The sequence below is a fragment of the Pan troglodytes genome, chromosome 22 (assembly GCF_028858775.2).
Source record: "Pan troglodytes isolate AG18354 chromosome 22, NHGRI_mPanTro3-v2.0_pri, whole genome shotgun sequence".
NCBI classification, from domain to species: domain Eukaryota; kingdom Metazoa; phylum Chordata; class Mammalia; order Primates; family Hominidae; genus Pan; species Pan troglodytes.
In genome coordinates, this window is record NC_072420.2 from 349,850 (window position 1) to 494,028 (window position 144,179).

Here is a 144,179-nt window from a genome sequence, read left to right on the forward strand (position 1 = left end):
TGTAAATGAAAATATTTACACAGATGTCTGTATCAACACGTAAATATTTACAAAGACGTCTGTATAAACTTGCAAATATCTATGCAGACATCTGTATAAACATGAAAATATTTCCGCAGATGTCTGCATAAATATGTAAATATTTTCACAGATGTCTGAAAAAATATGTAAATATTTACACAGATGTCTGTATAAACATGTAAATATTTACACAGTTGTCTGTACAAACATGTAAATATTTACACAGTTATCTGTATAAACATGTAAATATTTACACAGATGTCTGTATAAACATGTAAATATTTTCACAGATGTCTGTATAAACATGTAAATATTTATACAGATGTCTGTATAGACGTGTAAATCTTTATACATATATCTGTATAAACAATCATGCAAATATTTATAAAGTTATTTGTATAAAGATGTAAATATTTATGGAGATATCTGTATAAACATGTAAATTTTTATGCAGATATCTGTATAAACATGTAAATATTGATGCAGATATCTGTATAAACATGTAAATATTATTTATACAGATACCTGTTTGAACATGTAAGTATTATTTATACAGATATCTGTTTAAACTGATAAATATTATTTATACAGATAACTGTATAAACTTATAATTTTTACAGATACCATACAAATATTATTTATGCAGATATCTCTATAAGCATATAACTATTATTTATACAGATATCTGCATAAACATATAAATATTATTTTTACAGATACCTGTATAAACAAACATGCAGGTATTTACACAGATATCTGTATAAGCATGTAAATATTTATCCAGATATGTGTATAATCATGGAAATATTTATAGAGATATCTGTATAAACATGTAAATATTTACACAGGTATGTGTATAAACATTTAAATATTTATACACGTATCTGTATAAACATGTAAATATTTACAAAGTAGTCTGTATAAACATGTAAATATGTACAAAGATGTCTGTATTAACATGTAAATATTTACACAGATGTCTGTATAATCATGTAAATATTTACACAGATGTCTGTATAAACATGTAAATATTTCCACAGATGTCAGTATAAACATGTAAATATTTATACAGATGTCTGTATAAACATGTAAATGTTTATACAGATGTCTGTATAAACGTGTAAATATTTATACAGATATCTGTATAAACAAACATGTAAATATTTATACAGATATCTGTATAAAGATGTAAATATTTATACAGATATCTGTATAAAGATGTAAATATATATACAGATATGTGTGTAAACACGTAAATATTTATACAGATATCTGTATAAACACATAAATATTATTTATTCAGATATCTCTATAAACATTTAAATATTATTTATACAGACATCTGTATTAACATATAAATATTAGTTATACGGATATTTGCATAAACCTATAAATACTATTTACACAGATATCTGTATGAAATATAAATTTTATTTACACAGATATCGGTATGAACATATAAATATTATTTATACGACAACTGTATAAACATTTAAATATTATTTACAGATATCTGTATACACATGTAAATAATATTTATACAGATATCTGTATAAACATGTAAATATTTATGCAGATATCAGTATAAACATGTAAATAATCCTTATACAGATAACTGTATGAACCTGTAAATATTATTTATACAGATATCTGTATAAACAGGAAAATAACATTTATATAGATATCTGTATAAACATATGAATATTATTTATACACATATCTGTATAAACATATAAATATTATTTACACAGATATCTGTATGAACATATACATATTATTTATACAGATATCTGTTTAAACATATAAATATTATTCATACAGATAACTGTATAAATATATAAATATTATGTATACAGATATCTGTATAAACATATAAATATTATGTATACAGATATCTGGATAAACATAAATATTATGTATACAGATATCTCTATAAACATATAACTATTATGTATACAGATATCTGTATAAACATATAAATATTATTTATACAGATATCTGTATAAACATATACATATTATTTATACAGATATCTGTATAAACTTAAATATTATATAGGCTGATACCTTTATAAACATAGAAATATTATTTATACATATATCTGTATAAACATATAAATATTTATGCAGATATCTGTATAAACATATAAATATTATTTATACAGTTATCTGTATAAACATGTAAATAATATTTATACATATATCTGTATAAACATGTAAATATTTATACAGCTATCTGTATAAACATGTAAATATTCTTTATACAGATATCTTTATAAACCTGTAAATATTATTTATACAGATACCTGTATAAACCTATAAATAGTATTTATACAGATATCTGTATAAACAAATAAATATTATTTATACAGATAGCTGTATAAACATATAATTATTATTTATACAGATATCTGTCTAAACATAAATATTATATATACAGATATCTGTATAAATATAAAAATATTATTTATATATATATCTGTATAAACATATAAATATGTATGCAGACATCTGCATAAATACATAAATATTTATACAGATATCTCTGTAAATATATAAATATTTTAAGAGATATCTGTATAAACCTATAAATATTTATACAGATATCTCTATAAACACATAAATATTATTTATACAGATGTCTGTAGAATCTTATTAATATTATTCATACAGATATCTGCATAAACATGTAAATATTAGTTATACAGATATATGTATAGACATGTAAATATTATTTATACAGATATCTCTATGAACATATAAATATTAGTTATACAGATATCTGTATAAACACTTAAATATTATTTATACAGATATCTGTATAAACGTATAAATATTATTGATACAGATATCTGTATAAATGTATAAATATTATTTATACAGATATCTGTATATACATACAAATATTTATAAATATACCTGTATATACAAACATGTAAATATTTACACAGATTTATGTATATACATGTAAATATTGATACAGATATCTGTATAAACGTAAATATTTATACAGATATCAGTATCAACATGTATATATTTATACAGATAATTGTATAAACATGTAAATATTTATAAAATATCTGTATAAACATGTAAATATTCATACAGATATCTGAATCAATTTGTAAATATTGATAGAGTTATCTCTATACACATGTAAATATTATTTATACAGATATCTATATAATTATTTATGTGTTTATACAGATAAATTTATAAACATATAAATATTATTTATGCAGATATCTGTATAAACATATCAATATTATTTATACAGATATCTGATTAAACTTATAAATATTATTTATACAGACATCTGTATAAACTTATAAATATTATTTATACAGATACCATACAAATATTATTTATACAGATATCTGTATAAACATATAACTATTATTTGTAGAGATATCTGTATAAACATATAAATATTATTTATACAGATACCTCTACAAACATATATATATTATCTACACAGACATCATTATAAACACATAAATATTATTTATACAGATAACTGTATAAACATATAAATATTATTTATACAGATATCTGTATAAACATGTGAATGTTATTTATACTGATATCTGTAGAAACATATAAATATTATTTATACACATATGTGTAAAAACATATAAATATACAGATATGTGCATAAGCATATAAGTATTTATACAGATGTCTGTAAACATATAAATATTTATGCAGATATCTGTATAAACATATGAATATTTACACAGATGTCTGTATAAACAAGTAAATATTTACACAGATGTCTGTATAAACGAAAATATTTACACAGATGTCTGTATAAACATGTAAATATTTACACAGATGTCTGTATAAAAGAAAATATTTACACAGATGTCTGTATAAACATGTAAATATTTACACAGATGTCTGTATAAACCTGTAAATATTTACGCGGACGTCTGTATAAACGTGCAAATATTTACGCAGATGTCTGTATAAACGTGTAAATATTTACCCAGATGTCTGTATAAACATGTAAATATTTACAATGGTGTCTGTATAATCCTGGAAATATCTACGTAGATGTCTGTGTAATCATGTAAATATCTGCACACATGTCTGTATAAACATGTAAATATTTACACAGATGTCTGTATAAACCTGTAAATATCTACACATATGTGTGTATAAATATGTAAATATTTACAAAGATGTCTGTATAAACATGTAAATATTTACACAGATGTGTGTATAAACATGTAAATATTTTCACAGATGTCTGTATAAACATGTAAATATTTACACAGTTGTCTGTATAAACATGTAAATATTTATTCAGATGTCTGTATAAACATGTAAATATTTATACAGATATCTGTATAAACATGTAAATATTTATAAAGATTTCTGGGTTTATACAGATATCTCTGTAAATAATATTTATAGGTTTATACAGATATCTGTATAAATAATTATATGTTTATACAGATATCTCTTTAAGTAATATTCATATGTTTGTAAAGATATCTGCATAAATAAAATTTATATGTTTATACAGATACCTCTATAAATATTTATATGTTTATACAGATATCTGTAAAAATATTTATATGTTTATACAGATATCTGTATAAACAATATTTTTATGTTTATACAAATAACTGTAAATAATATTTATATGTTTATACAGATATCTGAATAAATAGTATTTATATGTTTATACAGATATCTGTATATATAATATTTATATGTTTATACAGATATCTGTACAAATAATTATATGTTTATACTGATATCTGTATAAATAATTATATGCTTATACAGATATCTGCATAAATATTTATATGTTTATACAGATATCTCTATAAATAATATTTATATGTTTATAAAGATATCTGTATAAATAATATTTGTATGTTCATACACATGGCTGTATACATAATATTTATAAGTTAACACAGATGTCTGTATTAATAATATTTATATGTTTATACAGATATCTGTATAAATAATATTTATATGTTTATACAGTTACCTGTATAAATAATCTTTATATGTTTATACAGATATCTGTATAAATAATATTTATGTGTTTATACAGATATCTGAATAGGGAATATTTATGTGTATATACTGATATCTGTATAAATATTATTTATAGGTTTATACTGATATCTGTATAAATAATATTTATAGGTTTATACTGATATCTGTAAAAATTATATTTTCATGTTTATAAAGATATCTGTATAAATAATATGTACCTGTTTATACAGACATTTGTATAAATAATGTTTAGATGTTTATACAGATATCTGTATCAATATTTACATTTTTATACAGATATCTGCATAAACATTACACAAATATATATTATATACTGACTTAAAATATCAAAGTACATCAAATATATATTATATACTGTACATAAAATATCAAAGATCTCAAAATGAATATTATATACTGTTCATAATATGTCAAAGTACACCTAATATATAGTATACATTTTACATAAAATATAAAAGTACACCAAATATATATTATGTACTGTATAGAATCTATCAAAGTACACCAAATGTATATTTTATACTGTACATAAAATATCAATGTAAATCAAATATATATTATATACTGTACATAAAATATCAACCTACATCAAATATATATTGTATAATGTATGTAAAATATCAAAGTACACCCAATGTATATTATATACTGTATATAAAATATCAAAGTACCCCAAATGTATATTATATACTCTACATAAAATATCAAAGTAAACCAGTTATATATTACATACTCCACATAAAATATCAAAGTCCACTAAATATATATTATGTACTGTACATAAAATATCAATATACACAAAATATATGTTTTCTACTATTCATAAAATATGAAAGTACACAAAATATATATGATATACTGTACATAAAATATCAAAGTACACCATATATGTTGTATACGTACACAAAATATCAAAGTACACCAAATATATATTATATACTGTACATAAAATATCAAAGTACACCAAATATTTATTATATACTATACATAAAATATCAAAGTACACCTACTGAATATTATATACTGTACATAAAATAACAAAGTACACCAAAAATATATTTCATACTCTACATAAAATATCAAAGAATGCCAAATATATATTACATACTGTACATAAAATATCAAAGCACACCATATATATTATATACTGTACATAAAATATCAAACTACACCAAATATATATTATATACTATACATAAAATATCAAAGTACACCAAAAATATAATATATACCGTACATAAAATATCAAAGTATAGCTAATATATATTATATACTGTACATAAAGTATCAAAGTACACAAAATATATATTATAAAATGTACCTAAGATATCAAAGTACACCAAATATATGATATATATTGTACATTTAATATCCAAGTACACCAAATATATAATATACTGTATATAAAATATCAAAGTACAACAATTATATATTATATACTGTGCATAAAATTTCAAAGTACACCAAATATATACTATATACTTTAGTTAAATTATCAAAGTACACAAAATATATATTATATACTGTAAATAAAATATCTAAGTATACCTAATATATATTATTTTCTGTACATGAAATATCAAAGTACACCAAATATATATTATATACTGTACCTAAAATATCAAAGTACACAAAATATATATTATATTCTGTACATAAAATTTCAAAATACACCATATGCATATTATATACTGTACATAACGTATCAAAGTACAGCCAATATACGTTGTATACTGTACATAAAATATCAAGGTACATCAAATATATATTATATTCTGTACATAAAATATCAAAGTTCACCAAATATATATTATGTACTGTACAGAAAATATAAAAGTACACCACATATTTAATATATACTGTACAAAAAATATCAAAGTACACCAAATATATATTATATACTGTGCATAAAATATCAAAGTACACCAAATATATACTATATACTTTAGATAAATTATCAAAGTACACAAAATATATATTATATACTGTACATAAAATATCTAAGCATACCTAATATATATTATTTTCTGTACATAAAATATCAAAGTACACCAAATATATATTATATACTGTACCTAAAATATCAAAGTACACGAAATATATATTATATACTGTACATAAAATTTCAAAATACACCATATGCATATTATATACTGTACATAACATATCAAAGTACAGCAAATATACGTTGTATACTGTACATAAAATATCAAGTTACACCAAATATATATTATATTCTGTACATAAAATATCAAAGTACACCAAATATATATTATGTACTGTACAAAAAATATAAAAGTACACCACATATTTAATATATACTGTACAAAAAATATCAAAGTACACCAAATATATGTTATGAACTTTACAAAAAATATCAAAGTACACCAAATATATATTGTACACTGTACAGTAAATACCAAAGTACACCAGATATATAATATATTCTGTACATAAAATATCAAAGTGCACCAAAACTATATTATATACTGTACATAACATATCAAATTACACCAAAAATATGATAAATTCTGTACATATAGTATCAAATTATACCTAATATATAATATATAGTACATAAAGTATCAAAGTACACCAAATATATATTATATACTCTACCTAAAATATCAAAGTACACCAAATATATATTATATTCTGTACATAAAATGCCAATATACACCAAATGTATACTATCTAATGTAAAAAATATATCAAAGTACAGCAAATATACATTATATACTCTACATAAAACATCAAATACACCAAGTATATATTATATATTGTACATAAAATATCAAAATACACCAAAAATACAATATATACTGTACATTAAATATCAAAGACTATATAATATATATTATATGCTGTACATAAAGTATCAAAGTACACCAAATGTATATTATATACTGTACCTAAAATATGAAATTACACCAAATATATATTATACACTGTACATAAAATATCAAATTACACCAAATATATATTATATACTTTAATAAATTATCAAAGTAGACAAAATATGTATTATTTTCTGTACATAATGTATCAGTATACACCAAATATATATTATGTACTCTACATAAAATATCAAAGCACACCAAATATATATTATACACTGTACATAAAATATCAATTACACCAAATATATACTATATACTGTACATATAATATCAAAGTACACCAAATATATATTATATACTGTTCATAAAATATTAAAATACAGGAAATATATATTATATACTGTACATTAAATATCAAAGTGCGAAAAATATATATTATATACTGTATATAAAATATCAAAGTACACCATATATTACATATTGTACATGAAATATCAAGGGACACCAAAAACATATCACATACTGTACATAGAATATCAAAATATACCTAATATATATTATATACTGAATCTAAATTATCAAAGTACCCCAAATATATATTATATACTCTACCTAAAATATCAAATTTCACAAAATATATATTATATACTGTACATAAAATATCAAAATACACCAAATGTGTATTACATACTGTACATAATATACCAAAGTACACCAGATATATATTATATACTGTACATAAAATATCAAATTACCCCAAATGTATATTATATACTGTACATAACATATCAAAGTAAACCAAAAAATATACTGTACATAAAATATCAAAGTGTACCTAATATATAATATACAGTACATAAAGTATCAAAGTACACCAAATATATATTATATAATGTACCTAAAATATGAAAGTACACCAAATATATATTATATACTCTTCATTAAATATCATAGTACACCAAATATATATTATATACTGTATATAAAATATCAAAGTACACCACATATAATACACTGTACATAAAATATCATATTACACCAAATATATATAATGTACTGTAAAAAAATATCAAAGTACACCAAATATATATTATATACTGTATATAAAATATCAAAGTACCCAAAATATGCATTATATACTGTACATAAAATATCAATGTACACAAAATATATATTATAAAATTTATAAAAATTATCAAAGTAAAAAAATATTTACTGTATATTGTACATAAGATATCAAACTACACCAAATATATATTATATAGTGTACATTAAATATCAAAGCACACCAAATATATATTATGTACTATATATAAAATATCAAAGTACACAAAATATATATTATATACTGTATATAAAATATAAAAGTACACGAAATATATATTATATACCTTATATAAATTATCAAAGTGCACAAAATATTTATTATATACTGTACATAAAATATCAAAGTACACCAAATATATATTATATACTGTATATAAAATATCAAAGTGCACCAAATATATATTATATAATTTAGATAAATTTTCAAAGTACACAAAATTTATATTATATACTGTACATAAAATATCAAAGTACACCAATTATATATTATAAACTGAACATAAAATATGAAAGTACACCAAATATATATTATATAGGGCACATAAAATATCAAACTACAGCAAATATATATTAAATACTGTACGTAAAATATCAAAGTAAAACCAATATATATTATATACAGTACATAAAATATCAAAGTACACCATATATATTATATACTGTACATAAAATGCCAAAGTACATGAACTAAATATTATATAGTGTACATAAAATATCAAAATACACCAAATGAATATTATATTCTGTACATAAAATATTAAAGTACACCAAATATATATTATATTCTGTACATAAAATATCACTGTACAGCAAATATATTTTATATACAGCACATAAAATATCAAAGTACACCAAATATATATTATACAGTGCACATAAAATATCAAAGTACACCAAATATATATTACATACTGCAAATAAAGTATCAAAGTACAACAAATTTATATTTTATACCGTATATAAAATATCAAGGTACACCAAATATATATTATATACTGTACATTAAGATATCAAACTACACCAAATATTTATAAAATACTTTACATAAAATACAAAAGTATACCAAATATATATTATATACTGCACATAAAATATCAAAGTACACCAAATATATGTTATATGCTGTACATAAAATATCAAATTACACCAAATGTATCTTATATACTGTACATAAAATATCAAATTACACCAAATATATATTATATACTGTACATAAAATACCAAAGTACACCAAATATATATTACTTACTGTACATAAAATATCAAAGTACAGCAAATATGTATTGTATACTCTACATAAAATATCAAACTACACAAAATATATGTTATATACTGTACATAAAATATCAAAGTACACCAAATATATATTACATACTGTACTTAAACTATCAAAGCACACCAAATATATATTACATACTGTACATAAAATAAAGTACACCAAATGTATATTATATACTGTATATAGTATATCAAAGTATAGCAAATATGTATTATATACTGTACATAAAATATCAAAGTACACCAAATATATATTATATACTGTATATAAAATAGCAAAGTTCACCAAATGTATATTATATACTGTACATAATATATCCAAGTACTCTAAATATATATTATATACTGTACATAAAATATCAAAGTACACCAAACATGTATTATATAGTGTACATAAAATATCAAACTACACAATCTATATATTATATACTGTAGATAAAATATTAAAGTACACCAAATATATATTATATACTGTACATAATATATCAAAGTACACCAAATGTATATTATATACTGTACATAAAATACCAAAGTACAACAAATATATATTATATGCTGTACATAAAATATCAAAGTACACCATATATATATTATGTACTGTACATAAAATGTCAAAGTACACCAATTGTATATTATATACTGTACGTGAAATATCAATGTGAAATATCAACTAAATCTGGGAGTGGTGGCAACCTGATTTATAGCCAGTTGCTGAGAAGCACAGGTAAAACAACGTAGGGCCCCCATTGTTCTTAGTGTGGGAGGCATCTCTGGCGGGACTCGGCCCTTTGGAATCTAATGCTATATCTCGGTAGATAGCGTCACCATTGAATTAGAAGACACACATACGTTGAGAATAATCTTTCTGGTCATTTGCTGCATGTCTTATTTACAATATGTAATCAAATTCTTTATCCTGACCTTATGGCACCTGGGTTGAGAACCAAGATTTGAACCAAACATTGGTCTGTCACGTTCTGAGTTTGAAACTTTGTTTTGCCTTTAGCGTTTTGCTATTGCTTTTTCGTTTTCTTTTGTTTCGTTTCGTTTCTAAGTTCTGGGGTATATGTGCAGGATGTGCAGATTTGTTACTAAGGTAAACGTGTGCCATGGTGGTTTGCTGCACCTGTCAAACCATCACCTAGGTATTAAGCCCAGCATGCAGTAGCTGTTTTTCTTAACGCTCTGCCTCCCGAAAGGCCCCAGTGTGTGTTGTTCTCCTTCCTGTGTCCATGTGATCTCATTTTTCAGCTCCCATTATAAGTGAGAATGTGGCGTTTGGTTTTCTTTCCCTGGATTAGTTTGCTGAGGATAATGACCACACATCACCACTGTTTTTGTTTTTTAGTATAAAGGGTAGTATTTTATTGAATAAGATTTGCTCACAGAAAAATAAGCTTAAATCTACAATGAATGCCAGACTCTACAGCAGAAAGCAATTTTCTCACTTTTCCACACACAATGGTTCCTACTAAGTGAAAAAAAGCCATCAAATTTCATTCACAAATGTACTATTCTGTCTCAAAACATCTCACATAATCATGCACTGTACTAAAGCCATTAGATCAGTTCTTCAGTCAGGTTAAAGAAGTAGCCCTCTAATGACTGACTTTTATAATGCTATCAATATCCACTCCCAATCAGTCTGCCATTGTTAATGGTGTACAGCATTACTGAATAAATTGGAATTGATGCGCCCATATCCACGGAAAAACTGTGACTTATGATGGTTTGATTTATGATTTTTCAACGTTATGACGGGTTTATTGGAATATTAGATGCGTTTCTGAGTTACACTGGGTTTATGAGTATGCGACCTTATACTCCAGAAACAGCTGTATAAGGAAAAACAGGTGTACCTAATAAAAGTATGCTTAGTGACTTGGGATAAACCAATAGATGTTCACAACTGATGGAGAGCCGTGAAAGAGAGATAGCGGTAAATAGTTACAATAACACAATTTTCCTGCACCTGTCGAGGATTTCCCCAAAGAAACGCAGAATGTGGGATGCACCTAAGGCATATGAAAGAGAGAGGGCAGAAGGAGTAAGAGAGAAATAAGAGGAAGGAAGGAAGGAAAGAAGGACGAAAGGAAGGAGAAAACACCGGTGTTACTAAAACCCCCCCAAAAAATGGTTTCCCCCTGTGGGTAAGCCTACAATGTGGATGAATCTTGAAAATATTGTGCTACGTGTTATGTCAGTCCTAACAGCTCACCTATTGTGCAATTCCTTTTATAGGAAATGTCCACAATATGGAAATCTATGCATATGGGATTGATCGCACTAGGTAGTTGCTACCTAGGGCTGAGGGTCAGGGAGAGGGTTTGAGACAGAATGAGGAGTGACTGTCTATAGGGTTTTTCTCTGGTCAGGGGTGATAAGACGTTCTACAATGGATTGCGAATTAAAATTGAATGTGCACAACCACAGGTATACTAAAAGCCATTCAATTCATGACTTTTAATGGCGGAATCTTATGTGGCGCACTCTCATGGAGACCACGGCAGACATAGTGAGAGAGAAAAAGGTGAGTAAATATCTGAAACGGAGGCAGAAACAGAGAGAATGAAAAGCCCTGTGAAAGGAAGGGAGAGCGAAAAGGGAAAATGGTCCTATTTACAAATGACAGATGTGAAACTGGGGTTCACATCAACAGTGTCACTGCCAGGAAGGAGGGTCATGCTAGCCATGTCACCGGTAGCGTGGCCCGCAGGGACGCCGACCTGCTGGAGCGTCGTGCCAGCATGGGCTCTGGCAGCCACGTGGGCCAGCAGGAGGGTCCCGCTGCACAGCTATGGGGTGAGGATAGACTGGGTGGTGATATCGGCCATTACAGGGGCCTCTTCTGCTGGCAAGAGTGTGACAGTAGCAAGTAGATGGACAGGCCTGCGTGTGAGGACGGAATGCAGGAGGGGCTCTTGTGCGGCTGGGTGTGGGGCCGTCACGGGAACCGTGGAGAAATGGCCAGGTAACTGCGTCATGTGGGCTAGTAGATTGGCCAGGGCTTCGAACTGAAGGACAATAACGGGGAGTAGCTGTCAGGCCCTGGGAGTGTCTGAGTGTAAGTGGAGATGGGTTTGGGGTCACTGAGGGATGCGTGGGAGCCATCGCTGTGTAGGTACAGGTCATAGGGAGATAGTCTCGTGAGGCCTGTGAGTGTCTAGGGTTGTCCTGGGTGCCTGGGGCTGACTGTGGCAGAAATCTGGGGAAGGCTGGAGAGAAGCTGGGAGACCCAGGAGAGTCCCTGAAGGCAGGGGGCGAAGAGGTGAAAGAAATGGGGGAGGGTTGCAGTAAGGTCCGTGAGTTTGTAGGTGATTCCTGGGTGCGGGAAGCTGACTCCAGGTGAAATCTGGAGATGGTCGGAGAGTAGCTGAGAGAGACAGAAGAGTCCCTGAGGGCTGGGGGTGAGAACATGAGGGAGACTGGGGAGTAAGTCAGTGAAATTCGTGAGTTCGGTGGTGTATCGTGGGTGCCTGGAACTGACTCCAGCTGGAATCTAGCGAAGTTTTGAGAGTAGCTGAAAGAGACACAAGAGTCCCTGTGGGCTGAGGGCAAAGACCTGAGAGAGACCAGGGAGGACCTCAGTGAAGTCTGTGAGTCTGTAGGTGATTCCGGAGTGTGGGAGGCTGACTCCCGCTGAAATCTGGGCGTGGTGGGAGAGTAGCTGGGACAGACAGGAGAGTCCCATGGGGCTGGGGGTGAAGACATGAGAGAGACTGGGGAGTAACTCAGCGAAACTGCTGAGTTTGGTGGTGATACCTGGGTGCCTGGAACTGACTCCGGCTGAAATCTGGGCATGGTTGGAGAGTAGCTGGGACACACAGGAGAGTCCCTGAGGGCTGAGGGTGAAGACAGGAGAGAGACCGGGGCCCCCAGCGGGCTCTGGAGAGTCAGGCAGCCTGTTTTTTCTTAGCTCTCTTCCAAGAACCCCCATCCTTGGTGGTCACCAGGACCTAAATCCTGCTCAAGAACTGGGGACTCAGAGGTGGTAAAGGCCACGCTGAGGCCCTAGAGTCAGAGCCCTGCCTGCCAGGCCAGGACTCTTGGGGACCTCCCGGGCGGTCAATGCTCCCCAGACCACCTCCTGCCTCCATCCTTCCCACAGCTCCTCCTGCTCAGTCATGGGGTTTGCAACACCCTGCGATCATACCCAGTGTCACCAGGTTTTACATAGGTTTTCGGAGAGGTGACACTTGCTTCTGGGGTCCTTCGGGATAAGTGGGACAGAGGAGAAAGGTGTTGAGGGCCCATGCCAGGTGATGAGAGGGGGCACAGTGGTGGGCAGGAGCGGGAGCCGTCTTCGGGGTTGAGGGTGCCCCATTTTGTGCAGGTGGTGCTGCAGCTTGTGCCGCGCGTCCTCCAGCTCCTCACAGCGGCGCCCGAAGGCCAGGTTCACGGCGTTACACTGGAGTCCCATGTCCTCGGAGGTGTCGTGAAGGCTGCAGTCCACCAGCACCCACAGGTTGGCCGAGTCCAGGCGCTCGCGCTGGGCGCGGCACAGATTGTCCTGCGTGAACTTGGTCCAGGTCTCAGGGGTGGAAGCGCTGCGGGGTGGGAGACAGCCAGGGGAGGGTCGGGGAGTCTCTGCCAAAGGCTGGGGGCCCTGCCACGCCCCCATTCCCTGTCTGTGCCCCATGCTCCTGGAGGAACTGCATGGACTCCAATGCACCCCGTGCAGACCCACGAAGCCCAGTCCCCCAAGCTGCCTGCCTCCGAGTGCCCCCCTCCCACAACTCCCCTGAGTCCTCCCACACCCTACCCACCCCGGGCACTTAGTCCCCTCCTGCCCCCGCAACCCCGTTCCCAGCACCACTGCCCCCGAGGCCCCCTCTGCAGCACCTCCGTCCCCCGCAGCCCCCCTTCCCTAGTACCCAGCGCCCGCGTCCGCTTCTCGCACCCAGGAGTTTGCCGCGCTCAAGTGGGCGGTGGTCGCGCTCCCTCTGCTGGCCTTGGGTGGAAATGCAATCCTGCCGGCGCCTGGGGCTGACCCCACCCCACCCTGTCCTGTCTACGGGCAACCAGGCTGTGCACGCGCTGGGCACTTGAGGAGGTCTTGCTCGCTTACTCATGCCAGGGGCAGACAGTTGCCCAAGTGCCCTCGGGGGCGAGGGCCTCCGGGCCAGGCTAGGGGAAGCAGCGCCGCTGGGGCCCCCAGGCAGAGGGAGGCGAGACCACAGCCAGGGCAAGCACGGGGGCAGAGCTGGGGCCCCCCTCTCTTGGAAGGTGGTGGAGTGCCAGATGAGCCTGCACCTCGGTGCTCTGGCTGTGGTGGCGCCCGCAGGTCTCGTCGAGGTTGTAGGCCTCCACCTTGTCCGACCAGTCCATCTTGCATATCTCCGTGTGCTCCCGGTTCAGTCTGGGGCGGGGTGGGGCAGGGCTTTGGTGTGTGGCCAGGGAGGGCCCCGCTGGGGACCCTCCATGCTGCAGGCTAGGCCTTCATGCCCGCTTCAGGAGGGAGCTCTGGGCCGGCTGTCCTCGTGCTCAGCAGTGACCAAGGGCTGCCGCCCATGCTGGGAGGCTGCAGATCAGTTGTGGCACTGGGCTTTGGCCACGCAAACTCAGGCTGGGCCGGAACCTCCCCCACCCAGCCCTGTGCTCCCACTGTGACCTGGGGCATCCCCTGCCGGCTCTGAGCTTCAGGGTTCTGTCGTTCAATGCCTTGCCCCAAGACCAGCCGTGGGTGGGGTCAGGAGTCATCCCTTGGGCAGCCCTCAACCCACCGGATCTGGCTCACTGCTTGCACTATGGCTCTCTTCAGCAGCTGCTGAATGTTCCAGATGAGCTCAGCTTACTGAGGGAGGAGACGCCCTGAGCACCAGAGCCTGTCCTTGGTGAGGATCCCAGGAGGCCCAGCTGCTGCAGGCCTTGGTCAACACCTGAGCAACCAGAAGGAGTTGAATGCCGGGCCTGAGCTCTGACTGTGCAAGTTCTGCTTTCTCACTGGGTTTATCTTGGGCTTTTGGGCATTCTCCTTGGTGCGTTGTAAGTGGGGTGTTTTCCTCCAGGGCCTTCTATGGGCTGCTGGGAAGGTCCCTCAGTGGCAGTTCCCACGCCCCAGGCTTCAAGAGTCATCACTGCTGCTCACTCAATGCACCCAGGAACGTTGGCCTGCCCCTGGCCTCTGGACAGCCCCTGAGGACCCAAACTCTGGGGGCCCAGATGCCCGCCCAGGCTGCCCCTCAGGGCTCTGTGTTGGGAAAGGCCATCCTCACACCAAGAACAGGAGGAAGACCCTGTGTTTCTTCTTACTGCCTGGCCCGTTTAATTTTCTGTGTGTAGGAACAAGCCTTTTTTCCATGTGATTGGGGTCTTTGCCTCGACCACCAGCTACCTCCTTGTGTGCCAGGGCCCGAGTCCTGCACCCCTCTGTCCCTGGGTTTGCCTCTTCCTGCACTGTCAGTGTCTCCATCACTTGGCAGGCGCCCTTGTTGAGGGCAGAGGGTTTGCGAGAGCTGCAGCAGTTCTTGAGGCACTGAGAGGGTGCAGGGGGTTGGGCCTGCAGAAGGGGAAGGGAGGGAGGAGGGAAAGCATGAGGGGAGGGAGGGACTCAAGTTTTCTTGCCTGAGCTTGGGGGTATGGCAGACCAGCTGCTCCCACCCCACATCTTTCACAAATGTCTACAGGCCTGTAGTGGTTCTCACGGAGGTCCCAGGCCCTGAGAGCTCAGGGAATTCTCCAGAGCCAGCATCAGGGCCAGGACTGAGTTACTCTCTCACCCTATGGGGTTGCCCCATAGACAAGCTGGGCTGGATTGGGGAGTTACAGGCGACATGGAGAAGGGGACCTGTGGGTGCAGATCTTCGTGTCCCTGGCTCTGTATAGGATGAATGGGAGCAGTGGCTCCCAGCCCACCCCACCCTACCTGTCCACACCCGCAGTGCTGGCCCAGACCTGGGTTTCCACCTCGGGAGCAACTGTCCCAACCAGGGAGCATCTCTGGGGAGCCCAGGGTCAGGATGACTGTGCCAGGACTCAAAGGGATTGGAGGAGGAGAGGAGAAACAGCTGCTTAGAAGTCAGGGGCCTTCTGGGGCAAAACTGCCTCCTGTCACTAAGGGGCCAGATTTCGGGACTCAGGGGTCTCACGCACAGAGGGCTGGTCTCCCGTGTGCTTGCAGCAGCCACGTGGCTTGTCCACATGAACTGCCGGGGGCTCCTCCTCTCTGCACCCACAAGTCCTGGCCACCCAAGTCTGCTGACACCTTCAGCAGCTCTGTCTCCACATGGTCGCGCATGAGGTTGGCATGCTGGCGGCCGTGGCTGCACTGCAGGTTGTCAGTGGTGATGGAGAAGGGCGCCTCCGTGGCATCCAGGGCGTGCTCCAGGCGTTGCTTCTGGGCCAGCAGCAGATCGGTCTCCGCAGCCAGCGCCTCCACCTCGCGCTGCAGCTCTGACTTCCAGCTGTGCATGTCCTGCAGTCGCTCGCCCACACTGCACGTGGAGACTTGCTGCGTCCGCTGCGCCAGCGCCTGGGTCTCTGCGGCCAGCTGCTGGCTCTCGTGCCCCTGCAGCTCCCGCTCCGACTGGTTGCAGTCGGCGAAGGCCTGGTGGTAGCGAGCATAGCAGTTCTGGAACCCCACCTCCAGCTGGCGGTGGCCAGGCCGGAGGACGTGTAGGCGCCCGTTTTGCAGACCACATCGTACTCTTTGCAGGGCAGCTCGCAGGGCGGCACTGTCTGCGGGGCCGGCTCTGGTAGGAGCACATCCGTGTGCACCATGGTGTCTGCCACCCACCAGGGCCAGGGGAGTGAGGAGTGTGTGTGGTCAGCTTGCTGCGGTCAGCCCAGTGCAGTCAGCGGGGCAGCTCCAAGGGCTCAGTCCCAGAGCAGGACGTGGCTCCCAGTCGCTTGGGTGACACAGTAAACCAAGAGCTTCCTGTTGCCAAGAAACGGGGTCTCTTCTCCAGTGGCTAGGGGAGGGGGCATTCAGGGCGGCGGGCAGAATTGCCCTCTTAAAGGGCCAGGCAGCCCCAGCCCCACCTCAGGGCAATCAACAGTGGCCAAGGGTTCCTGTCACTTAGAGGATCCCAGGGCCAGCCCATCTCCAGCCTCTGTGTCCCACCCTTAGGGTTCAGGGTGTGGGTGGGGACCTCCTGCCCTGGCCCCTTCGTTGATTCATCCATTTGTTCCTGGTTTGCTCTCTGATCCTGTCCTGTGCAGAGCTCCGCGCTCAGGGTGAACAAGACAGAGGAGGCTCTGCCCACCTGCCCCCTCAGGGCAGAGGGCTGTGGTTGTTGTGTGGGTGTTGGGTGTGCTGAGTGATAGTGTTACTTGATGCCGTACAGGTGGCTGCTCTCCCTGCCCTCCTGGCCCCAACAGCAGCCTGGTAGCACAGGGAGGGTCCCAGGCCAGGCCCCCTCAGGGGCAGTCTGAGGCAGTTCCTGCAGGGACTCCACTCCCTTTTCTCCTGGACCTAGTGCCTGAGAGCCATGCCCTGGCCTCTGGCCTTCTCCTCCCAAGTCCCAGCCAGGGTCCCCTCAGGCTGGGCACAGCGGGGAGGGAGGGAGTCTGAGTGTGCTTTTCCCTGGGGAGTTGAATTCAGCCTCTGGGTAAGTGTCCAGAGTCAGATGCCCAAATCTGCCCCACAGGGCGGAGGCAGGTCCTGTGCTGTGGAGGCTGCCCTGAAAGGCACCCAGGGCCATGCTGCCTGGCGGAGGCTGGATGGGCAGTAAGCGCCCCAGGACACATCGGCGTCCCCCACACCTGGGGCCAGGGGAGCCCCAGCCTAGGCGCGATTCCCCACGCAGCCAGTGGAGGGCGGCTTTGGTCTGGCGGTGAGAAGCCTGCGGCTCCTGACTCGGCCTCCCCTCCGCCTGCCTGGCGCATGCACTCATGGGGACCCCAGCCCCTCCAGCCTCCTCTTCCCTGAGAACGCCGCACCAGAAAGTCCTCGCTAGGAAGTCCATGCCCTTCCTACAGCACAGGCCACTGGGCCCCTGTTCCTTCCACCTTCACCTCCTCTCCCACCACAGCCCGCACCCTCACTCCAGCCAAAGGAGCCGGGGCTCCTCCTGGGCCATTCCCACCACCCCGCCCAGGTCTCTCCAGCACCACCATTTGCCGGCCAGTGCCCTCCTCCTGGACCTGACCTCCCCTGGTCCTGACCTCTCCCATGGCCAGAATCCTCAGTCCATGCTGCTGTCACCACGGTGTGCCTGGTCTGACACAGCCTCCTGATGGGGCTTTGAGGACAGCAGCCGGGAGACTTACCCCAACCCAGGCCGAGCCAGAACCTATTGCAGGTGGCCTGGGAACCTCTTCTCACTGTCCGTCAAGATTGGGAGGTCAGGGGACCTTCAGGGACTGGTGTGGTCTGAGAAACATCCTTGAGCCTCGCCATGACTCAGTTTCCCCAGATGGCAGCAGGCTGGAGCCCACGCAGGGCAGGATGCCAGGCTCCACCTTTTGTCTGGAACCTGCATTCACTGGGCACCTCTCTGTAGGCATAGCAGAGCAGAGCTGCCTGTTTCTGTCCCTGATCTGCAGCCCCAGGAGCCCGAGAGACCACCTAAGCCAAGGAGAAGGCCTCTGGGCCAGAGCCCAGCTCTGCGAAGTGGGAGACCTCTCAGCCTCCACTTCCAGGTGCCCTGAAGTCGTTGGCAGGGGGTGCTGCCTACTTGGGGCTCCCAGACTAAGGGAACACATTCACCTGGTGACCGCAATAGGCCGTGCAGGCTGAGGCACAGGATTTGACCAAGGACGCATCAGAGTTAGGGGACTGGGCCCTGACTCCTGCCAGCTGCAAACCCCCAAAGCCCCCAGCCCTCTCATGGGGTGAAGACACCCTGAAGGACACTCCAGTGTGCTCCCACCTCTGGGTTCTGCCAGCCAGAGAGTGGGACTCTCAGGCCACATGTGTCTTGCTGGATCTCAGCTTCAGGGACCCAGGGTGCTGGCAGCTCTCTGAGACCTGGGTCGGGGGTGTCCATTAGAGCACCTTGGTCAGGACCCAGAGATGGGGAGGGCAGGGCTAAGAGCTCCCCAGGCAGTTGGCATCTCCAGAAAGCAGGAGGTAGGGCATGGCTCTGTGACAGATGTCCCGTGACAGGGAGGATTGGAGGGAGAGAGGGACGTGCTCAGGGGCTGAGGGGCAGAAGAGACCACCAAAGGGCACCTTGGACACTGGATGGCCCCAGGAAGGCCCCTGAACCCCATCCTGATTGATCCAGGGCCAGTGACCTTGGCCCAGACTGCAGGCCTGGGGACTCAGATTCCTTTAATTTCTCAAGAAACTACTATACTCCTTTTTGGCATAGCTGTACGATTTTACATTCCCACCAGTCATGTGTGAAAGCTCCAGTTGTTACTCATGCTTCCCAGCGTTTGATGATTTATTTTTATTTTAGCTATTCTGATATATATGTGTTAGTCATTGTGGTCTTAATTTGCAAATTTGTAATGACTAATGATATTTAACATCTTTTCCTGTTCATAATTAAATACCATCTGTATTCCTTTTCACATATCATTAGCACAAATGTGAAAAATCAGAACAAAATTTTTCACACAACTTCAAAATTTTTAGAACAATACTCAAGGGAAAAGGTGTTTATTTAGAACAATGGAAACAATGAGACATTAACTTCCAGCTTAAATAAAGTTGATTGTGTGCATAAAAATGGTAAAAATATTGGACTTTCTTGGCAAAAGAAGAAAGGGGAAGACTTTATATTTTCTGACATAATATTCATCATTTGTCTTTGGTTTGTGTATTATGTGTATGATTTTGAAAAACTGCATCAAAGATATAACTTTCTGGTGTTTGGTTTGATATTATCCTTGCAAACAGAAAAGTTGGCACATGTTTCTATATAAAACTGGTCAAAGTTGGCCTAGGAATGATCTTACATTGTACTTTCACTTTACATCATACTGTAAGAGTTTAATAACAGCTAAGGCATCAGCATTGATGTGGACTTATTATCCCTATTCAAGAGGTGGTGTGAGGTTTAGGAGAGTTATGTGCCCTTTATCATAAAACAAATCTATGAAGCATTTATATAAAAACCCAGTATTTCTGGTTTCAAATTCAGTACTGTGCCGTCTGCTTGATAGATTTGTTCACAGGTTAGAGACATTTTATTGCATAACTTCCATGAAATATCACAGTTGTACTCTTGACTATGTTTGAATCACAAAAAGACTTTAATCTGCACTCAGTTCTTGCAACTAAAATCTTCAGTTTGAATATGAATTTCACTTAAAGAACATCCCTAGAAATTTCAGAGAGAAAAAGACTTTACTTGCAGAATACAATCTGCATTTGCTTTGACAACTAGTTAGTTCACATATGTAAAATAAGTCTACCTGTCTGTATGCATAATTTAGATGTAACAGTAGTGTGGTAATGACTTGTTAAAGCAATTAGAATGGCAGTGGATCATGGCACAATTTACCTTAAAAGCCATGAGCAGAATACATCACAAGCTATGATACAATAAATAGTCATTACGTTTAAAGTAGTATCCACATATAAGAACACAAAGCATATTTTAGCCCTTTAAATGAAAGCTTCATTCAGTCAATATTGGTCTTCCTGTAGATGCATTTATGAAACAAAACCACAAAACATACAGCTTACCCGCTTCTCAAAACTCATTGCACAATAGGTTGAGGGACTTCTCTACACCAGGACCTATTACTAAAACCAGTAAGTCCTCAGTGAAAATCATTTATTTGCCTGGAGTGTCATCTGATGTGTCTGTTGTAGGCAGCTGTGGCAGTGGTGGGTGGTTTAGTGACACGGACCCTGCCCACATCTGTCCATCCATCAGTGGGCTAGTGTCTCTCTGGCTGCACCTGAGAAGGGTCTATAGGAGTTAACGGCATTAGCATGGGATTGAAAAGAAATCATCTTGGATTCAAACTTCCATTTCAGTATTCATTTCCAGCTAAGTTTGTGTAGCATGCTTAATGTTTCTGAAGCTCAATTTTAGTAATGGTAAAGTATATCTGCCTAAAAGACAGGGACACATCCCAGTTTTGTGTTTTTTTATTTTTATTTTATTGTATTTTTCTTGAGACGGAGTTTTGCTCTTGTGGCCCAGGCTGGAGTGCAATGGTGCAATCTCGGCTCACCACAACCTCTGCCTCCTGGGTTCAAGGGACTCTCCTGTTTCAGCATTGTGAGTAACTGGAATTAATTACAGGTGCCCACCACCACGCCCAGCTAATTTTTTGTATTTTTAATAGAGACGGGTTTCACCATGTTGGCCAGGCTGGTCTTGAACCCCTGACCTCAGATGATCCACCCACCTCAGATGATAATCCCGCCAAGTGCTGGGATTACAGGTGTGAGCCACCATGCCTGGCCTTATCCTCAAAAAAGAACTTATCAAAATTGTATGTGTGTGTGTGTGTGTGTGTGTGTTTTAAGTAGAGTAACACTATATTAAAATGCCACTATATATGTTCTAACAAAAAATCTCAATTTAACAAATGTATGTGGGGAGAGGCAGAGAGAGAGGGAGAGAGGGAGGGAGAGAGAAGGAGGGAGGCAGAGAGAGAGAGAGAAGAGAGAGAGAGAGAGAGATATCTCTGGTGTCTCTTCCTTTTTGGATGATGACCCCAGTCCTAACAGATTAGGGCCTTACCCTTTTACCCCTATTTAACTTTACCTTCTTAAAAGCTCCTTCTCCAAATACACTCACACTGGGAGATAGGGCTTCAGGTTAGGAGTTCTGGGGGGACATAATTCTCTCCAGAACAGACACTAATATCATGAGTGCTCAGATTGCTAGTGAATATGTTCTTGTTACAATTATTTTTACTTTGCAGTTTTAGATAATGAATACTTGGATAATAAATACCCACTGTATTCTAATTTTTTCAACACTTCTTACTTGCATGGATTCTAAACAGAAGTCCAATGTAATTCTTATGTCTGTTTCTCTGTAGACAATGTGTTTCTTCCTCTGCCTTATTTTAATCTTTTATCTTTGTTACAGGTTTTCTACAGTTTGAATATGATATTCCTAGGTATATTTTTAAAATATTCATCCTGCTTGGGGTTCTCTGAGCTTTTTGGATTTATAATTTGGTGTCTGTCATTAATTTGTGTTTTTTCCTAGTTAAAAAAATGAACTTTATAGATTTTACATTCTCAACTTTCACTTATTTTCAAAATGAGAGACAAGACACCTAAACTCCAAGATTTCAGTCCTGAATGCAATAGTACCAGATTTTCAAGTTGCGTAAGTGAACTGCATAAACACCACTAGTTTCAAGTGTACCCTATAAGAAACACATGGACATACTTGCGTTGTTTAACCACACGGTGTCATATCAATAAACATCAAAGTATCTGACATATATTTGTCCATTAAAGGTAAACACAACTCTGAGTATCAAATTAAATTAATCATTTGCCTTTTATAATCTAAATCAGAAACTGAAAAACAAGAAGAATGTAGAGGTAAGTGGCTGAAAATGCTCCGCTTACTGCACACAAGCATATCATGACAAAGAATGCTAGAAGTAGCTTTCCTCAGAAGTAATAATTGAACATTTAAAATATTATTTTATCAGAAAAGTTAAAGCTTTTAGTGTAAAAAGCATGGTAAATGACATTTTAACTTAATAGTTAACTATATAGCAAATTATAGATTTCAAGCAATTAGTTACCCACATTTCACCAGAACATTCAGTGAAAGTGTCTACTCTCAACATTGACCAGAACCTTCCTGTTCTGAAGTGTCTACTCTTTAGAGTTGCTTCAGCTTTACATATCTGTAAAACCAAAGATTACTCAATGAGAAGTTACAGCTTATTCTGTACTAGATACACATAATATATATAGATTTAGAACAAATGGATGTTTTTCAACTTCAAAAAAAGTATTTTAATTTACACAATGTTAGACTGTTTTTCACCCATGTGTATACATAACACTGTTTCCCAAATTCAAAGGGTCCACTTCCATAATTCTAAAGCAAAAATAGAGGCACATAAATGGATAATAATTCATAGTTTTATGCCTTTTTTAACCTATCTTTAAAGAAATTCAATTGCCATTTAGACAAAGAGGTGATGAACCTGTAACAAATTTCTATGACTTGGAAAATTAAAGGTTTAAAAATCCTAAATGTTGTAGCTCTGGGCAGTTTGCAATCTGTGCATGGGTTCACTCACCCTATGGTCCATGAACTCCCTTATCCTGCAAGCTGTAGGTACTTTCAGCAAATATGAGACTCAATAAGACTAAGGAAGGGCTTGTTTAAATTAGTTCCCCTCACAGTTGATTCTAATCTTGCAATGAACAGATTTAATGTACTAGTGAGTTAAATTTTAAAGTAATTATAAAGCCATTTACTCTATCATAAATGAATGAAATGTAAGAATCACACTTAAAACAAGTCTTTCATTTTAATGAATGGTATCTTTCATTTATTTACAAAGGAATTCACTTGCCAGCAGCATTTAAATATAGAAATAGTCTCGTCTTTTCTCTAGTGCCTTTTATAAAGCAGTGCCATTTCTAACTAGGTGTATTTGTTTCCCAGCTATTCAGTAAATACACTATAGGTATCTAATAGATTCAAGAAAAGATTGGAAAATTGAGAAGATTTAGCATTTTAAACATTTGAAAAATGTTGCTACAAAGCATAGATTATGAATGCATTAGTAAAATAAATTGACACCTTATGTGAGAATCATTAAGTTGGTTTAATTATATCACAGAAGTATGGGCTCACTAATATTTATACCAATTTATGCTAATTAAACCAGAAAGTTTCTGTAGGTAATTCAGCTCTGAGCAACCATTTAATAGGGTTATGAAAAACAGAACCAATGGTTATATAGTACCCAGAATATAAACCTCAGCAAATTCAAACTTTTGGAATGGCAACACAAATGAGAATGAGAGGCAATATTTCATTTCAAAGTACCATAGGCTGCTAAGAGTGTTCTTTTCTTTTAAAAATTTGTGTGGTTGTTAGTAATGTACCTTAACACTGGTCCTCCTTGACAGCGGTGTTAGAGATGGTTAGGTAGAACCTATATTACGGAAGTCAGCGTTGCCCATTTCTTTAGTTCAGTGATTAAAATTGAATCGCTTTTACAAAACAATTGAACTGCTGCTTACAATATAAATAGAATACCAACAGGATTCCTGTTGTATTCACATTATTCTCTAATTAGTATTTTTGCATTTCCACTCTGACCTGACCTTCAGTAGTTCCTTTATTTTTATTTTCAAGCATTTTTGTGAGTATATAATAGGCACATATATTTATGGGGTGCATGAGATGTTTTGATACAGGCATGCAGCATGAACTAATCACATCATGGAGAGTGGGTATCCATCCCTTTAAGCATGTATCCTTTGTGTTACAATCCAATTAGATTCTTTTAGTTATTTTTAAATGTACAATTATTGACTAGAGTCCCCCTGTTGTGCTATCAAATAGTATGTCTTATTCATTCCTTCTCCCTATTTTTGTACCCATTACCCATGCCCTGTCTCCCCCCACCCAGCCCCCTTGTACTTACTATGTCCATGGGTTCAATTGTTTTGATTTTTAGATCCCACAAATAAGTGAGAACATGCAATGTCTGCCTTTCCATGCTTGGCTTATTTCCCTTAACATAATGATATCCAGTTCCTTCCATGTTGTTGCAAATGACTGAATCTCATTCTTTTTAGGGCTGAATAATACTCCACTGTGTGTATCTACCACATTTTCTTTAATACATTAATCTGTTGATGGACACTTAGGTTGCTTCCAAATCTTAGGTATTGTCAACAGTGGTGCAACCAACATGGGAGTGCAGATAATTTCTTCGATATACTCATTTCTTATTTTGGGGGTATATATCCAACAGTGGGATTGCTGGATCATGTGGCACCTCTATTTTCAGTGTTTAGAGGAACATCCAAACTGTTCTCCACCGTGGCTGTACCAGTAGTACCTTAAAATGCAAATGCAATTGGTAAAAGAATAAGGCAGCATGTAGTACTTGCACTTACAAATACTACCAGTTTTGTAACAATTTGCATTTTTTTGTCCTTGAAAGAGTAACCACTTAATAAAACAGATATTTAAAAACGCAGTATTCCTTCCTTTGCATGGCATGCAGGAATGGTGAAAGCAAAGAAACAGTCATCCCTTCTCTTCCCCCCACTTCTGGTCTCCCGAAATAGGAATGCCAGGTCAGACAGGTGGAGGAGGGAAATGGGGCACAGGTCAAGGTATGATGAATCTCTTAAAAAGAAATCCGGCCAGGTGCAGTGGCTCACGCCTGTAATCCCAGCACTTTGGGAGGCCGAGGTGGGCGGATCACGAGGTCAGGAATCGAGACCATCCTGGAGAACACGGTGAAACCCCGTCTCTACTAAAAATAATACAAAAAAATTAGCCGTATGTGGTGGCGGACGCCTGTAGTCCCAGCTACTGGGAGGCTGGGGCTGGAGAATGGCATAAACCCGTAGGGCGGAGCTTGCAGTGAGCGGAGATGGCGCCACTGCATTCCAGCCTGGGCGACAGAGCGAGACTCCTTCCCCCCACCGCCAAAAAAAAAAAAAAAAAAAAAAAAAACACTTTCCCCAGAATGCTAGCCCGATGGGAACTCCACCCCATCCATTCCAACCTAGTAAGGATAGTTTAGTTTGTCTTTTCTGGTCTCACTTCTTTACATCTAGTGTTGTTTTTTTGTTTCTGTTATTAAATTTCAGAAGACAAACCTTGGCATTTTCTAAAAGAAATTATTTTTTACCTAAATACATTGGACTTTGGTCTTAATTTGAAGGAATAGGATAAGTGGACTTTAAGAGAGCGTTCCTACTCCTCCTCTTCCAGTGGCTGCTCTGGGTCCCTGAAAGAGGGTGTGATGTGAACCATCTGGGTTGTGAAGTGGATTTTGTTGAGCCTGTGTTTTTTAAGTCCATTAGTCCTGCCTGAGGCTGTGCACCCTGGAATCCTTGGCTTCACCTCTGGACCACCTTCAGCCAAGTGGTGATGGTGGAGAGGGTCCCCCCATCTTCCAGGACATGTGACAGTTTGTAGGTGGTGAGATGGAGGGGGCAGCTTTTAAATCTTCCAGTACCCATCCCCGCTGCTGGCGGTGCTCTCCCCATCGTCCTTGTCCAGGACTCCCATCAGGGTCTCAATCTCTTCTGTGATGCTCTGACTCACATGCTGGGAGGCCCTTTTCCCAATGTAGTCCCTGATGTCCACATTGGCGTCCTATGTCCCCACTAGCAGCTTCACCATCTCCAAGGTACATGGCTGCCAAGTGCAGGGCGGTGTAGCTCTGGCCTTGCTGTTCCCAGGCAGCAGAGGCTCGTTGGGGAAGTTGACCAGCATGGCCAGAAGCTCCAGCCTGCAGTGCTAGGTGCCTGTGCAGGCAGGTGAGGCTGTGATGAAGCCCAGAGTGGCCAGCAGGCCGGCTGGCACGGGGACAACCCCCTAAGCTGTCCACTCCCCATCGGAGGCCGAAAGCAGCCAGCCGTCCTCCCTGGTCCAGCTCATCCAGCCCCGCAGCTCTCCTCCTCCGCGGACGGGAAAGCCAGCGCTGCGCCGCCAGAGTCACTCGCCTTTGCGGTGTCCTCGGAGGAGGAGATCCCAGGCTGCTGCCTCTAGGACACAGGTTCCTCTTCAAGGGCGGGGCGCTGCCCCTTCCCAGATCGCTCAAGTTCTGGCGTAACGGCCTCGGGGCGGTAGCCCCCCAGGAGCTGCCCGTGTCCGCCTCCTGGCAGCCATGGGGCGGGGGCTCCAGGCCCTCTCTGGTCCCGGGTCCCGCATCTGGGGTAGGGGCTTGTGGAGCCGGCGAGCTCTTCCTGCGTCCCCGCCGCTCAGGGCGACCCGTGCAGGGTCTGGGCTCCCCGTCGCCCAGCTCGGCCCTGCCTGTGGAGCACCTCGGGGACCGCTGTTTCAGGGAGGGGATGGTGAATGCTGCGCTCCGCGTTCACGTGGACGGGGGACAGGTCCCAGGGGCGCGGCCTCAGGCGGAGGACCCGCCAGAACCTCTTCCTGAGACGCCATCAGCGGGGTCCGTGCAGTGGCCACAGCGTTCACCCGGAGATACATTTAAACAGTTTTATTCTCCTGTTTTTTTTTTCATTCCAGAAACCATTACTACTATGCAACAAAGTAAAAAATCTAGTTTAAATAATAATTTGATACGGTCAGGTGGGGATGAGTGCACACGTGTGTGTACACACACACGCAGGCTCTAAATGGGATATTTTGGTGGAGCAGAGGGATAAGGCTTTTATTTCGTTGGTGTGTTGAGTTAGAATCGCCCTTCTCACAATTAAATAATTTAAATCAAGAGTTTTGTTAAAGCTAATTTGTACACCTAGGCAACATCTTTTCTCCATATATTTATACACATATACACGTCTCTAATATTTGCATTTATTACTTCATCTAAAAGAGCTTGGAAAAAGGGTCCTAAGTCTTGGCTAGTTAAGGTAAAAATCTATATTTTAAGGTAATAAAAACTTTTGCTATGGACAGAGACATCTGTGGGTGAAGCTGATTGATGTTCCATTGAAGGAAATGATATGGGGTTTTCTAAGGGAAAGCCCAGCATGCTGCAAGGAGAGAGGAGGTCCCGGGAGGGAATTGGAGTCAGCATTAGGATCTAAGTGTCACAGGGGAGTGTGCTCCCAAAAAAGACTGTGACTGTTTCTGTGTCCATCCTGAACTGGTTACCATGAGTGTGTGTGTGTGTGTGTGTGTGTGTGTGTGTGTGTGTGTGTGTGAATTAAAAGAGGAGTTACATGCTGGGGCATTTCTGGTATCTCAACTGGCATCTCAGCTGCTGGTGATGATGGCTATACATTTTCCTCAGTATTCAATGGTGCGTATTTCGAGTTAACAATCCACCCATTGGCTGAGGCAGGTGGATCATCTGAGGTGAAGAGTTCGAGACCAGCCTGGCCAATATGTGAAACTCTGTCTCTACTAAACATACAAAAATTAGCCAGGCATGGTTGCAGCACCTGTAATCCCAACTACTCGGGAGGCCAAGACAGGAGAATTGCTTGAATTCAGGAGACAGAAGTTGCAGTGAGCTGAGAAGGGCCACTGCACTCCAGCTTGGGCAGCAGAGTGAGACTTGGTCTCAAAAAAAAAAAAGTTATTGTGACATGCTGTACACATGCTGTGCACATTCACAAATTCAGTGTCTCCCAGAAGTCTGAGATTCTTTTTTTCTTTCTTTCTTTCTTTCTTTTTTTTTTTTTGAGACAGAATTTCACTCTTGTTGCCCAGGCTGGAGTGCAATGGTGTGATCTCGGCTAACTACAACCCCCACTTCGTGGGTTCAAGCGATTCTCCTGCCTCAGCCCAAGTAGCTCCTGCCTCCCAAGTAGCAGGGATTACAGGCATGTGCCACAATGTGCAGCTAATTTTTCATTTTTAGTAGAGTTGGGGTTTCTCCACGTTGGTCAGGCTAGTCTCGAACTCCTGACCTCAGGTGATCCACCTGCCTCGGCCTCTCGAAGTGCTGGGATTACAGCCATGAGCCACCATGTCCAGCCAGAAAGTTTTAAGGCTATGATTATTAGACCATCATACAAACAAAAAGTACTTAAAAAGTCTCAGGAATGCAGTCCCTCATTGGCCTGGTATGACTAAGATAAAAAGAAGTTGGTCGTGAAAATTTCTGAATGTGGTTTAGGACAAGGAACCCCAGTAAGATTCAGAGACAACCTAGAAAATTGAAAGACAATTTTACTACCCAAATCACCCTTCTATAAAAAATAATAGAAGATGTCAAATATGAAAATAAAACTGTCCTCTGGGCCCTCAATTTTCTATGTTATTGGGAAGGCAGGCAGCTACTCAGCAGTTATATCCCATAAGAATGGATAACACTAAAACAACTGACAGCATCAAGTGTTGGTTAGAAAGTGGAACTGATTCTCTCAAACATTTTCATTGTAGTTTAAGATGGCACAACCGCTTAGGAAAATGTCTCCCCATTTCATACAATGCCAAATATATACTTATTTTATAACCCAGAAAATCCACTCTTACGTACTTAAACTCAAGAAAAGTGAAAATATTATTACAGAAAAACGTGTATATCTGATTTGTTCGTAGCAGGTTTATTCATGATAGCCTCAAATCAGAAACTGCTTTTGTGTCTATCGATAGTGGAATGGATTATAAACAAAACAAGCAAAGGCCTCAAACCTGTGGTATAGTCATAATATTGAGTATTACAAAATAAAATTAATGAATAATCAATAGGAGCAAAATGATGTGTCACAAGCATGTTTAGTGAATGAACATAAAAATTATATAATTTATAGTTTCACTTACGTAAATGGTGAAAACAGACAAAACTATCCTTTTGTGGAAAGAATCAAAACCATGGAAGCCTCTGTGTTCAAATACTGACTGGAAAAGGGCATGAGAAAACGTGTTTCTGCCAGATCTTCTATATGCCTGATGTACATTCACTCAATGTATTTTGCATATACTATTTTTGCAAATAAAACTGAGACGCAAAATAACTCAAGAGAAAATAGCTAGAAATAGGTAGAGTTGGGATAGAAGCCTTGGAAGCTCCCCCCTACCTTGCTCACCTGGCACAGGCCAAGGAAGCCCTGGGACAATGCTGTCAGTGATCTGAAGGCCTTCCAGGGGAGCCCGCCAGCCCATGCCGGTGCCCGAGCTGCCCGCCGCCATCTGAATATGTTGCAAAGACAGTGCTGGCCTGGCAACCGGTGACGCTCCATGCCCCACCCCGACCCCCACTTCTACCCAACTAGCGGCAACCCTAGAGACAGAGGTCTGGGCAGCAGCGGCTAAGTCTGGCAGTTGGCCAGGCGGCCAAAGGACGGGAACTGGCCGTTCACCCCATCCCGGTTTCCATGGAGCACTCAACCACCATGGCCCCTGAGCGGACCCTCAGGCCTGGTGGGCTGTGCTCTGTGCCTGCAAACCTGACGCCATCCAGGGGAGCTCCACCTTCCCGTGCCAGCGCCTCAGCTGCTGCAGAAAACTGCAAAACTGCAAGTTGCACACAGGCAGAGATGACGGAGCAACCCCTGACCCTCCGTGCCACTCACCCTACCCGCACGCAGACCTGCCACGCGGACCCTGAGGCCGGTGCCTGGGCGCCCAAGTCAGGCAGTCCGCACAGCAGTGGCACCAGGGTGAAAACCTGCTGCTCAATACCATCCCAGTTACCACGAGGAGCCAGCCCCGGCAGCCCCTGAGTTCTTGGAGGAGGCCAAGTCACACCAACCCCTCAAGTGGGCAGGTGATGCACTTGACCCTGAGGATATCAGGTACCAGGCCCGCCAGCTCACGCCGGCATCGGAGCTGCAGCTGCAGTCTAGACGTGGTGCACCGGCAGTAAGTGACTGGACACCCCAGACCAGGCCCGCCCCCCAGTAGCGTGGATCCTGAGGCCAGACCCCCAGGCGGCAAAATCAGGCGACGGGCTCCGCCAGCAGCCGCTCAGTTTCATCCGTGTGGATACAGAGTGACCAGCGCCAGGGCCCAGGATCCAGAGAGATGCCCAAGAGGAGCGGAACTTGAGGCCAGGTGGGCTGTGTGCTCTGCGACCCTGAGGCCATCCAAGGGAAGTTCCGGCATCCCACGCCAGTGCCAGATGTGCAGCTGCAAACCGTGCGTGGGGCACTAGCAGCAGTGAGGGCTGGTGGGGGAAGGAGCAGCCCCTGACTCTCCCTCCATGCCTCTCCAGCTACCTGACCCTAGCCACACAGACTCCAGGGCCAGAGCCTCAGCCTGAAGCCGGGCCATCTGCGAAGCCACCCAGGTGGCCGCGGAGTCCACTTGCCAGCACCTTATCTCCCTTCTGAGGAGGAGCGGGGCGGGCTGCAAGGCCAGACAGGCTCTCCTTCTCAGGCTGGGCTGGCGGTGCTCCTGCGATCCTGGGGCCGCCCGGGCGATCCCAAGAGGACCTGCGAGCCCATCGGCGCCCGCCCAGAGCTGCAGCCCCACCTGCCGGCGCGCACCGCCAGGGAGCGGCTTCCGGGAGCCGGGCAGCAACCGCAGTGCAGGCGCGCGCCCAACGGCTTTGCGAGGCTCACTCGGCCTGAGAGGTCGGAGGCTGCGAGTGTCGCTGCTGAAGGCTGTGGTGGACCCGGCTGGATCACGGACTGTGGAGTAGATCACAGATTTGGGATCGCGGATTGGGGGTTGAATCGCGGATTTGGGGCTGGATCAGGGATTTGGGGTTGGATAGGGGATTTGGGGCTGGGTCGGCGGGGTCGGGGGAGGGGGTTGGTGAAAAGGTGACAGGGAGGTCGGCCGGGGTCGGGGGAGGGGGGTGGTGAAAAGTGACGGGGAGCTGCCCCCGCTCAAGAGCCAGAGGTTGGGGTCCTGAGAAGTCACCACTATAAAGTTATTCGGCTTCGGGAGCCACAGGGGCCAGACAGCCCAGGGCTCCATAGAACATGTCTACACGGGTTCCGGATACCGAATCCGGGACTCCGAACTGCAGAAGATCCACAGGGCAGCTGTCAAGGGCGACGCCGCGGGGGTGGAGCGCTGCCTGGCGCGCAGGAGCGGAGACCTGGACGCCCTGGACAAGCAGCACAGGTAGCGGGGGCTCAGCCTGGGGTGGGAGGGGGTCCCCAGGCCCGGCTTCCCCGCAGCCCCTGGGACGGGGCCTTTCAGGGCTCCGGGCACCCTCAGAGTGGCGGAGCCAAACGGACCCTCAGCTGTTTTCCATCCCTCATAATTCCCTGGCTGGAGCAGTTGGAGAATTTGAGTGATTTAATTCACAAAGTTAAGCATACAGAGTGTTGTTATTTTTAACATAAACGTTTAAAACATGGTTTATGTACATTATAGGAGGTGCCTAATGAGAGAACTCATTCTCCTATCAAAAATACCGTGAGTTATTTCAGTAGGTGAAAAGTTCTCAGATAAGAGAGCTTACTTGAAAAATATTTACTATACTATATATATATTTTTTCAGATGAAAAGTATGTTTTTATTTTATAGGGAATTCATTATATTCTTTTTTTTTTTTTTTTTGAGTCGGAGTCTCGCTTCTTTGCCCAGGCTGGTGTCCAATGGCAAAATCTTGGCTCACTGCAACCTCTGCCTGCTGGGTTCAAGCAATTCTCCTACCTCAGCCTCCCAAGTAGCTGGGATTACAGGCAGGTGCCAGTGTGCCTGGCTAACTTTTGTATATTTAGTAGAGAGGGGGTTTCACCACGTTGGCCACTCTCGTCTCGAACTCCTGACCTCAAGTGATCTGCCCGCCTCCGCCTCCCAAAGTGCTGGGATTACAGGTGTGAGCCACCGCGCCCAGCCTATGTTGTTTATTATATATCATAAGATATATATATATATATATATATATATATATATATATATATATTACTGATACGTATACATATATACCAGATATAATATGTCATATATATCAGATATATATACACATTAGATGAAAAGTACATTTTCATTTGACAGGGAATTCTTTCAAATCAAATCATCAAACACTATAAAATTGGGCAAAGTACTTTTTTCCAGATCTGCAAGTTACTTGTGTACATAGGAAAAAGTCCTTCGCATTTCTGGTATAAGAATTTAAATTAAAAGAGGAATGAAACAGTTTTCTATCCACAATATTTGTGAGGATGTTTTATACTCCTGCTTAAAGTTTAAGTTGCTGATTACTTTTCAAATAGATAATTTGGTGGTAAGTACTACATTTAAAAAATATGTATGCCCTTTACCCATCAATTCCATTATACTAAAACATCCTTAGGAAATAAAGATACATGCACTTTATTTTTCACAGCACTTATTTTAAAAAGAACCCAAAGAATGGATCCTATGAATAAATTTCAGTTGCATCCACAGGATGGAATAATATGTGACCACTGAAGGTGGCAATAGATACAGAAGTATATTGATGTGCAAAGATGTATTTTGTTATAGCTAGTGAGAAAAAAATCAATTAAGTTATACATACAAACATACTATGGTCTTGTTTTATCAAAAATATGTACAAAATATAAAATTTGTAATTTCTGAGCATTTGTATTTTAAGTAAAGTTCTTTTCCTTTTTCTTATCTGTGATTGCTGCAGTGAGCATGTACAAAACTTCTAGTAAAGTTTATTAATAAAGGAATAATCCTTGGGAAGACAGGAATATGAATCTTACAATATTAAAAATAATTTCTCACTTTCTATTTTTATCATTATTGAGTGTATTGTTATCATCTTTGAACTTTTAGCCTCTTCAGAAGTAAAAAGGGAATATTTTTATCTGTTTCCAGATTTTATTATCTATATATTTTATTATGTACATATGTTTTGCTTATGTACTCATTCAATTTATGCAAACAATGATAGATTAATCATTTCATTTTAATTGTATTCTTAAATAAAAATAACATATAAATATTACTATTGCAAAAATATTGCTTTATAGGAGTTTATTTAAAAATATTGAACTCCCCAACTGTATTTATCCATTCTTTCATTCCATTTATTCATCAAACATAACCTGAGTACCTGTTATGTAGCAGACATATTCTGCTATCTCTCAGGATCCTTCTATCCTTAAAAACTTCATATTTACCTGCCCTGCCTGCACAAGCTGAGAGATTTAAAATAGGAATATTGGGACTTAATCTCTTTGAAACTTTGTCACCCAACTTTCAAACAAAAGCATTTCTGAAGTTAGAAAATAGTAGAAGAGAAGCTTTAACTGCCCACTCAAAAGTTTATCAGTCTTAAATACTAATATTAATCATGGGAATGTCTTATTTGCATATATTCTGTAAGCATAAATATTGAATAAAATGAGCCATATGTATTCATTTGAATCATGAGTTTCCTTTGTCTTCAATTTGTTTGAAAATTGAGGAATTAATTTGTTTGAAAAATGCATTATTATTATTTCAGTGTTCTATCCTCATAGTACCTTTAAGCAGGCGGACAAGCCAGCAACCTCACCCACTCAAGGAAGCCCAGATGGCCAGGTTCCAACAGCATGAGTAGCTGCCACCTGATGGCTGATGGAGCAGAGTCCTGAGGAAAAGCAGATGGCACTGGGGCCCTAACTCTAGGGCAGAAGAACTGATGTACTGTGACTGGCAGCATGTGAGGTTGGTGATTGGCCCACCTGTTCCTGGCACACCCTTGCAGAGGTGGCTGGTTGCTCTTTGAGCCAGCTTGGGCTTGCCTGGCATGCACAAGCCTCGGTGTAACAACGGTGCTACAAATGGAGCCATATATAGGAAAGGAGCAGGAGGCTCAGGAGCAGGGTGTGCACTGCCTTTGGGGATCCAGTGCATGCCTCAGGGCTCCTATGGCACTGCAGTCTTCTTTGTTGCCAAGAGGCAGACCACAGGCCGTCTTGAGGAAGACTTTATGTACAAGTGCAGAAAGCAGCCAGGATTACCACCCAGGGGACTCGGCCTTCTGTGGCCCTGGCCTGAGAGAATTTAGCCCAAGGCAGGACAAGGTCACTCAGAGCAGTGTGTCAGTAGGTGGGGCCTGTGCATGCGAGGCAAGGCCAAGCTGGCTCAAAGAGCAAGCAGCCACCTCTGCAAGGGTGTGCCTGGAGCAGGTGGACCAGCCACCAACCTCACCCACAGAAGGAAGCCAGGATGGCCAGGTTTCCACAGCCTGAGTGGCTGCCTCCTGATGGCTGATGGAGCAGAGCCCTGAGGAAAAGCAGGTGGCATATTTAACTCTTTAATCCATCTTAAGTTAATTTTTGTATAAAGCAGATGGCACCAGTCCATGCCTCAGGGCTCATATGGCACTGTGGGCCACAGAAGGGTGAGTCCCCAGGGTGGTAATCCTGCCTGCTTTCTGCACTTGAACATAAAGTCCTCCTCAAGACGGCCTGTGGTCTGCCTCTTGGCCCCACCTTTAGGGTAGAAGAACTGATGTACCACATCTGGCAGTGAGTGAGGTTGGCAGCTGGTCCATTTGCTCCTGGCACACCCTTGCAGAGGTGGCTGCTTGCTCTTTGAGCCAGCTTGGCCTTGCCTGGCATACACAAGCCTCGCTGCAACAAGTGTGCTACAAATGGAGCCATATAGAGGAAATGATCAGCAGGCTCAGGAACGGGCCGTGCACTGCCTTTGTGGCTCCAGTCCATGCCTCAGGGCTCGTATGACACTGTAGGTTTCTTGGTGGCCAACAGGCAGACCACAGGCTTTCTTGAGGAGGACTTTATGATCAAGTGCAGAAAGCAGCCAAGATTAGCACCCAGGGGACTGGGCCTTCTGTGGCCCTGGCCAGACTTAGAATTTGACCCAAGGCAGGACAAGCTGACTCGGAGCAGAGTGTCAGTACCTGGGGCCTATGCATGCCAGGCAAGGCCAAGCTGGCTCAGAGCAACTAGCCACATCTGCAAGGCTGCACCTGTAGCAGGCAGACAAGCCAGCAACCTCAGCTACTCAAGGAAGGAGGGATGGCCAGGTTCCCACAGCCTGAGTGGTTGCCACCTGATGACTGATAGAGCAGAGGCCTGAGGAAAAGCATATGGCACTGGGGCCCTACCTCTAGGGTAGAAGAACTGATGTAACCTGACCGGCAGCAAGTGAGGTTTGTGGCCGGTCCACCGGCTCCTGGCAAAACCTTGCAGAGGTGGCCGGTTTCTTTTTGAGCCAGCTTGGCCTTGCCTGGCATGCACAAGTCTGTGCAACAACTGTGACACAAATGGAGCCACACAGAGAAAATGGGCAGCAGGCTCAGGAGCAGGGTGTGTGCTTCCTCAGGGGCTCCAGTCCATGCCTAAGGGTTCATATGGCACTGTGGGCTTCTTGGTTGCAAAGAGGTAGATCACAGGCCATCTTCAGGAGGTCTTTATGTGGAAGTGCAGAAAGCAGCCAGGATTACCACCCGTGGGACTCAGCCTTTTGTGGCCCTGGCCTGAGAGAATTTGGCCCAAGGCAGGACAAGCTCACTCGGAGCAACATGTCGGAACCTGGGGCCTGTGCATGCCAGGCAAGGCCAAGCTGGCTTAAAGAGCACCCAGAGCATCCATTCTGGTGGATGAGCCAACCACATGGCCAGCTTCTGGGTGTGGGCCCAGTGCCACATCTTCCATCGCTTTCTGACATACCCGACCAACACTGAAGAGACAGCCTGGACAGAGTGCAAGAGGAAGGCTGAGAAGGATGAGATAGTGAGTGCTGGCTTCTTTCTGACCCTCAGCACACCCCCAGGTGGTGACCATCAACCTTTAGGGGTGGGAGAGCAAGACTGATGGCTTCAAATGCTTCCCCAAGAAGATGGACACAGGCCACTCAGCTCATCCTCACAGCCAATGAGTTGACAAGCAAGCAGATGACAGTGACAGGCTTTTAGAAAGAGCATCAGAAGGTGGCCAGTTTTTCTTCAGCCTCAGCCAGGCCTTGGAACTTGACTAGGCCATCCACTTCACCAGAGATGCCTTCAAGAACATCAGTAAGCTCCTTGCCAATGAGTCCAGGAAGGACGTGGACCCAGCCATGGACCTGTTAGTGCTGTCTCAGGGACACCAGACCAACATCCTGGACATCATCCTCATACACAAGGAAGCTCTTACCAAAGTCACGGAGAACAGGCAACATGTGGCAGAAGGGAAGACAGAGGTGCAGAGGCTGATGGCGTCATTATCACAGGAACAGGATTTCTTTGGCCACTTTGGCTGAAATTCACCACTTCCATCCAATTCACTCAAGCGAGAGACTTGAAATCACAGATGGACCATTTCTTGCAACAAGAGATACTATTTTTTCAAAAAGTCACCTAAAATTTGATAGTGTTGAATGACTAGCTATTCTATTGTGGACTTTTTCCTGTTCACGGGTACTTTCTACAGCAGAATGATAACAGTATCAAAGAGCTAGTGCCAGCTATCGGTGGTAGTACAAGGATGACTTTGTGCTCAACTGAAACCCAGATGAATATAGAATTGTGTAGGAAAGTGTTAATATGATGATAGAATAGAAACAGTAGCAAATGAACTAAATCATACTATGAATGCCTACACTACCATTATAACTTTTTGAAGAATGATAATACCACTTACTTTATTGCCTTTTGAAGTAGGAATATTTTAGTGGATATGCTATAGACCTGAAACCCTATAAAGAATCCCAAAGAAGCTGGCTGGATAAAGCCTGCTATGGATGTCTTTATACTCAAAGACTGATGAGGCAATTCGAATATGTGTCCCCACCAAATCTCATGTTGAGTTATGCTTCCTAATGTTGGAGGTGATTGAATCATGAAGGCAAATTTCTCATGAGTGGTTCAGCACTATCCCCTTGGTACTGTCCTCACAATCATGAGTGAATTCTCGTGAGATCTGGCCACTGAAAACTCTATGTCACTCCCTACTCTCCGTGATTTCCTCTTGCCATATGAGACAATTCACTCTTTCATTACCTTGCACAATGATTGAAAGATTTCTGAGGCCCCCCAGAAGCAGAAGCACTAAGCTTCCTTTCCACTCTGCAGAACCATGAGCCAATTAAACCTCTTTTTCAAAATAAACCTTACCAAAAATGGCAAATGAGGACTGGAGCATTGCTATAAAGATACCTGAAAATGTGGAAGCAACTTCGGAACTGGGTAATGGGTAGAGGTTGAAAGGGTTTGGAGGGCTCCAAAGAAGACAGACAGATGAGAACATTTTTGGACCATCTTAGAGACTGGTTAAATGGCTGTGACAAGAATGCTGACAAAAACATGGACAGTGAAGGCCAGGCTGAGGGGGCCTCAGATAAAAATAAGGTTTCTGGAAAATGTCTCCCTTTTGGATATGGAAAGCTTACACGATGCCTGTACCATCACTGTACCTTAGACGCAGTGAACTTGCCTTTTATTTCAGAGACTCGTAGGCAAAAGAGAATGTAGCCTTGACCCAGATGAGACTTTGGACTTTGTAATTTTGAGTTAATGCTGAAATGAGTTAAGACTTTGGGAGACTGCTGGCAAGGCATGACTGTATTTTGCAATGTGAGAAGGACATGAGATTCGTGGGGTCAGGGACAGAATAATACGGTTTTTCTCTATGCCCCTTCCAAAACTCATGTGAAAGTACACTCCCTAATGTTAGAGTCGGGGCCTAGGTGGAAAAAGCTTTAATCATAAAGGGGTTGGAGTGGATCCTTCACAAATGGCAAAGCACCAAGCCCTTAATGCCATCCTCCTGAGAGTGAGTGAGTTCTCATGAGATCTAGTAGTTTAAAAGGCTGTGGAACCTCTTTCCTCTCTCTGTCTTGTTCCAACTTCTGGCATATGAAACATGTCATTGCCGCTTGGATTTCCGGTGTGGTTAGGAGGGGCCTGATCAGTGTGGGCCTGGTCAGTGGACCTAGGTCAGTGAGGACTATTTAGTGGGATCGTGGTCAGCAGGGGTCTGCTTAGAGAGGGTCTCATTAGTGGGGTCTAGTAGTGGGGGTTTTGGTGAGTGGGGACCTATTGGCTGCCAGTTGTTTGGTGTCTGGTCAGTGCAAACCTGGGCTGTGGGGCTTGATCAGTGGAGACCTGGTCAGCTGGGGCTTAGTGCTGGCCTGGTCAGCATGGGCTGGGGCACTGGTGACCAGGTCAAGGGGTGCTATTCAGTGGAGGACTGGGCACATGGGACCTAGTCAGCAGACCCTGGTGGGCGTGTCCTCATCAGTGAGGCCCTTGTCAGTGGGGCCCTGGTCAGGGCAGCCTTGTCAGCGGGACCTAATCTGTAGTGTCCTGGTCAGAGAGGACTTGGTCAGTGGTGACTTTTGTAGCACTGGTCTACAGGGTGACCTGGTCAGCGGGGATCTCAGCATTTGGTGCCAGTTCAGTGGGGTCTACTCACTAGGGTCCCAGTCAGGGGCATCTGGTGACCTTAGGCCTGGTTATTAGGGGCCTGATTAGTGTCAACCTGTTCCCTGGAGGCCTGGTCAGTGGGCCTCATCTTGGGGGCAAGGGAATGAGGTCATGATCAGTGGAACCTGATCAGTGAGGCCTTGTCAATAATGACCTAGTCAGTGAGGACTTGTCAGTAAGGACTTGGTCCATGAGGCCTTGTCAGTGAGGCCTTGTCAGTAAGGTCCTGGTCAGTGGAGTCCTTGTCATTGTGTGCCTGGCAGTGGGGGTCTTGTTAGTGGGGCCTGGTCATGAGGGTCTAATCAGTGAGGGTGTCATCAGGGAGGACCTGATGTGTGGGGTCTGGTCAGCAGGGACCTGGTCAATGTGGGCTGCTGAGCACTGCTTGGATAAGCCAGGTGCAATGTGCATTATTGAAGGCCCTGTGGACAGCTGGGATAGCCCAGTGATGCCCAAGGGCCTAGTCAAAAGTGGACAAAGTACGTGTTTGGATGGACCTGGGAGATCCTGCTCAGAGATTCTGACAGGACAAAGGTAAAGGAAGGGCCAGAGTGGCTGCAGAGATGGTCACAGTCTATGGGCTGCACAGGATGAAGGAGGCCAGGGAATAGGCAGGGTGGGCAGTTGGGGTTCAGGGAGAGGCAGGTGCATGCTGGGAGGTCAGACCCTGTGAGGGCTTTGGGGGCGTCAGGTTGGGTAGGCTCCAGGCACTCTCACTCACATAGGATTCCAGAACACTGCTACAAGGCTCTGAGTGTTTGTCCCTCACATAGGATTCCAGAACACTGCTGCCATTGTCTGAAAGTTTGTCCCCCACATAGGATTCCAGAAGCCTGCTCCTGGGGTCTGAATGTTTGTCCTCCATCTAGGATTCCAGAACACTGCTGCGAGGGTCTGAATGTCTGTCCCTCACATATGATTCTAGAACATTGATGCTAGGGTCTGTATGTTTGCCCTTAACATATGATTTCAAAACACTGCTCCTGGATTCTGAATGTTTGTCCTTCACATAGGAATACAGAACACTGCTGCTGGAGTCTGAAAGTTTGTCACTCACATAGAATTCCAGAACACTGCTGTGAGGATCTGAATGTTTGACCCTCACATGGGATTCCAGAACACTGCTGCGAGGGTCTAAATGTCTGTCCCTCACATAGGTTTCCCAAACAATGTTACGAGGTTCTGAATGTTTGTCCCTAACAGAGGATTCCAGAGCACTCCTGCTGTGCTCTGAATGCTTCTCCCTCACATAGGATTCCAGAACACTGCTACAAGGGTCTGAATGCTTATCCCTCATATAGGATTCCAGAACACTCCTGCTGTGTTCTGAATGTTTGTTCCTCACATAGGATTCCAGAATACTCCTGCCGTGGTCTGAATGTTTGTCCCTCACCTAGGATTCCAGAACATTCATGCTGGGGTCTCAATGTTTCCCTTAACATAGGATTTCAGAACACTGCTCTTGGGGTCTGAATGTTTGTCACTCACATAGGATTACAGAACACTGCTGCTGGAGTCTGAATGTTTGTCAGTCACATAGAATTCCAGAACACTGCTACGAGGGTGTGAATATTTTTCCCTCACCTAGTATTCCAGAACACTGTTGCAAGGGTCTGAATGTTGGTCCATCATATAGGATTCCAGAACACTGCTGCTGTGGTCTGAATGTTTGTCCCTCACATAGGATTCCCGAACACTGCTACTAGGTTCTGAATGTTTTTCCCACACCTAGGATTCCAGAACACTTCTGCTGGTGTCTGAATGGTTGTTCCTCACATATGATTCCAGGACACTGCTACGAGAGTCTTAATGTTTGTCCTTCACATAGGATTCTAGAACACTGCTCCCGTGGTCTGAATGTTTGTCCTTCACATAGCATTCCGGAACACTGCTGCTGGGGTCTGAATGTCTGCCCCTCAAATCAGATTCCAGAACACTGCTGCTGGGGTTTGAATGTCTTTCCCTCACATAGAATTCCAGAACATGGCTGGGAGGGTCTGAATGTTTGTCCCTCACATGGGATACCAGAACACTGCTGCGAGGGTCTAAATGTCTCTCCCTCACATAAGATTTCAGGACACTGCTACGAGGTTCTGAATGTTTGTCCCTCACATAGGATTCCAGAGCACTCCTGCTGTGGTCTGAATATTTGTCCCTCACATAGGATTCCAGAACACTGCCAGATGGGTCTGAATGTTTGCCCTCACATAGGATTCCGGAACACTACTGCTGGGGTCTGAATGTTTGACCCTCACATAGGATTCCAGAACACTCCTGCTGTGGTCTGAATGTTTGACCCTCACATAGGATTCCAGAACACTCCTGCTGTGGTCTGAAAGTTTGTTCATCACGTAGGACTCCAGAACACTGCTAAGAGGGTCTGAACATCCCTCACATTGTATTCCAGAACACTGCTTCTGTGGTCTGAATGTTTGTTCCTCACATAGGATTCGAGAACACTCCTGCTGTGGTCTGAATGTTTGTCCCTTACCTAGGATTCGAGAACATTCATGCTGGGATGTAAATGCTTGCCCTTAACATAGGATTTCAGAACACTGCTCCTGGGGTCTGAAAGTTTGTCCCTCACATAGGATTCCAGAACTCTCCTGCTGTGGTCTGAAAGTTTGTACTGCACATAGGATTCCAGAACACTGTTGCTGTGGTCGGAATGTTTTTCTGTCACACAGGATTCCAGAACACTGCAGCTGGGTTCTGAATGTTTGTCCCTCACATAGGATCTCAGAACACTGCTACGAGGGTCTGATTGTTGGTCCCTCACATAGGATTCCTGAACACTGCTGCTGGGCTCTGAATGTTTGTCCCTCACATTGGATTGCAGAACAGTACTGCTATGGTCTGAACGTTTGTCCGTCACATAGGATTCCAGAACGCTCCTGCTGTGGTCTGAATGTTTGTCTGTCACATAGGATTCCAGAACACTGCGGCTGGGGTCTGAATGTCCCTGACATAGGATTCCAGAACATTGCTATGAGAGTCTGAATGGTTGTCTTTCACATAGCATTCCAGAACACTGCTACGAGGGTCTGAATGTTGGTCCCTCACACAGGATTCCAGAACCCTCCTGCTGGGGTCTGAATGTTTGTCCCTCACAAAGGGTTCCAGAACACTGCTATGAGGGTCTGAATATTTGTCCCTCACATAGGATTCCAGAACACTCCTGCTGTGGTCTGAATGGTTGTCCCTCACATAGGATTCCAGAACACTCCTGCTATGATCTGAATGGTTGTCCCTCACATAAGATTCCGGAACACTTCTGCTGTGGTACGAATGTTTGTGTCTCACGTAGGATTCCAGAACACTGCTACGAGGGTCTTAATGTTTGTCCCTCACATAAGATTCCAGAACACTGCTGCTGGGGTCTGAATGCTTGCCCCTCACATACGATTACAGAACACTGTTGCTGGGGTGTGAATGTTTGTCCCTCACATGGGATTCCAGACCACTGCTGCTGGGGTCTCAATGTCTGTCTCTCAAAAAAGGATTCCAGAACACTGTTACGAGGGTCTGAATTTTTGTTCCTCACTTAAGACTGCAGAACACTGCTTTGAGGGTCTAAATGTCCATCCTTCACATAGGATTCCAGAACACTGTTACGAGGGTCTGAATGTTTGTCCTTCACATAGCATTTCAGAACTGCCATGGTCTGAATGGTTGTCCCTCACATAGTATTCCAGAACACTGCTATGAGGGTCTGAATGTTTGTACCTCACATAGGATTCCAGAACACTGCTATGAGTGTCTGAAAGTCTGTCCCTCACATAGGATTCCAGAACTCTCCTGCTGTGGTCTGAAAGTTTGTCCTTCACGTAGGATTCCAGAACACTGCTGCTGTGGTTTGAATGTTTGTCCCTCACATAAGATTCCAGAACACTGCTACGAGGGTCTGAATGTTTGTCCCTCACATAGGATTCCTGAGCATTGTTGCCGTGGTCTGAATGTTTGTCACTCACATGGGATTCCAGAACAGTGCTACGAGGGTCTGAATGTTTGTCCCTCACATAGGATTCCAGAACACTTCTGCTGGTGTCTGAATGTTTGTACCTCACATAGGATTCCAGAACACTGCTGCTGGGGTCTGAACGTCTGTCCCTCACATAGGATTCTAGAACACTGCTGTTGGGGTTTGAATGTCTGTCCCTCACATAGAATTCCAGAACACTGCTGCGAGTGTCTGAATGTTTGTCCCGCAGATGGGACTCTAGAACGCTGTTGAGAGGGCCTAAATGTCTGCCCCTGACATAACATTCCAGCACACTGCTACGAGGTTTTGAAATGTTTGTCCCTCACATAGGATTACAGAGCACTCCTGCTGTGGTCTGAATGTTTGTCCCTCACATAGGATTCCAGAACACTCCTGCTGTGGTCTGAATGTTTGCCCCTCACATAGGATTCCAGAACATTCCTGCTGTGGTCTGATTGTTCCTCACATAGGATTCCAGAACACTGCTACGAGGTTCTGAATTTTTGTCCCTCACATAGGATTGCAGAACACTGCTACAAGGGTTTGAAAGTTTTTCCCTCACATAGGATTCCACAACACTCCTGCTGTGGTCTGAATGTTTTTCCCTCACATATGATTCCTGAAGACTGCTGCTGTCACTATAGTCGTTGCGAGTGTCTGAATGGTTGACCTTCACCAAACACTAAATATCCTGCCCCTTTAGTCTTGGACTTTCCAGCCTCCAGATCTGTGAGCAATAATCTCTGTTGTTTATGAATTACTCAGTCTAAAGTATTTTGTTATAGTAGCCTAAAGATACTAAGAGAGCATCACCTGCCCTGTCACCTCATCACCGCATTACTAAATCTATACTAACAGCAGTCACCTTTAGTGGGTGCTTCATGCATGAGAATAAAGGGAAAAAATTGCAAGGCATACTAAAATCCAAAAAAAAAAAAATACAATTTGTGTCAACAGAGCAAGCTTCAGAAGCAGACAAAGATATGATTTTGGAGTTTTTTTTAAACCTCTGGAGAATATGCTAAGGGCCTAATGAATGAAGTAGACAGCATTCAAGTGTAGATGGGTAATGTAATCAGAAAGACAGACATCGTAAGAACCTTCAACATAATGTAGTGGTAAAAAATGTGGTAAATAACTGAAGAATACCTCTGATGGCTTATTAGTAGACTGGACTCAGCTGAGTAAAGAATCTCTGAGCTTGAGGATTTATCATCAGAAACTTCAAAAACTAAAGAAAAGAAACACTGAAAATAACAGAAGATGATATCCAAGGCTGTGGGACAACTACAAAAGGTGAAACAGAGTAATGAGAATACCAGGAGGAGAAGAAATAGAAGAAAGTTCTACAACAACCATGTCTGAGAACTTCCAGTATTAATGTCAGACACCAAACCAAAGATCTAGGAAGCTCCGAGAACACCAGGCAGAATAAATGCCAAAAACCTACACTTGGACATATAATTTTCAAACTATATGAAATAAAAGATAAAGGAAAACTCTGAAAGAAACCAGAGGTGGGGCAGAAAACACCTTACCTACAGAGACACAAAGATAAGAACTGCATTCAACATTGCAGAAAGAGTGAAAGCAAGAAGACAGTGAAATGAAAAATTCAAAATGTTGACAGAAAAAAACCCACCAACCTAAGTTTCTGTACCCACTGAAACCACCCTTCAAAAGTGAAGGAGAATTAAGGCCTTCCTCAGAAAAATAAAAATTCAAGAAACTTGTTGCCAGGAGACCTGTCTTGCAAGAAATGTTAAATGAAATTCTTTAGAGGGAAACAAAAGATATATAACTGAAACCTGGATCAACATTTTTTAAAAAAGAGCATTAAAGAATTGTGGTACAATAAAAACCTATGTATTTATTCTTAATTGATCTGACCAAGAAGTTCATAGACAATAACAAATACACACAGTTAGATTATGTATGCTTATACACAAGTGAAATGAGTAACACTAATACAAGGAATGGAATGGAAGGATGGGAGGGAGGAATCAGGTGTTTTCTTTGTTAAGCAGGTAGTCACCCGTGAAGTGGGATAGTGTTATCTGAAAGTGGACTTGAATTGGTTGTAAATGTATATTGAGGAATTAGGTGTGTTCTTTGTTAAGCAGGTAGTCTTATTTGTGGGATAGTGGGATAGTGTTATTTGAAAGTGGACTTGAATTTGTTGTAAATGTTACTGAGGAATTAGGTGTTTTGTTTGTTAAGCAGGTAGTCTTATTTGTGGGATAGTGGGATAGTGTTATTTGAAAGTGGACTTGAATTGGTTGTAAATGTATATTGCAAATTCTGTGGCAACTAGTTAAAAAAAAGTTTTAAAAAGAGAAGCACATGCTAAGAAATACAGGGAAAATGTAGTCATCTAAAATCATCAATGAAAACTGCAAAAGGCAGAAAAAGAGTGGTAGACAAAAGAATGGAGACTGAGGAGAATGAATAGAAAACAGTAACAAATATAGTAGATATTAATCCAATGATATCAATAATCACTTTGAATGCTAATGGTATGAATGTACCAATTCAAAGATAGAGATTGTCAGAGTCTATCAAAAGACAGACACATCTTGTTTCACTGCACTTTGCTTTATTGTGTTTTGTGACCATGTGTTTTACATATTGAAGGTTTGTGGCCACCCTGCAATAAGCAGGTCTCACTGGCACCATTGTTCCTACAGCACGTGCTCACTTCACGTCTCTGTGTCACATTTCGGTCATTCTCACAGTATTTTAAGCTTTTTATTATTGAATCTGTTATAGTGATCTGTAATCAGTGATCTTTAATGCTACTGTTGTCATTGTTTTGGGAACCACAAATCACACCAGGATAAGACAGCAAACAATTGACAAATGCGTTTGTTCCGACTGCCCCACCAATGGGCCATTTCTCTTTCTCTCTCTTTTTCTCAGGCTTCTTTTTATTAATATTAAAATGTGGCCAATTAATAACCCTACAATAGCCTCTATATGTTCAAGTGAAAGAAGAGTTGCATGTCTGTCACTTTAAACCAAAAGGAAGAAATAATTAAGCTTAGTGAGGAAGGCATGCTGTAAGCAAGACAGGCCAGTAGCTAGACCTCATGCAACAAACACTTAGCCAAGTTGTGAATGCAAAGGAAGTGTTCTGGAAAGAAATTTAAAGTACTGCTCCAGTGAATACATGAATGATAAAAACTAAACAATCTTGCTGCTGTTATGAAGAAAGTTTAATTGGTCTAGATAGAAGATAAAAAAAAAATTCCATTAAGCCTAAGCCTAACTCTCTGTTTCCTTTTTTTTCTTTGTTTTTGAGACAGAGTTTCATTCTTCTTGCCCAAGCTGGAGTACAATGGTGTGATCTTGGCTCATCGCAACCTCTGCCTCCCAAGTTCAAGCCATTCTCCTGCCTCAGCATCCCGAGTAGCTGGGATTACAGGCATGCACCACCACGCCTGGCTAATTTTTTGTATTTTTAGTAGAGACGGGGTTTCTCCACGTTGGTCAGACTGGTGTCGAACTCCCGACCTCAGGTGATCTGCCCGCCTTGGCCCCCCAAAGTGCTAGGATTACAGGTGTGACAGCCACCGCACCCGGCCTCCCTTCAATTCTATGAAGACTTAGAGAGATGAGGCAGCTGCAGAAGAAAAGTCTGAAGCTAGAAGAGCTTGTTTCTTGAGGTTTAAGGAAAGAAGTCATCTCCATAACATAAAAGCGCAAGATAAAGCAGCAAGTACTGATGGAAAAGCTGCAGAAAGCTATGTAGAAGATAATTGATTAACATGGCTACACTAAACAGATTTGCAATGGAGACAAAACAGCCTTCTACTAGAAGGAGATGCCATCCAGGATGTTCCCAGCTAGAGAGGAGTTGATGCCTGGCTTTAAGGCTTCAAAGGACATGCTGACTCTTCTGTTAAGGCCTAATGCAGTTGGTCATGTTAACTTGAAACCAATGATGATTTACTATTCTGAAAATCCAAGGGCCCTGAAGAATTATGATAAAACACAGCTCTGCCTGTACTCTACAAATGGGAACAAAGCCTGGATGACAGACTATCGGTTTACAAATATGGTTTACTGAATATCTTAAGCCCACTGTCGACAACTACTGCTCAAGAAATAAGATTCCTTTCAAAGTATTACCGCTCACTGACAATGCCGCTGGTACTCAAGGGCTTTTACAGAGATGTATAAAGAGCTGAATATTGTTTTCATGCCTACTAACCCAACATTCATTCTGGTGCCCTTGGATCAAAGAATAATTTCAACTTTCAAGTCTTATCACTTAAAAAATATATTTCATAAAGCTATAGCTTCTCTAGAAAGTGATTCCTTTGATGGATCTGGGCAAAATAATTGAAAACCTACTGGAAAGGATTCACCATTCTAGATGCCATTGAGAACATTAATCATTTTAAAAAGAAGATCAAAATAGCAACATTAGGAGAAGTTGGGACCGGGCTTGGTGGCTCACGCCTGTAATCCCAGCACTTTGGGAGGCCAAGGCACGTGGATCACGAGGTCAGGAATTTGAGACCAGCCTGGCCAACATAGTGAAATCCTGTCTGTACTAAAAACACACAAAAAATTAGCTGGGCCTGGTCGGGGGTGACTGTAATCCCAAACACTTGGGAGGCTGAGGCAGGAGAATTGCTTGAACACGGGAGGTGGAGGTTGCAGTGAGCTGAGATCGCATCACTGCACTCCAGCCCAGGCAAGACTTCATCTCAAAAAAAAAAAAAAGAGAGAGAGAAGTTGGGAAGATTATTCCAACCCTCACAGATGACACAGGGGTTCACGACTTCTGTGGAGGAAGTAACTGCAGATATGGTGGAAATAACAAGAGCACTAGAATCAGAGAAAGGGCCTGAAGATCTGGTGAGACTGCAGCAGTCTCTGGAGAAAACGTGAGAGGATGAGTTGCTCCCACGGATGAGCAAAGAAAGTGGTTTCTTGAGATGAAATCTACTCGTGGTGAAGACAGTGTAAACAATGTTGAGATGACAACAGATTTAGAATAAACTTGGTACGGCAGAAGGAAGGCTTGACAGGATTGAACCCAATGATTTACAATAATACATAAACTTTGTTGGTACAGCAGTACGAAGGTTTGACAGGATTGAATCCAATTTTGAAAGTTCTACTGTGGGTAAAAAGCTATCATCGTATGCTACAGTTAATTCTTTTGTGAAAGGGAGAGTCAATTGACACAACAAACTTCAATGTTGTCTTATTTTAAGAAATTGCCACAGCCACCCCAACGCTCAGCAACTACCACCTTACATTAAGGTAAGACCCTCCATCAGCAAGAAGACTGAAACTTGGCCAGGTGCAGTGGCTCACACCTGTCATCCCAACAACTTGGGAGGCCAAGGTGGGTGGATTGCTTGAGCCCAGGACGTCAAGGCAACATGGCAAAACCCCATCTCTACAAAAAAAAAAAAAAAATACAAAAATTAGCTGGACATGGTGGCATGCACCTGTAGTCCCAGCTAGTCAGGAGTCTGAGGTGGGGGTTTGATTGAGCATGAGGTTGAGGCTGCAATTACTCCAGCCTGAGCCACAGAGTAAAACCCTGTCACACACACACAAAAAGACTGCAGCTTTCTGAAGGCTCAGATAACTGTTAGCAGTGGTTAACAATAAAGTATTTGTAAATTAAAGTGTGCATACTTTGTAGACATATGCTATTGCACACTTTATACAGCACAGTATAAACATACTTTTACATGCACTGGGAAACCAAAAGAAATTGTATAACACTTTATTGCAGTGGTCTGGAACCAAACCCACATATATCTCTGATGCATGGCCGTCCTGTATTGTACACTTAAAAAAATACTTAAGAGGGTATATTTTAGGTGAAATGGTCATCTCATTTTTTTTTTTTTTTGAGACGGAGTCACACTCTGTTGCCCAGGCTGGAGTGCAGTGGCACGATCTCGGCTCACTGCAAGCTCTGCCTCCCGAGTTCACACCATTATCCTGCCTCAGTCTCCCGAGTAGCTGGGACTACAGGTGCCCGCCATCACGCCTGGCTAATTTTCTGTATTTTTAGTAGAAACGGGTTTTCACTGTGTTAGCCAGGATGGTCTTGATCTCCTGACCTCGTGATCCACCTGCCTTGGCCTCCCAAAGTGCTGGGATTACAGGCGTGAGCCACCACTCCCGGTCTCATTTTTTAAAAAGGGTGAGAATGAGAAATATATGGGGGGTGATGGTCAAGTTTATGGCATTATTTGTTGTGATGAGTCCTGGGGCGAATATTTATCTCTGTACTCATTAAGATGTATATATTCGGTGTCACACGCCTGTAATCCCAGCACTTTGGGAGGCCGAGGCAGGTAGATCATCTGAGGTCAGGCGTTCGAGACCAGCCTGGCCAACATGGTGAAACCCTGTCTCTACTAAAAAAATACAAAAATTAGCCGGGCGTGGGGGCGCACGCCTGTGATCCCAGCTACTCAGGAGGCTGAGGCAGGAGAATTGCTTGAACCTGGGAGGCGGAGGTTGCAGTTAGCTGAGATCGTGTCACTGCACTCCAGCCTGGGCAACAAGAGTAAAACCTCCATAACACACACACACACACACACACACACACACACACACAAGGTATATATTAAATATGTGTAATTTTTGTATGTCAACCACACCTTAGTTTTATTTTATTTTATTTTTTTGAGACAGAGTCTCGCTCTGTCACCCAGGCTGGAGTCCAGTGGTGCAATCTTGGCTCACTGCAACCTCTGCCTCCCATGTTCAAGCAATTCTCCTGCCTCAGTCTCCCGAGTAGCTGGGACTACAGATGAATGCTATCACGCCTGGCTAATTTTTTGATTTTTAATAGAGATGAGGTTTCACCATGTTGGCCAGGCTGGTCTCAAACTCCTGACCTCATGTGATCTGCCCACCTCAGCCTCCCAAAGTGCTGGGATTACAGGTGTAAGCCACTGCACCTGGCAATTCTTAAATATATATAATTAAAAATTAATAAAAAACAGGTATTTGCAAGTTTCCGTTTTGTTATATGCTTATTATTCTTTATCTTTATGTCAGGTTGCTGTGTCAATACACTTAGGAGATCATAGTTTCTAAATTGAAATACAAATAAATATGTCTGAAATTTTTTCTTTTTTCTTTTTTTTTTGAGATGGACTCTCATTCTGTCACCCAGGCTGGAGTGCAGTGGTGCAATCTCAGCTCACTGCAACCTCCGCCTCCCAGATTCAAGTGATTCTCCTGCCTCAGCCTCCAGAGTAGCTGGGATTACAGGCCACCGCCATGACACCCAGCTAACTTTTATATATTTTTTTCTATTTTTATTAAAGACAGGGTTTCACCATGTTGGCCAGGGTGGTCTCCAACTCCTGACCTCAGATGATCCTCCTGCCTCGGCCTCCTCAAGTGCTGGGATTACAGGTGTGAGCCACTGTGCCTGGCCTGGAATTTTTTTCTAAAATTTACATTTCTTAGTTAAGAATGCTTAAAATATTATAAAAACAGAAGCACAATTCATTATGTGTTTCATTAATTACCTTTATTAAAAACAACACAATTATATTACAATAGGACAAAAAATGTTTAAGCAAATGAAAACGAAACCATGACATACCCAAACTCAGGAGGAGGCAACAAAGGCAGTGCTAAAGGGAAGCTTACAGCTGCAGATGCTTAAATTAAAAAGAAGAAAGATCTCAAACCCATGCTAAAGGGAAGCTTACAGCTGCAGATGCTTAAATTAAAAAGAAGAAAGATCTCAAACCCTTGCTAAAGGGAAGCTTATAGCTGCAGGTGCTTAAATTAAAAAGAAGAAAGATCTCAAATCAATAACCTAACATTACACCTAAAGGGGGAAAAAAAAACTTATGACAAACCAAGCAAAAGGAAGAAAATAACAGATTAGAGCAGAGATAAGCAGAATAAGACCAGAAAAAAAGGAAAAAAAACACTGAGTTTGTTTTTTTAAAGATCAATAAAAATTTTAAAACTCACAGCTATATTAAGAAAAAAAGAGAAGTCTCAAATACTAAAATCATAAATAAAAGAGGTGACAGTACAACAGATGCCACAGAAATGAAAAAGATTACAAGAGACTAATGTGAGCAAGCATATGCCACAAAACTGTGCAACCTAGAATAAATTTATAAATTCCTAGAAACACAAAACACCATACTGCATCATGGAGAAATAAAAAATCCAAAGAGACCTGTAACTAGTAAGAAGATTCAACCAGTAATCAAAAACCCCACCAAAAAGAAAATTCCAGGTCCACATAACTTCACTGGAAAATTTTACCAAACATTTCAAGAAGAATTAATGCCAATCCTCTGCAAAATATTCCAAAAGTGTTCAAAAACCAGAAGGGGACATTCCAATCCATTCTATCAGGTCAACATTTATCTGGTTCCAGAGCCAGATGAACACCTTTTGTAATAAAAACACTCAAAGAATTAGTAATATATGGAAACTCCTCAGTAAATAAAGATTATACATGAAGAGCTCACAGCTAACATCATACTCAATGGTGAAAAACTAAAATCTTTTCCTCTAGGATCAGGACTAAGATAGCAACATCTCTTCCTGCCACTTCTATTCATCACAGTACTGGAATTTCTACTCAGAATAATTAGTCAAGAGAAAGTAATAAAAAGGATGCAAATTGGAAAGGAAAAAGTACAAAATTTTGTTCACAGACAACAGGATGTAATGGGTAAAAATCCTGAAATTCCCAAAATACTGGTAAAATAATGAAATTCAACAAAGTTTCAGGATACAGTAACACACACAAGTAAGTTGCATTTCCATAAACTAACAATGAACAATCTGCAAATAAAATTTTAAAAAGAGAGGCCAGGTGCAGTGGCTCACACTTATAATCCCAGCACTTTGGGAGGCCAAGGCGGGTAGACCACCTGAGGTCAGGAGTTCGTGACCAGCTGGACCAAACCCATCTCTAAATAAATAGTAAAACTCTGTCTCTATTAAAAATACAAAAATTAGCTGGGCATAGTGGCAGACACCTGTAGTCCCAGCTACTTGGGAGGCGGAGGCAGGAGAATTGCTTGAACTTGGAAGGTGGAGGTTGCAGTCAGCTGAGATTGTGCCACTGCGCTCCAGCTTAGGAAACTGAGTGAGATGCCATCTCAAAGAAAAGAAAGAAAGGAAAGAAAGAGAGAGAAAGAAAAGAAAGATAAAACAAAAGAAAAGAAATTTTTAAAAAGAATGACATTTGGCCGGGTGCAGTGGTTCATGCCTGCAATCCCAGCAGTTTGGGAGGCCGAGGCGGGCAGATCACCTGAGGTCACAAGTTCAAGACTTGCCTGGTCCACATGGAGACACCCTGTCTCTACTAAAAATACCAAAAAATTAGCTGGGCGTGCTGGCGCGCACCTGTGATCCCAGGTAGTTGAGAGGCTGAGGTTGGAGAATTGCTTGAATAAAGAAGGCGCAGGTTGCAGTGAGCTGAGATAGTGCCACTGCACTCCAGCCTGGGAGACAGAGCAAGACTCCATCTCAAAAAAAAAAAAAAAAAGTATTACATTTACAACAGCATTATAAAAATTAAAAATAAGCTTAACCAAAAGGGCAAAAGATTTGAACACAGAAAACTACAAAACACTGTTGAAAGAAATTAAACACAAATAAATGAAAAGAAAGGCTGGGTTTGCAGATTAGCTGATTTCATCTTGGAATGATGTCAACACTACTCGAAGTGACCTAGATTCAATACAATCCTTATAAAGATTCCAATGACATTTTTGATAAACAGAAAAACCTATCCTAAAATTCATATGGAATCTCCAGGGCCCATGAATAGGCAAATCAATCTTGAAACAGGACAAAATTAAAGGTCTCAAAACAATTACAAAACTGCAATAAGCCAAAAAAAAAAAATGTGGTCATGGCATAAAGACATACTGACACACTTATGGACCAACACAACAGAGACCTCAGAAACCAACCCTGGCATATATGGTCTGATGATCTTCCACAAGGATGCCAAGACCACTCAATGGCGAAGGACAGTTTCTTCAACAAATGGTGTTGGGAAAATTGTATATCCACATGCAAAACAATGAAGTTGGACTCTTACCTTACACCACGTTAAAATTAATTCAAAGTGAATTATAAACCTAAATGTAAAACTAGAACTATCAAACTCCTAGGGAAAACAAATTTGGAAAATGCTTTATGACGATGAATTTGTCAATAATTTTTAGGATATGACATTAAAAGCTCAGGCAGTAAAAGCAAAAATATATCAAACCTAAAAACTTCTGTACCACAAAGGTCACACCAACAGGGTAAAAGGCAAACTGTAGAATAAAAGAAAATACCAGTTGAGTGTCCCTTATTTGAAATGCTTGGGATGTGTTTCAGATTTTGTAATATTTGCATTATTCTTACTGGTTGAGCATCTCGAATTCAAACACCTGAGTCTGCGATGCTCCAATAAGCATTTCCTTTGAGTGTCATGTTGGCACTCAAAAAGTTTCAGACTTTGGAGCATTTGGGATTTCAGATTTTTGGATCAGAGACATTCAACCTATAGTTGCACATCATGTATCTCATAAGAAGTGAACATTCAGAATACGTAAAGTACTCCTACAGAGAGACTACCAGAAGCAGAGAGGAGCAAACACATTTTCACACAAGGGTACCTCCTATCTCTCCCGGATTCCAATTAGGGCAGAGTAAGTGCTAGTTCTCTGCCAACCCAGGATTAGGCCCTGCAGCTGCAGTGAAAATAATCACAGAAGAAAACTAAGAAATAAAAAATGGAGAAAGTGAGACATCAAACTAAAATTACTAGAAACCCCCAGGAAGAAGGAAAAAGAAACCAAGAAAACAGAAAAACAATTAAACCAGTTAATTAAACCTTGGCATGACCAGAAGATCAGCGTTTCCTAAAGGAGTGGAAATTTATTGATTTGAAGAGGATTTATTGATTACTGATTTGAAGAGGAAGAAAAACCATGAATGGTCTAAAGCAAAAGCCTAGTGTCTGAAGAAGTCAGTAGGGTGAAAACAAGAGCTGGCCAGAATATCCACAGATGGTGACAAGTTGGCAAAGCCTTTACTAGACTACTCGTGAGGCTAACTAGAGGCCAAGGAGCCAACACTGCCCCTGTCCTTACAGAGAGATCCTACACAGGATTCCCAGATATACATGGAAGGACAACATCTTATCAGGTCCTCTCTGTGCAGATGTGGTTATCATTCCAAATAATGAGCTCCAGCCCCAAGACTGTTCCATCCTCAATTGCTTTGAGTGGGCAGTGTAGGCTTTCCATACACGAGCTACATGTAGGTTCCTTGGGTACCCAGATGGGAGCCATGAAACACAAACCCTCCATGGTCAGGTCTGTATTTGTTTCCTGCCTTTTTCCCAGCAATCCCCAGGCCCCAGCAGCGGTGGTCTACCTCTGCTGATTCTCATTCAGAATCTAAACTTAGAAACAATTATAACCTAGACCCCAATTCTACCTGAAAGTAACAGAATAACATAATCTATACCCTGCAGCATGACTGTTTGCCCAACGTAATGAGGATGAACTGAGAGATAATGAATCATCATGACCCTGGCCCAAGTAATGAGAATGAACTGTGAGATAAATGAATGATCATGACAAAAAACCCCGCTACAACCCAACAACAAAATAAAGTGATTAAAAAATGGACAAAGAACATTTATCCAAAGATGCAAAGATGATATACAAATAGCCAACAGATACATGAGATATATGAGAAGATGTGTAACATCACTAGTCATTAGAGAAATGCAAAAAGAAACCACAATGGGACATCACTTCAAACCCAACAGAAAGTAACAAGCGCCGGTGAAACTGAAACCCTTGAACACTGTTGGTGGAAATATGAACTGGCTCCTCAAAAAAAATAAAATAAAATGACCATATGATCCAGCCATCCAACTACTACAGAGACAGAATAACTAGTAGCAGGACCTCAAACAGATATGTGCACCCCTATGTTCACAGCAGCATTACACAGCCACAAGGTGGAAGAAACCAAAACGTCCTTCCAGGAATAGGTGGATAAACAAAAGCATATATATATATGATATATATGATATATATATATATATCATATATATAATGTATGTATATAATATATATGTAATATATATAATATATATGAAGAAATATTATTCAGCCATAGAAAGGAAGAAAATCGTGACACATCTGACACATAACATGGAACCTACTTACAAAACAACAAATATTATATAACCCTAGGTATATAAGCCAAATTTTTAGAAACACAAAGTAGAATAGTACTTGCCAGGAGGTGGAAGGAGGGGGAAATTAATAGTTGTTGAATGGGTATAGAGTTTTCCAAGATAAAAAAAAAATCTATAAATCTGCTACACAACACCGTAAATATTCTTAACTCTACAAAACTGTATACTTACAACTGGTTATGACGGTAAATTTTAAGGTATGTGTTTGTTACCAAAATTCTAAATAATAAATTATTTATAAAAAATGATCTTTTTTGACACAGGGTCTTATTCTGTTGCCCTGGCAGGAGTGCAATGGCATGATCACAGCTCATTGCAGCCTCAACCTCCCAGGCTCAAGCAACCCTCCCACCTCAGCCTCCCGAAGAGTTGGGACTACAGGTGCACACCAAGATGTCAGGCTAAATTTTGGTTTGGTTTTTTTGTAGAGAGGGTTTTACCATGATGCCCAGGCTGGTCTCAACCTCCTGGGCTCAAGCAATCCACCTCCCTTGGCCTCCCACAGAGCTGAGATTACAAGCATAAGCCACCATGCCCAGCCTATAAAAAATTATTTCAAAAAGCCAAAATATTCATCAAACTGGAATATTTAGAAATATTTAACCCAAAAGAAGTTAGGAAAGAATATATAGAAGATCAAAACACAGACGAAGGCCAGACATGGTGGCTCATGCCTGTAATCCGAACACTTTGGGAGTCCAAGGTGGGTAGATTGCTTGAGCTCAGGAGTTCAAGACCAGCCTGTGCAACATGGCAAAACCCTATCTCTACAAAAAATATAAAAATTAGCCAAGTGTGTTTCCATGCGCCTGTAGTCCCAGCTACTCAGTGGGATCCAGTGAGGATTGGTTGGGCCTGGGAGGCAGAGGTTGCAGTGAGCCAACATTGCACCATTGCACTACAGTCTCGGTGACAGAGCAAGACCCTGTCTTAAAAAAAAATAAACAAACAAATAGAAAATAAGTAGAAAAATGGCAGACCTAAATCCAACCTTAGCAATTATTAGTTACAATGTAACTGGACAAATACTCTACTTAAGACAGAGACTGCCAGACCTGAGAGGAAAGCAAGACCCAACAATATGGCATCCACAGAGACACAATTTAAATACAAAGACACAAAGTATGAGAAAAAATATGCTATGCAGACACTAATCATAAAAATATGCTATCCAGACACTAATCATAAAAAGCTTCAACGGAGATGTTAACACTAGATGAAAGAGGCTCCAGAACAAAATATAACAACAGAAATAAACAAGGTAATTTCATAAAAATAAAAGAATCAGAGAGGATGATGTTACAATTATAAATTGTGCCTCAAAGTGCACACAAAGTACACACACACACAGAGCCTCAAATTATGTGAATCAAAAACAACAGAACAAAAGAAGGAAATTGACAATCCAAAATTATAGCTGGTGAATTAATACTGCTCTCTCAGTAACTGACGGAACAACCAGATAAAAATATAGGAAAAATACGGATCTAAATGACAAAATCTTGACCCAAATGGTACTTGGCAGTACCAAGATAGACTGTATGTCGATCAATTGAGAAAATGTTCAAGCATGAAATAGTATACAAAGTATGTTGCCCGAACACCTGAAATTAAATTAGAAACCAACAACAAATTGATATCCAGAAAAGCCTCAAATGTCTGAAAACCAAGTAATAAACTTTGAAATACCCTGTGAGTCAAAAAAGTATTCACAAGGGGAACTGGAATGTATTTGGAACAAACTTGTTATAAAAATCATATTTCTGGTAGACTAAAGGTGACAACTTCTTTCCTGCTCCTCTCTCTGTGAGAACCAATTCCCCTTAAACCTTGCCCAGACTACTGACTTGTTTGGCCAACAGAAGGTGACAAAGGTGGTATTTGGGGACTTCAGAAGCCAGGCTGAGAAAACAGAACACTTATCCAGGAGAAAGCCAGTCACCAGGCAGGAAATCCCACTCCCCTGAGACCTCATGATGGAAACCACACGGCCAGTCCATGACTAGCTACACGCGTTGACATCCCCCACTGACCCTCCAGCAGCACCGACTCCCAACCACTAGTGAGCCTTCAGCAACATCCACTCCCAACCACTAGTGAGCCACCCTGCACACCACCCCGCTGTGCTTTCACACAATCCAGCTTGGCTGCAACTGTGAGTGAGATGAGCTGGCCACTAAGACTCTCTAAGCCAAAAAACAAGTAATAATGAGTTGTTTTAAGCTGCCAAGTTTTCGGGATGGTTTCTTCAGAATAGATAACTGGAACAGAATATGGTAGCTGGAAATGAGCTGCTGTGGTAATCAGAAGCTACAATATGTGCCACGACTGTGAGGCTGACCTGTAACTGGGCCTCAAGGAGACCATTCATGCAACCTGGAAGGGCATCAAGACTCTTGGTCAGGGCCTGAAGGACGGTGAGAAAATGTCATTGGAAACTGGGGAAAAGGCCTGAGAGTTATGTGCTGAGGGACTGTGAGAAAACTACGGCCACAACATGGAAACTGAAAGGGCACTGCACCATCTCAGAGATCTGCCTAAGGAGACATCTGGGAAGAACATGGAAAGTGCTACCAGCCTACCCTAACTGTCACTGAATAAATATGACAGGAGAGGGACATGATCTAAAGAAGGAAGTTCAGTTTTCAAACAAAATTTAGAGAAAATATAAAGAAATAATTTCTTGTCTCAAAAGGCCAAAGAAAAAAATAAAGAAAAGGAAAAAAAATTAAAAAGAAGCCATTGAATACCCTATTGACCATAAGAAAAAGGCAGAGAAAGTTGGTCAACGGCAACCCAGGCACTGAAGGAAAAAGAACATGGAGAATGACAAAAGCCCAGAGGGAGGAGTAAAAGGACACAAACGCCGTTCTCAGGGACTAGGACTGGGCGCCGTGCTCAGGGACCCGGACTGGGCACTAATCACAGAACTGTAACAGGCACCCTATGGGAATGACCAACTGTTAGACGGGGCCTGCAGGGCAGCACCTCCCTCCTGCCTCCCACCAACAGCTTCTAAAGGGAAATGCCGACTGTTTTCACACCAGTCCCCTCACTGCGGCTGAGTGTGTGGGCACAGATGATAGGTCACAACAACCTGATTCAGTCCTCACTGTGGCTGAGTGCATCAGGGGCAGACGACAGGCCACCACAACCTGATTCAGTCCTCACTGCGGCTGAGTGTGTGGGGGTGCAGGTGACAGGCCACCACAACCTGATTCAGGATTCAGTTGGGCTACCAGCCAGTGCCATAAGGAAAACCATTCTGGGACTCTTGAGAGGGGCAAAGCATAATTTGCATGTGGGAGAAACGTTGATAGTTTGTGGCCAGAGGACAAACTGTGGTGTAGTAAAGACTGCTGCAGGTTCCTACTATGCTTCTCATCAAGAGGTGGAATCTAATCACCCTCCCCCCTTGAATCATGGCTGGTCTCAGTGATGAGTACGACTGGACAGTGTGGCAGGAGAGATGCTCTGGAACTTCTGAGGGATGATCATGAGAGACCTTACAGCTTCTGCCTGGGCCTCTTGGACACACACCCTGGGAGAAGCCAGACAAACCTGACTACCTGACACTGCCAGACTGGGAGGAAGTCCGTGCTGGCCACAAAGAGAGGGCTCGGTGCCCGCTCCATGTCCCCAGCCACTAGAGTCCTTCGGGGTGCCTGCTTCACGTCCCCAGCCACTAGAGTCCTTCCAGATGAGACCAGGGACATCATGAAGCAGCCAACCCACACTGCCCTGTCCAGTGTCTTGACCCAGAAAATTGTGACATGTAAAAAGAATAAATTCCTGGTTTAAGCCAGTAAGGTTACTGGTACATTGTTACATTGCAGATAATTAAAACCTTGAAAAACTCATGAGAGATCACAAGTAAAACCTTGATCTGAAACATGGCATGTGGCGATTTATATTGAGTATTAGGTTAAAAATGCAAGAATGGAACATAGTTAATATTTTACGTTAAAGCTAAAACTATAACTGCCCACTTAAAATTTTCAGTTAATTAGGTTGTCACTTTTTGTTCTTAACCAAGAAATCAACTAGTTTTAGTCCATAAACAGTTGAAACTGATGCACACATCCGTTTTTCCTTACTTATTTTAAGCAGCTATCTGAAATAGGAAGCGTAATATAATCTTTAAAGAATCTGAAAATATGACAGAAATGTTTAAACTATAAACATATATTGTAAATGTTAGCATATTGTATACATTGCATATTAACATAAGCTAAAATCATTGACATAAATTTATATAAACAAAAGGTAGAAAATATGACAGTGTTCTTCTTGTTTTTTGTCTTTGCATATTTCTTTATTGGCCCTTGTCAAACGTGACCCACTAACTCCTGAATGCTTTCTCTCTCCCCATGGATTCCTAAGGATGTCACCACAGTGCTGGCCAGATGCACAGGTCACAGGTGACTGAACCTCATCACCCCACAAACACACCCTTCAGGTTTTGCCAAGAATGACACTGTAAATATAACAAAGCTTCTGTGCTTGTTAGTGAACACCAACTCAGCTTCTCTCCTGTATTCGGAAATCAGGATGAGATGAAAACAACAAGCAGGCCAGGCACGGTGGCTCATGCCTGTAATCCCAGCACTTTGGGAGGCCGAGGCACGTGGATCACCTGAGGTCGGGAGTTCGAGACCACCCTGATCAAAACAGAGAAACCCCATCTCTACTAAAAATACATAATTAGCCAGGCGTGGTGGCACATGCCTGTAATACCAGCTACTCAGGAGCTGAGGCAGGAGAATTGCTTGAACCCAGGAGGTGGAGGCTGCAGTGAGCTGAGATCACACCACTGCACTCTAGCCTGGGCAACAAGAGCGAAACTCTGTCTCAAAAGAAAAAAAATAAAAATAAAAGAACACGGAAACAAAAGTAACAAGGCTTGACACCAGATGAGCCTGAATCTAAGCAAGAAAAGGCCAGAAGAAATCCCATTTTGGGTCACTGGCTGCATGGTAGTAATGCCATACACATAAGGGAAGAGAAGAGGATGTGGCTTTCACTTCGAATTTTTTGAGCTTAAGGTAAATTTGGATAGCTACAAAGAAGCATTCAACAGAGAGTTAAACCTCTGATGGAAAGACTGAAGAGGTCCAAGCTGTAGAGAAATAGGACTGCAAACCACAAAGGGCTGAATCAGTCAAGGAGAATTGCAGGGCAAGATGAACAGGGACCAGTGGAACATTTGGATAAGCTGTTGAGAAGAAAGGAGAATTCAGAGAAAAAGAACTGTCAGTGAGGTCATAATAGGAACTGTTACAGTGAACTAAATATGGCCTGGGAAGGACTCTGTACTTCTAGATTTGAGTCCCTGTGGACAAACTGCAACCTAACTTAATAGGTAGAAAGACTGAAAACCTAACTTAGGAGTATGTGCCTAAAGCAGTAGCTGAGTCCTGGCCAATCCCAACAGCCAAACTTCTGCCACTCACACACTGCTGAGTGTTCAGCTGTGTTCAAATAAGGCAAATGCTGAGCACTGTAACCAGTCCAGTTGTTTCTGGACCTCACTGCTGAGAACTGTAATGGACCCAGTTGCTTCTAGACGTCACTCCTCACTTCAGATTTCTGTACATCATGTTCCCTTTATTGTCTATAAATCTTCCACCATGTGTCTGTGCTGGAGTCTCACTGAATCTGCTGTGATTCTGGGGGCTGCCCTATTCGTGAATCATTCATTGCTCAATTAAGTTCCTTTAAATTTAATTCAGCTGAGATTTTCTTTTAATAGATGGTGTCAGAAGTGGGATCTGTGGGAGCAGGACTGCTAGGGCCTCTGGAGCTATACTGTGGTGAGCAGTGTTGCTAAGGCTTCTAATGACCCCCAGAGTGCTGAGGTATAAGGAAGGAACCTGAAAGGACCCGTTTGTGATGGCAGCAATGGCCCACGTGGAGCAGTTGCTATGGAGACACTGGCTGCAGTGGGGAGGAGTGGCTGGGACTGTGCGCTCCTCAAAGCTGGTGGGAGCCAGGAATGGGTGGGAGACCTGCCCCTTCTAAATTATCAGGCAGGAGCCCCACCCTCCCAGGCACAGCTGCAGCCATCCAGCCATGACTGCAAACCCGGGCATCTCCGCTCTCTCAGAGGCCCAGCAAGCCCCCCTGCCCTGCAGGCTCAGTTGTACCTGGTCCTGCCACCTGGCGTCTCTCTGCTTCCAGAGCCCACTCCAAATTCGGATCCAAGTTGAGGCCAAACCCGGGCACAGTCACAACCCGGCCCAGTTTGTGCAAGCTCAGGGCAGTGCTGACATGCCAGCCCCCTGCCACCTCGGCCCCCTCCAGACTTTGGGCACTGGCAAGCACAGGAGGGAGGCTGAGGTGGGGCTAAGAGTGGCTCAGCAGTGGCCGGAAGGCCCTCCTCAGCTCGAACGGCCTGGGCACTATGGACACAGCTACCCACCGTGCGTCTCCTCTCAGCTGATGAGAGCTGAACAGACGTTGGGATGACCTGCCTGCAGAAAGGAGCTACCACTGCAGATCTCCTCTGAGCTGTCCTGTGGCTCAATAAAGCACCTCTTCACCTTGCTCACCTTCTACCTGTCCACATACCTCATTTTTCCTGGACTCAGGACAAGAACTCGGGACCTGCCAACTAGCAGGGCTGAAAGAGGTGTAACATAAACAGGGCTGAAACACGCTCCTTGCTTGCCAAATTGCAGGCAAGAAGAAGAGAAGAGAGAAGGAGAGAAGAGCTGTGTCCCTTCAGGGAACACAGACCTAGGAGCTCCCCCAGCCAGGGCTGTGACACCTTCTTTGGGGCTCTGCAGGTCCTGCATCTCCAAGCTTCTGGGTGCCACTGCATTCCCTGATACCCACAGTGGAAGCTGTTTGCAGTCGGCCTGGTCCAGCTGCAGCCTCACAGGGAGCTGGCACCTGTGCCTGGAGCTGCCCACCCCACTGCAGCTGGCATGCTTGGCTGTGTGCAGTGGCCAGATCCCATGCTCGCTTGCTCACACACCCCTCACTGCTCTGTACCCAGCTCGCCCTTGGCAGGTGTGGGATCCAGACCACTAGCATGAGCTGAGTGGACAGAACTAACCCAGTGGGCCCGAGCAAAACACAGGTAAACGCTCCACCAGCCAGAGGTTTCAGGCAGAAAAGTGACACCTCAGGATTCTGTAACACTAGTGTCCTTTGATTTCTCGGAGCAGCTGGGGATCATGGTAAATTTTCTCTCGGATTTCAGAGCTCCATGGATTTGTGTTTTGAGCTCTGAGTTTCTTTGAGCAAATTTCTGTTCCAAACTGCTATCCAGCCATGACTGGCTGGATGTTTTAGAAGTTATGACAGAAAAGGGACCGGGTCCACGATGAGATTTGATCCAGTAGTTAACTGGCTTGAATCCAGTTCCAGTTAGAGGCCTCCTACATCTGACTGGGTCAGAAGGAAAGTGGTAGTAAATGATAATATTGGAAGGTTGTAACATTTGGCTTTTGAAAATTCACAGGGATTTGTGTGTTCTACCCCTTTGTTTCATTTTTCTCACATGCTTAGGCAGGAAAAAAAAATCATTGGCTAAGTTAATGAAGGGAACCTGGGAGTAAAGCCAATATTTTAGGTAAAAATAGGATCCTTAATTTCTGGAAAACTAAGCTCCTTCTGGCTAATACACTAGGCCTGGGAAGCAGCAAAGTCTTACAGAAATGGCAAAATCTTATTAAGATAACTTACAGTGGAACATTCCAAATGAATAATGCCCTGAAGTGCATTTAAAAATGAGGGCTCCCAAATTAGTCTCATCTAGGGATGCCTATTAATATGCAGAAGCTTCTAAAAAGATTTAGAGATGGCACGGCCCATCTGGGGGCAAGTTTGAGTCTTACCAGTTTGATACTGGGTGCTGAGCAAAGTGGCACGTGTCTATGTTTTGTCACATGTATTTTGCTCTGGGCAGAATGAAAAATGTTAATTTGGTTACTCCAAGCAACCCCTTGGGCAGCATCTTGCAAAGCTGAGTGGATTCTTCCTGTGATTCCATGATTTTCCATTGTGATGCAGCTTGGCCCCCAGAGCTATAATGTGGTGAGGAGGGTGACAGAGCAAGATGCAATCTTTAAAAAAAAAAATGGCCAGGTGCAGTGGCTCATGCCTGTAGTCCCAACACTTGGGGAGGCTGAGGCAGGTGGATCACCTGAGGTCAGGAGTTCAGGGCCAGCCTGACCAACAAGGAAAAACCGCGTCTCTACTAAAAACACAAAATTAGCTGGGCATGGTGGCACATGCCTCTAATCCCAGCTACTCAGGAGGCTGGTGCAGGAGAATCGCTTGAACCCGGGAGGCAGGGGGTTGCAGTGAACCGAGATCACACCATTGCACTCCAGCCTGGGCAACAAGAGGGAAAATCCATCTCAAAAAAAAAAAAGAAAGAATAATAGGTTTGTCGATAAGGTTTTATGAAAAAGTGGGTGACATTTGGCTTTCTCTCTTTAAAGAAGATGTTCAGGTAATATTAAAAAATAATGAAAAATTTGTTTGCCTTTTAAATAAACTACCAAAAAAAAAAAAAGGAAAAACAAGAGGCAGATCGTTTGTGGAGATAAGTCTTCCCTCTATCAATGAGTAAAGATTTTTGCCCTTTAAAACTTTTTTAAGTCATGATTTTAAGTAAATGAATGACTTATGGTGACCTGGAATTCTATTTCATAACATCAAGTGTTTAAACTTTTAATATATTTAATAGGCTTCCCAAAATCAAATTTCAACTTCAAAATTGTCTTTTCTGACCTCTAACTTTGGGATACTACAGAGGCCCTTGAAGCACCCAAAAGAGAGGTAAACAGGACTATTTAACATGTTAAGTCACATGGGTAGCACTGTCAAAATAAAACATAATGTTGAACCTTCTTCAGGTTATATTTAGTTTATGTCATCAACCCGTTCTAAAATTGTATAGGATTTCTAAAATTCTTTTTTTTTTCCCCCCCGAGACGGAGTCTTGCTCTGTCACCCAGGCTGGAGTACAGTGGTACAATCTCGGCTCACTGCAACCTCCGCCTCCTGGGTTCATGCCATTCTCCTGCTTCAGCCTCCCGAGTAGCTGGGACTACAGGCATCCACCGCCATGCCAAGCTAATTTTTGTATTTTTAGTAGAGATGGGGTTTCACCATGTTAGCCAGGATGTTCTCATCTCCTGACCTCGTGATCCTTCCACCTCGGCCTCCCAAAGTGCTGGGATTACAGGCGTGAGCCACTGCACCTGGCCAGGATTCTAAAATTCTAATATGCCTATATACTAGCTATCATAATTACCTGTCTTGTTTGTTTTGAGACAGAGTTTCGCTCTTGTCACCTAGGCTGGAGTGCAATGGTGTGATCTAGGCTCACTGAAGCCTCCACCTCCTGGGTTCAAGCGATTCTCCTGCCTCAGCCTCCCAAGTAGCTGGGATTACAGACAACTGCCACCACATCCGGCTAATTTTTTTATTTTTAGTAGAGACAGGGTTTTACCATCTTGGCCAGGCTGGTCTCAAACTCCTGACCTCAGGTGATCCACCTAACTTGGCCTCTCAAAGAGCTGGGATTACAGGAATGAGCCACCACATCCACCCTAATTATGGTTATTAAGCTATTGTAGACCACAGAAATAACCAAATTTCCTTATCAGTTGTCTTTAACTATAACTATTTAAAGTCATTTCCACAGTTAATTGCTTAATGGTGATGCAGTTTCTAAAAACTTCACAAGCATGCAAAATTCTAGAATAGAAGATTCATGAAAGAATGAAAAGGACCATGAAAAACACTCGGGAACACAGGTTTCTAATAACTTTAATATCATGGGTAAAAATTGCCTATAAGTTCCCCGATCCCCCAATAATTGGACTGGTTAAGAATTCTCAAAAGTTAGGCTGGGTGCAGTGGCTCATGTTGGCAATCCCAGCACTTTGGGAGGCTGAGGCCGGTGGATCACTTGAGGTCAGGAGTTTGAGACCAGCCTGGCCAATGGTGAAACCCCGCCTCTACTAAAACTATAAAAATTAGCCCGGTGTGGTGGTATGCATCTGTAATCCCAGCTACTCGGGAGGCTGAGGCAGGAGAATCACTTGAACCCAGGAGGCGGAGGCTGCAGTGAGCCAAGATTGTGCCACTGCACTCCAACCTAGGTAACAGAGTGAGACTCTGTCTCAAAAAAAAAAAAAAAATCCTAAAGTTTAATAAGAAGACCAACTGGTTTATAAAACTGCTAACCCAAGTAAAACAAAAATTGAATATCAAGGAAATATTTTGCCAGATTTGCCTGCTAAATCACCAATATTGAAATTGTTTAGATATATAATTTAAATAAACTCCATGGTCTAAGCCAAATTACCTATAACTCATCAGTTACCAGTGCCATGCACCTAATTTGAAGAAACAGCTGGTATTCAAGAGGATGTAAGTCTAATGTTAATTAAGCACAGACTTATGAAGAACCAGGATGGCCACCTTGTCCGTCTTAAGTCCTTAAAACTTTTGTTATTAAAAGTTCTGCATTCCATAACTCATCATGGAAAGAGAAATTGATCCAAATTAAATATATTGCTGTGGTGATCTCTAAATTGCTAAAATAGTTTATAATCAATGTTTGGTTTGTCAAACCTATATTCCTAGGAAAACAATCAAAACTTCAGGTACATTTGGTTCCCTGATGGGCCATTTAAACATTTTATAAAGGGATTTCATTCAGTTGTCATTTTCAGTGCATGTTTTCTGATTGTATAAAAGCTCTTCCACGCAAGAGGGTTGATGTTAAAACAGTAGATTATTATGCTGAAGTGTATTTTCACCAGCTAAAGAAAGCCTTTTATAGTTCACAGAGGACAGCCAACCCCTTCACAATCTAGAATCTGATGACTGGATCTTCTGAGAACATCAGAGGACTGCCCTTGCCATTCACATGACAGCAAAACTTTAAAACCTTAAACTTTGGGTTCATAGTCTTACAACTCAGAAGGGTCCCTCCACACTCGGAACCATACACCCCTTGGAACCCTTAAGGTAAAGCTAACAAGGACAGTTCCCCCACAGAAGAAGATGGCATCCTTAATGTGAACAGTTTTCCCAAGATCACAGATCAAGACTTCTCTACTATCATGAGACTCTTATCTTAAGTATCTGTGCAGCTGCTAACATGGCATATGGAGAAAACATTGGGTATTATAAAGATTTGATTGTAGGGAATTAACAAAAAAACCCACTTAGTTAAGCAAGTAAATTCTTTATCTAATTCATTCTTTAATCTATTTGATTTTAGGTGGTTTGATTTATGGGGACCCTGAGTAAGGAGCATATACCAAATTCTTGGTGTTATCCCAATAGTCATAAGAGTCTCCCTGGTGCACTGAACTTACTCAAATGCTTTAAGAGTTTGCATGCAGCCATCTCTAAAATGTCAAATGGTATCTCTTCAACTGGAATGACAACAGATTTTTAAAAATGTGCAACCATAAGGACACCGTAACCTATGAGTGACATGCTAAACTGGAAACCCAAAACAATGGGAGTGACATGCTAAACCAGAAACCCAAAACAATGGGACTGATGTACTAAAACCAGAACCCAAAACAATGGGAGTGACGTGCTAACCAGAAACCCAAAACAATGGGAGTAACATGCTGAAACCAGAACCCAAAACAATGGGAGTGACGTGCTAAAACCATTACCCAAAACAATGGGAGTGATGTGCTAAACCGGAAACCCAAAACAATGGTAACTAACAGTGAGGCTAAGGCCCTACATTTTGGTCACACTCTCAACTAAGTGAGAACTTGACTGAAAAGGAGGATTTTTTTTTTTTTTCTGAGACAGAGTCTTGCTCTGTCCCCCAGAGTGGAGTGCAGTGGCATGATCTCAGCTCACTGCAAGCTCTGGCTCCCGGGTTCAGGCCATTCTCCTGCCTCAGCCTCCTGAGTAGCTGGGACTACAGGCACCCGCCAGCATGCTTGGCTATTTTTTTGTGTATTTAGTAGAGATGAGGTTTCACCGTATTAGAAAGGATGGTCTCAATCTTCTGATCTCGTGATCTGCCCACTTTGGCCTCCCAAAGTGCTGGGATTACAGGCATGAGCCACCATGCCCAGCCAAAAGGAGGAATTTTTTAAGCAAAATTATGGGAGGCCATTGTTTTGAACTAAGCTCATGCAATGGGTCCCAACAGAACAAACCAAACCAAAATGGAGTCACTCATACTAAATGGAACATAATCAAACTAAGACTTTAAGGAAACGCATAAATCCTAGAACAAACCAGGTTTTGTTTTTCTCCTGTAAACAGGATGTTCCAGCATAAGAAGACACCTTCTACTTAAGTCCTTGTTCCACCTTTTCAAATCTCACTGTTCTATTTCCCAGTGGGTTTCTAAACCAAATAAGTACATTTGCAACGGTAATAGTGACACCAGTGACTGAAGTTTTGGCCAATCTCTCAAAATTGAGAAAATAACCAAAGGGAAGGCATTGTTAAAGTGAACTAAGTATGTCCTGAGAAGGACTCCATAATTATATATATGAGTCCTTGTGGATGACCTGCAACCTACCTTAATAGGTAAACAAGAATGAAAACCTAACTTGAGTGTATGCACCTCAAACAACAGCTACATCTTGGCCAATCCCAGTGGCCAAACTTCAACCACTCAGGCACTGCCAAATGTTCAAACTGTGCTCAAACAAGGCAAACGCTGAGTTGTTTCTGTACCTCACTTCCGATTTTGGTATGCCGCTTGCCTTTTGTCTATAAATCTTCTTCCACCACATGACTGTGCTGGAGTCTCTGTGAATCTGCTGTGATTCTGGGGACTTTCCAATTTGTGAATCGTTTATTGCTCAATTAAACTCCTTTAAAGTTTTTCTTTTAACAGAACTAACACAGAAGAATTTCCAGATCATGAACAGACGTTTTGTAATACCCAACGTTGTATTAACATGAATAGACTCTTCCTTAGATAGCTAACCTTGTTTTTAATGTGAATACACTCTCCCTTAGCTGAGCAAACCAGACAAACTCCATTTGGCTCCTTCATTTACAAGACATCAAGGGCTCCTTACCCATCCCCTTTCCTCAAGGACTTTAACTTGTGCAAGCTGATTTTCAACATACCAAAGAGTGCAATTAACTGATAAAGTGCTGAGGCAAGTGATGTCCGCAGTTCCCAGCAAATTACTCAGAGATAATATCATAAAGCCCCCACATTTGTCTGGCAGATAATGCCCAGAGCCCCCTCACTCATCACTTTGTGGTGAATTTAAAGCCTCTGCACCTGGAACAGTTTGTTTTCCTGTAACCATCTGTCTTTTTAAGTTTTTTGTCTGTTTTTTCTTCTGTAAGTTTATTGCAGCTGGAATCCCCCCTCCCCTCTCTAAACCAATGTATAAAAGAAAATCTAGCCGTTCTTTAGGGCCGAGAGTATTTCCTGTGTTAGCCATCTCTCAGTCACCAGCTAATAAAGGACTCCTGAATTCGTCTCAAAATGTGGCATTTCTCTATAACTCGCTTGGGTACAACAGTTTCAACTATGGTAGAAGACTCGAGTAAGACAAATACAGCCCCCCTAAATTTGACTATTATTTAGGTTAATGGTGAGTTTAGAAGAAATAAGTTAAGACTACACAGAGTGGGCTAAATTGCAAATAAACACTGAAAATATTTCCCAGAAAATATGACTTTGAACAGGCTGCTGCACACCCTGCATGTAGAGATAAACTAAGAAAAAGGTGTGGAGAGTTATTTAAGGACCTATGGTTAACTCAGTCCTCAAGATGTTCCAGGTTTCATCCATGAATCAAGGAGGACCTCCCAAAAGCTGTTTGGGACCACACTCTTTGAGCAAGGAGGATACCTTACGATGGAAGCTGTGCTTTAGCGGAAGATGACCATTTCCACTGCACCACACGCCATGCCTTAGCGGAAGATGACTGTTTCCACTGCACAACACTACAAGTGCTTACTGCCAGACCGGTGTGAAATATGTTCCAGCACATAATCTATGTCACCAATGAAGGTGGTGGTTAAGACTTGGTGCACACAAGCTTTCCTGTCCCACAAGAACACAGCATGCTCTCTTTTCGGGTTCCATTCCAATCACGTAACAGACATGACTGCCTTTTTTGTTTCGGCATCAGAAAGATCAGAGGAAACTTTGCACTCAACTTAGACAACTCTAAGCTTTTATAACCTGTCTATATCTACAGGTCAGCTTTATCTTATTTATGTATATATCCTTCAACCTGAGTTTTACTTATTTCTACTTTTCCTTTTTAATTCACAGACACCCATAAACTCAGAAAATACAGTGTAAAACAAACTGAAGAACAAATAAACAACTCACCAGAGATTTATTCGTTTCTTGTTGCTCTTGGAAACACCCAGAGGACACTGGAAACATAGCTGGAAGAGAAGGCAAATGACGTCGATTAAGGAGAGAACTGGTGAGGTGTGGTCCCAGATTCTTCTGCCCAACACTCTAGACACATTACCTGGAAAAGCCCTCCTCCCTCCTGAAAAAGAAAAACTTCCCCATGGGAGAAGAGTCCTTCACACCTCATTAGGGGCAGCAAAGACTCAAGTTAAGATAAGATACATCTGCAAGTACATTAATTGGTAGACATTAGATGCACAATTTATTTTTGAATAAAAATATGTATTACCTACTAATTTAGTAACAATATTATCTAAAGATATAATCTAATAATTTAATACAAAGAAACATTATAAGTTCACTAAAATAAATGTTATAGAAATATACTGGGCTGTATTAACTATTTTCCTATTAATATGTGGATTCCACAAATAACTTCATATGAGTATTCCCATGACAGTACATCTTGCTTTTCTATACCTGAACATCATGGAAAGTGCATCTTGCAACCCAGCAATTTTGGCCCACGTTTTTTAAAATGTACATAATATGTATTTCCTGCAGTACACCATTCTACTCATGTTTCCCAATAACACCTTTCCCTGTATCCAAGCCCTCATATTATGCTCTGACAATAAATTGGGCTTTTCCATCTGACTTGTCCAGTGAATGGACAATGGAAAATGTCATGCAAATATCCATTGGTTCTTGCCTTTTTGGACACAGTCATATTGTGAAGAGGTCTGGAACTACCCTGTTGGAGACACAGGGCCTAGCCAAGAGTCACCACAAACCGCCAGATTGTGAAGGAAACCATCTTAAACCAACCAGGCTCAGTCAAGGCACCAGGTGACTAAGGCCTGTTTTGTGATCCAGGCAACACAAACATATCAACTACCCAGCTGAACCCACCACACCAAAATGCAGATCCACAGAACTTCAAACAAATAAAATGGTGGTTGTTTTTTATAAGCCAGTAAGGTTTAATTAGTTCCTTAAACAGCAAATATTAACTGTTACACCTAAGTGAATAGAATTCAATATGTTTTTAACGAAATTATGTAGGGGGAGAAAGTCTTAAATTACAAATGAAATGCAATCAATAGAACTTCACAATCTATCCTAAATTTGGTGATGGACTAGGTTTAATATATCTCAGACACTGGAAACAACAAGCTAAGGTTGAAGGAAATGGACTGTATTTGGAGATTATTTCAATCTTTTCAAGTATGACAGGTCACTCCTGCACCCCAGGCCACACTTTCAGGCCCCTTCAAATAGGGAATATTTCCTAGGTCCTTGCCTGTTCTTCTCAGCCGAATGCACCTCAACCTTCTGAAAGTTCTTCCAAATCTTCCACTATCACCTAGTCTTTGCAAATCTTGTGCATTCTAGGGAGTAGAATTAATATTTCCTGAGCGAGGAAAACTGGGATCTTCACCTGTGACCTTTTATCCTCCTCTGAAGCACCAGTGAGAGGTTAGACCAGAGGGCTGTTCTTTCAAGTGCGCTTCTTATTCATAGGGAACCCTCCCTTTCAAACTTTATAACACACAGTTAAGACTAAGTACCCTTAAGGCTGAAGACCATCATCCAGTACCCCATCTCCCTCGCGGAAGCAGTGAGTTCCTCCATGGAAACTAGGTCTTGTATAAACTTCCATAAATGCAATCCAGGAGGACTAGGCAGGTCACACAGTGAAGGAGGGAACCAGAAACTTCACTTGCTAAATAGACACCGGGAAACTCAACTAATACAAACGCCCAGCTTAAGACTAGAGGCACACGCGTTTCGCACTACTCCTCTGGGAATGGGGAACGTCTCCCGAGAACTGTGTGTTAGCACCGGGACACACGGGCAAACTGAGCTACATGAGGGTTGGTAACCGGGTCCCTCAGCGGCAGGACAGGAGCGCGGCCTGCAGACTCCGGGCCCAGGGCCACCAGCCTCGCCTACCCACTCCTGCGCCTCTGGAACCCGCTTCACTGCTGGGACCCCACGCCTGTCCTCCCAGCCCCCGCCAGGGTCCACGGCCCGCAAATGCATGTCAGGCCCCTCCTGCCCGCGATGCGCCCACGCGTCTGCCCCCACAAATGGGGAACACTGGTCTGGCCCCCTGGGATCCCCCGAGGCCCACAGGTTCCTCTTCGCCCTCGCACCTACCCACAGGGACATAGAACCAAGACCCAGGCCTGCTCAGCTACAGGACCGCCGCTGGGATCCGCACTTCCGGAGGAAAATGGCGAAGTGGGCGGGGCGGCGCATGCGCAGAGAGAAAAGCTGGTTCCCAAGGTCCTTGATGGTAACATCATTGGAAGGTGACACTACATTTCCTATGAGGCTCTGCTGTCCCCTGTTAGGAACGCACGCCGGACATTCTGTTTTGCCCAGCAGTGAGTCCAGTTACCTGGAGACCTGGACTTAATGGACCAGGACTGGTCCCTACCCACGTGACACAGATGTGGCATTCTGGTTCGTTATTAAATCCTGGTTTCACAGCCTGGGACATTGTGAAAATAATGGAGAAATTCCAATAGAAACCAATTGGTCTATGCTGTTAATGAGTAACTTTTTTTTTTTGAGATGGAGTCTCGCTCTGTCACCCAGGCTGGAATGCAATGGTGCGATCTTGGCTCACTGCAAACTCTGCCTCCCAGGTTCAAGAGATTCTCCTGCCTCAGCCTCCTGAGTATCTGGGATTCCAGGCGGGCGCCACCACACTCGCCTAATTTTTGTATTTTTAGTAGAGACGGGTTTTCTCCATGTTGGTCAGGCTGGTCTCGAACTCCTGACCTCGTGATCTGCCCTCCTCGGCCTCCCAAAGTGCTGGGATTACAGGCTTGAGCCACCGTACCCAGCCCTCAAGTCTATTTTTTATAGATGCATTCGAAAGCATGAAAAAACTCATGTCTCTATTTTACTTTAAATTTTTAAAAACACCACTAATGAATATGGTAATTCTCTTCCAATCTGTTATCTTTTCTCTCACTAAACTAATTTGTGAGCTTTCAATTTACACAGTTAGAAAAAAATGCTCTAGTGTATATACTAGGATAAAATAACAGGGTCATAAGACAAGTGCACTCCATAATCTTTGTGACAACTTACACTTCCAGTGTCTGATGAACATTTGCCCATAAACTCCCACGTTTCATCCATCCATCCATCAATCAAATCTACCTATCTTTATTTATTGTGCGAAATACCTGAACTTTGCCTTTCCTTCCCTGACTTCTGCCACAAACTAGGCAAGGAGTTCTGCCTAGGGGTTTTTCAGAGCTCCGGCTACCACCGAGGTTCCTAACAGGGAAATTGCCAGCTTGAATGCTGGGAATTGATGTGGGAGTGCGTGTGAAACGGGTGTGGGGTGAAAGGGCAGTGAACTTTGTAGGTGGGTAGATGGGGGTGTGAAGGGCTTTCAGGTAAGAGGCACAGAGGAAACTGGGAGAGGCAGCGAAAGCACTTCATGCCTCAGATCACCAGAAGATGCTCCCACCAGAGCCGTGACAGTTTGCCAGTGCCATAGCAGCACAGGAAGTCCCCACCCCTTGCAATGGAAACAGCTGGAAGTTACTGCCCATTTCTAGCTATTTCTGAGTAACCCGCCCCTTAATTAGCATGTCATTAAAAGTGAATTATAAAAATGACTACAAGCCACCCCTAGGCTGCTACTCTGGGAGCACAACCCACGGAGGGCTCCCTGCCCTGCAGGAGCGGACGCAGGGCTGTAACACCGCCAATGCCTCCATAGAGCTGCTTTATTCCACCACAGGCTTGCTTTTGGATTCCATCCTGAGCGACGCCAAGAACCTGCCCTTCCTCAGTGTGACTCTTGCTTAAAACCTATCCCTGGTTTTCTCTTTTCCTAAGCATGCCCTGACTTGTTCTTTCATCTCCTCTGAACTTGCAATTGCTCCTCAGTGACTCTATTCTGCAGATCCAGAAAACACAACCTTAATCTTCCCAGAGCCCTGTTGTCTCCAATATTGGAATCTCTAGCCTTGCTTTCTCAGACGCCTAGATTACAGGCCTCTCTCTTGAACATCTATTGGTAAGGTATCTGGGGATCCTTTAAATACACGATGATTGGCAGGGGTTACATAGGGGAAATCAGTGCCTGACAATTCGCCTTCCAGGATATGGATTGTCATTCCCTCTCTTTGTCGGCCCCAGTCTCGTATACATAAAAGTAGAGATTGTAATACTCATTTGACTTGCAGATACCTCACCCCGAACCCACCTACTATAAAGTAAAAGCCAAGAATGCAAACCCTTTCCTCACCCCGTGAAGGTAAAGTCCTCAGAGCCAAGGAGAGAAGGCTCAGGGATGGTACCTGGGTGTTTCCAACACTAACCATGCATTGTAGTTTTTAGTGTTCAAGTTTAAGCTTCTTATGTTAAAGTTACCCCAGCTTTAATTCTATTGTAACAAGATTTATTTCTGTAATTCCATTTTTGGATTCTTGATTTCTTGGTAAAGAAATACAGTTATTTTTGTATACCAATCTTATATAGTGTTACATTCCTAAATTTGTTCATGAGTCCTAACACTTTTTAGTAAATTTCTTATGATTTTCTAAATGCAAGATCATGTCATCTGTACATAAAGATAAATGTACTTCTTCCTTTCCAATCTAGATGCCGTTTATTTATTTACGTTGCCAAGTTGTCCCAGCCACCACTGTTATCAAGTAAAAGGGTCTCACTGCCCAAAGCACTAGAAGCCAGTACCATGACACTGAGTTTTTGAGAAGAGAAAAACTTTAAAGTCAAACCAAAACCTATGGGATACAGGCCAGGCGCAGTGGCTCATGCCTGTAATCCCAGCACTTTGGGAGGCTGAGTCGGGTGGATCACGAGGTCAGGAGATCAAGACCATCCTGGCTAACACGGTGAAACCCCGTCTCTACTAAAAATACAAAAAACAAAAATTAGCCAGGCATGGTGGCGGGCACCTGTAGTCCCAGCTACTCGGCTGAGGCGGGAGAATGGCATGAACCCAGAAGGCAGAGCTTGTAGTAAGCCAAGATTGCACCACTGCACTCCAGCCTGGGCAACAGAGAGAGACTCCGTCTCCAAAAAAAAACAAAAACAAAAAAACAAAAAACAAACCTATGGGATACAGTAAAAACAGTACTAAGGAGTAAGTTTATAGCAAAAAGCACCTACATCAAAAAAAGTAGAAAAACTTCAAATAAACAACCTAATAATGCATCTTAAATAGTTAGAAAAGCAAGAGCAAACCAAAACCAAAATTAGTAGAAGGAAACATAACAAAGATCAGAGCAGAAATAAATGAAATTGAAATTTAAAAATATAAAATATCAATGAAATGAAAAGTTAATATTTTTTTAAAAGATCAACAAAATCAACAAACATTTAGCCAGACTAAGAGAAAAGAGAGAAGACTCAAATACATAAAACCAGAGATTAAAAAGGAGACACTGCAACTGATACTGCAGAAATTCAAGTAATCATTAGAAACTATTATGATCAACTGTATTCCAATAAATTGAAAAACCTGCAAGTAATGGCCAGGCACCGTGGCTCATGCCTGTAATCCCAACACTTTGGGAAGCCAAAGCAGGCGATCACCTGAGATCAGGAGTTCAAGAACAGCCTGGCCAACATGGTGAAACCCAATCTCTACTAAAAATACAAAAATTAGCCAGGCATGGTGGCGTGCACCTGTACTCCCAGCTACTCCAGAGGCTGAGGCAGGAGAATCGCTTGAACCTGGGAGGCAGAAGTTGCAGTGAGCTTAGATTGTACCAAGCTCCATCCTGGGTGACAGAACAAGACTCCATCTCAAAAAAACAAAAACAAAAACAAAAAAACAAAAAAACAAAAAACAAAAAAAAAAAAAAACAAAAAAACGCAACCAAACCACAAACCTAGAAGAACTGGATAAATGAGATTGAACCCATAATAAAACATCTCCTAGCAAAGACAAGCCTGGATCCAATGGCTTCACTGATTAATTTTACCAAACATTGAAGGAAGAATTACTATCAATCCTACTCAAACTATTCCAAAAAACAGAGAAGTCTGTAGTATTTCCAAAATCATTCTATGAAAAAGACCATTCATCATGTCTAAGTGGGATTCATCCCAAGGATACCAACATGGTTCAACATATGCAAATCAATCAATGTGACACATCATATCAACAGAATGAAGGACAAAAACCATATGGTAATTTCAATTGATGCTGAAAAGCATTTAATAAAATCCAACATCCCTGTGATAAAAAGAAACCCCCAAAAAAACTAGATTTAGAAGGAACATACCACAACACAATAAAAACCATACACAACAGACCCTCAGCCAGTATCATCCTGAACAGAGATAACCTGAAATCCTTTCTTCTAAGATCTGGAACAAGGCAAGAATGTCCACTTCCAACAATCTTACTCAACATAGTACTGGAAGTCCTAGCTAGAGCAATCAAGAAAATTGAAAAACAGTAAAGGGCATCCAAATTGAAAGAAGTAAAATTATTATTGTTTTCTTGTTTGCAGGTGATTTGATCTTATATTTGGAAAAACCTAAGAACTCCACCAAAAAACTATCAGAATTGATCAACAAATTCAGAGTCACACGATACAAAATCAAAATACAAAAATCAGTAACATTTCTAAATTCCAAAACTGAACAATCTAAAGAAGAAAATCAAGAACGTAATCCCATTTACAATAGCTACAAATAAAATAAAATATCTAGGAATAAATGTAACAAAAGAAGTGAAAGATCTCTACGATGAAAACTATAGAACACAAATGCAAAAAAATTAAAGAAGACACCAAAAAAATGGAAAGATAGTCCATGTTCATTGATTGGAAGAGTAAATATTGTTAAAATACACATACTTCACAAAGCAATCTACAGATCCAATGCAATCCCTATTGAAATACTAATAACATTCTTCCCAGAAACAGAAAAGAAATCCTAAAATTTATATGAAATCATAAAAGACCCAGAATACCCAAAGCCATCCGTAGCAAAAAGAACAAAACTGGAAGAATCACATCACCTGACGTTAAATTATACTACAGAGCAATTGTAAGCTAAACAGCATGGTACTGGCATAAAACAGACACATAGACCAATGGAACAGAATAGAGAACCCAGAAATAAATCCTTACATTTACAACTAACTCATTTTCAATGAAGGTGCCAAGAATATACATGGGGGAGAGGACAGTCTCTTCACCAAATTGTGCTGGGAAAACTAGATATTCATTGGCAGAATTTTTTTTTTTTTTTTGAGATGGAGTCTAGCTCTGTTGCTCAGGCTGCAGTGCAGTGGCGCGATCTGGGCTCACTGCAAGCTCCACCTTCCGGGTTCACACCATTCTCCTCCTCAGCCTCCCAAGTAGCTGGGAGTACAAGTGCCCCCACCACGCCCAGCTATTTTTTTTTTTTTGCATTTTTAGTAGAGACGGAGTTTCACCGTGTTAGCCAGGATGTTCTTGATATCCTGCCCTCATGATCTGCCCACCTCAGCCTCCCAAAGTCATTGGCAGAATAATTAAACTAGAACCCTCTCTTGTGCTATATACAAAAATCAAATCCAAATGGGTTAAAGACTTAAATCAAGGACAAGAAACTACTGAAAGAAAACATTAGGGAAACTCTCCAGGAAATTGTCGTGGGCACAGATTTCTTCAGTAATACTCCAAAAGCTCAGGCAACTAAAGCAAAAATGAACAAATGGTATCACATGAAGTTCAAAAGTTTCTGCATAGTAAAGAAAACAATGGACAAAGTGAAAAGACAATCCACAGAATGGAAGAAAATATTTGCAAACTATATATCTGACAAGGGATTAACAAGCAGAATATATAAGCAGTTCAAACAACTCTATAAGAAAAAAACTAATAATCCAATTATTTAAATGGGCAAAAAATCTGAACAGACATTTCTCAAAAGAAGGCACGCAGGTCAGGCGCAGTGGCTCACACCTGTAATTCCAGCATTTTGGGGAGCCAAGACAGTTGGACCACTTGAGCCCAGGAGTTCAAGACCAACCTGAAAAACATAGCAAATAATTTTAAAACCTACCTGGGCATGGTGATGCATGCCTTTGGTCCCAGCTACTCAGGAGGCTGAGGTGGGGGGACTGCTTGAACCCTGGTAGTCATAACTACAGTAAGCCATCATTATACCACTGCACTCCAGCCTGGGTGACAGAGTGAGACCCTGTCTCAAAAAATGAGCAAAAACAAAAAAGAAGATATATAAATGTCAAATAGGTATATGAAAAGATGCTCAATATCACAGATCATCAGAGAAATTCAAATCAAAACTTCAATAAGATATCATCTTACCCCCATTAAAATGGCTTTTATGCAAAGACAGGCAATAACAAATGCCTGCAAGAATGTAGGGAAAAGAGAACCCTCTTACTCTGTTGGTGGGAATGTAAATTAGTACATTCACTATGGAGAAAAATATGGAGGTCCCTCAAAAAATTAAAAATAGAACTATCATATGATCCAGCAATCCCACTGCTGGGTATATACCCAAGGGAGGGAAAATTAGTATATGAAAGAGATATCTGCATTCCCATATTTATTTCAGCACTATTCATAATAGCCAAGATTTGGAAGCAACCTAAGTGTGCATCAACAGATGAAGGGATAAAGAAAATGTAGTACATGTACACAATGGAGTACTCTTCGGCCATGAAAAAGAATAAGATTCTGTCACTTGCAACAACGTGGATGGAACTAGGGAACATTATGTTAAGTACAATGAGCCAGGCACAGAAAGACTTTGCATGTTCTCACACATTTGTGCGAGCTAAAAATTAAAACAATTGAACTCATCAAGATGGAGGGTAGACTGAGAGTTTCCAGAGGCTGGGAAGAGTAGCGGTGTTACGGGATCTTTGGAGTGTCACTTTTCTGGACAGAAACCTCTATGGCTGGTGGCACCTTTACCTGAGTTTTGCTTGGGCCCCGCCCACTCAGCCTGGCAGGCTGTGCTCAGCTCATGCTACCAGGTTGGATCCCATGTTTGCCAAGGGAGACTGCGCGGAGTGGCAAGGGGTGTGTGAGCGAGCTTGGGGTCTGGTCACTGTGCAGTCAGACTTCCTGGCTGCTGCAGTGGGGCAGGTAGCTCCAGGTGCCAACATGGGTGCCAGCTCTCCACAAGTCTGTGGCTGGACCACGGGCACCGCAAGCAGCTTCCACAGCTGGCACACTGGGAACACAGTGGCACCCGGAAGCTTGGAGATACCAGGAACCACAGGGCCCCAAAGAGGGAATCACAGCCCTGGCTCGGGGAGCTCCCAGGTCTGGGCTTCCCAAAGGGTCACAGCTCTTGTTTCCTTCTCTTTGCCCACAATGTGGCAAGCAAGGGGCATGACTCAGCCCTGTTTGTGTTACAGCTCTTTCAGCCTCTTCCCTGGGATTTGTCATAATTAATTCTCATATTGTCTTATTTTTTTACATTTGTTTCAACTTCAGAAGATGCATGGATCTAAACACAACATAATGTGTTAGCTAGCTGCCATATGAATTTCTCCGTGTTTCACCACTATGCAGCCTAAAGTTATTCCGTCATCCATGACTATCCTGGCTAAAGAGTCTAAAGATCTTTGTTTGGTAGCTATGGCTTCAGCTAGTTCATTCGCTAATTTACCTAGAGTGGTTGACAGATTTCTAATTATACGTTCATGAGAGGTTACTCCCCACCATTGCAAGTGACTTCTGCCAAACATTGGCCAAAATTCACATCCTTGGTTTGCAGGTATGGTTTGTCTAATCCTGGAAAGTAATTTCCATGAACTACTTCAGTGTTCAGAAACATTGGAGTTATAAATAGAAAGAGGAAGAGTCACATAACCTAATAGACAATTACTTCTCATATGCCAGCGGTCAACACATTCATAAGCCTATGGGTGGTTGATCCAGGGACCACACAGGGTCCCTGACAGACTCTGAAAATTAAGGCTTTGGTTTACTGGTAACTGAGACAGGTTAAAGTACATGTCTTCAGTCTTGAGTAGAGTGTAATCTGTCTCATTTTTTTTAATGAGACAAACATCAGGTAAAGACCTTGACAAGAAGGAAGAGAAATCCCGAGATTCTATAATCATAATAATCGAATTGTAATTGCTAGTTTAAGTAGTCCTTCAAAAATACATCTCATTCCTGACAGGATAAAACAAGTTTTTAAAAATATATTATATTCAGATTCACTAGGGAACACTTGGAGCCAGGAAGTAATTCAGGATTCAGCCCAAATTATAGACAAATATTAAAAACTCTAAAACAATGATCAGGGTTGGAATCTAATAGCATATGTCATAGTTTTCTTTTGGAACATAAATTTTCTCTCTAGTCCATCATTTTATCAAAGACAAATCATAGTAGGACCAATTTTGTATGCAAAATAAGTTTTAGTCTTATCATACCAGGCCTGATTATTTCCATAAAGGGCAGCAAGAATATTTATTGGCAATATAGGCTTCTTAAAATTGGCTTTGTTGGAAATTTTTAATAAGGAATCTTAGACTTTTAAGAGCCTTGAAGCTAGCCAAGTCAAAGATTTGCATCAGACTGTGTCTGTAATACTTTTTTAACCTACTTTTTAAAATTATACTTTAAGTTCTGGGGTACATGTGCAGAAAATGCAGGTTTGTTACATAGGTATATATATTCTGTGGTGGTTTGCTGCACCCATCAACCCATTACGTATATTAGGCATTTCTCCTAATGCTATTCCTCCCCCTTCCCCCACCCCCCAACAGGCCCCAGTGTGTGATGTTCCCCTCCCTGTGTCCATGTGTTCTCATTGTTCAACTCCCACTTATGAGTGAGAACATGTGGTGTTTGGTTTTCTGTTCTTGTGTTAGTTTGCCGAGAATGATGGTTTCCAGCTTCTTCCATGTCCCTGCAAAGGACATGAACTCATCCTTTTTTATGGCTGCATAGTATTCCATGGTGTATATGTACCACATTTTCTTTATTCAGTCTATCATTGATGGGCATTTGGGTTGGTTCCAAGTCTTTGTTATTGTGAACAGTCCTGCAATAAACATATGTGTGCATGTGTCTTTATAGTAGAATGATTTATAATCCTTTGGGTATATACCCAGTAATGGGATTGCTGGACCAAATGGTATTTCTAGTTCTAGATCCTTGAGGAATAGCCACACTGTCTTCCACAATGGTTGAACTAATTTACACTCCCACCAACAGTGTAAAAGCATTCCTATTTCTCCACACCCTCTCCAGTATTTGTTGTTTCCTGTCTCTTTAATGATCGCCATTCTAACTGGCATGAGATGGTATCTCATTGTGGTTTTGATTTGCATTTCTCTAATGACTAGTAATGATGAGCTTTTTTTTTCATAAGTTTGTTGGTTGCATAATTGTCCTCTTTTGAGAAGTGTCTGTTCACATCCTTCACCCACTTTTCAATGGGGTTGTTTTATCTTGTAAATTTGTTTAAGTTCTTTGTAGATTCTGGATATTAGCCCTTTTTCAGATGGATAGATAGATTGCAAAAGTTTTCTGCCATTTTGTAGGTTGCCCGTTCACTCTGATAGTTTCTTTTTCTGTCCAGAAGCTCTTTAGTTTAATTAGGTCCCATTTGTCAATTTTGGCTTTTGTTGCCTTTGTTTTTGGTGTTTTAGTCATGAAGTCTTTGCCCATGCCTATGTCCGGAATGGTATTGCCTAGGTTTTCCTCTATGGTTTTTATGGCTTTAGGTCTTATGTTTAAGTCTTTAACCCATCTTGAGTTAATTTTTGTATAAGGTGTAATGAAGGGATCCAGTTTCAGCTTTCTGCCTATGGCTAGCCAGTTTTCCCAACACCATTTATTAAATAGGGAATCCTTTCCCCAGTGATTGTTTTTCTGAGGTTTGTCAAAGATCAGATGGTTGTAGATGTGTGGTGTTATTTCTGAGGCCTCTGTTCTGTTCCTTTGATCTATATATTTGTTTTGGTACCAGTACCATGCTGTTTTGGTTACCATAGCTTGTAGTATACTTTGAAGTCAGGTACCATGATGCTTCCAGCTTTGTTCTTTTTGGTTAGGATTGTCTTGGCTATTCGGGCTCTTTTTTGATTCCATATGAAATTTAAAGTATATTTTTCCAATTCCGTGGAGAAAGTCATTGGCAGTTTAATGGGGATAGCAGTGAATCTATAAATTACTTTGGGCAGTATGGCCCCTTTCACGATACTGATTCTTCCTATCTATGAGCATGGAATGATTTTCCATTTGTTTGTGTCCTCTCTTATTTCCTTGAGGAGTGGTTTGTAGTTCTCCTTGAAGAGGTCCTTCACATCCTTGTAAGTTGTATTCCTAGGTATTTCATTCTTTTTTTAGCAATGGTGAATGGGAGTTCACTCACAGTTTGGCTCTCTGTTTGTCTGTTATTGCTGTATAGGAATGCTTCTGATTTTTGCACATTGATTTTGTATCCTGAAACTTTGCTGAAGTTGCTTATCAGCTTAAGGAGATATTGGGCTGAGATGATGGGGTTTTCTAAATATACAATCATGTCATCTGCAAACAGAGACCATTTGACTTCCTCTTTTCCTAATTGAATACCCTTTATTTCTTTCTCTTGCCTGATTGTCCTGGCCAGAACTTCCAATACTATGTTGAATAGGAGTAGTGAGAGAGGGTATCCTTGTCTTGTGCTGATTTTCAAAGGGAATGCTTCCAGTTTTTGCACATTCAGTATGTTATTGGCTGTGGGCTTGTCATAAATAGCACTTACTATTTTGAGATATGTTCCATCAATACCAGTTTATTGAGAGTTTTTAGCATGAAGGGCTGTTGAATTTTGTCAAAGGCCCTTTCTGCATCTATTGAGCTAATCATGCAGTTTTTGTCATTGGTTCCCATTATGTGATGGATTACATTTATTGATTTGCATATGTTGAACCATCCTTGCATCCCAGGGGTGAAGCCGACTTGATCATGGTGGACAAGCTTTTTGATGTGCTGCTGGATTCAGTTTTCCAGTATTTTATCCAGGATTTCTGCATCGATGTTCATCAGGGATATTGGCCTAAAATTTTCTTTTTTTGTTGTGTCCCTGTGAGGTTTTGGTATCAAGGTGATGCTGACCTCATAAAATGAGTTAGGGAGGATTCTCTCTTTTTCTATTGTTTGGAATAGTTTCAGAAGGAATTGTACCAGCTCCTCTTTGTACCTCTCATAGAATTCGGCTGTGAATCCGTCTTGTCCTGGAATTTTTTTGGTTGGTAGGCTATAATTAATGCCTCAATTTCAGAACTTGTTATTGGTCTATTCAGGAATTTCACTTCTTCCTGGTTTAGTCTTGGTAGTATTCTCTGATGATAATTTGTATTTCTGTGGGATCAGTGGTGATATCCCCTTAATCATGTTTTATTGCATCTATTTGATTCTTCTCTCTTTTCTTCTTTATTAGTCTGGCTAGTGGTCTGTTTTGTTGATCTTTTCAAAAAACCAGCTCCTGGATTCATTGATTTTTTGAAGGGTTTTTCGTGTCTCTATCTCCTTCAATTCTGCTCTGATCTTATTTGTGTCTTGTCTCCTGTTAGCTTTTGAATTTGTTTGTTCTTGCTTCTCTAGTTCTTTTAATTTTGATGTTAAGGTGTCAATTTTAGATCTTTCCTGCTTTCTCTTGTGGACATTTAGTGCTATAAATTTCCCTCTACACACTGCTTTAAATGTGTCCCAGAGATTCTGGGACGTTGTGTCTTTGTTTTCATTGGTTTTGAAGAACATCTTTATTTCTGCCTTTATTTCGTTATTTACCCAGTAGTCATTCAGGAGCAGGTCACCCAGTTTCCATGTAGTTGTGAGGTTTTGAGTGACTTTCTTAATCCTGCATACTAATTTGAATGCATTGTGGTCTGAGAGACTGTTTGTTATGATTTCATTTCTTTTGCATTTCCTGAGGAGAGTTTTACTTCCAATTAGGTGGTCAATTTTAGAATAAGTGCAATGTGGTGCTGAGAATAAGGTATATTCTGTTGATTTGGGGTGGAGAGCTCTGTAGATATCTTTTAGGTCCACTTGGTCCAGAACTGAGTTCAAGTCCTGGATATTATTGTTAATTTTCTGTCTCATTGATCTAATATTGACAGTGGAGTGTTAAAGTCTCCCACTATTATTGTGTGGGAGTCTAAGTCTCTTTGTAGGTTTTTAAGAACTTGCTTTATGAATCTGAGTGCTCCTGTATTGGGTGCATATATGTCTAGGATAGTTAGCTCTTCTTGTTGCATTGATCCCTTTACCATTATGTAACGCCCTTCTTTGTCTCTTTTGATCTTTGCTGGCTTAAGATCTGTTTTATCAGAAGCTAGGATTGCAACCCCTGCCTTTTGTTGCTTTCCACTTGCTTGGTAAATGTTCCTCCATCCCTTTATTTTGAGCCTATGTGTATGAGATGGGTCTCCTGAGTACAGCACATTGATGGGTCTTGACTCTTTATCCAATTTGCCAGTCTGTGTCTTTCAACTGGGGGCATTTAGCTCATTTACATTTAAGGTTTATATTGTTATGTATGAATTTGATCCTGTCATTATGATACTAGCTGGTTATTTTGCTCATTAGTTGATGCAATTTTTTCATAGTGTCAATGGTCTTTATAATTTGGTATGTTTTTGCAGTGGCTGTTACCAGTTGTTCCTTTCCGTGTTTAGTGCTTCCTTCAGAAGCTCTTGTAAGGCAGGCCTGGTGGTGACAATATCTCTCAGCATTTGCTTGTAAAGGATTTTATCTCTCCTTCAATTATGAAGCTTAGTTTGGCTGGATATGAAATCCTGGCTTGAAAATTCTTTTCTTTAGGAATGTTGTATATTGGCTCCCACTGTCTTCTGGCTTGTAGGCTTTCTGCGAAGAGATCCACTGTTAGTCTGATGGGCTTCCCTTTGTGGGTAACTCAACCTTTCTCTCTGGCTGCCCTTTATATTTTTTCCTTCATTTCAACCTTGCTGAATCTTATGATTTTGTGTCTTGGGGTTGCTCTTCTTGAGGAGTATCTTAGTGGTGTTCTCTGTATTTCCTGAATTTGAATGTTGGCCTGTCTTGCTAGGTTGGGGAAGTTCTCCTGGATAATATACTTGAGAGTGTTTTCCAACTTGATTCCATTCTCTCTGTCACTTTCAGGTACACGAATCAAACATAGATTCAATCTTTTAACATAGTCCTCTATTTCTTGGAGGCTTTGTTCATTTCTTTCACTCTTTTTCCTCTAATCTTGTCTTCTTGCTTTATTTCATTGAGTTGATCTTCAATCTCTGATATCCTTTCTCCTGCTTGATTGATTCAGCTATTGATACTTGGGTATGCTTCATGAAGTTCTTGTGCTGGGTTTTTCAGCTCCATCAGGTCATTTATATTCTCCTCTAAACCGGTTATTCTAGTTAACAATTCGTCCTACCTTTTTTTTCAGGCTCTTAGCTTCCTTGCATTGGGTTAGAACATGCTCCTTTAGCTTGGAGGAGTTTGTTATTACCCGCCTTCTGAAGCCTACTTCTGTCAATTCATCAAACTCATTCTCTGTCCAGTTTTGTTCCCTTGCTGGTGGGGAGTTGTGATCTTCTGGAGGAGAAGAGGCATTCTGGGTTTTGGAGTTTTCAGCCTTTTTGCACTGGTTTCTCCCCATCTTTGTGGATTTATCTACCTTTGCTCTTTGATGTTGGTGATGTTGATACTATTCCTTTCTGTATGTTAGTTTTCCTTGTAACAGTCAGGTCCCTCTGCTGCAGGTTTGCTCGAGTTTGCTGGAGGTCCCCTCCAGACCCTGTTTGCATGGGTATCACCAGTGGAAGCTGTTGGAAATGCATGAACCACCTGCCTTCTGTGTTGATCTCATTGGGTGCTGCAGGCCGGAGCTGTTCCTATTCAGACATCTTGCCAGCTCTCCTGTAATACTTTTATGAATGGGTGTAGTCCTCTCTTCTCAAGGTCCCCAAATAACTTGAGGTTCCTGGGCCCATCAGAAAGTGACATTCTTTGCTTCTTACCACAAGGACAGCAACTTTCTAAAGGACCCTTGTAGACAGGACACCAAGCCAGTCATTCTAAGGGGCTTTGTATTGGTGCTATAAAGTCAACCTCAATTCCTTAAAGTGGTCTGGTTGTATCTGCCGTTCGAGTTAAAGCCTTGATAAAACAAACAGTGTCTCCAATTGAATCCTGTTACCAAAAATAGATTCTTATTGAAATTATGCAAATAATTATATTGCCATAATTTAGGAATGCTCACGAATGGCTTCTGAATTCTGGAGAAATCAGTTAGAGAGACAGATAAATGGCTCAAATTTTTGTTCACAATGTAGTTTATCTAATGTATGGTAAGTTAAAAATAGCTGAAAAGAAAAAATTCTTGACTTTGGAAAACAAAACATAAAGAGAATCAACAATGTTTCCAATGGAAGGGCCATGAATAAAATCTTTTCCTTCTTTTATAAGTTCAGTCCCATGTAACTAAATCTTGTTCTGCTTGATTTCAAATAGCAATTCTCATTCAGTTTTTTGTGTTTTGCTTGATTTCAATTGGAAATTCTCATTCAGCTTTTTAGAGTCCTGGAAGATTTTCCTAGTCCAACAGTATGATCCCCAAAGTTATCTGAAACCATATTTAAGAGAACCTGTCAGAGTCCTTTCCATTAAAAGTAATTTAGATGATAGCTGATTGTAAAGGCTTTTTTTTTTTTTTTTTGAGACATTGTCTGGCTCTATCACTCAGGATGGAGTGCAGTGGCATGATCTTGGCTCACCGCAATCTCTCCCTCCTAAACTCAAGCCATCCTCCTACCTCAGCCTCCAAAGTAGCTGGGACCATAGGCATGCACCATCATGCTGGCTAATTTCTGTATTTTTGTAGAGACAGGGTTTTACCATGTTGCCCAGGATGCTTTCAAACTTCTGAGTTCAAGCAATTCACCCACCTCGGCCTTGCAAAGTGCTGGGATTTTTACACGCGTGAGCCACCATGCCCTGCACCATGCCCAGCACCGTGCCCTGCACAGCCTCCAGCAGCGTGCCCGGCCTGTAAAGGGTTTTAGAGAAGAACTTTAAACAATCACCGTGGATGACAAAAACTTAGAATATCCTTTGGTTAAAATCCAGTGGAAGTTCTCAACTGGAGAGAAAATTTAGTTATTTCTATTATATGTAGCATTTTAAGATAACAGCCAGAATCATGACTGATGGCAACACATCAGATCCATCAGACTTCCACAAATTTTATATAATCTTTAGAATATTTATATTAATAATATATCTATACATATACAACTTTAGAGAATATTTAACATCATCAAAATTATGACTGATACCATATTAGATTTTTATAATTTATATAACATTTAAAATATTTATATTAATAATATACCTATAAATGTAACCAAAAGAAGATTTAGACCAGGCACAGTGGCTCATGCCTGTAATCCCAACACTTTGGGGGGCCAAGTTCGACAGATCATCAGAGGTCAGGACTTCGACACCAGCCTGGCCAACATGGAGAAATCTTGTCTCTACTAAAAATACAAAATTAGCTGGGCATGGTGGCATGTGTCTGTAGTCCCAGCTACTTGGGAGGTTGAGGCAGGAGAATCGCTTGAACCTTGGGGCAGAGGTTCCAGTGAACCTAGATCACGCCACTGCACTCCAGCCTGGGTGACAAAGCAAGATTCTGTCTCAGAGAAAAAAAAAAGAAGATTTAGACTTATCTTTTGGCAATGCTTCCCATACAATGTTATCAACTAAGTTTTAGCAAAGATGTAAAAAAATTGAAAACATTTGACCAAAACAGAATGACAGTTTATTGTTTTTTATTTTATTATTTTTTTGAGACAGGGTCTCACCCTGTTGCCCAGGCTGGAGTGCAGTGGTGAAATCATGGCTCAATGCAGCCTCAACCTCCCAGGCTCAGGTGATCCTCCACCTTAGTCTCCCAAGTAGCCAGGACTATGAGCACGTGCTACCACACCTAGCTAGCTTTTGTATTTTTAGTAGAGATGGGGTTTTGCCATTTTGCCCAGGCTGGACTTGAACTCCTGGGCTCAAGTGATCCACCCACCTTGGCCTCCCAAAGGGCTGGAATTACAGACATGAGCCGCTGCACACAGCCACATGTCATTTTTAAGTAACAGTCATTCATTTAATTAGCATGACAACCAAAAGACATCAAAAGCAACATAGAAGGTTACATGGACGTGAAAACTGAAAACCCTCAGTTTTCCCAAGTAATTAAAAAAAAATAAAGGCAACACATGGATTATCTTGATAAAACCTAAAATCTTTATTACAGGCCAGTCATTTAAAGGGTAAAACTCCTGTGGCATAACTGTGTCTTCTTACAGGGAGCTAATTTAAATCACTTGGAAGTCAATTCCGATGATAAGGAGACTTGAATTTAATTCGACATAGAAAGAGTGTGTCCAGGGTCATGAGTGAGCATAATATTACAAAGGAATGTAAACAGGAAAACCAGAGCATAGAGCAGTGGGGATCCATAGCTCACAATGATGGCATGGAAGTTTCCTGGTTACATGAAGTAATTAAGACATATTTAAAAGCCAAGAGTACAAAATTAGACCTGATGAAAAACCTGAAGGAGTTATCATCACAGCCAAGCAGGAAACCAAAGCCTTTTATTCCTTCTTAAGAAGGAACAGGAGACAATGACGTGATCTGTGAGTCATGTGTAACATGAAAGTACAGGAAAAGTTGAACTTCTGATATACAAATCTGAAAAGTTTTTATAGTAACAGATTTCAGGATTTAAAGTCAATATTTTTTACCTCTTATTATGAGCAAATAAATACCTTAAGAAAATCTTGTTGTTTTAACCAAAATTTTTAGTTTTTTATCACTATGTTTTTAATATTACAGCTAATTTAAATAAACTTTATAAACAATCTATCTGATCTCAATCAGTTTTGACCTCGATGTAAGATTTACATAAACTTTTAATAACCTTGTATAATTTTTCATCTTTCCCAACTTTTTATACACATTTAATCTATCTTTTTTATTCCTTCAATTTAAAATAATCCTTAAAAATCTCTAAGCGAATTTACTTTTTCTGAAACAAAAACCGGTATATATTTTGCATACAGAATTGTTTCTCTTGTATCTAGTAGTCTTAATCACATATATCTACCAAGATATTAACACTTAGTAACCCTTATTTTAATAAAAAACCTAGGAAGCAAGAAATCTTGAATTGTCATATAGCAGTATCTTACATATGAGAATAATTTTATAATTTAGAATTATGTGTTCCTAAAACATATTTTTTAAGATGGATTTTCACTCTTGTTGCCCAGGCTGGAGTGCAATGGTGTGATCTCATCTCACTGCAACCTCCGTCCCCCAGGTTCAGGCAATTCTCCTGCCTCAGCCTCCCAAGTAGCTGGGATTACAGGAACCCATCACTACACCTGGCTAATTTTTTGTATTTTTTAGTAGAGATGGGGTTTCACTATTGAGCTCCTGACCTCGGGTGAGCCGCCCGCCTTGGCCTCCCAAAGTGCAGGGATTACAGGCATGAGCCACAGTGCCTGGGCTAAAACATAAGTTTTAAATTGGAAATAACCCAGATATTTAATGAATACCTATTATTTAATTTAACATAACTAAAATTTCAAAAATAGGCTGGGCATGGTGGCTCATACCTGTAATCCCAACACTTTAGGAGGCCAAGGCAGGAGTATCATGAGACCAGCCTGAGCAAAATAGTGAGATGCTGACTCTACAAAAAAAAAAAAAAAAAAAGTTAGCTGACCATGGTGGTGCATACCTGTAATTAACAGCTACTTGGGAGGCTGAGTTGGGAGGATCCCTTGAGCGCAGGAGTTCAAGGTTGCAGTGAGCTGTGATCATGCCACTGCACTTCAGCCTGGGTGACAGACAGAGACACTGTCTCAAAAAAGTTTCAAAAATACATTAAGATGTCTTGTATAGACATTTATCCATTTACATTTACTTATTTTTGACAGTTTATCTAGAGTATTTGTGAGAACTGAGGTATTAGACAAAGCTAGTCATCATTTCTAGGTTTTCTTCTTGTTAACCATGTTATAGCCTGTGAGTATCAGGTGATCACGTAAGTGAGGACTTCAAAGTTAAATACATGGGTATTTTACCAATAACACAGAAAATTCCATTATTTTTGTTCAACAAACCGTATTAAATTGGTCTTATGTATTTAAAAAATCACATAAACAAATATTCTTTTTTTCCTGTGCTTATAGTTTTATAACCTTCATGCCAAACCCTAGCACCTTAAAATATCTAGCAAATGTAAATATAAAACACAGTCAAAAATGTATGCTGACAATTCTGAAGACATTTCTATTTTTATTTTATCAATACTTTTTAAATTATTTGTATTTATAAAAGAACTCTCTTTTATCTGGGCACAGTGGTTCATGCCTGTATCCCAGCACTTTGAGAGGCTGAGGCAAGAGGATCACTTGAGCTCAGGAGTTTGAGACCAGCCTGGGCAACATAGTGAGACCCAATCTCTACTAAGAATAAGATAAAAAATTGCCAGGCATGGTAGTGCATGCCTATTGTCCCAGCTACTAGAGAGGATGAAGCAGGAGGATTGCTTGAGCCTGGGAGGTTGAGATAAGAGTGAGCTATGATCCCACTACTGCACTCCAGTCTGGGGAACAGAGTGAGACCTTAGAGTGAGACCTTGTCTCAAAAAGAGAAAAAAAATAAAGAATTGTTTCATTCTTTTGTTTTTCTTCAGACAAGTAACCTTGAATTGGTAACACCACAGACAGTAAGCCTTATCTCAACACCAGTAGACAAATCAGCAGATTCAAAGTAGGCAGGGAAAAAAAATAGATAGGCAAAAGAACTGAGAATTTTTTGTTTTAGGGTTTTTAAAAATAGTAACTATTTGAGTTCTGAATTTTCTTTCATGTAATTTGGCCATCAGGTTTAAAGTGTGCGTGTAATCCCAACACTATGGGAGGCTGAGGCAGATGGATCACTTGAGGCCAGGAGTTTGAGACCAGCCTGGCCAACGTGACAAAACCCCATCTCTACTGAAAATACAAAAATTAACTGGGTGTGGTGGTGTGCACCTGCAGTCCCAACTATTCAGGAGGCTGAGGCAGGATAATCGCTCAAACCTGGGAGGCGGAGGTTGCAGTGAGCCACGATTGTACCACCATACTCCATCCTGGGCAACAGAGCAAGACACTCTGTCAAAAAGAAAAAGAAAAAAAGTATATATATATATATATGTGTGTGTGTGTGTGTGTGTGTGTGTGTGTGTGTAGGCTGGGCAGAGTGGCTCATGCCTGTAATCCCAGCAGTTTAGGAGACCAAGGCCAGTGGATCACTTGAGATCAGGAGTTTGAGACCAGCCTGGCCAACATGGTGAAACCTCATCTCTACTAAAACCACAAAAATTAGCCGGGTATGGTGGCGCACACCTGCAATCGCAGCTACTCAGGAGGCTGAGACAGGAGAATTGCTCGAACCTGGGAAGTGGAAGTTGCAGTGAGCCAAGATCACACCACTGCACTCCAGCATGGGCAACAGAGCAAGACTCTGTCTCAAAAAAGTGTGTGTGTGTGTGTGTGTGTGTGTGTGTGTGTGTGTGTGTGTGTGTGTGGCTAGAATGGTCCATAATATATAGCCAGCTCGAGTCCCAGAAAACCTAGCAAGCTTAAGGTTAAAGCTTCTCATTTTGGCCTTTTCAAGATGAAATCTCCTTTAGTAGGCCCTTCTCCTCTAGGGAGGTACTTGCCGGAGCGCTGCCTGAAGTTGGTTTTCTGATGCCTTGTTGTTTCTGTTGTGAATGGTTTATTTCTCATTATAAGAGCTCAGCAAAGCAGGCAGAGTTAAAAAGCAGAGACATGAAGGCTTTAAAATCATGGACTTCACTCCTACACTGAATATCAGGTCCCCAGAAAGACAGAAACACCAAGGGACCACAGCAAAGGCAGAAGGAGGAGTGAGAGAGGGAGGTGGACAGAACAAGAAACAGGAGTTGGCTCTCATTTTTTCACGCGTGCCATTTTCTTTAGGTTTTTCTAGTTTATGGAGTCTGTTTGTTCCAGTTGAGCACACAGATAAACTAGAGATCTCACAAGGCTTTTGCTGAGAACATCAAAGCCTTTAACCTCTGTTGGGCCAAATATTTAGACCAAAAATACAGACAGACACACAAAAGCCAGAACCAGACCAGATTGAGTAGCTCAGTGGCTACAGCCTTTATTCCCTTTATTCTTTAGGATATGAACTCAAACCAGATTCAGGGTTCTAACCCCAACCAGGACCCCCCTGGGGTGAAACTGAAACCCCACAGTCTAGACAAGGTTGGGGGTCATTTTTTATTTTTTATTTTTTATTTTTTTGAGATGGGGTTTCACTCTTGTTGCCCAGGCTGGAGTGCAGTGGTGCAATATTGCCTCACCACAACCTCCGCCTCTCAGGTTTAAGCACTTATCCTGCCTCAGCCTTCCAAGTTGGGATTACAGGCTTGTGCCACCACGCCCAGCTCATTTTGCACTTTTAGTAGAGACGGGGTTTCTCCATGTTGGTCAGGCTGCTCTTGAACTCCCAACCTCGGGTGATCCGCACACCTAAGCCTCTCAAAGTGTTGGCATTACAGTCATGAGCCACTGCGCCCGGCCTGCTTGTTCTTTTCATTTCATCCTGATCTCCGAATACAGGAGAGTAGCTGATTTGGTGTTCACTAACAAGCACAGAAGCTTTGTTACATTTACAGTGTCATTCTTGGCAAAACCTGAAGTTTTGCCTCCCGGGTTCATGCCATTCTCCTGCCTCAGCCTTCTGAGTAGCTGGGACTATAGGCGCCCGCCAACTCACCCAGCTAATTTTTTGTATTTTTAGTAGAGACGGGGTTTCACCGTGTTAGCCAGGATGGTCTCGATCTCCTGACCTTGTGATGCGCCCACCTCGGCATCCCAGAGTGCTGGGGTTACAGGCGTGAGCCACCGCGCCCAGCCAGAAGCTCTAATTTCAATGATGGTTGTGCTTTTTATCTCTTCCTCAGCATCTGGCTCATGATAAAATTTCAGGTGTCTTGATGGTATCTAAATCAGTTGTTGATTCGGTCCTGGAGAAACACAAGCATAACCTCTATGCCATGTTATAATTTTACCTATTTCCCAAGTTTTTGTTATTGGATCTCTCCACCAAACCAGTTGTTCTGCTTCTGTCTTTGCAGCTGGTTTCTGTAGATGCTGTTCAGCTGCTGGTAACATCTGGCCTTTGGGCAGGCTCAAAAATTTGAAAGTTAATAATGCAAGATTCAATTGTGTATGGGCTATCCCATAATCCCTGTTTCTCCCCCTTTTTTGTTTTTATTATCAGTTGTTCATCTGTATGAAATCTTAACTGAGCATTTTCAATTAACTGTGTGGAATGACCCATGTATGAAGAATCAGAAATCACATTAACAGGCATATCAAAAGCAGTCAACACCTCAGTTACAGCTACAATCTCCGCCTTTTGAGCTGAAGTATAGGGTGTCTGGAAAACTTTACCTTTTGATCCAGAATAAGAAGCTTTACCATTACTAGACCCATCTGTGAAACAATGAAAACGCTTAGCAGGCTGCAGGTTGTTTACTGCAGGAATTGTAAATGCAAACCGTTCACAGTCTTGCTCAGCTAAAAGGGTAGTAAAGAAACAGTCTTTTAAATCTGTGACTATTAAAGGCCAATTTTTTGGAATTATAGTAGGAGAAGGCAATCCTGGCTGTTATATTTCCATTGGTTGTATAACTGAATTGATGGCTCTTAAGTCAGTTAACATTCTCCATTTACCTGATTTTTTCTTAATTATGAAAACTGGAGAATTCCAAGGGGAAAATCTTGGAGCTATGTGCCCATTTTCTAATTGTTCAGTAACTAATTTCTCTAAAGCATTCAGTTTCTCTTTGCTTAACAGCCATTATTCTATCCAAATTGGCTTATCTGTTAACCATTTTAAAGGTATATGTTCTGGAGGCTTAACTATGGCCACCATCAAAAATGGTATCCTTATCTTTGGCAGGAACTTTGTCTTTCCGTTTGAAGCAGTTCTTTCAAATCTTGCAATTTTTTTTCTACTCCTATACCAGGGACATGCCCCATTTCGTGCATCATATGTTGACTTTGAGGGCTGTATAATTGTTGTGGAATTAGAACTTGTGCTCCCCATTGTCATAATAAATCTCTCCCCCATAAATTTATAGGTACAGAAGTTGCAATTGGTTGAAGAGTCCCAGGTTGTCCATCGGGCCCTTCACAATGCAAAGTATAGCTACTTTGATACACTTCTGGAGCTTTAGCAGTTTCCACCGTGTTAAATTGAGTGAGCTGAATTGGCCACATGGACGGCCAGTGCTGTAGAGAAATAATTGAAATGTCCACTCCTACCAAAAAAAAAAAAAAAAAAAAAATAGTATCTACCAAACCTTTAAAGTTCTTTCCCTGGATAGTTATTTCACAGGTAGGATGTTTATCAGTAATTTGATTTACCCAATAAGCTGCCTTGCCTTTTTTATTTGTGCTTCCAAATCCTCCAGTTCATTTAATTTCACTTTTTCCCGTTCCCACATACGGCTCACTCAGGAGCTGTGCTATGCGCACTCCTGGCTGTGCTTTCCAGGGAACGGAACTAAATATCACAATTTGAATTTCCTCATTGTAATCTGAATCAATGACTCCAGTGTGTATTTGTACCCCTTTTAAACTTAAACTAGACGTTCCTAAAAGTAATCCCATTGTCCCTGCTGGCAACGGTCCACAGACTCCTGTTGGGACCTTTTGCGGGGGTTCCCCAGGCAGAAGGCTCACAGCTTTTGTGCAGCATAAATCTACTGCAGCACTATGGGCTGTGGTGGGGGACAGATAACGTATGGGGGTGAGGGAATGGCCTGAGCTGGAAATGCCCTGGTTTAGAACAGGGCCTGGGATGGGCCCCTCAGGGAGTTTCCCAAAATCGGGTTCCCTTCTTTATCAAACTTAGAGTGACACTGATTAGCCCAAAGTTTTCCTTTTTTACATTTGGGACATATTTCAGGATCAGCAGTTTTGTTTTTTCCCCTATCTGGTGGCCTGACTCGGTGATTTTTTTTTTACATTCTTTTTAGTATGACCATGTTTCCCACAGTTGAAACAAGCTCCAGGAAATAGAGTATTTCCTTTATCCACTCTCAGTCCTGCCATCGCCAGTACCAACAAAGTAGCTTTATGTAGATTATCTCTGATATCATCACAGGCCTTGTTATAATCAACTAAATGTGCTTTCCGTCTGATAGGTCGCAGAGCAGCCTGGCAATAAGGATTAGCATTGTCAAAACCAGTAACTGCAACACTATATCCTAAGCAGCCAAATCTGCAATCATCTTTTTAAGAGACTCCTGTAACCAAGCTATAAAATCCACATATGGTTCTCTTGGTCCCTGTTTTATAGCACTAAAGGAAGGGTATTGTTCTCCACATGAAGTGATTTTTTTCAAGCTCTAATGCACACTCCTCTAAGCTGCTCTATGGCATCATCCTGCATGACCACTTGTGCATGTAAACCAGCCCAGCCACCAACCCCCAAAAGTTGGTCTGCAGTTATATTAATTTGAGGTTGGGCCCAGGCATTGCGAGCAGCCTGAATGGAAGCTTCATCTGCCCACTAAGTTTTAAATTGTAAGAACTGAGCAGGAGTTAGACAAGCTAGAGTAAAAGTGTCCCAGTCAGTAGGAATTATCCGACTGGAAACAGCAACATTCTTTAACAGTCCCATTTCAAAAGAAGAACCTGGTCCATACTGATTTATAGCTTGTTTAATTTTTTTGAGTAATTTAAAAGAAAAAGGCTCAAATGTAGCTATCATATTTCCCTGTTGATCTGGGGGGTGTATTCAAGCAGGGAACTGCCAAGCCTCTAAATCCCACTTTTGTCTAGCTTGCTGTATTCCTGCCTGAATTGAACTAAGAGCAGTCGCTCAAGGCGCTGCTCGAACAGTCACCAGGGCAACTACTTTTTACCCAGTGTCCTCCAGAAAAGAAAGATCTGGAGGGTCATTTTCTTCAAAATAATAATGAGGGTGTGCAGAAGGATAGGGATGAACCTCTCCCTCCTTTTCTGCTTTAGTTTTAGGTGACAAATAAACCTGGTCTGTAACCTCTACTCTTACTTTGTTATACTCTCCTTCCTCCTCATCATCAGTGTGGAAAAGTTCCAAGGTAGAACGAACCACAGCCCACACTTGTCCTATTGCTACCCTGATGCTTCCGAGCTCCCCTTCTTACTCAACACGGGGATTGCTTTAAGAGTACTCGGGTGTCCTCCAGCTAGTTCCACATTCTCCAATCGTTGCTCCAGCGATCCTTTGACCTGTATTTGAGCCCCCATGAATGGGCACCACTTGCTGAGACCAGGTCGGTGGGAGAGACCCTAACCCAGCAGCACTAGAGGAATTAAAGACACACACAGAGAAATATAGAGATGTGAAGTGGGAAATCGGGGGGGGGGGCGTCTTACAGCCTTCAGAGCAGAGCCCTGAACAGAGATTTACCCACGTATTTATTAACAGCAAGCCAGTCATTAGCATTGTTTCTATAGATATTAGATTAACTGAAAGTATCCCTTATTCTTAAGGCACAGATCACTCATGCTATTGTTTGTGGCTTAAGAATGACTTTAAGTGGTTTTCCACCCTGGACGGGCCAGGTATTCCTTGTCCTCATTCCAGTAAACCCACAATCTTCCAGCGTGGGTGTTATGGCCATCATGAACATGTCACAGTGCTGCAGAGATTTTGTTTATGGCCAGTTTGGGGGCCAATTTATGGCCGGATTTGGGGAGGCTTGTTCCCAATAGTTCCTCAGGGTAAGGGTGCCCTAACTCCTGTGGGGACCTTCTTTGGTGGCTCCCCAGGAAGTAAGGAGATGGGAATTGTGCTGTAGAGGTCTACAGCAGCACTGCTTGCTGAGGCGGGGGACAATTGCTGTACATTTGTAAGGGCAATGGCTGTGCTGGGTATGCCTCAGTTTGTTGAGGGGCTTGAGGCGGGTCCCTCTTCCTATTTCCTGAAAGAGGTTGTCCATCTTTGCTAAATTTAGAATGACACGGACTTGCCTAGTGATTGCCCTTCTTACACCAGGGACGTAGATTGGGACTTTTCTGTTGATTGATGGTAGTAGTTTTCGTCTTTTGAATTCCTTTCTACATTCCTTTCTTGTGTCCAATTTGCCCACAATTAAGGCAACAGCCTGAGAAATGAAGCATATTTTTTCTTACTCTTAATCTAGCCACAGCCTGAGCTAAAAGAATAACCTTATGTAAGTTATCTCCAATGCCATCGCAAGCCTTAATATATTTAGTTAAATGGGCCCTCTCTGTCTGGGATCTAATAGCAGTTTGACACTCTGCATTAGCATTATTGTATGCAAGAAGCTGTATTACAACATCCTGAGCTGTTTTGATCATTTACAGCTTTATACACAGCCTCTTGGAGCTGAGCAATAAAATTAATATATGATTCTTTAGGTCCTTGTCAGACAGAACTGAAATAAGGATACTTTTCCCCTGTAACATTTATCCTTTTCTATGCATGTAAGCACATGAAGCACAGCTGAACAATGGCAACATCTTCCATTAGTGCTTGATTCTCTAATCAACCCCAGTTAGGGCCAACTCATATTAACTGATCAAAGAAAACAGGCACAGGTGGCTGCACTTGTGTGTTTTCTTTTGCCTGAGTTTGAGCTTCACCAACCTACCAAGTTTTAAACTGCAAGGACTGAGATGGAGTGAGAACAGGTTTTGTCAAAGTATCCTAATTATATGGTAGTAATCTATTATCAAGAGCCATATTTTTAAATAAAGTTTGCACAAAAAGAGAGTTCAGTCCATATTGACTAATGGCTTGCTTAAATTCTTTAGTAACTTAAAAGAGAAAGCAGCCTAATTAGCTATATTCTGTCCTACTTGCTGGATTATAGTAACGGGAAATTGCCATGCTTCAGGGTCTCCCTTGGCTTTAGCTTTTTGAATAGAATTTTGTCTACCACCACCAATTGCTCCAGATTTTAATGTTGTAACTACAGGAGCAGTAAGTTTTTCAGCTAATTTATTTTTTCGCCCATTTAGAGGAGAGAGAGGAGGTGGCCATTCACTTAATTCAGCAGGTGGAGCCAACGGGCTAGTAAAACATACTTTTTAAAGTTTTTCTTTCTTTTCTTTAATCTCCTCTGGTAGCTGCTCCCCACACTCAGAATTTGAAGTTAGTTTTTTACACTCATCCTCCTCTTCCTCATCTGAGTCTGCCTCATCATCTGTTTGAAATGGCTCAAGGGCTGCCTTTATTAGTGCCCACACTGACCATATAGAGACTGGAATTTCTGCTCCATCTTTATATGCCTTTTAAAAAATCTCTTCCAATTCTCTCCCATTCATCCAACTTCATAGTCCTTTGTTCTGGAAACCATGGACAAAACTGCTTTACTGTACTAAAGAGTGATAATAAATTCTAAGTACTAAATTTCATTCCCCATCTTTGTATGTCCTCGGGTGTCTTTTGATGTTGTGTCCTCTGCTTTCACACGCTCCAGCCTTCCTTCACCGGGTCTTTGTCACCCCATGTTGGGCGCCAGGAATGTTGGGGTGATCAGACCCAACACTAGGTCATGGGGGTGATGAAGTCCGGCAGAGTCAAAGGAATGAGAAAAAGACAGTTTGAGAGAGAAAGTGGGACCAGGAGACCATCACGAGTGTGGAGTCTGCAAAGTCCCCAAGCTCTGGGAGCCCACGCTATTTGTTGGTGCTCAAACAAACAGGTGGTGAGGATTTAGAGGTTGAAAGGAAACGGTGTATCAAGTGAATGAGAAACATATGGCCCTGACTCAGCTTCTCTTACAACACTCAGCTTTTCTCCCAACACATTCCCCTTATGAACAGGAATAAAATAGGGATGCCTGTTACCACTCCTGTTTAACAAGTCCTAGCCAGAGGAATCAGGCAAGAGAAAGCGATAAAAGGCATCCAAATAGGAAATGAAGTCAAATTATCTCTCTTCACTGATGATATGATTCTACACCTAGAAATCCCTAAAGACTGTGCCAAAAGGCTCCTAGAACTGATAAAAAAAAGACTTCAGCAAACTTTCAGGATAAAAAAATCAACATATAGAAAGAAGTAGCATTTCTGTACACCAAAAATGTTTAAACTGAGAGGTAAATCAAGAGTGCAATCCTGTTTACAACAGCAACCCCCAAAATAAAATAAAATAAAAGAAGAATATGTCAAAGCAAGGAGGTAAAGATACCTAAAAGGAGAACTACAAAACACTGCAGAAAGAAATCATAGATGACAAAGCAAATGGAAAACTATTCCATGCTCATGGATTAGAAAGATCAATATTGTTAAAATGGCTATACTGCCAAAAGCAGTCTACACATTCAACACTATTCCTATGAAACAACCAATGTCGTTTTTCACAGAATTAGAAAAAAAAATATTCTAAATTTCATATGGATTTTTAAAGAGCCCAGACAACCAAAGGAAACCTAAGCAAGAAGAACAAAGCTGGAGACATCACATTACTTGACTTCATACTATACCCTAAGGCCACAATAGACAAAATAGCATGGTAGCGATATGAAAACAGACACAAAGGCCAATGAAACAGAATAGAGAACCCCAAAATAAACATGCACCTACAGCCATCAGCTTTCCCAGGATAACACAAAGAGAGCCAAGTGACACCTGCACATTACACTGTGGAAGAAAAACTCAAGCTCAAGAAACCCCAACTTGTATTATGGGAAGTTCACTTGGCTGCACCCTTCCCAAGAGGGAGAAATTATCTGCATTATACTAGACAGTAAATAAACTTTTCCTTTGTTCCAGAAGGAGGTACTGGTTTTCTATTCCAAGGCTGTTTTCTATACAAACATGCTTGAAAACAATCATTTGGAACAAGAAAGTCAGCGTCCATACTTGCAAAATGTGCGGAAATTAAAGAGACCCAAAAACTGTTTCTCTACCAATTTCTATTTTTTAAAAATCACATTTTCCCCATATAATATGCTTTTAATATGTGATAATATTCTGAAATTGTCTTAGCATTTACCCCCATTTCTGAGTCCAGAAGGATACCATAAATTTAATTTAATTTAGTAACACTTCAAATAGTAGTGATTGTAATAGCAGAGCTAGTTTGTAGCATAAAGAAAAAATAATAATATTATTAGGTAACACAAATAATGCTAGCCACCATTTCTAAGTGTCATGGTAAGTACAGTGATTATTTTCTTTTTTTCTGACTCTTTTTTACTTTATTTTTTATTTTTTTCCCATAGGTTATTGGGGTAGGGTGGTATGTGGTTCCATGAATAACTTCTTTACTGGTTATTTGTGAGATTTGGGTGCACCCATCACCCGAACAGTGTACACTGCACCTTATTTGTTATCTTTTATCCCTCACCCCCCTCCCTATTAAATAATAGACAAAAAATAATGGGTTTAGAATAAATGAGTTCAAATGAATTGTCAAATGTATGTGGGAAAAGTGGAATCAGTTTGTGAGAAAAAGCAAAAAACTCAACAGAAATGCTAATAAAGCATCATCCCTTCATGGCTAGAGCTGCTAGGACACCAGAACACCAAAATCAGCTAGGGAAATTTTGTAGAAGTCCCAGATGTACTAAATGTTCTGTGAATACACAGAGATATAATTATAACTGTTACCTGCATGTAGAGTAAAGATGAGAAGGCATTGGTCATGGTGGCAGCTACCTCAGGAGTTACAAAGCAGATGTGGTTCCAGGACAGTGTATGTCAGGGCAAAGCTGTCCTAGGAGGCTATTAGGAGCTGGTTACGGCACAGACATTGTAAGTCAGATGGTCTCATTACTTTCAATGACAAAACCAAAATTACTTTTGTATCAGCCTAATACAACGGCCTGGCAAGAGCACAGAAAAAGTCCCTGTGCTGTTAGGTGGGGACCTCTGATGCAGCACAATTCCTTCATCCCCTTCTCCAAAACCCCCCTCTTCCAATTCCACTGAAGAGAAAATCTGATGGAAGTGCTGTGTACGTAGGCTCAGATATATCTACCACTATAGATAGTAGAGGTGATTCATAAATCCAAGCCTATCAAATACATCATAAATAAGTTACACGTTTAATTTTTTTTGAAATTAAGGATCATGATATAAAAGTTATCAGAATCAAAACTGTCACTAATGTTTAAAAAGAAAAGAAAAAACCTGGACAAATAGATTCAGAGAAGGCCTTGAAGAGAGGGTTCTCATGCTTCTAGGCCTGATAAAAACTATCACAAAATACCACAAAATCCACAACCTTGCACAAAGGCCATAGCAACCTTACACAAAATACACTTCTGTGAGGACATCTATCCAGCAACCACCTGCCCAAACTTCAACTGACATTGACCTTGTTGTTGATCTTTATACTCAAAGATAACTATAACAAAACAATTATATAAGCCTCTTCATTTTTCCTTTATTTATTTTTTTTCCACTCCCCCATACTTCCAGGTTGATCGCTTTTCTTTTAAAGACCTTGTCTTCCTTTACCATTTGAATCTACACAGTTTGCTTTGTCATGCATATTCGCATTGCAGTGTCCTCCTCCCTAAGATGTGTCTTTTTCCTTTAGAGAACCTTTCTCTGTTTGTTATTGAGGTTTACAATGAGAAGGCGTGTGAAGTATTTTTACTGTCTTCCTAGGAAAAAATCACTGACTTACAGTATTTATATTTATTTATTTACATTCCTGGGGATGAGGAATTAAAGATTTCACAAATTTTCTTATTGAGAAGATCAAAGTTTTCATGTGAGGAAAACTGAATATGTAAATTGATATGTAAATTATGCTGCAGATAATATGGTCAAATGTTTACTGGTATTTAATTTGTTACACATGAATATTGCATATGTAAGATAATATACTAAGAAATTATCACATTTAATGAAATGTTTTAATCAAATTCCTGATTGAATTTTTGATATCAATATCTTTTTCCTTGTTTAATCCACCTTTAGAGTGAACAGGGCTGTCTAGGCCAAAGTCCTCACATCTATCTAAATTGTCTGAGTTACAGAAACTTTTGAATTTATTACGTTGTCACAGGAAGTTTCTTATTGCTTGTTTAAAGGAGTCTCTCTCAATATGATGCAGAATCCAAAAGCACTGAAGGGCATATATCCTGAGTTTCTGTTACTGAAGCCAAAGGTTGCCAATTTCTTGTAGATCCTGCTAGAGTTAAACTTCATTTAAGTAATCATTAAAAGCTGCATTTATTCCCTCACTTGAACTTTTGATTTCACACTATTAGGACTAATCCTCTAAGTCTTTGCTAAGTTATGTTCCTCCTTTTCATGTGGCTTGACTCTGATGATCTCTATATGCAATATCAATTCACATAAAGTACATTCAGGGCAAGAGGGTTTCTTTAAATGTTACTTTGTTACTCAAAATAATCACAAAATCACTCATCGTAGGAAAACTTGTGAGGACTCAAATATAGGGAAATTCTTTTTCTTTCTAAGGCACAATTCTGTAAAGAAGTTCACCTTAATTTGAATATACATGGGAAAATATCCTTGTTCACTAATAGTCTATATTCACTCTGTTTTCTTCCCTCATAGACCAGCCGGTTCACTATTATTCTCCAAATGATGTGTGCCTCTCTAGAGTCCAGGATACCTGCATATCTAATTTTTCCCACAAATTACTGCTTTGAGTTGCACTGAATTCAATTCAAGGGGATGTCATTTATAAACAGTGCAAATATATACTGCACGAGGGATCTTAGAAATCATATGCATGGTTTGATCCATAAGCTCATATGAGCGTGCAATGTCAACTTTTTTCATGTTTTTTTAAATCCACTTAAATTCTATTTTAAGCCACCATCTGTCTGTGCAGTTAGGGCAGTTAGCCTTCAATCATTTTAAGATCTCCCCTCTAAGTATTGTGATAGTGATAGAGAAGTCACCAGTCAGGTGTCCTAGGAAGCCGACTCCGAGTTGGAGATTTGCATGCAAGGAGGTTGAAATGATATTCCCAACACCTGTGGAAGAGTGAAAGCAATAGGATTGGGAGGAGCAGGAAGTCGGCTGGAATGCAATCACTATCATGGCCGCAGTGCACTCTACAGGGATCTTGGTGAGTTTACCTAATGACCTCGAATTGGAGCAAGAAAACCAGGCCATTATATTTCTGTACCAAGCAGTTCTCGGATGTGGGATGCCTTGAGAAGGGACATGAACTTGGATGAAGGAACATTTTTGTGCTGTGAGTATTGTTGCCAGGAGTCAGCTGTCAACACTCCCAGGAGACGGGAAATTATGCTTTAGTCACTGAGGCGGCATCTAGTGTCAGACCACAGCCTTGTTAAACAGAGCCAGAATTTGGAGGATGGTTGGTGGGTTTTACATTTGGGGCTTGACATCTTGTCCCCACAAGCTGCTGCTGGCCTCTTCCTTGTCCATTTCTGTGTGGCCTGTTTAGGCCCCCCAGCTTTCTGCTTCTTCTTTACCATATTTGGAATGCAAAAATCTACACGTAATTTGGCCCATGGACCCTTCTGCTTAGACATATCCTTGTAGCTATTTTTTTTTAAAGATGACTATGCCTTCTAGAATATTTCTAAGAAACTGCCTAAGTCACCACTGCTCACCAAGAGGCCTTTGTTTTTTCCTCTTCTTAACCATGGGAAAGGAATGTAGGAGGGTAGGGAGTGGATATTTTCTAACCTGGAAAAAACTCATTTTACCCTATATAATTTTTGTTAGCAAATTCCTTCTTTGCACTTACTCCACAATCTTTCCAAATTCTCCCAAATGCTCAAGCTTTTAAAAAACAAAAGACAGAAAGATAGCAGGTTATTAGGTTTTCCACCAAACCTTTTCTTTCTATTCCTTTACATCAGTGAGCTTAGAATAACTCTGCTCCTGGAACTGGGAAAGGGACTTGGGAAAAGAAAGAAAAAAACAGGCTCCCAAAGTTTAACATCACAAAACATTATAGTCACTGCTATTTTATTATTTATTTATTTATTTATTCATTTACTTTTGATTTGGAGTCTTGTTCTGCCACCAGGCTGGAGTGCAGTGGTGCGATCTCGGCTCACTGCAACCTCCGCGTCCTGGGTTCAAGTGATTCTCCTGCCTCAGCCTACTGAGTAGCTGGGACTACAGGCGTGTGCCACCACACCCAGCTAATTTTTGTATTTTTAGTAGAGATGGGGTTTCACCGTGTTAGCCAGGATGATCTCGATCTCCTGAATCTGTGATCCGCCTGCCTTGGCCTCCCAAAGTGCTGGGATTACAGGCATGAGCCACTGTGAGTGACCCTGCTTTGTAATTTTTACATCATATATCCCCTGTGTTAGACCAAGAGCTTGTAAAAGCCAGAAGACATACACCATTTATAGTTCAATTAGAGATGTTCACTGATAAAACTGATTCTTCCATCTGAGGGTGGTATTTGTAGTTACAGTAATGTAGATGACAATCTAAGTTATGTTCTATAAACTGTGTCACTGACATCTCAATCTACAGCTAACTTTAATTTTTTAAAAGCAGAGGAGTGGGTTGTATAGGTTTAGAAATACATCCATCAAGCTAGTTAAGTGAGATGGATTCAAACCTTCAACTCACTGTAATATTTACCAAATTGAGTATTCATTAGCTAAAGGAGCCATATAAACAAGGTACTTTTTAAAATTCAAAATTATGTAAGGTTTTATTTCCTTTTTATGTTGTTATGAATTGGATTGTAGAGGTTATAAGGTAAAATAAGATTACTTTTACAGTAAAACATACAACACATTGTCACAAGAGGGCAGCCTTTGAACATGAATTGCTTCTCAGGCATTCCTTGAAATTTTGAGACAGTTACTTTAATTAACACAACAAAATAATAAAACACTACAGAGGATCTAAGAAGATACTTTGACTTATGCATATTGTTACTTTTTTATTACTGCTAGTGGAAGATGTAATCGACAAGGAAGGTAAGGGCTGAATTTGTTTTATGTAAATAGACAAATTTCTTTGGGTTTTAGCTTTCAAACATCAAGATAGTAGGTCAATGTCTAAATGAGTGTATCAAAGTTCTCACAATGGCACATGTAAATCCACCTCTTGTCTACCCAAAACTCTAACCAAGCAAAGGCAAGTTGGAAGAATCAGACAAATGTAAGTGCCTAGGATACATAAATGCCACTGGATTTTATGTTTTTAACTTTCAACCTCCTAAGTTTCACTAAGAGACATGTTATTTGGAGAGGTTGCTAAAGTGTATTTGTATGATGTCTCTGTTTACGGTAGGTCTGGACCTCTTTCTGTCCAGTGGTTGCCCTCAACTGATGAGAGACACCTCTCTAAAGATCATGCTTACGTCCCTGGAGCAGTCCACAGCACTGTCAATGTCTGACGTCCACCTTTTTCCAATTAATATTTCTGTACTTACTGAATTGGAAAACATACAGGTGTTTTTTGCCTGGTCACTTGTGGTTTTACAACACTCCCCCCGCTTCCCCACCACTGCCCCAGGTGATTTTGACGCCAGCCAAAGTGTGAGAACTACTGGCAGCTGCTGGCAGACAGCAGCAAAGGGCCAAATCCTCTGTGTGATTTCAAGACCCCTATCTGGTTTTCAGCCATATTTCCTTCTCCTTCTCACAGCTGAGCCCACTCCTCCTCCCTCACCACCTGTAGGCTATGCTTTCCAGCCTGTGTCCAGGATTAGTCCTGATATAAGGCATGTGGGGTTTAAGGATCTCTCTCTTCAGTCTTATTTCTGCACCATCTCTGACAGATATATGCCAGTTGTAATCATGGGGCTACCTCCTCTTGTTTCCAGTCCCATGCTCGTTTTCTCTATCACATTCTACCTTGTAATAACCTAAATCTTCTGGTGGGCAAGCTTCTTCCTCAATCAAATTTGTGTTTATGATTGTGTTGGGGATTGGCATAGTAATCCAGGTACTGCTACTGCCTTGAAAGTGGAGACTGCATCCTTCTGTCTGGATATCTTGAGTTTCTGGATTGTAAACCTTATTAGGGTCCATTTTTCCTAGATTTGGAGCCTCTAGTTTGTTCTTGCTACTTTAGTTCACCCAGAAAGCACGATCTCTGCCTGAATTTCAAAGTTTTGGCTAGTTTAAATACCCTTTTGTGAGACTTTTGTCTTCCTGCGGGGTGATTTTTTCATCTTACATATCATTGCTAATCTTTTTACCTTGAATGTAATTGAAATAGTTTTAATCTGTGTTACCAGCAACAAGAACCCCTTTTATGAGATGAAGAGGCCAGGTCAGTCTCATAACGTGTGTCCCCCTCCGTGTGTTGAGTTTATGTCAGAGCCAGGTTCTTTCCTATTTGATGTTTCTCACCAAATTCCAGTGTTTATGTCCTAGGAGGTGCCCAATAAATTCTAGAGTTGATACAAGCTGTAATTTTAGAGAAATTAAATTAGCAAGTAGAATTAGATTATATACAACCTAATCAACTTTTTTTTTTTTTTTCTGAGGATGACCAAGATTTGGGCTTCAGTGACAATAGTTGTCCCCTAAATATTTATACTCAAAATCTAGGATCACCAGTACAATGTTGAATAGAGGTGATGAACACACACATCCCTTTCTTGTCCTAATCTATGTGGTTTAAACATTTACGCTTTCACCATTAAATATAGTATTGTTTATATGTTTTGTTGTGGATGCTTTCTATCACTTCGAGAAAATTTCTTTTTCTAGCTTGCTGAGAGTTTTTTTTTAAATCAGCAGTAGATATTTCTCCAAAGAAAATATCCAAATGACCAACAGATACATGAAAAAAATGCTCAGCATCACTAATCAGGGAAATGCAAATCAAAACCACAAAGAGATACTGCCTCAAGCCCGTTAGAATGGTCTTATTAAAAGAAAAAGATAACGAGTGTTAACAATGGGGAGAAATTGGAACACTTCTACAGTGTTTCTGGGAAAGTAAAACTGTGCAGCCTCTATGGAAAACAGTACGGTGGTTCCTCAAAAAAATTAAGAAAGTAGAACTAACATATGATCTAGTAGTCTCACTTCAGGTTATTTATCTGAAAGAATTGAGATTGGGATGATTCTCAGGCTCATTGCAGCATTATTTACATTAATCAAAATGTGGAAATAAGGTTAATGTCTATTGGCAGATGAATAGATAAAGAAAATGTGGTATATTCATACAACGGAATATTATTCAGCTTTAAAACAAGAAAGCCCGTCAATATGCAACATGGATGAACCTAGAGGACATTAAAGCTAAGTAAAGTAAATCAGTCACAGAAGGACAAACTGTATGATTCCACTTGTATAAAATATCTAAGATAGCCAAATTCATTAGAATCACAGATTAAAATGGTGATAGCACTTTAAGTTGAAGTCAATTTTGCATTCCTAGGTTTTGTAATTTTGGTATCAGGATTCTGACTCATAAAACAAGTTTGGAATTTCCCCCTTCTTTATTTCTGAAATAATTTAAAAAATTTATTTTTTAAAAACGTTTGAAAGAATTCACCAGTGAAATTCTTTGGATCTGGGGTTTGCTTATTTTTTTATTTCTTTAATTTTATGTTTTTATGTGCAGGTATTTTACAATTAATTTAATTACTTTAATAAATGTCAATTACTTCATATGTTCCATTTAATCTTGTGAATTTTTTAATAAGTTTTTTCAAGGAATTCACCCTTTCATCCAAGTAATGAAAATTTGTATAAAATGTTTCACAATATTCCATTATCTTGTTAATGTCTCTTGTGTCTACAACTGTACAATCTCATTAATCCCTGATATTTATAATTTGCGTTTTCTTTCTTTCTCACAGAACTAACTTTTGGCCATGTTGATTTTCTCCTGTTTCTGTTTTCTGTCTCATTGATTTCTAATTTCTGTTTTATTTCCTTTCTTCTACTTGTTTGGACTTAATTTGCTCTCTTGTTTTAGATTTTCTTTTTAAGGTAGAAAATTAGTTCACTTGTTTTGAACTTCTCTTTTCTAGAATAAGCATTTATACAAAAAAATTTACTCTGGGTCTGCTTAACTTTATCCCATACATTTTGATATAGTATATTTTTATTTGTATTCAGTTCAATGTATTTAAAGGTGTTTCTTATGATTTCTTCATTGAGCTAAAGGGCATTTTAAGGTGTATTTAAAACTTCCAATAGTGTAGACTTTCCTGGGTAGCTTGTTTTTACCCATTTCAATTCATTTTCATTATGGTCAGAAAGAATACTTTCTATGATTACAGTGTTTTGAAACTTCTTGAGAGATATTTTTGTTCTATAGCCTATTGATAAATGTTTCATGTGTAGCATAATAGAACATATATTCTATTGTCTTGGTCAATATCGATTAGGTCAAGCTGTTGTCAAAATTATTTTATCTTAATTTTCTTTAGTTTTTCTGTCAGCAATACAGCATTATGTCTTCATAATTACTTGACATTTTATCATTGTGAAATAGCTTTCTGTTGTAATATTGCTTGTTTGGAGGTCTACTTTTTCTTATATTAATATAGCCGCATAAGATTTCTTGTGCTTGTTGTTTCCTTGGTATACTTGGAAATTATTTTACTCTCAACTTATCTATACCACAATATTTGGCATGCATCTCTTATAGGTACTTTTATTATCCAGCTGGACAATCTGTGTTTTATTTGGAGTATTTAAATTATATTTGAAATAATTATTGAAAAGTTTGGATTTAAGCCTACTATTTTTGCTTTTTTTTTTTTTTTTTTTTTTTTGAGACAGAGTCTGGTCCTGTCACCCAGGCTGGAGTGCAGTGGCGGGATCTCGCCTCACTGCAAGCTCCGCCTCCCGGATTCACGCCATTTTCCTGCCTCAGCATCCGGAGTAGCTGGTACTACAGGCGCCCGCCGCCACGCCCGGCTAATTTTTGTATTTTTAGTAGAGACGGCGTTTCACCGTGTTAGCCAGGATGGTCTCGATCTCCTGACCTCATGATCCACCCGCCTCGGCCTCCCAAAGTGCTGGGATTACAGGCTGAGCCACTGCGCCCAGCCTATTTTGCTCTTATGTTCTATTTGTTCCATCATTTTTTGCTCCTCTGTTCTTTCTTTCATGCCTTTTTATATTAACTGAACAATATTCAGCGTTCCATTTTAATTCCTTTATTGACATTTTAGAAGAATATCTTCATATAATGTGGTGGTTCTGTAGGGATTATAATAAACATCCTGGACTTATCGCAGTCCACTTAGTGTTAACAGTCAGCGTTTTCATGTAACATAAAGAAAAGTTGCGGCAAAATTGTTGCGTTTAGTCTCCTGTCAGAGCTATTAATTTAGAATATTTTACACACATTATCAATAGTACACTTAATTTTTTATTCAAAGCATCAGTTGTTTGTTATAAAACTAAAAGAAAAAAGCCTTAGTTTTTCACGTTTATGCACATGCCATTCCTAGAGCTTCTCCTTGCTTCCTGTAGGTCAGAATTTCCATCTGTTATTATCTTTCTTTAGCCTAAAAAATTTCCGTTTGCATTTCTTGTATCTAGGTCTGCTAATGACAATTGTTTGAAGCTTTCTTTTATCTGAATAAATCTTTCTTTTCTCAAGAATTACTTTATCTAGTTATAGAATTTGGAGTTGACAGTTTTCTTTTATTTTGAAGATGTAGTTTCATTGCTTTTTAAAGTGTCATTTCTGATGACAGGTCATCTGTCTATTTGTTTCCACGTATGTAAATTATTTTCTCCCTCCCTTGAGCTACTTTCAAGATTTACTCTATTTTTTTGCCCAGTGGTTTGACTATGGTATGTCTACATTTGGTTCTCTTTATTTTTATTCTGTTCTTTGGGTTTCTTAAACGTGTAAGTTGATATATGCTGACAATTAGGAAAACTTTTGGTCTTTACTTTTTCAAATAGCTTTTTCTGTCTCATGTACTTCTCTACTCTTTCTAGGACTCCAATTATATTAGTGCTAGACTGGCCCTATTTTTATTATTTTTCTTCGTTTGTATTAACTGTATTGGGAAATTGTTCTTGATCTGTTTTTAAGTGCACTGATAATTTTTTCTGCCATCTTTAATTTACTGGTATGTGCATAAAATGACATTTTTATACAAGATATTCTGTCTCTCAGTTCTAAAATTTGTCCTATTATCTCTTTATCATTTTTACTTCTCTGTTGAGATTCTCCATATATTCCCTCTTATGACCATCTATTCCTTAAATCCTTGAATATGCTTATAATAGCTTATTTTAAATTTCTTATATTCTAACTCCAGCATGTGGGCCATTTCAATGTCTTAATCCATTGTTTACTTTTTTTGTTATGTGTCATATTTTCCTGGTTCTATGTCTAGGCAGGTTAAATTATATGTTAGATTATGTGTATGATATTTTGTAGAGATAGGTTCGTTTATTTTCCTTTGAAGAATGACTCTTTTCTAACATTAGTCTTCTTTCCGTAGTCAAACACCAAACTTTCACTCCTGAGCTATATGCAATGGTTGAAATCTCTGCTCTGTACTAGCAATTTAGCTGTTGTTTTCTGCTGGATTCTATGGAGTCTCCTTTTATGAATGTGAAATGTAGCAGCCATCATATATCTGAATGAAGTTGAAGTGCTGATTTTAGATTTTTACTCTGTGATATTCTCCTCTGTGACTTTCAGTTGTGTGAGATTTCCTCCCATGTCATTCAAATTTCCCATTTCCTCTTTTCTGTCAGCCTGGAACTCTGTGCTCTTATTCCTCAAGCTAGTAAAACTCACCGCTTTACTCGTATACATCTAATTTTGCACAGACTGGGAAGCGTCATCAGGTGTGAAGTTGCATTGATGCAAATTTAAATCATTGCAATTTTCTTTATTCAATGGTCAAATACTTCATCATTAGTGGAGTATTCTACTATTTCTGCCTGTTTTCTGTTTCTCATTACCATCAAATGTGTATTTAATTTTTTTAGAGTTAATAGTTTTTTCCCTGCATTTGAGTTAGACCTGAGCTACTACCATATTTTGTAATTCAAACTTTTTGTCTAACAATGTTTTAGAAAACTCTTTATTTGGAGGGAATTCTCAAATTTCTAAATACTCTACAAACATTAGGATCAGGGCTCACATTCCCAGTTTCCCTTGTAGCCCGATGTACATATGGAACATGGCCTCAGCTAATGAAGCATACCCACATATTTGAAAGTAAGAAAAGTGTTAAGAGGAACTGTAGATATCATTTTAGTTGATGCAAGGATGGAAAAAAATGACCAACTTTCACTGGTGAACTTTGTCTCCAATCATTGTTTTCCCGTGGGTAAGTGGCTAATTTTCTGGCCTAGAGGTGGCATTGGTGTGTTGGTAACAATTGATTTGATGATAACCTGCTTTTGTCTTTTTAAAAATTGCTAATCCACCATTGTTTCTGGTACTGTTTTATATTTATGCAGTGTATAATGTCTCATGCAAAATTTAGTTCTTTCTTTCTCAGCTTAAACTGGATTTTGATGAGCAGTTTTCACCTTCAAATAAAAGAAATGGCTTTGGTTGATGTCAGACAAAAATAACAAGAAAGAATTAAATATGTTTGTCCTCTTGTAACATTAAATAAATGAAACTGAAAATTCAATAATTCTGCTTCATAAAAAAATAGAAAGTTTCTACTGGTTTTCATTATTTTTGAAGCTGTATCATTAAATGAAATTTCTGCCTCATGGAAGGTTTTTAGAACTATGTAATAATACCATACAGAACATTAGGAGAGAAATGAATAAAGACTGAAAGAAGTAAGCACTGTGTGGTAACATAGATGGCGCACAGTTGTGTGCGTGGAGCCCTAATACATTTGACTATGGAATTTATACAATAAATGTTAGTTTCCTGTGAACATGCTAATTAATATGACTTTTGCAGACATTTCCTTAACCTAAACAGTTTGGGTTTCCTGTATATAGACTGCATGTATTCTCACCTTTAACCTTTCCATAATCTTCCCTAATTACAGATGTCATTGGTTCTTAACAGCAAAAGAACAGCAGTAGCTTATAAAGTTATATTATTTGTTTTTTACTAATATGTGAAGTGATTTTGTCTTTCATTTCACCTCTAGAGCTAATTACATCTTCTAGATTAACAAAAATTCCAGATCATACCATCATTAGTTTAAACTTTACAATGAAATCATTATTTCCATTTATTACTAGCCTGCATTATAGCAATATTTAGCTAATGAATTCTCAAAATATTTCTTGAAAGGTGAAAGAGTACCTCAAGTAAATGGTGTAATTAATTTATTTATCAGAATTTTAAATTAATTGTTCTGTTTAATCTCAAAGGGGGTACCAATGAAGTCAGGGCATAAGGACTCCGTGGTTAATAAAATGGCAAGAATTAAAAAGGATTATTACATTTTTTCCTTATACTATGATGGCTATAATTTTTTAAAACAGTAGAAAAGTTTAATTTTTAAAGGCTACTAGTGTCTATTTCATTCAAAGATGTGAGCTCTTCAGTTCAACTTGTTGTTTGAAATTTGAACAGCTTTTTCTTGCTCTTGTTCAATACAGTTATTTAACAGTCCAGGCAGGCCTCCGGAGTTACATATATGTATGTGGCTATGCGTGTATATATACATAGAAGTACAAATAGCATATAAACAATTTACATAAGACTTTTGCTTTTGATGAAAATTCTTCTAAAAGTGAATATAAATTAATAGCATATGGAGCCTACAAAAATTGTCTAATAGGGAACTAGGAAAAGATAATTTGTGAAGAAAGAGTTTGCTAAAACAGACTTTTTATTTTTACATGTAATAAGTTTATATTGAAGGGTTTCCAGAAATATAAAATGTTGTAGGGCACTTATCCTGAGACACACGAAGGAGACAAGGGATAGAGCTAGGATGGAAGTGAAAATAAAGGACAAATAGAGATAGATACTTAAGTGGAAATGAAACACTGCATGTTCTCACTCATAGTTGGGAATTGAACAATGAGAACACATGCACACAGGAAGGGGAACATCACACACCAGGGCCTGTTGTGGGGTGGGGGTAGGGGGTAGGGATAGCATTAGGAGATATACCTAATGCTAAATGACAAGTTAATGGGTGCAGCACACCAACATGGCACATGTATACATATGTAACTAAACTGCACGTTGTGCACATGTGCCCTAAAACTTAAAGTATAAAAAAAAATCATCAAACAGGTGGTAATTTCAAAACATGGCTTTTCCAGGCAGCAAATTTTCTGAATGTATCGCAAAAGAAGATAAATTGCATGTCTATGTAGATCATGTCAATGAAATAAACAATAAAGTTACTTATTGGAATATTGAAAGTGGTTGATAATAAATAAATTATTTATATTTATGGTAAAAGCAATAAACTTGATTTTTAGGGGGTTCAATGACTTCCTGAAAATATCCTCTCACAGATTTTCTCAGAGTGTCTAGTTGGCAAAAGCACAGCTCCAAATAGCTATTTCTGTCAACGTCTACAGAACATTTACAGTTTGATTTCCAAAAGTTTCAATTTCTACTGACCTTACAAATTTGTAAAGTGAATGCCCACCAGGACAAAATATTAAGTGATAAAATTAATTGGATCCTACAAGTGAAAATCTAGGCAAGGAAAATCTTCTTCCTTCTTAATGAATGATTTTTATGTCTCTTCATTGTTGTCCTTCTAGGTAGAGCAACACTCTGGAGACCTCCTCTTGAGGCAATTCACCACCAGAGTAAGTGTGATGTGTGAGTAATTAGTCCACCCACAGGGAGCTGGTGAAATTAAATGGGAAGTTATTTCCTAACTGGCATATCTTGGAGTAAAATTAATCTAATAACAGCTTTCATAAGAGAGCATAAGCTTAAAAGACAACATTTTTCATTCAACTTTACCAAACAAAGTGCAAATTTAGGTGTCCAGTTGTGAAGTTTTGTTGTGTGTGGATTGTACAGTGAAGGTACCAGTGGACAACAGTTGCTCATCAAGCAAATTTATACAAAAGCTTTTGGACAAATCCAACTCTAGATAAAATTCGAAAGTATTTCATGCTTGTGTTCAGAGTTTCTTTTTCTCTCTTCAAGGTAACCCACATATCAAAAGACATATGGGTTGTGGGTAGAACTTCCTAAAATTGCTGGTGAGAAGTGTGCCATGCATAAGCATACTTCACTAGCTTGAATTTTCTGTTAGTCTCACAGGCAACAATTACAATCCTGTATGTTTTTCTATCTCCACACACTCCTGAACATAAAAAGACCAAGTAACATCTCTGGTTAAGATGTGTACAGGTTACAAGACATGTCTAAATATATTCACCAAGAGGTTTATTATTTTCACAGTGGCATTCACTAAATCAGCTGTCAGTGTAGCAATACTCAAGGAATAAGCAGGGTCTTTAATTTATCAAAGTTTGGAGTCCACCCCAAGTTGGATCACTGAAGCACATAACTATAGATAAGGTCACTCAAAAGCACAAATCCAGGTAATAAATATTCAGTAGTAGTTTATATGCATTTAGCAATTTGAATGCTGGGAAGTGTAGCCCAGAAAATCAATCAACATGGAGCTATTAAAGAGGCATTCATGGCACCTGCACTTTGAATCTCTTCAGACTCAGGTTAAACAGGAGACACGGTAGCTCATGTATACTGCAAAAACCCTTCCTCTTTCCCTTTTTATCTATGAACCTGCCCTTTTCAATGTTATCTAGATGCCTGAATGTATGAATACCCTTGATCTTGGTAAAAAATGGTACCACCCATCAGCAAAATCTCACTGATCAGTGTCTATGTTACCTCACTGAGTTAGCCTTTTGTGTTGTTGTGGCCCAGAATGACAATGTTGACACAATCCAAACCAGTAGTTGGAAAGTTAATGTTGGGTGCGTCTTTGACAATTGATGGAATGACCTGAAATCAAATGGGAGGCAGTGGAGACACAAGAATGCTATTCAGGAAGTTAGTGATCTGTGGAGGTACTAAATGAAATATCTGGAAGGAATTGTAACCTTGCAACCATGCTTTTATGTGTTTTTTGACATAAACCGTTTCTATTTATGGTGGAGCTAGAGTGTCCATTTCCCATGAAGTTCCCATAGTGTTAATTAATACAGTCATGTGTCACTTAATGACAGGGGTGTGTCTGAGAAATGCATTGCTGGACAATTTTATTATTGTATGAACGTCACAGAGTTTACTTACACAAACCTAGATGCTATAGCTGATTACATATCTAGGTTAGGTGGTATAGCCTATTCCTCCTAGGCTACAAACCTGTGCAGCATGTTACTGTACTGAATACTGTAGGCAATTGTAACACAACAGGTAAGTATATCTATACTTACTTATATCTATACTGTAAGTGTATCTATACATGTCTAAACATACAAGAGGTACAGTACAAATACAGTGTTATGATTTTATTGCACCACTGTCATACAAGTGCACTATCCTTGACCAAAATGTTGTTATGTGATGCATGATTGTAACAAAAGAATTAATTAAATATAATATCGAAGTGCCTATTGAGATTTCAATGAAGAAAGGAATATTTGTAAATTCTGATTACCTTAAGCGGGAATTGACTTTCTTCCTGTTTCCATGGCTGTTCTTGTGAAAGAGCATAGCTTTCCAAAGACCTGAAATCTCTGACAAATCTTGCAATTCTCTATAGCCTGCATTATGAAGGTCACCTGGTATCAAAAGGGGCAAAATGGTAGATTATAAAGACCTGTACTTTCTTGTCAGTTCCTAAACATAGCAAGCATTTGTCTATCTTGAACATTTCTGCAGTTATAAATGAGCCTTGGGTCATGATTTTCTGCCTTTTTATCATAGACAAGATTTAATTTAGGAGATGTCCTTTTAATGTGTAATGTGAATAGTAAGTGACACTTATGAAGCCTATTTTCTTCCAACCATTTTAATTGTCAAATCTGTCCAGTCAAGATGCAATGTTAGAGGCTTCACTGACAACACCGTCTGTGTGTGTGGGTGTGGGTGTGTGTGTGTATACATACATATGATTGAGCAGGATTTATTGTAAGTCAAAACAGTCTCAAATTTCTTAGGACAATACAGCTTCCTTGGCCATTCCCTTGGAGCTCTGAGTTGAGGAGCTGGTGATGTGTATTTCTTTTGCATGTTCTCCACATTATCCCTATGCAGGCCTTCCATGGGCTTGGTTTTGGAACCAGTGATGAGGAAGATCATTAGAATTGTTGTTCTCAAAAAGATTCCTCCATTCTTCTGTATAAGCAATGGGAATTTTCCCAGACCAATATTTCTTCTTTTGAAATGGTAAATTTTGAATATTAGCTGGTTAGTATAATACCATAAAATAACAAAGTTTGAACCCTATGATCTGTGTTTTAGGCTAAAGTTGTGTTTTATGCTAAATCATCATTTACTCCTTGTATGATCTTTTTTTTTTTTTTTGAGACAGAGTCTCACACTGTCACTCAGGCTGGAGTGCAGTGGCACAATTTTGGCTTACGGCAAGCTCCGCCTCCCAGGTGCACACCATCCTTCTGCTTCAGCCTCCTGAGTAGCTGGGACTACAGGTGCCCGCCACCACACCCGGCTAAATGTTTTTTAAGATTAAGGGCGAAATAAAAGCTGCTCCCCTATATTACATTCATAAATCAGAATCATTAAAGCAAGCTATTTATTTATTAGAAACACATACTCCAAATTTAGCATCTAAGACATGACAGCCTTTCAAGAAACATCAATTTACATTTTATGGTCTATAGCTATATTTGTATTCATGTTACTGGTGCCCATAATATTTCATTAGATGTTCTGGGTAAATTGATAAATGAAAATAATATATGTGATAAGGAGAACAACCTAGGCCTCCTGCGGGGCCCCTTACAACTCAGCTGGTGTTAGCAGAAATGCCTGGGTGTAACAGTGAGAAACAACCTTTCAAAAGTGTTGAGCAATTTTTCAGGCAGAGGAATATGTATACCAATCCAGGCAGCAAGATAAGTGGAGGTCAGTTAAAAGATCAGGGTGTTATTACATTTTTTTTTTTTTTTAGGTTTCTACTGAGAGGAAATATAACACTGAGTTATTATTTTCTCCACATATCTCTGGTTATTTTGTCACAACCTTTTATGTAAGCTACTACCAAACACTGGGTTATCCAAGATCTATGGGTTGTATTCAATATTTGCTTTTCCCTCAACTACTAACACATTTGATTCCCTTTGTAACTTTCTCCCCTATTTCTCCTTTCAACCTGTTTTCTCCAACCACACTGAGTTAATAAGCCTCCTATATACTCTCATAACCTGTTTTATCTAAAGAGATTTCCTTTTTCTACTATTATACCCATCTCATTCCCTAATTTATTTATTCTTATTTCTCACTCTATTTTTTATTCTTTTAGGCACAGCTCACGTCTCATGACTTTCAAAAAGTTTTTCTTCTGATATTCCCAGCTCGAATTAGGTACATCCCAATCAGTTTCCTTAGACTTACAATTCTTCATATTATTGGCTTGCAATCTGTCTTAGGCTGGGAATTAGCTCCTTGTTGGCAGGGGCTAGAATTTATTTACTCTTATGTCCATAATGCCTGACACAGGAACTATTCTCATATACAAATTGTAGGGCCATAATTCCTGAGAACATATGTACATTGTAATGACTCATAAAGGCTTGAAATAAATTTTTAAAATGATTAATTGGGAAGTCCATGAACTTGACATCTTGATGTAGAAGAAAAGCAAGGGCAGATGAAGAAGTTATACAGGATACTTGAAATACCAGAAGAATATAATCAGAGAGCAATAAATTAATCCTAGATTTTTAGATGTGAAGAAGTTCTGAGAAATATTTGAAGACATGGCTCTAGGGATGAGTACGTAACAGAGACCAGTAGCCAGAGTCAGAGCTTTTCAGAGTGAAGAAATTGCATTGCAGGGGGAAGGACTCTTGTATACTAAATAGAAATTGTCATTAAATGGAGACTAAGCAAGAGGCGGATGATCTGTGGATGACAGATGCAGAAAGGTGTGGAGATAAAGGTAAATGCCATAATCTACAAAGAAGATATTTTTGTGCCAGAAAGAAATAATAGGTCTAGAACGTAATAAAAGATAAATAGTTAACTACATTGCAATGTGGTCTGAGAACTCACTGAAGGCATAGCCATTGATATTAACTTCCACTTCGCTTCCAGACAAAAGATTTTAAATATCTTAAAAATTCCATTTGATATTGTATGATTCATCAAGACAGAAAGTAAAACGGTAGTTGCCCTGGGAGGGCGGGGAATGGGGAGTCACTTTTTAATGGGTACAGGATTTCAATTTTACAAGACAAAAAGAATTATGGAGATGGGTGGTGGCGATGCTTGCACAACATTGTGAATACATTTAATGACACTGAATTGTATACTTAACAGTGGTTAAGATGCAAATTGTTGAGTGTGTTTTGCCACAGTTAAAAAACGGAAAACAATAGTATTTGAAGATATAGCCCATTTCATCTGGTAGCTAGCTGTATGTGTCTGCTCAGCTGTGGATAGATATTTATGCTGTTTCTGAACTGGAGGTTACTGGTATTCTCTAAGGTGTAGGAAAATTGATCTTCTGTGGCTAACTGAGGTGGATATAGTTGTATCAGTCAGACAGTAATGATATAATCATGATAGTTTACATTTAACACAACTTACATATGTTATACTTTAGAAAGCACTTCATTCATATTATTACTTCATACCATTTTCCCCTTACCATATTTGTCTCTCCTTTTTCTGCTGACTTCAGAAAATGTCTCTTCCACACTACTCAATTCATCTCCTTATTTTGTCAAAATTTTAAGTCTCAGAGTCTCCAAAAAAAATTCCAGACAAGTCTCATCAGCTTTCGGTCATTGATTAATCGATATCCTTAGAGGCTTTCCCTTCCCCTTCTCAATTTAACATAGCTTCCAAATACACTTGCCAGTAAAACAAAGTTGTTTATATGGTTTTGTATTTCTTCCTGCTGAATTATGAACATTTTTTCATATTGACATTGATTTCCATCTGGCCATGAAATACTCAAGGTGAAGAAAATGAAACAAAATTGTTAATATTTATCAAGAGCCAGGTACTGTTTTCAGTGTCCTAGAAGCATAAACTAGTGTAATGCTCACCAGCTCATATGAGAGGCAAAAATGGATGAAACTATAAAATCAAGACACAGAGAGTTAAGGGAAATTTCCCAAGATCACACAGTCACTGAGGATATGAACTAGATTTTGACTTCAGGCTATTTACCCCAGAACTTGTGCTTTCAACCATCATTTGTACTGCTTCCCTAAATTACTCTTGAGTACACTGTGACATCATATTTCACCTATGACACTGATTATCTGGGGAACTTTGCAACTTATTCTGAATGTGATTCAGTTTTCTTTTCTGTGCAGAGATAAAGTCAGTATATACTCCATAGATTTGTTATAAGGATTATATGAAATGACACATGAGAAGGCTTTAAAAGGACTTGGAAAGCAATAAGCTTTTCTGTTTTCAATCATTTTTCAATAGGTTATCAGTGTTGTGAATGGTTCATGAAAAATGACTCTGGGCTCAGTGAGTAACTGAAATGTTGTTGCTTAATAGTGTGTTTAATATTAATATAATAGTAACAAATGTTGTTATTGTTGAGTAATACTTATTTGGCTTTTCACTGCTTTTCTTTTCTAGTGTTTTAGTCAGAGACTTCTTAAGTCTCCTCAAGTGTGTACACATTTCTTAAATTTGTTGGAAAGTACCAAATTTAAGATATCTTGCATTTTTTTCTTCCTTAGTAAACACTAAATTCCATCGCGCAGCAGAAAAAGGGCTCTGTTATTGTTGGTACAATGGTTTAATATTCACTTTTATTCCCTGTATTGTAGTTCTGATTTAATTGCTATTTAGAATAAAACTTGTTCCTTATTATATGCATTCATAATTATAAAATTTGTGTTTTAATGCCTTCTACGCATATACTGTGCTTTTCTTTATTTCCTTATATCTTTTACTGTTGCATGATCCTGGTATTTGAAATCTCATTAAGTGTTGTTTGGGGATTTGCTGGGAATGTCATCTACATAGTAATGTCTCAAGTTTGTAGCATCTTTAAAACATAATAGGAGATGGAATTCACAGCAGAGTAATAACCCTCCCGCTTTAGGCAATGTATTTGTGATTGGTATGACTTTGTTCCCAGAGGGCAGTTAGCAACACAATATTAAGGCTATGTGTACAAGGAAAACAAATTTTAAAAATCTCCTTTAAAAAAAACAGTTCCCGATCCTAACCAGTATCATGCAGAGAATCCGTTTCCACCTCTTCATATGGAAGCAGCTCTGGGTGGACATCTAGAAAGTTGGATAACTATTTATCACATATGATCTGTAAAGGGAGAGATTTACAAGAAAGTGTTCAATTTAATCCATAGGAAAGCAAAATCAAAAATCAACGAATTTTCCATTTGTAGTTTTCCCTAGGGGCTCCACTCTCTAGATGGCTTAAATGCGTTAGAATTAAATGACTAGGCACAATTGTTTGTTAGTGACATAAAAGCAAAGTAAGCATTTCTGCTTTATGAGTCCAAGCACAGGGACACTTGGTTTTCTTTGGAAGGATATCATAAAGGCAATGTTTATGAGTAATCCCTCATTGTCTTTCCTTCTGTAGCATTCAATGGTATGTACTATAATTTAGAAATGAAAACTACTTAAAGACCACTTGCTAAGTTTCATGTATTTCAAATTCTCAAATCCTGAGTGTTTAAATATGCCTATATTTCTTCATGAAAAAAACATAATCTTTGCCAAGTTAGAAAAAGAAAGTCATATTCCCATTTTTAACTAAATGTAATCAGAAGTTTGGACAGTTTTTAGCCTTCAATACATTATGTAATTTGGGTAACAGGCTGAATAAAAGTAAGGAACTTCAGTTAAATTCAGAGAGAAGCTAGTAATTATTTCTAAGACTCAAATGTATAGAACAGATCTCTGATATTAAGGGTAAGACCCTCAAAGGTGACCCAAAATGGGTAATTGTGGGATTATTTTGGGAGGAATCATCATAGATTCTTACTGCTATAAATACAGTCAAATGTCAGATAAATATGCTCCACTGAAATGTTTTCTAGGAATGATGTTGGAACCAATGTTGGTAATTTTGAAAGTCATGGAGAGGATTTCAGATGATAGAAGTCGGGCAACTATCCCAGGTTTAACAAATAAGCAAATGGTGAGTTCCAAAATTGCTGTATCAATGAGCCTCATATTGATCCTGAGTACAATTTCAGGAAGGTCCATTAAATGGGTCTTTGGAGAGCACTTAGGATAAAAGGCTGGCAGCAGGGATTCACTAAGAGCAATGGTGCCAATCTTGCCTCTTTGACATTGTTATCTGACTGATAAAGGTAGGCTATAGCGGTACACAATACAGATATTTCCAGGGTAAAGCTGTTGAGCTGCTGTAATTTTCCTTGCCTCTTCACTATCTTCTCCTATAGTTGACTCCCAAGGAAAAGATAGTTGACTTTTAATCTAGAAATGTATGTTAATTGGTAAAAACAAACAAATGAAACCATAAACTATCCTTTAGGCTTGTCTCTGCTCAGTAATTAGATCATATGACTGTGCCCTTAGGAAACACAGAAGGCCCACACTATTATAGAGACAAGTTTCTTACATTCTCTGCTGTTTAATGCTCTTCAAAAGACTTACCATACTTCGCTAATTTGATTACCAACTACTTGAACACAGGGATCAATGTGCTTATTAAAAATTTTGCATATTATGAGGGCATTAACTTTTAAGTATTCAATTGTTAAGACAATGCATATTATTATAAACCATAGAAGGCACACTTATTACCTCCTTAAGAACCAGTCTCTATTTCTCTGGTTCATAGAACTCCAAGGTCATAGAGGGATTGGACATTTGTGTCTTCAATTGGCCCTCTTCAGCCCTAGGATAAATAGTGATTAATCTAAGCCAATGGTTTTCGGCTCTGTCTGACCCAAGGCCTCTACTTCATAAGAAATTCTTCAAAGACCCCTTCACTATTCTAAACTATTAGTGAGAACACAATGTATGCATTCAAGTTGTTGAAAATATTAATGTTATGCTGAAGCTAACAAAGGAGAAATAATTTACTGTCAATATATGATCCAAAATGTATATAATTGTGCCAGAACATTTACATATCAAATACAATAGAACTTAATGAAATTTTCATCTCTTCGCCCATACCTTGAAACATTGTAAATAAAAAGCTACAAATATAGTTTCATTGAATAACCAAATGCCAAAACTGCCATTTCTGTTTTTGACATGATTGATCTGCATTGGTAAATGTAATAGATACTTTCTGTTTGGCCCTTGTCCCCTGTTATACTCTCCTATTTACTGGCTTTTGTCCAAGTGGAATGGTCCATATTGAATATCTCAATCTGTTCCCTTGTTCATTGCCTTCTATGCATGTTCATGAGATTAAAGGGAAGGAGGAAATGGGATTGGGGGTTATTGCCTAAACTCCCTCTCTGCTAGGTCTCCTTGACCAATCTTTTTCATAAGAAAATTAGTGTTTCCTTGTGTGATCAGGGCAGTTTACTCCCCAGAACTCTGCCTGCTGCTACTAACCCAGAGTTATTGTGGGGTGTGATTTCTGTGATTCCTTCACCCTTCTCCCCTGACATTTTCGTAAGTAGTCTCTTTGGAAATAAACCCATGTTAAATTATCTTAGTTTGTGTGTGTTCTGTTTTTCCTATTGAGACTCTGAAATGAGTATCTAAATGAAAAAATCTACCATCTTTTCTCATATACATAGTAGTTTCATTCTTGCAAAATTCATGGCATATTAAAACCATGCAAAAGTACTTGGCACTTAGGCAGTTACATTTGGGATTGTATAATTAAACAAAGCAGGTTATTCACCTTCATTACATTAGAAAGTCATTCAGGACATACAGCAATCCTTAATTAGGAAAGGCTATCCCATGTTACTGGACATATGGCATCCCTGTTTTCCAATCCTTAAAGTTTTTCCTTAAAGTTCCAAAATACCGTCACTTATTATTTCCTGCCATTGGATTTTGTCACATGAAGTTGTAAGGCTGGGAATGCCATAGCCATCTTGAAAACATAGGTAGAAAGATAAGGGAATCACAAAGAAGTGGATCATGTTGAATTAACTAAGCATTGATACCATCTATTTGTTGTGCGATTTGGTCAAAGTTGCTCCTTGTTTTTTTCTTCAATTAGTTGACTATTCTGTTACTTGAAGCTAAAAACTTTTTTTTCTTTTCTTTCCTTCTTTTTTTTTTTTTTAAAGAATCTTACTCTGTTGCCCAGGCTGCAGTGCAGTGGCATGATCTTGGCTCACTGCAACCTCTGCTTGCCTAGTTCAAGCAATTCTCACACCTCAGCCTCCCTAGTAGCTGGGATTACAGGCACATGCCACCACACTCAGATGATTTTTGTATTTTTAGTAGAGACGGGGTTTCACCCTGTTTGCAGGCTGGTCTCAAACTCCTGACCTCAAGCGATCTGCCCACCTCAGCCTACCAAAGTGCTGGGATTACAGGTGTAAGCCACTGACCCGGCCCAAAAACATTTTAACCAATAGCAAAGCACATTATTTCATTACATTTTTTCAAAAGTTGCCAGTAATTTCAATTAAAAATATTATATAACATGTTTAATGCAATACAAATGCTTTTCAATGTACAATGGGGTTAAGTCTTGATAAGCTGATTTTAAATTGAAAATACAGTAAGTTAAAAATGTATTTAATACCTAACTTACTGAATATCACAGCTTATCCAGGCATACCTTTAATGTGCTCAGAACACTTACATCAGCTGACAATTGGGCAAAATCATTGAATACAAAACCCACTTTATAATAAAGTATTGGATATTTTATGTAATTTGTTGAATATTGTACTGAAAGTGAAAAGCAGAATGGTTATATTCTATTCAAAGCTATCACTTTTGCTTCATGATAAAGTAAAAAAAATCATAAATTGAACCATTATAAGTTGTTGACCATCTGTGTATATGTATGTGTGTGTGTACCTATATAAACATGTATGTTTATATATATATTTGTGTGCGTATATATCCTCGGTGTGTGTGTATGTGTGTTTGAAAGAGTGTGTGTGTGTGTGTGTATGAAATTGTAGGAAAGTAAAATTTCTTATCTTATAGATATAGCATGTTAACATGTTGGTACCTATCCTCCTGAGATGTAAAATTTTACATGGATAGATGTGTACATTTACTGTTGTACACAAAGAGAAACATATTCTGTAGGCTCTTTGTTTTTCTGTAGTTTCATTCAACACTATCTGGTTTATATGGATGATTACATATATAATGCTAAGATGAAGGTTCTTCTCTATAACTTTGAAACTTCCTTGATTATCAACCCTTGGTATATTCTTAGAATAGGATTTTATTTTAGAATTAAGATCCTTGTTTCAGGACTCTAGACTGTTAACACACCGAGCCAATAATTATTCAGAATTGTTGGGTTAGTTCACATTCCCACAGATGAGACATCAAATGTCCAGGCTGCACAGCCTCATTAACACTAGATTTTCTGGACATTTTATATAGTATTTCATCTGATATAAAAAGTAGAATTCTAATTTAATTATGGTTGTTAATTTATTTTTATCTTTTTAGTCATTATGAAAATGTTTAACTATATGAAAAGCTAGGAAAGAGTTTTATTTTTTAAGGTAGTACTTAAATACTACCTAGTATTTAGGTACTATCAGAAATATTTGCGATACTTAATTTTTAAAAATTAACTCTAAAAAATCTTGAAATGTCTGTTTAATGAAATAGGACATAAATACTGGTCACATTAGTGAAAAATATTTGTTTAAAATTAAAATATCTGCAGCAATCCTGTAGATATTAATAATTTCTAAAGAATGACATCTTTAAAATATAAATGTTCTAAACTTATAATCAGTTAAATATGTCTCTATTAATACATATAGATACATACATCTAAATAAATTTGAAGATTTCAAATTCCAGGCACAATATAATTCTTTTCTATCCTGTGATTTGTTATTCAGTATTTTGTAATTTGAACAGAAATATTTTGCCCTAACCACATGTCTGTATTTTCTCTTACCTAGAAATGTTATTTTATGCAAAATTGTTTTAAAGGTCAGTTTGCATGTTTGAAAGCATCTTGTAGAATGTTACATAATATATTGCATATTTGGTTACATTGTTTTAACTGTGTAAATATGGTTTAAATCTATGATGCTCTTTAGTGCTGATCACGATGCAAAGCAAATTTATCTGCATAAAAGTCTCCTGTTAATTTATTTTTTATTATTATATTTTAAGTTTTAGGGTACATGTGCACAACGTGCAGGTTTGTTAGATATGTATACATGGGCCATGTTGGTGTGCTGCACCCATTAACTCGTCATTTAACATTAGGTATATCTCCTAATGCTATCCTTCCCCCCTCCCCCCACCCCACAGCTGTCCCCAGTGTGTGATGTTCCCCTTCCTGCATCCATGTTTTCTCATTGTTCAATTCCCACCTATGAGTGAGAACATGTGGTGTTTGGTTTTTTTCCTTGCAATAGTTTGCTGAGAATGATGGTTTCTAGCTTCATCCATGTCCCTACAAAGGACATGAACTCAACATTTTTTATGGCTGCATGGTATTCCATGGTGTATATGTGCCACGTTTTCTTCATCCAGTCTATCATTGTTGGACATTTGTGTTGGCTCCAAGTCTTTGCTATTGTGAATAGTGCCACGATAAACATACATGTGCTTTTGTCTTTATAGCAGCATGATTTATAATCCTTTGGGTATATACCCAGCATTGGGATGGCTGGGTCAAACGGTATTTCTAGTTCTAGATCCCTGAGGAATCAACACACCGAGTTCCACTATGGTTGAACTAGTTTACAGTCCCACCAACAGTGTAAAAGTGTTCCTATTTCTCCACATCCTCTCCAGCACCTGTTGTTTCCTGACTTTTTAATGATCGCCATTCTAACTGGTGTGAGATGGTATCTCATTGTGGTTTTGATATGCATTTCTCTGATGGCCAGTGATGATGAGCATTTTTTCATGTGTCTTTTGGCTGCAAAATGTCTTCTTTTGAGAAGTGTCTGTTCATTTCCTTTGCCCACATTTTGATGGGGTTGTTTGTTTTTATCTTGTGAATTTGTTTGAGTTCATTGTAGATTCTGGATATTAGCCCTTTGTCAGATGAGGAGGTCGCAAAACTTTTCTCCCATACCGTAGGATGCCTGTTCACTCTGATAGTGGTTTCTTTTGCTGTGCAGAACCTCCTTAGTTTAATTCGATCCCATTTGTCAATTTTGGCTTTTGTTGCCATTGCTTTTGGTGTTTTAGACATGAAGTCTCTGTCCATGCCTATGTCCTGAATGGTATTGCCTGGTTTTTCTTCTAGGGTTTTTATGGTTTTAGGTCTAACATGTAAGTCTTTAATCCATCGTGAATTAATTTCTGTGTAAGGTGTAAGGAAGGGATCCAGTTTCAGCTTTCTACCTATGGCTAGCCAGTTTTCCCAGCACCATTTATTAAATAGGGTATCCTTTCCCTAGTTCTTGTTTTTGTCAGGTTTGTCAAAGATCAGATAGTTGTAGATATGTGGCATTATTTCTGAGGGCTCTGCCCTGTTCCATTGGTCTATATCTCTGTTTTGGTACTAGTACTATGCTGTTTTGGTTACTGTAGCCTTGTAGTATAGTTTGAAGTCAGGTAGCATGATGCCTCCACCTTTGTTCTTTTGCTTAGGATTGACTTGGCAATGTGGGCTCTTTTTTGGTTCCATATGAACTTTAAAGTAGTTTTTTCCAATTCTGTGAAGAAAGTCATTGGTAGCTTGATGGAGATGGAATTGAATCTATAAATTACCTTGGGCAGTATGGCCATTTTCACGATATTGATTCTTCCTACCCATGAGCATGGCATGTTCTTCCATTTGTTTGTATCCTTTTTTATTTCATTGAGCAGTAGTTTGTAGTTCTCCTTGAAGAGGTCCTTCACTTCCCTTGTAAGTGGTATTCCTAGGTATTTTATTTTCTTTGAAGCAATTGTGAATGTGAGTTCACTCATGATTTGGCTCTCTGTTTGTCTGTTATTGGTGTATAAGAATGCTTGTGATTTTTGCACATTGATTTTGTATCCTGAGACTTTGCTGAAGTTGCTTATTAGCTTAAGGAGATTTTGGGCTGAGACAGTGGGGTTTTCCACATACACAGTCATGTCATCTGCAAACAGGGACAATTTGACTTCCTCTTTTCCTAATTGAATGCCCTTTATTTCCTTCTCCTTCCTGATTGCCCTGGCCAGAAATTCCAACACTATGTTGAATAGGAGTGGTGAGAGAAGGCATCCCTGTCTTGTGCCAGTTTTCAAAGGGAATGCTTCCAGTTTTTGTCCATTCAGTATGATATTGGCTGTGGATTTGTCATAGATAGCTCTTGTTATTTTGAGATACGTCCTATCAATCCCTAATTTATTGAAAGTTTTTAGCATGAAGGTTTGCTGAATTTTGTCAAAGGCCTTTTCTGCATCTATTGAGATAATCATGTGGTTTTTGTCTTTGGTCCTGTTTATACACTGGATTACGTTTATTGATTTTCATATGTTGAACCAGCCTTGCATCCCAGGGATGAAACCCGCTTGATCATGGTGGATAAGCTTTTTTATGTGTTGCTGGATTCGGTTTGCCAGTATTTTATTGAGGATTTTTCATCAATGTTCATCAAGGATATTGGTCTAAAATTCTCTTTTTTTTGTTTTGTCTCTGCCAGGCTTTGGTATCAGGATGATGCTGTCCTCATAAAATGAGTTAGGGAGGATTCCCTCTTTTTCTATTGATTGGAATAGTTTCAGAACGAATGGTACCAGTTCCTGCTTGTACCACTGGTAGAATTCTGCTGTGAATCCATCTGGTCCAGGACTTTTTTTGGTTGGTAAGCTATTAATTATTGCCTCAATTTCAGAGCGTGTTATTTGTCTATTCAGAGGTTCAACTTCTTCCTGGTTTAGTCTTGGGAGAGTATATGTGTCAAGGAATTTATCCATTTCTTCTAGATTTTCTAGTTTATTTGTGTAGAGGTGTTTATAGTATTCTCTGATTGTAGTTTGTATTTCTGTGGGATCGGTGGTGATATCCCCTTTGTCAATTTTTATTGCATCTATTTGATTCTTCTCTCTTTTCTTCTTTATTGGTCTTGCTAGTGGTCTGTCGATTTTGTTGATCTTTTCAAAAAACAGCTTCTGTATTCATTGATTTTTTGAAGGGTTTTTTGTGTCTCTATTTCCTTCAGTTCTGCTCTGATCTTAGTTACTTCTTGTCTTCTGCTAGCTTTTGAATGTGTTTGCTCTTGCTTCTCTAATTCTTTTAATTGTGATGTTAAGATGTCAATTTTATTTCTTTCCTGCTTTCTCTTGTGGGCATTTAGTGCTGTAAATTTCCCTCTTCACACTGCTTTGAATGTGTCCCAGAGATTCCGGTATGTTGTGTCTTTGTTCTTGTTGGTTTCGAAGAACATCTTTATTCCTGCCTTCATTTCCTTATGTACCCAGTAGTCATTCAGGAGCAGGTTGTTCAGTTTCCATGTAGTTGAATAGTTTCCAGTGAGTTTCTTAATCCTGAGTTGTAGTTTAATTGCACTGTGGTCTGAGAGACAGTTTGTTATACTTTCTGTTCTTTTACATTTGCTGAGGAGTGCTTTACTTCCAACTATGTGGTCACTTTTGGAATAGGTGTGGTGTGGTGCTGAAAAGAATACATATTCCATTGATTTGGGATAGAGAGTTCTGTAGATGTCTATTAGGTCTGCTTGGTGCAGAGCTGAGTTCAATTCCTGTATATCCTTGTTAACTTTCTGTCTCGTTGATCTGTCTAATGTTGACAGTGTGGTGTTAAAGTCTCCCATTATTATTTTGTGGGCGTCTAAGTCACTTTGTAGATCACTAAGGACTTGCTTTATGAATCTGAGTGCTTCTGTATTGTGTGCATATATATTTAGGATAGTTAGTTCTTGTTGAATTGATCCCTTTACCATTATGTGATGGCCTTATTTGTCTCTTTTGATCTTTGGTGGTTTAAAGTCTGTTTTATCAGAGACTAGGATTGCAACCCCTGCCTTTTCTTGTTTTCCATTTGCTTGGTAGATCTTCCTCCATCCCTTTATTTTGAGCCTATGTGTGTCTCTGCAGGTGAGAAGGGTTTCCTGAATACAGCACACTGATGGGTCTTGACTCTTTATCCAATTTGCCAGTCTTTGCCTTTTAATTGGAGCATTTAACCCATTTACATTTAAGGTTAGTATTGTTATGTGTGAATTTGATCCTGCCATTATGATGTTAGCTGGTTATTTTCCTCGTTAGTTGATGCAGTTTCTTCCTAGCCTTGATGGTCTTTACAATTTGGCATGTTTTTGCAGTGGCTTGTACCAGTTGTTCCTTTCCATGTTTAGTGTTTCCTTCAGGAGCTCTTTCAGGGCAGGCCTTGTGGTGACAGAATCTCTCAGCATTTGCTTGTCTGTGGAGTATATTATTTCTCCTTCACTTATGAAGCTTAGTTTAGCTGAATATGAAATTCTGGGTTGAAAATTCTTTTCTTTAAGAATGTTGAATATTGGCCCCCACTCTCTTCTGGCTTGTAGAGTTTCTGAGGACAGATCAGCAGATTGTCTGATGGGCTTCCTTTTGTGTGTAACCTGACCTTTCTCTTGGCTGCCTTTAAAATTTTTTCAATCATTTCAACTTTGGTGAATCTGACAATTATGTGTCTTGGAGTTGCTCTTCTCAAGGAGTATCTTTGTGGTATTCTCTGTATTTCCTGAATTTGTATGTTGGCCTGCCTTACTAGATTGGGGAAGTTCTCCTGGATAATACCCTGCAGAGTGTTTTCCAACTTGGTTCCATTCTCCCCGTCACTTTCAGGTACACCAATTAGACATACATTTGGTCTTTTCACATAGTCCCATATTTCTTGGAGGCTTTGTTCATTTCTTCTATTCCTTTTTCTCTAAACTTCTCTTCATGCTTTATTTCATTCATTTTGTTTTCCATCGCTGATACTCTTTCTTCCAGTTGATCACATCAGTTACTGAGGCTTATGCATTTGTCATGTAGTTCTTGTGCCATGGTTTTCAGCTCCATCAGGTCCTTTAAGGACTTCTCTGCATTTGTTATTCTAGTTATCCATTCGTCTAATTTTTTTTCAAAGCTTTTAACTTCTTTGCCACTGGTTCGAACTTCCTCCTTTAGCTCGGAGTACTTTGATCTTCTGAAGACTTTCTCTCTCAACTTGTCAAAGTCATACTCCGTCCAGCTTTGTTCCATTGCTGGTGAGGAGCTGCATTCCTTTGCAGGAGGAGAGGCACTCTGATTTTTAGAGTTTCCAGTTTTTCTGCTCTGTTTTTTCCCATCTCTGTGGTTTTATCTTCCTTTGGTCCTTGATGATGGTGACATACAGATGGGGTTTTGGTGTGGATGTCCTTTCTGTTTGTTAGTTTTCCTTCTAACAGTCAGGAACCTCAGCTGCAGGTCTGTTGGAGTTTACTGGAGGTCTACTCCAGACATTATTTGAATGGGTATCAGCAGTGGTGGATGCAGAACAGTGGATATTGGTGAACTGCAAATGCTGCTGCCTGACCGTTCCTCTGGAAGTTTTGACTCAGAGGGGTACCCGGCCATGTGAGATGTCAGTCTGCCCCTACTGGGGGGTGCCTCCCAGTTAGGCTACTCAGGGGTCAGGAACCCACTTGAGGAGGCTGTCTGCCTGTTCTCAAATCTCAAGCTGCATGCTGGGAGAACCACTACTCTCTTCAAAGCTGTCAGACAGGGATATTTAAGTCTGCAGAGGGTATTGCTGTCTTTTGTTTGTCTGTGCCCTGCCCCCAGAGGTGGAGCCTAGAGAGGCAGGCTGGCCTCCTTGAGCTGTGTTAGGCTCCACCCAGTTCGAACTTCCTGGCTGCTTTGTTTACTTACTCAAGCCCGAGCAATGGCGGGCGCCCCTCCCCCAGCCCCACTGTAACCTTGCAGTTTGATCTCAGACTGCTGTGCTAGCAAACAGTGAGGCTCCACCCAATTCGAACTTCCTGGCTGCTTTGTTTACTTACTCAAGCGTGAGCAATGGCGGGCGCCCCTCCCCCAGCCCCACTGTAACCCTGCAGTTTGATCTCAGACTGCTATGCTAGCAAACAGTGAGGCTCCGGGGGGTAGGATCCTCCAAGCCAGGTGCTGGATTCAATATCCTGGTGTGCCATTTGATAAGCCTGTTGGAAAAGTGCAGTATTAGGGTGGGAGTGACCTGATTTTCCAAGTGCCATCTGTCACCCCTTTCTTTGACTAGGAAAGGGAATTCCCTGACCCATTGTGCTTCCCAGGTGAGGTGATGCCTTGCCCTGCTTTGGCTCCTGCATGGTGTGCTGCACCCACTGTCCAGCACTCCCCAGTGAGATGAACCTGGTACCTCAGTTGGAAATGCAGATATTACCTGTCTTCTGCATCACTCACGCTGGGAGCTGTAGACTGGAGCTGTTCCTATTCGGCCATGTTGCCTCCATCTTCCAATTTTTAACTTTCAAGTGATTAGATACATTTACCCTCTTCTGAATTTTAATTCCTGATGAAAAGATTGTGAAATGTCAAGAGGATAATGTATCAGCTTCTGATTATATTCTGGAATTACGATTTGATCACCCATCCAAGAATGCGTATTCACTTTCCTTTACATTACACACATGCATAATACCATGCTGAGTGATGCTGGAAAAAGTGAGTCTTCAGTAATGCCCTCATGAAATTACAGTCTCACTACACCGAGGTATTTTCTTTTTAACACTTTTTTTCTTTTCTGCTGTGAATATGTGCCTTCTAAGAGGTGAACAACCGGGAAAAACTGAAAAAGAACCTTCATCTAATTCAGTAACTAGCTTTTGTATCTTCTAAGAATTTTCATCTCCAGAAAGCTCTAATCTTCATTCCTTTACAAGCTTTATTTCTCTCTCCTTTCCAACACCAGAATTTTCTCTGTTTGTTTTCTATAACTTTTTTAGAGATGCCTACAATAGAAAAAAACTATGACATATTCAATACATCTGAAAAGTTTGCATTGCCATAGATAAGAATGAATTATCTGTTCATGAAGAAAAAAACAATAAAAAGATGAACCAAGAAAGCACAGAAGGTAGTAACCACATTTAGATGTTTATCATGGAATCATCTTTATAATCCATCTGTTACAATTCCACAGAGCAAATTACAAGTAATTGTGAAGTTTCCCCTCATTTTATAGGTTTGGTCTTATAAGGCATACAACACAAATTTTAATTACTTTTCTTTTTGGTATTTAGATCTTAATTTGGTGAAGTGGCCACTGGGTAGATGATGGAGCCTCTTGAGACATACAGTCTTCTTCTAGCTTTGTTGATGTAAATATTACTGTGTAGTTTTCATTCACTTATTATTTTACAAGGCATGCTTCATTAAAAATATGTCAGCATCTCATTGACAAATCACAAAATTTAAAAGGCACAAGAAAAAAACAATTTATTTGAAACATTCCTGTGTAAAAGCAGTCACCACTCTTACTATTCTTCAAATATTTTTATTATATTTAAACACAAGCCTAGTTTTATCTTGAGTGTCTGACCTTGATGATATTGTACACTTTAAACTTAGAAAAAATTGAACTCTATTGGAAATTTCCTACAGATCAGCTTCTCTAGATGTCAAGTGCCTGGTTTCAGCTGCGGTGATGACAGCAAATTGGGTTCTCAGGGATTCTGGCCTCTGGCATCATCTCAGTTGTTTATAATTGAAGATGGCTCTGATGAGAACTCAGCTTAGATGCATGGTTGGACTGCTGGGCTTAAGCCTGGCCAGCCAGGAGGTTGCATTGAGGTGTAACTAGGCAAAGAAAGAAGGAGTTTATTGAGGAACGACTGACAATAGCAAAGACTTGGAACCAACCCAAATGTCCAACAATCATAGACTGGATTAAGAAAATGTGGCAGATATACACCATGGAATACTATGCAGCCATAAAAATTATGAGTTCATGTCCTTTGTAGGGACAAAGATGAAGCTGGAAACCATCATACAGAGCAAATTATGACAAGGACAAAAAAACAAACACCACATGTTCTCATTCATAGGTGGGAATTAAACAATGAGTACGCATGGACACAGGAAGGGGAACATCACACATTGGGGACCTAAGGGGGTATTGTGACATCATAACTCTGCACTGGTCACCCAGTTGACAGACCCTTGTCTGTGATCTGCCTAAGGGGTCATTGTGACATCAAAACTCTGCACTGGTCACCCAGTTCACAGACCCTTGTCTGTGATCTGCCTAAGGGGGCATTGTGACATCATAACTCTGCACTGTTCACCCAGGTGACAGACCCTTGCTTGTGATATGCTTAAGGGGGCATTGCTACATCATGACTCCGCACTGGTCACCCAGGTGACACACACGTGTCTGTTCTCTGCCAAACGGGTCATTATGACATCATAACTCTGCACTGGTCACCCAGGTGACAGACCCTTGTCTCTGATCTGCCTCAGGGTCATTGTGACATCATAACTCTACAGTGGTCACCCAGGTGACAGACCCTTGTCTGTGATTGGCCTAAGGGGGCATTGTGACATCATTACTCTGCGCTGGTCACCTAGGTGACAGTCACTTGTCTGTGATCTGCCTAAGGGGGCATTGTGACATCATAAGTCTTCACGGATCACCCAGGTGACAGGCCCTTGTCTGTGATCTCCCTAAGGGGGCCTTGTGACATAAATCTGCACTGGTCACTCAGGTGACAGACCCTTGTGTGTGATCTGCCTAAGGGGGCATTGTGACACCATATTTCTGAAGTGGTCATCCAGGTGACAGGCCCTTGTCTGTGATCTGCCTAAGGGGCAGTGTGACTTCATAACTCTGCACTGGTCACCCGGGTGACAGACCGTTGACTTTGATCTACCTAAGGGGGCATTGTGACATTATAACTGTACACTGGTCACCCAGGTGACATATCCTTGTCTGTTATCTGCCTAAGGGGTCATTGTGACATCATAACTCCGCACTGGTCACCCAGGTGACAGAACCTTGTCTCTGATCTGCATAAGGGGTCATTGTGACATCATAACTCTACACTCATCACCCAGGTGACAGACACTTGCCTGTGATCTGCCTAAGGGAGCATTGTTACATCATAACCCTGCACTGTTCACACAGGTGGCACACCCTTGTCTTTGATCTGCCTAAGCGGACATTGTTACATGATAACTTTGCACTGGTCACCCAGGTGACAGACCCTTGACTTTGATCTCCCTAAGGGGGCACTGTGACATCATAACACGGCACTGGTCACCCAGGTGACAGGCCCTTGTCTGTGATCTGCATAAAGGGTCATTGTTACATCATAACTCTGCACTGGAAACCCCGGTGACCGGCTCTTGACTGTGATCTGCCTAAGGGGGCATTGTGACATCATAACTCTGCACTGGTCACCCAGGTGACAGGATCTTGTCTGTGATCTGCCAAAGGGGGCATTCTGACATCCTAACTCTGCATTGGGCACCCAGGTGACAGGCCCTTGTGGGTGATCTGCCTAAGGGAGCACTGTGACATAATAACTCTGCACTGGGCACCCAGGTGAGAGGCCCTTGTCTGTGATCTGCCTAAGGTGTATTGTGACATCATAATTCTGCACTGGTCACCCAGGTGACAGGCCCCTGTCTGTGATCTGCCGAACGGGGCATTGTGACATCATAACTCTGCACTGGTCACCCTGGTGACAGGCCTTTGTCTGTGATGTGCCTAAGGGGGCATTGTGACATCATAACCCTGCACTGGTCACCCAGGTGACAGGCCCTTTTCTGTGATCTGCCTCAGGGAGCAGTGTGACATCATAAATCTGCACTGGTCACCCAGGTGACAGGCCCTTGTCTGTGATCTGCCTAACGTGGCATTGTTACAACCTAACCCTGCACTGGTCAACCCGGTGACAGGCCCTTGTCTGTGATCTGCCTAAAGGGGCCTTGTGACATCATAACTCTGCACTGGTCACCCAGATGAGAGGCCCTTGTCTGTGATCTGCCTAAGGGGACATTATAACATCACAACCCAGCACTGGTCACCCAGGTGACAGGCTCTTGTCTGTGATCTGCCTAAGGGGGCATTCTGACATCATAATGCTGCACTTTTTCACCCAGGTGACAGGCCCTTGTCTGTGATCTGCCTAAGGGGGTATTGTGACATCATAACCCTACAGTGGTCACCCAGGTGACAGGCCCTTCTCTGTGATCTGCCTAAGATGGCATTTTGACATCATAATTATGCACAGGGCACAGAGGTGTCGGGCCCTTGTCTGTGATCTGCCTAAGGGGGCATTGTGACATCATAAATCTGCACTGGTCACCCAGGTGACAGACCCTTGTCTGTGATCTGCCTACGGGGGCATTGTGACATCATAATTCCGCACTGGTCACCAGGGTGACATATCCTACCCTGTGATCTGCCTAAGGGGGCATTGTGACTTCACAACATGGCACTGTTCACCCAGGTGACAAGCCCTTGTCTGTGATCTGCCTAAGGGAGCATTGTGACATCATAATTTGGCACTGGTCACCCAGGTGACAGACCCTTCTTGGTGATCTGCCTAAGGGGTCATTGATACATCATAACCCTGCACTGGTTACCCCGGTGACAGGCCCTTGACTGTGATCTGCCTAAGGGGCATTGTGACATCATAAGTCTGCACTGGTCACCCAGGTGACAGGCCCTTGTCTGTGTTCTGTCTAAGGGGGCATTGTGACATCATCAGTCTGAACTAGTCACCCAGGTGACAGGCCCTTTTCTGTGATCTGCCTAAGGGGCATTGTGACATAATAACTCTGCACTGGTCACCCCAGTGACAGGACATTTTCTGTGATCTGCCTAAGGGGGCATTGTGACATCATATCTCTGCATTGGGCTCCCAAGTGACAGGCCCTTGTCTCTGATCTGCCTAAGGGGGCATTGTGCCATCATAACCCTGCACGTTGCACCCAGGTGAGAGGCCCTTGTCTGTGATCTGCCTAAGGGGATATTGTAACATCATAATTCTACACAGGTCACCCAGATGAGAGGCCCCTGTCTGTGAACTGCCTAAGGGGCATTGTGACATCATAACTCTGCACTGGTCACACTGGTGACAGGCCCTTGTCTGTGATCTGCCTAAGGGGTCATTGTGACATCATAACTCTGCACTGGACACCCAGGTGACATTCCCTTGTCTGTGATCAGCCTAATGGGGCATTGTGACATCATAACCCAGCACTGGTCACCCAGGTGACAGGCCTTTCTCTTTGATCTGCGTAAGGGGGTATTGTGACATCATAACTCTACACTGCTCACCCAGGTGACAGGCCATTGCCTGTGTTCTACTTAAGGGAGCATTGTGACATCATAACTCTGCACTGGTCCCCAGGTGACAGGCCCTTGTCTGTGATCTGCCTAAGGGGGCATTCTGACATCATAACTCTGCACTGGTCAGCCAGGTGACAGACGCTTGTCTGTGACCTGTGTAAGGGGGCACTGTGACGTCATAACTCTGCACTGGTCACGCAGGTGAAAGACCCTTGTCTTTTCTCTGCCTAAGGGGCCATTGTGACATCATAACTCTGCACTGGTCACTCAGGTGACACGCCCTTGTCTGTGATCTGCGTAAGGGGGGAATTGTGACATCATAACTCTGCAATGGTCACCCAGGTAACAGGCCCTTGTCTGTGATCTGCCTAAGGGGGCATTGTGACCTCATAACCGTTCACTGGTCACACAGGTGACAGGCCCTTGTCGGTGATCTGCCTAAGGGGGCATAGTGACATAACAACACTGCACTGGTCACTGAGGTTACAGGCCCTTGTCTGTAATCTGCCTAAGGGGCCATTGTGACATCATACCTCGGCACTGTTCACCCAGGTGACAGGACCTTGTCTGTCATCTGCGTAAGGGGGCATTGTGACATCATAACTCTGTACTGGTCACCCAGGTGAAAGACCCTTGTCCTTGGTCTGCCTAAGGGGCCATTGTGACATCATAACTCTGCACTTGTCACCCAAGTGTCAGACCCTTGCTTGCGAACTGCCTAAGGGGGAATTATGATATCATGGTTCTGCAATGGTCACAGAGGTGACAGACCCTTGTCTGTGATCTGCCTAAAGGGGCATTGTGACATCATAAGTCTGAGCTGGTCACCCAGGAGACAGGATCTTGTCTGTTATCTGCCCAAGGGGGCACTGTGACATCATAATTCTCCACTGGTCACACAGGTGACAGGCCATTGCCTCTCTTCTCCTTAAGGTGGCATTGTGACATCATAACTCTGCACTGGTACCCAGGTGACAGGCCCTTGTCGGTGATCTGCCTAAGGGGGCATTTTCACATCATAATTCTGCACTGGTCACCCAGGTGACAGACGCTTGTCTGTGATCTGCGTAAGGGGGCATTGTGACGTCATAACTCTGCACTGGCCACCCAGGTGAAAGACCTTTGTCTTTGATCTGCTTAAGGGGCATTGTGTCATCATAAGTCTGCACTAGTCACACAGGTGACAGGCCCTTGTCTGTGACTTGCCTAAGGGTCATTGTGACATCATAACTCTGCACTGGTCACTTAGGTGACAGGACCTTGTCTGTGATCTGCCTAAGGTGGCACTGTGACGTCATAACATTGCACTGTTCACACAGTTGAGAGGGCCTTGTCAGTGATCTCGGTAAGGCTGCATTGTGATATCGTAACTCTGCACTGGTGAACCAGGTGACAGGCCCTTGTCTGTGATCCGCCTAAGGGGGCAGTGTGACATCATAACTCTGCACTGGTCACCCATGTGACAGGCCCTTGTCTGTTATCTGCCTAAGGGGGCATTGTGACATCATAACTCTGCACTGGGCAGCCAGGTGACCGGCCCTTGTCAGATTTACCTAAGGGGGCATTGTGACATCATAATTCTGCATTGGGCACCCAGGTGACAGGCCCTTGTCTGTGATCTGCCTAAGGGTGCATTGTGACGTGACAACTCTACACTGGGCACCCAGGTGACAGTCCCTTGACTGTGGCCTGCCTAAGGGGGCATTGTGACATCATAACCCCGCACTGGGCACCCAGGTTAAAGGCCGTCTTTGATCTGCCTAAGGTGGCATTGTGACATCATAACTCTGCACTGGTCGCCCAGGTGACAGGCCCTTATCTGTGATCTGCCTAATGGAGCATTGTGACATCATAACGCTGCACTGGGCACCCAGGACACAGGCCCTTGTCTGTGATCTGCCTAAGATAGCATTGTGACATCATAACTATGCACAGGGCACAGAGGTGACAGGCCCTTGTCTGTGATCTGCCTAAGGGGATATTGTGACATCACAACTCTGCACTGGTCACCCAGGTGACAGATCCTTCTCTGTGATCTGCTTAAGGAGGCACTGTGACATCAAAACTCTGCACTGGTCACCCAGGTGACAGACCCTTGTCTCTGATCTGCTTAAGGGGCCATTGTGACATCTTAGTTCTGCACTGGTCACCCAGGAGACACGCCCTTGTCTTTGATTTGCCTAAGGGGGCATTGTGTCATCATAAGTCTGCACTAGTCACCCAGGTGACAGGCCCTTGTCTGTGATCTGCCTAAGGTTCATTGTGACATCATAACTCTGCATTGGTCACCTAGTTGACAGGACCTTGTCTGTGATCTGCCTGTGGGGGCATTGTGACGTCATTACATTGCAGTGTTCACACAGTTGAGAGGACCTTGTCAGTGATCTCCGTAAGGCTGCATTGTGACATCGTAACTGTGCAATGGTCAACCAGGTGACAGGCCCTTGTCTGTGATCTGCCTAAGGGGGCATTGTGACATCATAACTCTGAACTGGTCACCCATGTGACAGGCCCTTGTCTGTTATCTGCCTAAGGGGGCATTGTGACATCATAACTCTGCACTGGGCAACCAGGTGAAAGGCCCTTGTCTGAGATCTACCTAAGGGGGATTGCGACATCATAACTCTGCACTGGGCACCCAGGTGACAGTCCCTTGTCTGTGACCTGCCTTTGGGGGCACTGTGACATCATAACCCTGCACTGGGCACCCAGGTGCAAGACCTTTGTCTTTGATCTGCCTAAGGTGGCATTGTGACATCAAAACTCTGCACTTGTCACCCAGGTGAGAGGTCCTTGTCTGTGATCTGCCTAATGGAGCATTATGACATAATAACTCTGCACTGGGCACCCAGGTGACAGGCCCTTGTCTGTGATCTGTGTAAGATGGCATTGTAACATCATAAATATGCGCAGAGCACAGAGGTGACAGGCCCTTGTCTGTGATCTGCCTAAGGGGGCACTGGGACATCATAACCCTGCACTGGTCACCCAGGTGGCAGACCCTTGTCTGTGATCTGCCTAAGGGGGCATTGTGACATCATAATTCTGCACTGGTCACCCAGGTGACAGATTCTTCTCTGTGATCTGCCTAAGGGGGCATGGTGACATCATAATTCTGCTCTGCTCACCCAGGTGACACACCGTTGCCTGTGATCTGCCTAAGGGAGCACTGTTATAATTCTGCACTGGTCACCCAGGTGACAAACCCTTTTCTTTGATCTGCCTAAGGGGGTATTGTGACATCATAACTCTGCACTGGTCACCCTGGTGACACACCCTTGTCTTTGGTCTGCCTAAGGGGGCATCGTGACATCATAACCCTGCACTGGTAACCCAGGTGACAGGCCCTTGTCTGTGATCTGCCTAAGGGGCCTTTGTGACATCATAACTCTGTACTGGTCACCCAGGTGACAGATCCTTGTCTGTGATCTGCCTAAGGGGGAATTGTGACATCATAACTCTGCAATGGTCACCCTGGTGACAGACCCTTGTCTGTGATCTGCCTAAGGGGGCATTGTGATATCATAATTCTGCAAAGGTAACCCAGGTGACAGGCCCTTGTCTGTGGTCTGCCTAAGTGGCAATTGTGACATCATAACTCTGCACTGGACACCCAGGTGACAGGCCCTTGTCGGTGATCTGCATAAGGGGGCTTTGTGATATCATAATTCTGCATTTGTCACCCAGGTTACAGGCCCTTGTCTGTGTTCTGCCTAAGGGGGCATTGTGACATCAATACTCTGCATCGGTCACTCACGTGACAGGCCCTTGTCTGTGATCTTCCTAAGGGGGTATTGTGACATCATAACTCTGCACCGAGCACCCAGGTGCAAGGCCCTTGTCTGTGATCTGCCTAAGTGGGCATTGTGACATCATAACTCTGCACTGGTCACCCAAGTGACAGACCCTTGTCTGTGATCTGCCTAAAGGGTCATTGTGACATCATAATTCTGCACTGGTCACCCAGGTGACTGATCCATCTCTGTGATCTGCCTAAGGGGGCATGGTGACATCATAAGTCTGCAATGGTCAACCAGGTGACAGACCCTTGACTGTGATCTACCTTAGGGGGAATTGTGACATCATAGCTCTGCAATGGTAACCCGGGTGACAGACCCTTGTTTGTGATCTGCCTAAGTGGGCATTGTGACATTGTAACCCTGCACTGGTCACACAGGTGACAGGCCCTTGTCTGTGATCTGCCAAAGGGCACATTGTGACATCATTACTCTACACTGGTCACCCAGGTATCATGCCCTTGTCTTCGATCTGCCTAAGGGGGCACTGTGACATCATAACTCAGCACTGGTCTCCCAGGTCACAGGCCCTTGTCTGTGGTCTGCCTAAGGGGGCATTGTTACTTCATAATTCTGCACTGGTCACCCTGGTGACAGGCCCTTGCCTGTGGTCTCCCTAAGGGTGCATTGTGACATCATAATTCTTCCATGGTCACCCAGGTGACAGGCCCTTTTCTGTGATCTGCCTAAGGGGGTATTGTGACATCATAACACTGCACTGGTCACCCAGGTGACAGGCCCTAGTCTGTGATCTGCCTAAAGGGGCATTGTGACATCATAACTCGGCACTGGTCACCCAGGTGACAGGCCCTTGTCTGTGATCTGCCTAAGAGGGAATTGTGACATCATACCTCTGCACTGGTCACCCAGGTGACAGGCTGTTGTCTGCGATCTGCCTAAGGGGACATTGTTACATCACAACTCTGCACTGGTCATCCCAGTGACAGACACTTGACTGTGATCGGCCTAAGGGGGCATTGTAACATCATAACTGTGCACTGGGCACCCAGGTGACAGGCCATTGTCTGAGATCTATCTAAGGGGTAATTGTGACATCACAAATCGGCACTTGGCACCCAGGTGACAGGCCCTTGTCTGTGATCTGCCTGAGGGTGCATTGTGACGTGATAACTCTACACTGGGCACCCAGGTGACAGTCCCTTGTCTGTGGCCTGCCTAAGGGGCATTGTGACATCATAACTCTGCACTGGGCAGCCAAGTGAAAGGCCGTCTTTGATCGGCCTAAGGTGGCATTGTGACATCATAACTCTGCACTGGTCACGCAGGTGACAGGCCCTTGTCTGTGATCTGCCTAACGGAGCATTGTGACATCATAACTCTGCACTGGGCACCCAGGTGACAGGCCATTGTCTGTGATCTGCCTAAGGGGGCATTGTGACATCATAATTCTGCACTGGTCACCCAGGTGACAGATTCTTCTCTGTGATCTGCCTAAGGGGGCATGGTGACATCATAACTCTGCTCTGCTCACCCAGGTGACACACCGTTGCCTGTGATCTGCCTAAGGGAGCACTGTTATAATTCTGCACTGGTCACCCAGGTGACAAACCCTTTTCTTTGATCTGCCTAAGGGGGTATTGTGACATCATAACTCTGCACTGGTCACCCTGGTGACACACCCTTGTCTTTGGTCTGCCTAAGGGAGCATCGTGACATCATAACCCTGCACTGGTAACCCAGGTGACAGGCCCTTGTCTGTGATCTGCCTAAGGGGCCTTTGTGACATCATAACTCTGTACTGGTCACCCAGGTGACAGATCCTTGTCTGTGATCTGCCTAAGGGCGAATTGTGACATCATAACTCTGCAATGGTCACCCTGGTGACAGACCCTTGTCTGTGATCTGCCTAAGGGGGCATTGTGATATCATAATTCTGCAAAGGTAACCCAGGTGACAGGCCCTTGTCTGTGGTCTGCCTAAGTGGCAATTGTGACATCATAACTCTGCACTGGACACCCAGGTGACAGGCCCTTGTCGGTGATCTGCATAAGGGGGCTTTGTGATATCATAATTCTGCATTTGTCACCCAGGTTACAGGCCCTTGTCTGTGTTCTGCCTAAGGGGGCATTGTGACATCAAAACTCTGCATCGGTCACTCACGTGACAGGCCCTTGTCTGTGATCTTCCTAAGGGGGTATTGTGACATCATAACTCTGCACCGAGCACCCAAGTCCAAGGCCCTTGTCTGTGATCTGCCTAAGTGGGCATTGTGACATCATTACTCTGCACTGGTCACCCAAGTGACAGACCCTTGTCTGTGATCTGCCTAAAGGGTCATTGTGACATCATAATTCTGCACTGGTCACCCAGGTGACTGATCCATCTCTGTGATCTGCCTAAGGGGGCATGGTGACATCATAAGTCTGCAATGGTCAACCAGGTGACAGACCCTTGACTGTGATCTACCTAAGGGGGAATTGTGACATCATAGCTCTGCAATGGTAACCCGGGTGACAGACCCTTGTTTGTGATCTGCCTAAGGGGGCATTGTGACATTGTAACCCTGCACTGGTCACACAGGTGACAGGCCCTTGTCTGTGATCTGCCAAAGGGCACATTGTGACATCATTACTCTACACTGGTCACCCAGGTATCATGCCCTTGTCTTCGATCTGCCTAAGGGGGCACTGTGACATCATAACTCAGCACTGGTCACCCAGGTCACAGGCCCTTGTCTGTGGTCTGCCTAAGGGGGCATTGTTACTTCATAATTCTGCACTGGTCACCCTGGTGACAGGCCCTTGCCTGTGGTCTCCCTAAGGGTGCATTGTGACATCATAATTCTTCCATGGTCACCCAGGTGACAGGCCCTTTTCTGTGATCTGCCTAAGGGGGTATTGTGACATCATAACACTGCACTGGTCACCCAGGTGACAGGCCCTAGTCTGTGATCTGCCTAAAGGGGCATTGTGACATCATAACTCGGCACTGGTCACCCAGGTGACAGGCCCTTGTCTGTGATCTGCCTAAGAGGGAATTGTGACATCATACCTCTGCACTGGTCACCCAGGTGACAGGCTGTTGTCTGCGATCTGCCTAAGGGGACATTGTTACATCACAACTCTGCACTGGTCATCCCAGTGACAGACACTTGACTGTGATCGGCCTAAGGGGGCATTGTAACATCATAACTGTGCACTGGGCACCCAGGTGACAGGCCATTGTCTGAGATCTATCTAAGGGGTAATTGTGACATCATAAATCGGCACTTGGCACCCAGGTGACAGGCCCTTGTCTGTGATCTGCCTGAGGGTGCATTGTGACGTGATAACTCTACACTGGG

The 144,179-nt window shown here is 40.9% G+C and overlaps 1 protein-coding gene, 1 long non-coding RNA gene and 1 pseudogene across 2 annotated transcripts; all 3 read right to left on the bottom strand.

Annotated features, from left to right (window-relative positions):
* Positions 1 to 14,690: 14,690 nt before the first annotated feature.
* Positions 14,691 to 20,257, bottom strand: LOC134809246 (tektin-4-like; annotated as a pseudogene).
* A 3,317-nt stretch (positions 20,258 to 23,574) lies between these two features.
* On the bottom strand, positions 23,575 to 30,930 carry LOC129139088 (ankyrin repeat domain-containing protein SOWAHC-like). Its single transcript, XM_054677359.2, has 2 exons — positions 30,828 to 30,930; positions 23,575 to 28,194 (listed from the first exon to the last, which is right to left on the bottom strand). Exons 1-2 carry the CDS (start codon positions 30,928 to 30,930, stop codon positions 27,392 to 27,394), a joined length of 906 nt encoding a protein of 301 aa, XP_054533334.2. The 3' UTR covers positions 23,575 to 27,391.
* A 3,354-nt stretch (positions 30,931 to 34,284) lies between these two features.
* LOC134809247 (uncharacterized) lies at positions 34,285 to 73,005 on the bottom strand. Its single transcript, XR_010154490.1, has 3 exons — positions 72,800 to 73,005; positions 70,607 to 70,665; positions 34,285 to 37,984 (listed from the first exon to the last, which is right to left on the bottom strand). It is a non-coding gene; the product is annotated as an uncharacterized LOC134809247 (long non-coding RNA).
* Positions 73,006 to 144,179: the final 71,174 nt, after the last annotated feature.

Coding starts and splice junctions, on each gene's coding strand:
- LOC129139088 (XM_054677359.2), bottom strand. CDS start 30,930: ATGGCGGCGGGCAGCTCGGGCACCGGCATGGGCTGGCGGGCTCCCCTG. Junction 28,195..30,827: donor GCTTCCTTGGCCTGTGCCAG/GTGAGCAAGGTA, acceptor CCCCGTCCACGT/GAACGCGGAGCGCAGCATTC.